The sequence below is a fragment of the Gallinula chloropus genome, assembly GCF_964237585.1.
Source record: "Gallinula chloropus genome assembly, chromosome: 23".
NCBI lineage: Eukaryota > Metazoa > Chordata > Aves > Gruiformes > Rallidae > Gallinula > Gallinula chloropus.
The window spans coordinates 8,252,461-8,392,356 of NC_140108.1; the positions used below are offsets into that span (position 1 = coordinate 8,252,461).

The 139,896-nt window shown below is 51.1% G+C and overlaps 6 protein-coding genes across 9 annotated transcripts in view; 2 read left to right on the forward strand and 4 right to left on the reverse strand.

Moving 5' to 3' along the window:
- The first annotated feature begins 13,171 nt into the window (after positions 1-13,171).
- VWA1 (von Willebrand factor A domain containing 1) lies at positions 13,172-33,586 on the forward strand. 2 transcript variants are annotated; one of them, XM_084274695.1, is made up of 6 exons: positions 13,172-13,349; positions 21,626-22,189; positions 27,575-27,853; positions 29,007-29,279; positions 29,997-30,266; positions 31,301-33,586. In XM_084274695.1, exons 1-6 carry the CDS (start codon positions 13,277-13,279, stop codon positions 31,339-31,341), a joined length of 1,500 nt encoding a protein of 499 aa, XP_084130821.1. In that variant the 5' UTR covers positions 13,172-13,276; the 3' UTR covers positions 31,342-33,586. The 2 variants fall into 2 exon arrangements, with proteins under 2 accessions (XP_084130821.1, XP_084130822.1); XM_084274696.1 differs by having other exon boundaries at positions 31,307-33,586.
- Positions 33,587-35,502: 1,916 nt separating this feature from the next.
- On the forward strand, positions 35,503-60,403 carry ATAD3A (ATPase family AAA domain containing 3A). Of its 2 annotated transcripts, none has more exons than XM_084274656.1 (16): positions 35,503-35,615; positions 36,085-36,161; positions 36,595-36,696; positions 38,013-38,072; positions 38,402-38,471; positions 39,902-40,067; positions 40,775-40,844; positions 44,100-44,255; positions 44,474-44,530; positions 45,498-45,623; positions 46,213-46,337; positions 48,391-48,442; positions 49,022-49,092; positions 51,768-51,935; positions 52,520-52,628; positions 59,988-60,403. In XM_084274656.1, the coding sequence occupies exons 2-16, from the start codon at positions 36,117-36,119 to the stop codon at positions 60,165-60,167; spliced, it is 1,557 nt and encodes a 518-aa protein (XP_084130782.1). In that variant the 5' UTR covers positions 35,503-35,615; positions 36,085-36,116; the 3' UTR covers positions 60,168-60,403. The 2 variants fall into 2 exon arrangements, with proteins under 2 accessions (XP_084130782.1, XP_084130783.1); XM_084274657.1 differs by lacking the exon at positions 59,988-60,403 and adding an exon at positions 55,352-55,473 and having other exon boundaries at positions 35,517-35,615.
- An 11,672-nt stretch (positions 60,404-72,075) lies between these two features.
- On the reverse strand, positions 72,076-83,385 carry TMEM240 (transmembrane protein 240; the record flags this gene model as incomplete). Its single annotated transcript, XM_084274645.1, has 4 exons — positions 72,076-72,224; positions 73,783-73,991; positions 82,962-83,068; positions 83,329-83,385. 4 exons carry the CDS (start codon positions 83,383-83,385, stop codon positions 72,076-72,078), a joined length of 522 nt encoding a protein of 173 aa, XP_084130771.1.
- Positions 83,386-91,637: 8,252 nt separating this feature from the next.
- On the reverse strand, positions 91,638-115,471 carry SSU72 (SSU72 homolog, RNA polymerase II CTD phosphatase). Of its 2 annotated transcripts, none has more exons than XM_084274564.1 (5): positions 115,326-115,471; positions 109,392-109,535; positions 95,403-95,542; positions 93,919-94,037; positions 91,638-92,227 (listed from the first exon to the last, which is right to left on the reverse strand). In XM_084274564.1, the coding sequence occupies exons 1-5, from the start codon at positions 115,403-115,405 to the stop codon at positions 92,126-92,128; spliced, it is 585 nt and encodes a 194-aa protein (XP_084130690.1). In that variant the 5' UTR covers positions 115,406-115,471; the 3' UTR covers positions 91,638-92,125. The 2 variants fall into 2 exon arrangements, with proteins under 2 accessions (XP_084130690.1, XP_084130691.1); XM_084274565.1 differs by having other exon boundaries at positions 91,638-92,221; positions 93,915-94,037.
- A 9,331-nt stretch (positions 115,472-124,802) lies between these two features.
- FNDC10 (fibronectin type III domain containing 10) lies at positions 124,803-125,510 on the reverse strand (the record flags this gene model as incomplete). The annotated part of the gene is made up of 1 exon (XM_084274623.1): positions 124,803-125,510. The coding sequence occupies one exon, from the start codon at positions 125,508-125,510 to the stop codon at positions 124,803-124,805; it is 708 nt and encodes a 235-aa protein (XP_084130749.1).
- Positions 125,511-131,052: 5,542 nt separating this feature from the next.
- The window catches only part of LOC311200302 (uncharacterized protein), a gene marked incomplete at its 5' end in the record, with an annotated part of 29,154 nt that continues 20,310 nt past the window's right edge, over positions 131,053-139,896 (reverse strand). Inside the window, 5 exons of the mRNA XM_084274503.1 lie at positions 131,053-131,574; positions 132,391-132,462; positions 133,550-133,714; positions 134,023-134,090; positions 136,255-136,463. Of these exons, the coding sequence (XP_084130629.1) occupies positions 131,464-131,574; positions 132,391-132,462; positions 133,550-133,714; positions 134,023-134,090; positions 136,255-136,463 (625 nt within the window). The 3' untranslated portion in view covers positions 131,053-131,463. The remainder of the gene's footprint in view (positions 131,575-132,390; positions 132,463-133,549; positions 133,715-134,022; positions 134,091-136,254; positions 136,464-139,896) is intronic.

A 139,896-nucleotide genomic window follows, 5' to 3' on the forward strand; every position in this document is an offset into this window, starting at 1 on the left:
GGGGCAGGGAGGGACAGCTGGAACTGCAGATTTCAGCCAGGGTGTGAATGTCAGTGCGTACAGAGGTGTGGGTCTGTGTTAGTGTGTGTTCAGCTGCTTCTCTGCCTGTTCAGGGCATTCCTAGCGACCTGCTGCCCTTCTGGGTGGGCTCTAGGACCACTCTCCAGGAATTTGCTGCAGCAGCAGATTCCCACATGGCTCACCTGTTAAGAACCCCCACGCTGAACTTCAGTTCCTCTCCAACCTGAGCAGTGCTCCTTATTTTGACTGATTTCCCTTTCCTCCCCTGCTCAGGAACTGAGGAGTGTAGTCACAGATTCAGATGGCAGGATAAATCTGTTCCTTAGAGTTGCTTGATGTGGATCCTTGCCTCTGTAGGCAGAAGAACTTGTGAGGGCAGAGGTGGGGGTCTCAGGTACCTTGTGGAGATGATGGGGTGAAAGGCAAGGTGTGTTTGTTTGGAAAGGCTGAAGGAGTGAGTCAGTGCTCACCCGGGGAGATCCCCAAGGCAAGTGCACTTATTCCAGGGTGGTTTGGGGTGGCTGCCTCACTAATCCAGTGACAAACATCCACAGCTCTTTTCCAGTCCTCCACATCCCAGTTTCAAGGCGGGGGTGTTCTCTGTTTGTGGTGGTGTTATCTGGTTGTGGGGGTGTTATCTGGCTGTGGGGGTGTTACCTGGTTGTGGTGGTGTTATCTGTTTGTTGGGGGTGTTATCTGGTTGTGGGGGTGTTATCTGGTTGTGGGGGTGTTATCTGGCTGTGGGGGTGTTATCTGGTTGTGGGGGTGTTATCTGGCTGCGGGGGTGTTACCTGGTTGCAGAGCTTTGGGCCACTTGCTGTTAAAGTTGGATGTACACAAGATCTAACTATAGATGTAGAGGGTGTGAGTAGGGCTGGATAACCTTACCAGGATGACAAGTTGAACTAGAAAGCCCTGGAACTGTACATAAGTGGTTGGTCTTTCTGACTGGGAGCAGTGGGCTCGGTGAGGCACTCTGCTGTCATGGGCTGCGGTCCCAGTTCTGGCTCTGCCAGCACAAGTCATGTCCAGGTATTTATGTGACGGGTGCTCAAGTGTCTACAAGGTTCCCAGAGCCATAAGAAAACAGGTAAACAATGGCAAATATCCTTTGCAGAGCCCAGGCTGGGTGTGAGAGCCTTTGGTTAAACACTCGCAGAGAGGAGGAGTGTGAGGGCTCTGTTGGTGGGTGTCTGGGAGGGACTCTCCCTTCACACCCCCTGTCTCTTCTTTCTTGGCTGAATAAACAAACTCATTTCTGGAGGGGGAGCCTGTGCCTCCGTGGGAGGGCAGGGAGCACAGAGGGTACTTCTGTCATAATATTGTGTCTTGTCTGTGGGGCAATCTTCCTGCCCGTGTTCTTCGTCACTGGGTCAGGCTTTGCAGCACCCGCCTCCAGAACAAAAGCCTCTTATCCCCAGAAGAGATGGGAATTGTCTTGGCTGCCTGGTGGCCATTGAGTCATCTCTTTCTTTATGGACTAGTGGAATTGCAACTATTTCCCTAGTCTGATGTGGGAGGAGAGCGGCTGGCAGGGCTTCCCATGAGGAAAGGATAGCTGTCAGGAGGAGCATCCACCACCAGAGCCCTCTGCTTCCTCCAGCCTGGTTTCTGCAGTGGGGCTTCTAACCCAGCACCCTGTGTCCCACCTGCCCTCTTGCATCAGGAATTTGCTGCTTACAGTTGATGAGAAGACTTCCCCCCCATCACTTTTAGACTCCAGCCAGTCTGTCTGTCCTGGCTCTGGCCAGGCCAGGGTTAACCTCCCCAAGCAGCCAGCACAGGTGAGCCCAGTCAGCCTGGGCTGTTTTCCACACCCCCTGACACCACTTCCCCATAAAAGCAGCTGGTTGGGGAAGGGGAGGGCTTGTTTGTCTCCAGGACAGGCTGAGTGTGGCTGGGACATCAGGTCAGTGGGTCGTTGCTGTCGGGCAGCCCTCTGTAATCTTGGGGTCAGCCAGGTACTCTGTGTGAGCACTGGGTGTGAGTGTAACTGGCCATTCTTGTTCTATATTCACGGTGATCTTGGGCACTAAACTGTCCTTATCCCAACCCACAGAGCCTCTTGCCTGTTTCTCCTCTGGGAATGAGCAAGTGGCTTTGGGCATTTGGCCTCTAGCCAGGGCCAAACCACCACACTGTCCTACCCTGTCAGATCCCTGCACGGCTCTTTCCAGTAACGAGTTCAAGTTGGGTAACACAGAACTGTAGAATCACAGAATTGTAGGGGTTGGAAGGGGCCTCAGGAGGTCACTGTGAACCACCCCAAAGGTTGGATTATGTTCCCTGCAAGCCACCCGGGTGTTGATGCCATTGGGCTTCTGCCCATGTCAGGCATGCCATGGTGGAGTTGGTCCTCAGGTTTCAGCAGCCAGTTGACCTTCAGCCCCTCTCCAGCCCCTGACACACCCAGCAACCCTCCTCCACGCTCTTATTTTATAAAGTGGCTGACCTCAAGCTGTGCCTGTGATGGCAAGAAGGGACAAGTGAGGTTCTTGGCAGTGTCTGGGTATTGGTTCATGGGGGAGCAGGAAGAGCCGTGCCCAGGGACAGCATGTACTGCCCTGCATGCTTCCCCTCCTAAGCCTGTGAGTGTTGTCTTCTGCTTCAGAGTGGCTTTGGCCTTTTGTGTCAGGAAAAGCCAGGATCCCATATGGAAACACTGAGGGAGGTGGTGACGGGGTAGGGAAAGGTGGGAGCCTGTTGTGTGGTTTCACACTGAACTCTGCGGGTGCCCCGTGCTCGGTGTGGTGCTGGTTGTAGCGTGACAGGAGGTGATGCTTTCCCCAGCACTGGCTGTGTGGGGCAGCGTGCCACCGTCCCATCCTGTCTGTGGGTTGTGTGTCCCAAAGCCAGGATCCACAAGGCATCAGCATCTCTGGGACGTGTGGGGAATGAAGAGTCAGTGTTTGAAGGTGGAACTCAGAGCTGCTGGGGTGCTGTCTGCCGTGGAAAGGGGAGACAGGGTGCGTGTGAACAGTCAGAGCCACGGGCTTTCAGGGCCTGGGGAGAAGGTCCCCAGTGGGACACTAACCAGCGTGGATGGACAAGTTTCTAAGTGTTAGAGGAGGATGGAGTGAGCTCACCAAGGTCAGCTGGGCTGGAAGAGCCCTGCTGGCAGCACAGGGAGTCATTCCCTTTCCTCCCACTCGCTCCCCAGCTGCCTTCAGACAAAAAGCGATTGTTTGTGGTGCTTGAAGCCTTGTTCCTGTGCAGATGTCTTTGCCTTGTTACTGAGAGGCGGTGAGAAGCTTCAGACCAGGAGTGAGCCCTCAGCAAAGCCTAGCTTAGAGGCAGACTAAACGCTGGAAGGAAGGTCAGCTTCTTCCTGGCAGCCTGGACCAGAGGGATGACCTTTGCCATGGGACTCTGGAAATCCCCGTCCCAGACCAGTCCAGTTGAGCCCTTCCTTGTATGGCTGTGTACATTGAGTTCAGCTCTTCCTTGTATGGCTTGTGTGTGGCCATACAAGTGCTGGACCAGTTCCCCCCCAGCACGCTAAGCTTACCCTGAAACTGAGCCTTGCTCATCGCAAAGGCTGCTGGCGTGAGGCAAAAATAAGAAGGTCCCATCAGAGACCTGTGGTGCTGGTGATGGAGAGGCCTTAACTCTCACCAGAGCATCGAGACCAATGGAAAATAATCCTTGTTGTCCTCTGGACTCCAGGCTGGGAGCAGAGCCTGTAGCTTGGCCAGCCCTTGTGCAGCTGCACTCACAGAGGGGCCAGGCAGTCTCTCTTGGTAGGAGCTCACAAGCTGTGTACTGCTTTCCTTTCCTGTTGTGAGTGGGTACAGGTGTGGTGGGTGCTCTGAGGTCCCTTCATCCAAGTCTCTCCCTGTTTCCCCCTACCCACCATGCTACAAACTCAGCAGAGCCTGGCAAGGTTGAGACAAGCCTCTGTAGATAGAGCTCACCTGAAATACAGCCATTTCACTGGTAGGAGCAGACAATAACACCCTGTGCTGCTGCTTGCCCATGTTCTGTACCACGAACGGGGTGCAGGACCAGGGTATGACCTTGTAAGGAGGGGGACTACTGCCCTGAGAGCATCTCCTTGTGCACCCACTGCTGCTGCTGGAGATGGACGGGACGGTGCTGCTGCTCAGAGCCAGGGCAGAGTGAACTCAGACCTTCAGAAAACTCATCCCCGTCTGCCAGGGCCTGCATGGGGCATTAGGCTGTAAAACTGTCTCAGCAATTACTGGTGTGGGTCGAGGAAACTGGGTACAGGAGCAGAAATAAGCAGTGTAGATGACAGCCCAGCCTCCTGGGGGGAGAAGCTGATAACCTGGCTGTCCCTTGACTGGCTCCTCCCTTGGACACCCTGCAGACTGTCCCAGGGCACGAGTCTCCTTTGCATGCTGAGTGCTGTCTTTATGTGTCCTGTTCTCCTCTGTGTGTGTGTGTGTGCCCACAGGCTGCTCCCAGCTCTCTTCTCTCTTGGGCTGACATGTTCAGAGGTTGTAATTACTGGGAGAGGCTGGGAACTTGCTGTTCAGTGGGAAATTGCAGCATGGAGTGTAGCCAGGAGACCCTCAGGAAACCTGGCTCTAAGGAGGTTCTCTGAAAGGTGGCTTTCCCCAGTTGTCTGAACTGGGGGGATCTCTGCTAGACACTGCCAGGTCTGATGCCATGTTCCAAGCAGAGTCTGACCCAGTTAAACTGGTAACAGTCCTGTACACCCAGCCCATTCCATTGCTCACCAAGTCAATTGACAGCCAGTCAGTTCTGCATCCCACATGTCCCACTGGTGAGGATCCTGCTGTGGGTTTGACCGAGGGGCTGCATCACAGCCTGGCTTTGGCTTTAGAGCTGCTTTCATGAGTGTGAAGGGTGCTGGGCTCCCCAGGGGCCACTTACTGTCACATCTGGAATGAAAGGCGCTTCCAGGAAAGCCCTTCAGGGTTTTCCTTCCTGCTGAAGCCAGCTGTGGAGTGCTTGGGAGTGGGGCCAGCAGTGGGACTGATGTCCTTTGCAGAGCAGTGTCCTAGTGAAGCTGTAGCATGGCTGTTGCCCTTCACCCTGCTGTTAAGCTGACATTGCACTTTCCCTGCCAGACTTTGCAGCTCGGGGGAGAGGAGAGTAACCTCTTCCCCAGGAGTCTGCCCCTTTTTGTTTCCAGATGCCCATGTTTCCTCGGGGGTAAGCAGGAGATGCTCCCAGCCGCTGCAGCACTAGCACGCTCGCGTGTCCGAGGGAGTAGCGTGAGCTGCAGGGGTTTGGCAAGGGTATGGGAAACACTGGTCTGGATCAGCCACTCTTCCTGTAAGTCCTCTGGGTGACTGGGCAGCTCTGAAGTTTGTAAAGCAAGTTTTCCAGCCTTTGGAAAGAGATTCTGGCCCTAGGGACCTGCTGGGTCTCTGTTGGGGACGGTCATGAGCCCACCTGGGCTTGAACCCTCACTCCTTTGCTATCCTTGGCACGGTGGAGTCGGTTCTTTCCATCTGGTGTCCACCCACTTCATTACAGCCACACTGTGGTAGCAAAGCCAGTGTTGGGAACACAGCTCTTGCCAAGACTTGAATTCCACAGCCCAATTGTTTTTATGCACCTGTGTCCTCCCCTTGTCCTGATGCTGGGGTTGTGATCACTGCAGACAGTGTGTTTTGGGGGAGTCTGTGGCTTTTGTACACACAGGGATGGCTGAGCCTGTGTGCTCCCTGTATGTTTGGAGGGTTAGTGCTTCTCATCCTGTTCTGGTCCTGGGCTGAACACACAGGGCTGAAGCAGTGAAGCCCAGAGCTCTGTCAGCTCCTCCTTGGTGGGGATGCTGATGCATGTGGACAGCCAGTAGCATCTCTGGCCATGGGGTGGAGGATGAGGATGCCTTGTGACAACCCAGTACTTATTAATTCAGCCTGCTGCACACCAAGACAGGCCTCCACAGTAACTGGGAGAGACAGGCCCAGAGATGTGAGCTATTTCTGACCCACCTGCCAAAAGGAGAAATCTAGGAGCCTCTGACAGAGCCGCTTGCTGTTTCTCCTGTCTTACCTCTTCACTGCTCCAGGTCTCCCTGGCTCTGAGAGGTTATGAAAGGTCAAAGGAACTACAACAATTCCAGGCAGAAGCAAGGGGAGAATGAAATCTCTGAGCTGGAGGTACCCTGCATTCAGGTGGGGAAGCCTGGGCTGCAGCAGACCTGGAGTCAGCCCTGAGTGCTCCAGCTCTGCTCTCCTGGCATCCAGCCCTCCTCACTCCTTCCCCTCTGTATCACGTTGCTCTTTGACCGGCTCCTGGAGCTCAGCAAATGAGCTCATCTGTTCCTACAGACTTAAACCACTTCAGAACCCAGAGGCAAGGTGAAAGCAAGAAGCTGGTTGAACTCTGTGTGGTTTTGTGAGCTTGTAAACAAAACTGTCCCAGCCCTAGTCCAGAAAGTTCAGGAAGTGGGGTGCTGAGGAGCTCTGGCATGGCTGTGTGGGACGTAGTGCTGCTGCAGCCTGAGCTCTGTTTTCCCTAATCACCCCTCTCAGCCCTTCACAAGCTGTATGCTCAGTCAAAGCTGGTTCTATGTCTGGCTCAGCAATAGCAGCACAAAGCCCCAGTGCTGCTGTCGGGGCCTTTACAAGTGTGAAAGAGGCAGCAGCTGCTGTTAGCTCAGGGCCAGTTGTCCTAAAGACAATAGGAGCTTTATATCACTGAACCACTTTCCCTGTATGCCCTGCAGTACAATGGTGTGATCTCTTTGCCCTGATGCATGGATTACATGGGACAACCTCCTCATTTAGGGCACACCTTCTCGGGATCAGGACAATTTTACTCCCTGGTGGTGGGAGCTGGTTTGATATTAGCTCCACAAACTATGCTGGGACAATTCCAATGGGTGATGGAGTTTGCAGAGTAAAACTCTGCATCAGCTCTGAAGCAATGTGGCAACACCAAGAGCTCCCAGCTGAAGCTGGCCCAGTCTCTCACTTCCAGTCCTGCTTTGTTCCCTCTGGTTCTTGCTTGTATCCACTGACTGTGATCAAACAAAAACACTGATAAAGGGGCTGTTGTTGCTCTACATGTTCATGGGTACAATTCACAACAGGTATATTCCTTAACATGCGATGTACCCTGTGATAAAAGCGTGGGGAAGATGGGGAAGGGGGGACTTCTGGGGTTGCAGCACTTCTCTTCCAAGGAACGTTGCTGTGTATAAGCTCTGATTCCCAAGAAGTGGCTAAACATCTGTCTGCTGGTGCAGAGTGGTGAATACATTCCTTTGCTTGTGTATGTGGCTTTGCTTCCCTCCTTGTCCTCTGACTCATGCTTTCTTGCTGCTTGTGGATGCTTTGCTGTTGCCCCTGCTCCTTGCCATGGAACCTGCTTGCAGGAGAGATGCTCTTTTCATCAAGAGGTTCTTCAGCAGCTTCCTCACATGTCCCAGCACCAACAGCCACTACATCATCTCACTGAAAAGGGCCAAAAAGCAGCCCTTTATAAATGGAAACGCTTATCAATGCTCCTCCAGTCCCAAAATGCTGTGGTATGACTCAAACACGTGCCTTCTTGGCCACGCTCTGGTGCTCTTGCTAAATGCCATTGCAAAGAACCAGGGGTTGCTGCGGTCGCCTGGAGTATGTCAGGGCCAAACCACAGATGAAAATGTGCCCAAGGAAAGCAGAAAGGGGCCAGACAAGTGGGGTTCAGTCCCAAGAGATGCCAAGCACACAGCAACCTGGCACTAAAGCTGCAGGGGGGGACACTATTTACCTTGGAATTGTCCCCAGGATCTAACTCTGGCATCCTGCTCTGCAAACTGTTCCTCCCAAAGTAGTTTATCTGATGCCAATTCTCAGGATAAATTGGCAGCAGTGTTAATTACCCTTTCCTTTTGCTCTGATGTTATTTCTCTGCAATAAAACTGCCCACAGATTCAATGTAGGTGGGAACCTCTGTGACACCTTCAGAGCTCACCCAAACACATGTCCACATCTCCTGAGACCTGAGGACCAGTTGTGTGCTGCCTGGGAACCAAAGGGACAGAAGCCTGTGGCATGAGCAGGCAATTGCTTAGAGAACATCCTCCCTCTCTGCACTGGCTGTCTGACCTGCTTGTGTCTACCCAGGGGTTATTTCCATAAATCCCTTCACTTTGAAATAGGCTGCTGCAAATGTATACAAGAGAAAACTAGGATGCTGTGTCCTGGCATGACACCTTGCTGGAGGGGAACCAGCAGGAGCGTAGGCTCTGTCTCTGAAGATGTATTTTCTTACTGCTGGATGTTGGCAGGCTGCTCGTAAGAGGGTCCTGGTAACTCTGCAGCCAGCTCTTCAGTAAGCTTTCCCAGAAAATTGATGCTGCTCTAATTTGGGTGGCTGTATTCTTCCAGAGTAGATCTGTCCTGCAAATCATCTTCATGTATCCGAAGCTTTAGCGTAGTACTGCTGCTGGTGGTTGAAAAGCTGCTGCTGCACTTTGCCCCAAAAATGGCTGTGTCTTCATGCTGGGTGGCTTTTCAGGGTGCTTTGGGATGAAAGAGATCATCTATAAGCTAGACCTTACATCACTGTGGAGTCATTCTTAGTCACTGGACAACTTCTGAGGAAAAAATAAAACTGGTGGATGCAGGGAGTCAACACGTCTATTTTTGTAGCTTGTCTTCCAAGTCAAACAAAAATAAGAGCTGACTTGAGGCTGGAGCCTGCATGACACACTGGTAACTGAGAACTGGCAGCACAGGGCCTGATCTTCCTTGCTGGAAGTCAGAGAGGCATTTCAGGAGTCAGCAGAGTTCCAAGTTCATGCCCTCCAAGCTGTGCAACCTGTAGCTGTTTGGAAGTTAAGTGGGACACAGCAGGGCAGGCAGGTGAGCTGTGCTTGAAGGACAACCCAGAATTCATAGAATATTCAGAGTGACAAGGTTGGAAAAGACCGTTAAGTTCATCGAGTCCAACCGTTCCTGTCCTGTGCTAAACCAGATCCCTGAGCACCTCATCTCCCCTCTGTTAAACACCCCCAGGGATGGTGACTCAGCCCCTCCCTGGGCAGCCTGTGCCACAGTCCCACAACTCTGCCAGGGAAGAACTTTCCCCTCCCCTCTGCTCTGCCCCTGCCCTGGGGCAGCTTGAGCCCATTGCCCCTTGTCCCATCCCCTTTCCCCTGGCTGCAGAGACCATCGTCCACCTCTCTGCACCCTCCTGGCAGGGCAGGGGAGGTGGGGAGAAGGTCTCCCCTCAGCCTCCTCTTCTCCAGGCTGAACACCCCCAGCTCCCTCAGCTGCTCCTCAGAGGATTTGCCCTCCAGCCCCTTCCCCAGCCTGGTTGCCCTTCTCTGGACTCGCTCCAGGACCTCAATGTCCTTCTGATGCTGAGGAGCCCAGAACTGGACCCAGCACTTGAGGTGCAGCCTCTCCACTGCCCAGTCCAGGGGCACAATCCCCTAACCCAGGGTGGGCTGTGGGTTTTCACTGCATCTTCTGTGCCAGAATGGAGCTGGTGTCTCGGCGTGAGCTGGCAGAGGTCTTTGTTGTCCAGCTCAAACCCCTGGCACGGGTGGCCAAGTTTGGTTACTGGCACATTGGGTAACTGCCCGCCTGTGCTGGGCTGCACAAGCAGCTTGGGGGGGGTGTGGGGGGGGTGTCTTTCACCCCCATCCTTCTCCCAGCACCGCAGAGCTGCTCTGCTTCCTGTCCAAATGGGGAATTTCCAAACTGCCATATATAGATAGTCCCTCCAAACAAAAACTTGTATGTTGAGCTGAAAAAAAAAGGGCTGAGTTCCCAAAAGGCTGTTTGTTCCAGCTGCAGTAATTGGTCTCAGAGAGGATGTTGCATCTCTGCAGAAACTGCGCGTTGTTTACATCCCCAGCACGGCACCAAAGCCTTCCACAGAGCCCCCCCCACGCTGTGGGTCTGTGCATGTGACTCAGTCCTTAGGGTATCACAGCCCAAGTACAGTGGATGGGCTGGTGGTGGGTTTCGTGGCTGGGTTCTTTTCACAGTCATTAATTGTTCCTGAGCGGATCTGTGGTAAGTATCTGAAGTGTGGGGTGCAGGGGGAATGGGCAGCCCCTTCTCAGTGTCTGTGGGGACAGGACAAGGGGCGATGGCTGCAAGTTGGAGCACAGGGAGTTCTGCACCAACATGAGGAAGAACTTTTACCCAGTGAGGGTGAGGGAGCCCTGGGACAGGCTGCCCAGGGGGTGTGGAGTCTCCTTCTCTGGAGACATTCTGGACACCGACCTGTGTGCCCTGTCCTAGGGACCCTGCTGTGGCAGGGGGTGGGACCCCATGGGCTCTGGGGGTCCCTTCCAACCCCTGTGATTCTATGATAAAGACAATGGTCACCCTGAGTGAGTTTCAGACTAGTGGATGGCAGGTGGAGAATGTGACCTTAGCAGCGATATGGAGCTCCAGATCTGCAGCCAGATTCTGACCATATTTAAACAGGAGCAAACCTGGAGTGACACGTCTGGCTTCAGAGGGCAGGATGTAACTAGGGAAGGGTCGGCGTGTGCACGCGCCAGTCGTACTGGAAACAGGGTCTGTCAGTTACAGTAAAGTTTAAAAATAAAATGAAATTGTGTAAGATCCAATTATTTTCCAGGCTGTTTTTTCCTGCTTCCATCTATCTCAGCAGGACTCGCAGCGACATAAAGGCTGAAAGCTCTCCAGGTTGCAGGGTGTGAGACTGAATGGCATTTGCAGTGATCAGCTGACAAAAAGAGGAATTATTCCAAGAGGAGCAATGTTTCCATGGACAGACTTCCTTGGGAAGTGAGTAATGGAAGGAAGTCATCTCCACATACCCACCAGCCCTTACAAGGGGCTCTGAACATGCAACTGTGAGCTGTGGGAACCAGCCTCAGAGCGTTTCTGTCCCACTGTCTTTGCAGTCACTTTGACTGGGTCACTGGGCAATAGGGCGGGAGAGGGATGGGATGGGATGGGATGGGATGGGGCAGGAGCAGATGGATGGCCAGGTTAGTTGGTTAGAAGCAGATGGTTTGTAATGGGGCAACACTTGCTTCCTCCATCCTTTCCATGTTCCAGGTCCAGGCACCACCAGTGTGAGAAATGCCAGGTAGAGCCAGCAGAGGACACGGATGTGGCTGAGCAGGTACTTTCCACAGCAGTGGGTTGGGAAACCTTCTGCCATCATGGGCAACTGAACCGAATCTCAGCAATGAGAATCGATCGATTTGTCCAGATTGGTGAATGGCACCTTGGTGCCATTGTCTTTGCTGTGTAGTTTTTCCCTGGAGGCTTGCTTGTCAAACAAGACTATGGACTGACAGCTTCACTGCTGGAGAACCCAGATCTCCTACTGCCTGTGAGGTGTGTGCTGTTGAGTAAGTGCAGCTCTGACGGGCAGCCCCAAACCGCGATGAGCCAGAGGTTTGAGGTCAGCTCTCGATTTCAAGAGGTGATGACTCAGCACCTAATATCCAGACTGATTTCAGTGGGCTGAGGCGTTAAGAAGCCCCACGCTGTGTCAGGGAAACCAACCTGCCACATCCAGTATGTGGTCACAGTTGCTGTTGCACCAGGGTCCAGATGCCGTCTTCGAGGGGCTCAGTGTGAGAACAGGGGAGTCTCGTGCTCTCGAGTACCTGGGGTGAGGCTTATTCCAGCCAGCACGAATCAGTGGGTGAGGCTGGTGCTCATATAGGGTTACGCTACGTGGAATCGGGGTATCGAGGAACCTGATGTCTCAGAGCTCCTTCGTGAGCACAGCTGAGCACCGAGCTGGGAGGACAAGCACAAACAAGTGCCCAGGCTGTTTAAGCAGCTGACTGAACCCACACTTCCCCAGTTGGATGCGATTTCCTGGGGCTGTTCTGACTTTCCATTTGACTGATGAGTTTGGACACAACTTCTTTTCCACCCTGCCCAGCTCCTTGGCTACTCCTTGCTTTTTTTAGAGTTTTCAGGTCAGAGAAAATCAAATTGGAGAAAATACCACCCACCAGCTTCAGAAATCCCTCGGGCTCATTAATGTTCCTTCTTTGCTTCTTTTCAGCCTGTCTGGGTCGTTCCCCACGTGCAGGGAAGTGATAATTGATTGGTCTCCTCAGAACTGGCTGTAACTTTCCAGCTTTTCTCTATTAGTAACCTCTCCATCAGTCCAGAAGCAGCACGTGTTAAAACCTGAAGGGAAATGAGGGAAAGGGACTATTCTCACCTCTACCTGATGAGTAGGAGCCAGAAGCAGGGAGATGGGTCAGAGACACACCCGTGAGAAGGGAAAATAGGCTTGTTCTGTGTTTTATGTGGGCAAATGTCTCTTGTGTGCAGGGCACAGGCTGTGTGCCAGTGGAGGTTGAACCTGGCTTCCTCAGGACATGCTCTCTGCAAACTCTTCAGCCCCTCTGCCCAGTGAGGTCCCTGTCACAGGTTTATCTGCAGGCACGTGTGTCCCCTTGGGCTCAGAAGTCACCACTTGAGATGTGGTTCAGGCCACACTGAGATAACCAGGCTGGTGTGTGCCCCAGAGCACAGCACGTCCTGCACTGCCCTGTGCACGGATGCTCCACAGCCCCACAGGCTCTGCCCTTCCCCACACCTCCTGCACCAGCCCTTCTCTGGGGTAAAGCAGTGGAGGCATCACACCCCTTCCCACCACCCAAATCTGGCTGGGGGCCGAGGGGGGCAGCTGGGGAAGGGACACACGTTGGGTAGCGCTAGGACCTAGGGGAAGGCTCAGCCTTCCTCCTCCCAGAAGATTAGCCAATATTCCCAGGGCAGGGCATGCTCCCCAGCCTTTCTACTTTTTCTTCCCTCTACAAACGTGTTTTTCCTCCTTCTAGTTCATTCCAGAGCAGAGCAGCTTTGGATTTCTTTGAGCTCTTTTATTTTTCTCCCCCCTCTGGTAGTTGGACAACTGCCAGTGTCTTGCAGGGCCAAAGTTTTATCTATAGGGATATATTTTTCAGGCAGCCCAGCTGCACGCAGGCTGCCTGCAATTGAATCCACACTCCTGGGGCAAGTCTAACTCGGGAGAGGAACAGCAGCAGGGGTGCTGTTTGTGCTGTTTGTGCCTCTCCTCCAGCTATTCCTGTCAAGATGGATTTATGACTTTAAAAGGAGGGGGGGTGGGGGTGTGGGAGGAAGGAAAATTGCCTACAGGAGCCAGAGCTTACACCACAGCCCAGCAAAGCACACGTAAAGCAGCAGCCTGATCTCAAGGCATGAGCAGCGTAGAAGTGACGCTCTGGGATCCGGCGGATCCTCGCACGTAATATGACTGATCTCAAGCCTTTCATCTGCCCTCACAGAGCCGAGCTGTTGGATTTAAGGTAGTTTGCCCAGGACCAGACTTTGCTATGTTGGCCAAGGCGGTGCTTTCTCTTGGTCTGTGGCTGCGGTTCGCTGCGGGACAGAGCACACCTGGGAGAGGTGAGTGCCTGGAAAGGGGAGGCTTCCCTGCTGCTTCTCCCCCTTTCTGCCTCCTGCTCCTTAGAGCTTCTCACAAAGCCTCTTCAGAAGAAAAGCTGACCCTTGATTGCTGCTGTAGGTGTGTAGTTACACTTGTGTGTTGCTTTGCTGGCACCAGGACAGAGCAAACAGAAAAAACCTGTTTTAAATTGCTGTATTAGAAAGAAATTTTATACCTTGGTTGCTTCCAGTAGCAGAAAGGAAACTGTTTCAGAAGCTTGAGGAGTTCAGTCTGATCGTACAGGAAAAGCCCTGACTCCTCACTGTTACCTACGTCCTGTGGCACAGCGATTCAGAGGTGGGATCAGTGGTGGGGTTCTGTACCCATTCTTATGTCCTGCTCATCTCTAACTCGATCGTCATATTTGCTCTTTCAGATGCTTTTTCTCTTGGATACCGCTCAGGGAAAATGATTATTGGTCAGTCTCACAGAGCTGACAGCAGGAAAAGGGACATGGAGGAGATAAATGTCTCATTTCTGGTCTCTGCGCTGTAGTGCCGGGCAGAAGGCTCAGTCCCCCTCCCCTCAGTGGTGGTGGCTGAGCTGATGTAGTTACTTTTGCCCTGCCTCGTGTTCAGGAGCAGGAAAAGGTTCAGGTCTCTGACTGCAGGGCTGCTGCTGCCTGCATCTGGTTCTCCCTGCACCTGAGCAATGAAAGGCGGCGGGAAGGAGACGTGAACCGCTTGTCCCTCGGAGCAGGAGATCCTCAGGCTTGGCCAGCAGCTCCGACTGCTGGGGTCTGACTGTGCCTCTGGTATGCAGACAGTGACTAGTGCTCAGGTCCCCTTACAGGGCTCTGGATTCTGTCCCTCTGGCACACAGCGTTTCAGAAATGGTGCTGCTGACGATGCCGTAATCATCCACGGCTCCTGCTGTGGGAGGGTCTGTGGCAGCTCCCAAGATAAAAACAATGCTCAGAGGATGTGGGAAAGCAAACCACAGCTTTCTAGAGGGGCTGTGCCTTGCTCCAGGGGCAAAGGTGTGTGTGCTGTGTTACTGCCATGCTGCCTGTGACCTGCATGCTGGCAAGCACCCATGGAGGAAATGATCCCGCTGGTCGGCAAGCCGCCCGCTCCCCAGCAGCTTTGATGTGGGGCCTCCTGGACTCCTCCCTGGTGCTCCCTAAAGCAACCTTGAGCAAGCAGGCAGCCTGGCAGGGCTCTGGGCACAGCTGGCTGTTGCCTGGAGGTGCTGTGGGGCTGTGCCATCAGCACAGTGAGAGGACCTGCTCAAGAGGTAGGGATGCAGGATCGTAACTGTGTTCCCTCGGGACCTGGCTGGGTGTGCGTGTGGCAGGGAACAAAGTGAGGAAGCTACTGGGTGGCCAGTGGTGCTCCCCATGCTCAGCAGTGGTTTGATTAGGGTTTTCAGGGCAGTGGCTATTGAGTTGGTGCCCTGAGGCAGTAAGTCCAGGCAGAGCATGGCATGGCCAGTTCCTCCATTTCCCTCTCAGGGTCTGGCTTCAGATCTCTGCATCAGTGTGAAGTACAGCCCATGTATTGTTTGGACTTTGATAAAGGAACCTTAGGTTGTCATTACCTGGTTACTCTGGGCTAGCTTCAGCGGAAAACAATGGGGATGTTGCTGTCCCCAGGGTGCAGCAAGGGGGAAGTAAGGATGTGTCCCATCCATAGGCACTTTGCAGAGGGCCCTGCGCTCCCCAATCCCCGAAACACCACTCAGCACTGGGCATAACTCTCTGATTTCAGAACTCCTGAGGCTCTAAGTAAAAGAGCAGAGATAGTGAAGCCCCCAAAAAGGTCTTAAGAGAGGGAACCCAACTTCCTTCCTGCCAGAGGAATTTGTCTGAAGGGCCATTTCTCAACCCACACCCTGCTACCTGTGCCACGGGCGAGCTGGGACCCGCACGGGCAGTTTGTGTTTCAGTCCCACAGGTAGATTTTGCTCGGTGGGGCTCAGCTCCTTAAATAGGCAGGTGATCTCATCTGGCCACATCCCATGGCACAGGGCGCTCTGATGTGGTTTTTAAGTGTGACACACCTCCCACCCAGCTCGGTGGGATACCTTTCTTTCCAGGAGAGGAGGCGCCTTCCTCCTCCTGCCTCTCACTGTGATCCCGAGGGGCCGTGGGGAAGCTCAGGCTGCATTCTTCAGCCTCCAAACCTGGCCCCGCTCACAGCACAACGTATTCCCTTGCAGAGCCAAACAGTGAGAAGGGAAGACAAACATGGGAGTTAAAACAGAGTTAACTCAGGCAGAACAGGATCATTTCTGGCTGTTACATCCTTTATGCTCTACAAGCTCCACGTCCCGTGTACAGCAGGAATGTGCTCGTGTCCCGGCTGAGAGCGCAGGGAGCTCTTGAAGCGGATGTCTCCTGTCAGCATCTCGGGGTGAGATAGGGAAGTCTGACCAGCTGCTTTTCTCCTGGAAAAGCCAAGCAGTTAAATAGCAGCACTGCAACTCCACGGCACCCGTATCCATCCCTTCAAAACACTCCTGTGCATGGCTGAGGTGGCATCACCCGGAGGGTGACCACAGGATGCTGCCCGTGCTCCCTGCTCTTCCCTGGGTGGGAGCTGGGTGTGAGGGCTGCAGAGTTACTCCTGCCTGCTGTTCCCTGGGTGGAAGCTGGGTGTGAGGGCTGCAGAGTTACTCCTGCCTGCTGTTCCCTAGGTGGAAGCAGTGGTGTGAGGGCTGCAGAGTTACTCCTGCCTGCTGTTCCCTAGGTGGGAGCAGTGGTGTGAGGGCTGCAGAGTTACTCCTGCCTGCTGTTCCCTGGGTGGGAGCTGGGTGTGAGGGCTGCAGAGTTACTCCTGCCTGCTGTTCCCTGGGTGGGAGCAGTGGTGTGAGGGCTGCAGAGTTACTCCTGCCTGCTGTTCCCTGGGTGGGAGCTGGGTGTGAGGGCTGCAGAGTTACTCCTGCCTGCTGTTCCCTGGGTGGGAGCAGTGGTGTGAGGGCTGCAGTTACTCCTCCGCTGTCCAGAAGCAAAGGCCTTGTAGTTTGGGAGGCAGGGAGGTGCTGAGGGATGTCCCTTCCCCAAGTCCCACTGAAAGTGAGAAATCTTCCGTTGGCACCTTGCCAAACAGCTGATCATCTTCTGCTGCAAAGCGAAGGAAACGGCCTGAAAGCAGCAGCCGCTTGCGTAACTGGGGATTTCACTGGGAACCAGTCTGCAGGGCCCCACCTCTGGCACGATGGCATGTTTATACTGGATGGAGGACAAAGAACAGGAAGAAGGATGAGGGAACTCAAAGCCTAAACCTGAAGGGAAGGACAGACAGTGTCTAGTCACTTCATGCCAGCCTCTGCTGTAGTGACAGCCTTTCCAGGGATCCTTTCTGATGAAAACAATCTCAATGGGAGGAATTTGCAGGTTGAGTGGGGTGATTTTCCCCCTCCCATTTCCCCCTGCAGTGCTGCATCCAGCCTGGGGGTCCATAGGACAAGAGGGACATGGAGCTGTTGGAGCAGGTCTAGAGGAGGCCATGGAGATGAGCTGAGGGCTGGTGCACTTATCCTATGGAGATGTGCTGGGAGAGCTGGGCTGGCTCAGCCTGGAGAAGAGAAGACTGCTTTTGGAGAGAACTCTGAGCCCCTTCCAGTCCCTCGAGCAGCTCCAGGAGAGCTGGAGAGGAGCTGGTGTAGAGGGCAGGGAGGGCCAGGCCCAGGGGAATGGTCGTCAGCTGCAGGAGGGGGGATGGAGAGGGGCTGGGAGGCAGAAATCCTTCCTGGGGAGGGGGGAGAACCTGGCACAGGGTGCCCAAAGAAACTGAGGCTGCCCCTGGATCCCTGGCAGGGCTCAAGGCTGGGTTGGATGGGGCTTGGGGCACCCTGGGCTGGGGGGTGTCCCTGCCCATGGCAGGGGGTGGCACTAAGGGGATCTGAGGTCCCTTCCCACTCACACCAGTCTGGGGTTTGATGAATTTGCTTCCATCTCATGCAGGGCTGAGTAGAGGTAACTGGGCAGTATTTGCCTGTATGATGGATCATGCTCCACTGACAGACAATCCCTTTAGCTCTGAAATACACACTGCCCACCACATGACTGTTGCTTTTGTTACCTGGTTGTTAACCAGTGCTTATGGGCAGAGCATAGTGGTGCCAAGCTGTAGCAATCCTGCAGCCTCCTAATTAACACAGCTCCTTCCAGCAACGTGTGATGGCTCAGACCAGTGTTTAAAGGATGCTACTGTGTGATGCCCAGGTCTCTTGCCCCCCCAGAGCTGCAGGGTATGGTCAAGAGTGCAGTTTGACAGGGACTTGGCTCTTGACTGTCCTTTTGATATTCTTCTCTCTTGAGCAAGTGCTCCTTGCTGGTTTTCACCCATCCTTTCCCCCATGCAGGTAGTAGTGGGATTTTGCTGGCATCTGCTCCATGGTGGTGTGTACCTAATTCCCTCCACAGAGTGCTAGTGCAGTGGGACCTTGCTTACCACTCATGAGACGACGTCCTTTGGCCATTGATCCCTGCCAGGGATCCCAGGGTCAGAAGCTTTCACAGCTCAAGTGACACTGCTCAAACTGGTGAGGAGCAGAGGGGAGAGAGAGAAACTGTGATTTCCCCCTGAGAGGAGGCAATCATGTTGCTGTAGTTTGCCAGCCAAGTAAGTGGCTTGAACTTCTTCCAGTGGAGGTGAAAGCATGGAGCTGTGACTATGTATTGGACTCTGCATGCAGCCAGAAGCTCTAAACAAAGCCATCATTGCTCTGTCCTGCTGGGATGCTGTCAGGATGTAGGGAGCTCTAGGAACCCGTGTCAGGGACCTGTAGGTCAGAGGTTCAGCTGTACTCTGTGATGTGGTGATGAGATTGCATGTTGCTGTGGCATGCAGGAAAGTGTACAGGGCTTCATGGGCTTTTTATCCTGCTCAACTTTGAATGCCAGATTGCTCTGTGTGTGTGTGTGTGTGTGTGTGTGGATTGCAAGTCCCACTCCAGCTACCTCATAGCTTAGTCACCTCCAAAGGCTCCGACTTGTGCTGTTTTCCCCTCATGGAACTGGTGTCCCTCTGCCCTCTCAGCCAGCCCCAGCCCCAGGAGAGCAGTCCCTGTGCTGCCTTGGTCTGTGTTTCAGTGCCATGACCTGTGGGCAGCACATCTGTGTGCTTACAGAGCACAGTGCAAGCACTCTGCCTCTTCCAGGGCACACCTCTGCAGTGGCCCTGACTCACACATGTCACACCCCTGCCCCTTTCCCCAGCCCAGCAGCCCCTGCCATTCCTGCACACGCAGGGACAGCCACTCCATGGGACTGACCCTCCTCCCCAGGCAGCACCTCGGTAATGCCCAGGGAGGGAGATCAACACCAGGGTAAAACCTGTTCAAATGAAGACTGGGCAAAGAGGACTGAGTGCCAGTGGCTCAAGGCTGGATCACTCCTCTGCCTCTGTTTGCCCCCGTGTTCTACCCCCAGGGACCGTGCTCTTGCTAGTTTGTGATTTCTTTCTGTGCTCAGCTGGTGTGGTTTCGCTGCCAGGACACGTGTGAGACCCCTTGCACCCACTCACAGTTCCCCTGCCCTGGCCCTATCCCTCCTCTTGACTCTTCCATCTGTCTGCCTGACAGACTGTGCCCCGGTGGGGGTTTCACCACCCCCTGCTCAGCTCTGCCAGGCTCTTTGCTGTTTCTGGGCCTGCCTTGACATGGCTTTCTGCGTGGGGAAAACTGTTTGCATGAGCTGTCTCCTTGGAGCAATTCATGTTACAGAAGCCTTTCCATTCAGCTGTCAGCTGCCTTGTGGTTTTGGCTCCCACAGGCGGCTCAAGCACTCGGTCAGTGTGCTGCACTGAGCCCCTCTGCGCTCCAGAGCCCACATTGCTTGGGGACCCCATGCCCCTGCTCCCTTCGCTGATAGGAGACCCCAGATGGGCAGCCAGGAGTCTCTGGTCCAAGGTTTTCCCTCCCTTCTTGCACCTCAGAAGCTGTCAGAAAGCAGGGTGGCAGTTAAACCAGTCCCAAATTCATTGCTGGTACTCCAGCTATTGTAGGTCTCTGAAGCTGTAAGTGGTAGAAGGACAGTCCCTACGTGTTTGTGCTTCCCACACAGCAGTTTAACTGAAACTGCAAGAAAATGGGTCAAAAGGATTAGGGCCCCATACCACACCCTGAGGAGCGTGCTCTTCCTGACTCAGTGTTCTGCACAGACGGGTTGGCACAGTGATTTACTGGGCACCTTGTCCCAGAGCCCCTTTGAGGTCCTCCTAAGACTGTCTGGGAAAGGAGGTCAGTGTGTGTTCAGGAGAGGAAGAAAACATCGAATTAGCCTGGCTTTTAAAAAATGATCTAGGGAGGAGTCCCTCCGTTCCAGGCTCTCCTGCCAACAGTCGTATAACTCGGGAGCTTTCTGCCAGTCTTGTGTGGACTGTAGCCTTTGATCCAAGAGGCAGCCAGTTCGGAGAAACAGCCACCTCTCCTGGGAGAGGGGGGCAGCAGGTTTTCTCATCAAGCCCCTTTATCGTGGCTTGCTTTTCCAAACACAGATCGTTTTGCTCCCAGGCACTGCCATTGTCACAGGATGGGGTAAACCTGGCACTATCTGGGGCCCAAAGGCTGCTCCTGACCTCGGGGGTCCCTCTCCAGCTCAGCAGTTTGTTGCTTTCTCTGGGACTGCCGTGCCTCAGCCCCGAGCGGCAGCTCCGGGTGGCAGAGCTGCTCCCTGGCACAGGCATCACCGACCTGCTGGCTGGGGCTGGTGAGGAATGTTCCCAGCTCCTGGCACAAGTCCACCTCTAGCTTGGAGCTGAAAAACACTGGGGATCAGCCTGGTGTTGTGTAACAAGAGGTGTCAGCACAGGCTGATGTAGCTCAGAGGCGAGAGCGGGATCCAGGACTTGGGGGCTGTGCTTTTGGCTCTGCTCTCCTACCTCTGCCTGAGCTCCTACCTCATTCCATGGCCCTGAACATCCAGTCCAGCTGTAGTGGCTCCGTAACACGTACCTGCAGACTGTCCTGAGGCCGTGTGAGCGTGTGCAGGGCTCGCAGAGCCTGTGTGAGTCTCGTGTGGAAGTGCTCAGCCTGTGCAGGAGCCAGAGCTCCCACTGCTCCTGCAGCCGGGTCCAGGGCATCTCTTCTACCCCGTGTTGGCTCCCTGAGCTGATCCAGCCCCATGTCCTTGTGCAGGACCTAAGGATGAGGTGAGGTTAGCACCCTGGGAAAACACTTCCCTTCTCTGCTGCAATGCCATTTTCTGTTCCCACCTATTACGTGTCTTGGCTGAATTTGGACCAGAGGAATATCAGGCATTCACCCTACCCTCATCCCACGAGGAGCTGTATTTTCCCAGGAGTCAGGCACTAGGCTGAATTCAGGTGTATTTCATCCCAGTTTTCAGTCTTTTGGCATATTTCTTCTCTCCCATCAGTGGCCTTTTCCCTCTGACAGACATGGGGTCTGGTCCAGCCATCCAGGTACCTCCTTGAGCAGTGGGGATCATGTGGGAATGGAAAGGAGGGAACAAAGTATCTATTGTCCTTCCTCACTGTCCTTTTTTTTTAATTATTATTTTTAATCTGTGCAAATGTGTAAAACATCACTTTAAAAGGATTTGGCAACAAAGCCTGGAGAGTGGGGAGCCAGGGAGGGCAGGGGCAGCTCCTCTCCCTGCCCCTGGAGAGCTCTCCATAGCAGCTGGGTGAGATGCGTCTCCAGCCTCCCCTCTGGTGAGGACACGTAAGGGGAGTGAGCTCCCAAAGGCCAAACTTGTCCACAGCCTTGGCCCAAAGGTGTGCAGACTCTTGTCTGTGAGTGTCTGTCTGTCTCAGCCGATGGACAGATGCAGAGTGTGACACTCAGTGGGTGCTGGGATGCTGTGTCATTCACAGCGATGGACCAGGCACACCACCAGTGTGGTGCTGCATCGTGCTTTGTGTGTCTCCTCCTCTCCTGGCCACGGTGAAACCCTGTGGCAGAGGTGGTGTGTTTGAGGTGTGGTGCTGCAAGGGTCCCATCACTGGGCAGATCAGCATGCCACTGCTGTCCTGCAGCTCCAAGAGCCGTTTGCAGCTCCGTTGCAGTGCTCTGGCCTCTCTCCTTACAGTGACCCTCTTGGGCAGGGCCTGGGTCAGGCTGAGCAGCTGTGACACCCCAAAGACACTGGACCCAAGGAAAGCAGTGGCAGTTGTGGTGCTGCTGTCCAGCTGGGTCTCTACCCAGCGAAGTTCTTGCTGAGTTCAGAGGTTTGGCACCAGGTAATCAAGCTCTGATAGCAGATGCCTGTGCAGGGATGGGCTCATACCATCTCACTAACGCAGCTCCCTCTCTCTTCCCCCGCCAGGTCCCCAGCTGCCTATTTCCAATTCAGAGGGGGACATCCTCTTCTTGCTGGACAGCTCTGGCAGCGTCTCCTACTATGAGTTTTCCAAGGTCAAGGAATTCATGTGGGACCTCGTGCACCCTTTCACCTTTGGCCCCAAAGATGTCCAGACCAGCATCATCCACATCAGCACTACACCCACCATGGAGTTCCCCTTTGACCGGTACCTGTCCCGTGAGACCCTGCAGAAAGCCATCCTGGGCACTCAGCAGCTGATGGGCGACACCAACACGGGCAAAGCGCTTTCCTTTGCCAAGGAGAAGTTGTTCAGTGATGAAGCTGGTGCCCGGCCAGATGTGCCCAAGGTACTGGTTTGGGTGACAGATGGTTTCTCCACGGATGACATCTCTGAGCCCATGCAGCTCCTGAAGGACATGGGAGCAACAGTCTTCATCGTCAGCACGGGCCGGGGCAGTTACCTGGAGCTCTCTGCTGCTGCCAGCCAGCCCCCTGAGAAGCACCTGCACTTTGTGGATGTCGATGACCTACCCATCATCACGAAGGAGCTTCGAGATGCTATCCTAGGTACAGCGGGGCTGGGCTGGGCTCGCTGGGGCTTTGTAACAGGGCTGAACGTGAGCTACTGCCTGGCTCTGTGGGGCAGGTAGTGTGAGATCCCCTAAACCCAGTGGTCCTCCTGACCCACAGCTGCTGCCCTTGCAAACTGAGGTGCTTTGTCCACCACGCAGTAGGTCCCAGTTTAAAACTGTCTGGGACCAGTATCTCTGCTCCCCTCAGGAGGCCCCATGACTGACTGGGAGAGGTTCCCTTACACAAGCCTGTTAGTGAGGTGAAGTGGTGTTTGTAGTGAGTTGTTCAGTTGTGAAGGGGGGAAGGAGGCTTGGGCAGCACATGGTCTGGATTACTTGAACCCCACAGGACTCTGAATTGAATCGTGCAGGTCACAGGCATCCCTACAATCAAGTGTGGCATGAAAAAGCTCCCACTCACACAGGTTAATTGGTAACCAAAGGCTTCCCACACAGGCAGTGATTTAGGTATAGGAAGAAGCTGCTGGCTCTGGGGGTGAGGTACCCAAGCCCCTTGAATGTTATTTTCATGTTCAGGATGAGTTTTTCCCTCTGAAATGCTGCCTGACTACGTGCCATCTGATGGAGGTGGAGGACACAAACGTGTTGAGCACACATGGGACGTGTGTGCCTGGGAAGGGTTTGGTCCTGTCAGCTCCTTCAACTCTTGTCTAGGGCAAGATCTGACTTCCTACATACCATCACATGCAGGCACAAACCGAGGCATGTAACTCAGTGCCTACAAGTGGCTGGCAGTCGTTATTCAATTACAAAAAGCAATTAAGGGTGGCGGTTGCTATCAGCGTTGAGACCATAGGAGAGGAATGTTTTTCTTCCATACATCCCCTGTTGTAACGTGTTTTGCATCCACCAGATCTATAGCCAAGCACAGCCCTTGGAAGGAAAGCCCAGCCCTGACTTGTTAGGCTGAACAGCCCAACTGCTGCCGCTCTGCTGCTAGCGCGGCTGCGGCGGCTGCGCAGGGAGCAAGAACAGGCAGCACACTTGGGTTTTCACCAGTCCTGGGGATTTTTTTAAAGCATCCAGGAAAGGAAGGGCCTGAGGAGACCCAAGGCCATTATCTGGGCCAGGAGACAGGCATTTGGAAGCCGAGAGGAGCGTCGCGTGCCGCTCGGCACCGCACAGCCCATGTTCTTCCTGCGGCGCTTGAACATTCGCCCTGATGGTGGGAGCGCCCGTGACTGCAGAGCAGGGGCTGGGCCTCAGCCTCCCAGACGCCTCTGGATTTGTTTGGAAAGCTGAGCGAGTTACTATGACTTTGCAGACTTTCCATTAATTTTCTGGAGGTTCTCTCCCCTTTGGAAATCCTGGTTTAATTCTGTTTGGCTCCTGCTATGGTCAGAGCTGGCTTTGGAGCCTCCAACTAACCCTTTCCACTGAATCCTCTGCATGTAGCGATTTCTTCCTTTTTCCACAGAGACTATGTTCTCCTCCAGCCACCCACCTCCCTCCTGTATAAGGATGGGGCAGTACCAGCAGATCTCCTACTCTACCAGCTGCTACACAGACCCCCAGGTGTTTCATTTCAAGTGGCTCTTTCAGCTTCTAACGCATCCTGATGGTTTGAAATACCATCTCCAAATGAGAGATCACCTGCATATCCTTGCTGCACAGGATTTGTTTTGAAGGCCATAAGATCTGTGAAGGGTAATAAATACTCCTCTGAGCCCCAGCGTGGTATTCTTAGTGCTCACCAGGTCTAACAGTTCCTAGTCTGGGGTTTTCATGGAAGACAAGATTCCCACATGAATCCAAGGGCTGGTGCTTCAAGCAAAATACCATTAATTGGTAACAACACCTGAGTTAGCCTTAATAAAGCCACATATGTCCATTCTTCCCTGCTTGGAGGAGGCAGCCCCCATCACCTCCCTTGCTGCTGCTGGCAGGGACAGGCAGGATCCTTGGCAGGCAGAAAAGAGACCTTTCTAGCTCTGGAATGGCCCAGGCTGGTTTCATTATCACTGCTATCTTACCTCCAGCTCTCACTACTGTTTTTTAAAAAGCCTTTTGCAGGTGCACAAACAAGCTTTGTTACGACGTGCTCACCTCCCTCCACCTCCCAGCAGGGAAAGGGGGGGGTTCATGCCTGCTCCATAGTTACCTGGACATGATGGAGTTACTTTGGTCTCTGGTAGACTGAGAACCCTCCCTGGAAAAGTTCAACCTCTGCCCAGTACCTCACGATACAAAGGCAGACAGACACCTTTGCATGAGGGTTGCACAGATAAGAAATGGGGTTTTTTTGCCTTCAGAAATTTGGTCAGAGAACTGAGCAGACAGATAATATAGCAAACTGTTAGGGCTGAGCCTGGAGTTCACAAGGAGGGGTTTCAGCCCAAGGCAGCAGGACAGCCACTGCTTGGACAGGGAGACAAAGGGAAGGTGCCTCACTGTTCCAAACTGTATTTCTGTCCTGCTACAGGTCTGTTGAGGCCAGGGGATGTGATGTCTCTGCCTCAGTTCCCTTTCTGAAAAGGAATTTCTCTGCTCCTCTGAGTCACAGAACAGGGAAGATGGGCTGCTGCTTAGACCTGGTGAACCTGAAATAGTTTCAGTAAAATTCCTGGAAGGGTGTGGGGACTGTGGATGGATATATATGTTCACTCCCTCCCCTTTTCCTTGGCACATGGTCCTGGCAAAATGAGTCTGCAGAATGCTTTGGGCTGCAGTTCCCATCCAGCCTGGCTATGGCCACAGGCTCCTGCAAACACCTCTGCCCTTCCTAGAGTGAGGGAAAGGGGATGGTAGCTCAGGCTTCTTCCATCACATCTTACATGCCATGTACCCAATACCTGGCATTTGGTGCTCTCCTTCTGGGAAGGGACCTTCAAACATTGTGAAACCAAGGCATTCCTTTGAGATGACATCAGGGTTGTGCTGGCTTCACTCTTCACTCGGGCAGTTCAACTGGCAGCTGCTGACTTCTTCCTTCCTTGGCCCCATCTTCTGCGCCGAGCTGTGCGGGCACTCGCCTGCCCAGCAGTCAGCACATCACACTTCCCAGGTGTGTTCAGGGCAGTGCATTTCTGATCTGAACACGGTCCTGACGGGTTCTGCTGCAGTGAAGGCTCTGAGCACAGAGTCCTCTGGCATCCTTACTTATCACTGAAGGTAAGCAGGAGTGATTTCAGACCTTGAACATCCACCCTGATAATGACAAAGTGTGTTGCCCCCTCCTAGACTCACAACCTCCCTCCATCCTCAGCAAAGCAGGGAAACAGAGCCTCAGAGCAGGAGTGATCTGCCCCAAGTCCTAGCTGAGGGGAACGATGTACCCAGGGCTCAAACAGCTTCTGCTGCTGCTCGACTACGTTTCTGAACCACCTCAGGAGCAGCAGTGTTCCTCCGACCCTGGTCTTACCTCACTGGTGTTCATGGGATGCCAGCAAACCAGTGGCTGTGAAATGGAGTTTGAAGTCATCAGGAGGCAGGAGGCAGAAGGCAAGTGTGTCACAGGCTGTGCCTGGGTGTTGCTAGGAAGGCACTGCCGTGGTTTAACAGGAGATGTTAACATGGTGCTTCCCTCTGGGAACAAGGAGGGGCTGTGATGCTTACAGTGAGCATCTTCTCTGGGCTTTATTGCCTTCATAAGCTCAAGGCAGCTGTAATCTGGCAACAAGGGGCAGAGGGTTTCCGTGCCCTTCCTGCAGCACGTCCCTCAGGTGTGGCACCCTTAATCCACCCGTTTTATTCCCTCTCCCTGGGCCCTGCCTCCAAGCCCTCTTATTTCCATTCCCAGAGCTTTTGGCAGGGATTTTGGCATCAGAACCCTTCCTCTGTTCCCTGTTCCGTTGTGGCTTGGCCACTGGGAGCTGTGGGGCTCACGGAGGGGTGCAGTGCCCCGGGGTGCTGCCTCCCCCCAGCTCCGTGGCTGGGTGGAGCGCTGCTGGCTGGCAGTGCGTGGGGCTGGGAGCGGGCAGGGATGGGGAAGGGGAAGGGAAATGTTCCTGCCTGCCTGGGAGAGCCAGAGGACAGCTCAGAGGAAAAACTGAGGCTGCTGTGTGAGGAGGTTGGCAGGGACTCGGCGCTGCTCAGAGGAGAGGAGCTGGTGTCCCCGTTAGAGGACAGGCCTGAGGGTGCAAGGCTGACCCCGTTCTCTTGCAGGGCTGGGCAGAGCTTTGTGTCTCCCTTTACCCCTGTGTGATGGGCAGCCAGGGAGGGCTCATTACAGTACTCCACGAAGGATGTAAGCTCAAGCTGGAGGACTCTATCCTAAGGCTTCAGGAGTGACCCTGTGCAGAGCAAATGCACTTCTGTCGGGCTCAGGGTGCTTTAAAAGCCCTTTTTAGAAAAAAAAAGGGGGGGAAAGGGGAAAAAAAAAAGAATAAAGCATCTTAATGTCTTTGTATGCCACTTCCCTGGAGCTAGAAACAGTCTTCTGTGTTTCCACTCCTCTGGAAGACCAGAGAATGGTGGAATTCTGCCCAGGATGGGCTCGGGAGACCATGTGTGCTGGGAGGGTCAAGCAGCAGGGGAAGCTGGGGGAGCTGCAGGACAACAGAAGAGGGGGTTGCGCCTGGCACTTGGGGTCCAGATTCAAAGGTAGCAGGAGCCCCGAAGAGAAGCCTCTGTGCAGGGGAGAGAGAGGTGAGGTGGCACAAGAGTGGCTCTGAATGTTGAATGTCACCAAACAATGGGGCTCTGTGAAGCCCTGCAGGGAGTGACTTCAGCTGGGATGAATGCAGCCAGCTCAGCAACTGCTGGACAGTCCCCAGTTGCTGCCCCTTCTTCCTGCCCACGGGGTACAGGGGCAGAGCAGGCAGAAAGCTGGTTTTTCGCATCCTGGGCTGCTTCACATGCAGGGCAATCCCCAGTCGCTCCGTTTCACTAGTAGGTGGTTTCCCCAGGGAGCTCAGGAGGAGCTGACTGCTGGCATTCGGGATCTGGATGCCCAAATCCTGTCTCCAGCCTTGTCACAGGCAGTGCCGATGCCCCTTGCCACGCTGAGTATGTGATAGTGTCCTTCTGAGCATGGGAAGCTGCCTGTTTGGCCAGGCACAGTGATGACCACACATCTGTCAGGCACTAGTGGCTGCCCAGAACTTGCTGGGTTGCTCCAGATTAATTCTGGGTGGCACAGGGCAGGCTTGGGGGGGCAGGGGCACGGCTCCTGCTGTGCCAGGCCTCTCTGCACAGCAGGCTGCTGGCACCGTTTGGCCTTGGCACAGAGGAGGAGACAGAGAGAACGGAGGGGGAAAGCTGGGGCTTGGTAGAGCAGCCTGGAGGCTTGGGGCAGACTGGTTTGAGGCTGGATGTGTGGAGGAGGCAGGGTGACTTCAGCTGCCAGCTGGTGTGACTGGAGGCTGCGTCTCCCAGCCAGGAGGACCTGTGTTTCAGGTGTGCCCTGCTTCTCTTCCAGACGTTATCCAGGCAAATCGGCTCCACGCAGTGGATATCACCTCAAGCAGTTTCCGTCTGATGTGGCCTGAACTCCTCTCCCAAGAAACTGGCTACTACACCATTGAGTATGCCCCAACAGGTTATCCAGCAAGGAAGAGGACAAAGCAAGTGTCTGGGGCTCACACCAGCCTCATCCTGAGCAACCTGGCACCAGAAACGACTTACGAGGTGGCACTCATCCCTGAATCCAACATCCACTACTTCCCTCTCCAGACAACAAGGGTGACTACACTGGCAGGTAAAATACACACAACCATGACCAAGGGGGAGTTCCCATGTATGGGAACTGGGACAGGCTGCCCAGGGGGTGTGGAGTCTCCTCCTCTGGAGAGATTCCAGCCCTGTCTGGACACCGACCTGTGTGCCCTGTCCTAGGGACCCTGCTTGGGCAGGGGGTGGGACCCGGTAGTCTCTGGAGGTCCCTTCCAACCCCTACAGCTCTGTGACTCTGTGAAGCAAGCAGGGCAACCCTTGGGCTGCATCCCACAGCCTCGTGGTCTGGCAGTTGTGATCAGGGCAGAACCTAAAGAGGTGGTGGCTGCTTCATGCTGGCACGTGGCTGGCAGCTCTTAGAGATGTTCTAGACTGCCTGGAACAGGGGATCAGGTCTGATGGTCATAAGATTCCCTCCCAGCATTACAAATCTGTGAGTCTGGAGCAAAGCAGAGCCCACTGGGAGGAGATGACAGGAGCTGCTGAGGTGTAGAGTGGCCGGGGGGTAAAGCACAGGCTGCTGCACGTGCTGCCTCACTGTCCTGGTGCAACAGCCAGGGAGAAGCAGTGCTGCCTTGTGTGGGGTCCTGCTGAAGAGGAACTTTGATTCTTATTGCTTGAGCAGCTGCTATGGGAACAAGGAGATCCCTGTGTCTCCTACCTGAGGCTGCAGGCACAGCTAGGGGACAGTAACACTCTTGGAGCAGGTACGTGCTGCTGCACCGGGCAGGTGTATCAGTGCTGGGGATCCCCTGTGTAAGAGGGGGGCAGAGGGGGGCACTCAGAGCAGAAGCCAGCCCCTCTGTGCAGACAAGTCATTTGGGCCAGAAACATCACTTAGATTTATGCTGGATCACAACATGCAGATAAAGTGGTGCACTGAGACTCAGAGCAGGGGTAGCAGAGTCGAGATGCTCGTGCATCCCGTATCGATTTCCTGCATGCAAGGACAGTTTTGGCTGAGGAGTTTTGCCCACTCCAGGCTGCACAGGTAGAGAAACCGTTTTCTTAGGGCTGAGCTGGGTTGGGCTGACTTGGATGACTCTCAGCATCCACTTGCTGGGTGGGTTTTCTTCTACCCCCAGAAGCCAGATAAGGTGCAGGTCAATTCTGCTCTCTGACAGCATTCTTGTGCCTTTTGTTCCATACCCATTCCCATCTCTTCTCATTGCTTTCAGAGGAAATAACCCCAGCTCAGGTTTTCATCTCAGAGTCTGGGCCACACAGCTTCCATGTGAGCTGGGCTCCTACACTGGACAGTGTGTTGGGCTACCAGATCCTGTACGGACCGCTCCCTGGGAACTCGGTGAAGCTGCTGGAGGTGGATGGCAAGAGTAACAGCACCGTGGTGGAGAATCTGGCACCCAACACCACCTATCTAGTGACAGTGACTGCAACCTACAGATCAGGAAAGGAGAAATCCCTGTCAGCCAAAGCCTGCACTCAGGAAGGTGAGTGAGTGGCACTCTAGGAAACTGAGTGGGCAGGAGGAGTGTCTGCCTGGTTCTTTGCCCAGATCATCTGCCTCTAGCTGAAGGCAGAGAACTCAGCCCAGTTAGGTGCCGGGAGGGAGGAGAGAAGGGGAAAGCTGAAGCTTCTGAGGAGCTGCACAGGACACACCATCAGCAGGTGTATCAGGTGTAGGACTGAAAGCAAATGAGATACACAATGTGAGTGCTGTCACAGGGCATGTGCTGCCAGTCACAGGCAGAATGGGCTTGGAGATCCCTGGATCTCCTTAATGAACAGAGAAAACTGCCTTTACCTCTTATCTCCTCGGTGTCTGTGCTTTGGTGGGATTTAGCATCAGAGGGGTGGAAAAATTAATCTGCAGAAGCTTCTGCTCTGCAGAGGTGCTCTGAAGAGGTATGCTGAGGGAGGCAAAACCCTTGCTCTTCCCAGGAGTGAGGAGCTCAGAGAATGACAGCAGCTGAGGGTGCAGGAGGTGGCCAGCCATGCCTAACAGTGCCAGCAGCATTGTGTGCTGGTACAGGACACTACCCAAGCTGAGCTCCTCCAGTGCAGACACGTAGAGTGATGGGCGACAGAGGAAGACCAGGCTGGCTGGTAACCCCTTCTCAGCAACGCCCTCGGGAGGAGCGAAGAGCCAGGTGGCGAGGGCCACACCGTGCAGATGGCCCGCAGTAACATCACTGTTCTTTCTCCAGAGGGCTCCAAGGTGAGGCACCTTCGCTTTGAGGACATGGGCCCCAACACCCTGAAGGCCTCCTGGGACGCTGCTGATGGCAAAGTCCAAGGCTACAGGGTCAGATGCCGGCGGCAGACCGGACCGACGTCTGTCCTCAGTGTTTCGCCGCAGGTCCACAGCGTGCTCCTCACCCACCTGGCCGCAGGCACCACCAACAAAGTCTGCGTGAAGCCCGTGTACAAGAACCAGCCAGGGAAGGGGCTGTGCCGCATGGTGCGCGTGCAGCCAGGTGAGCTGGGTGCCAGGCAGGATCCCCGGGGCACCTGAGCCGGGGGAAAGTGTCCTGAAGGGCACTGAGGTGCTGGCGGTTCAGCACAGGGGAGCCCTCGTGGCTGGAGTACGCTGTGCTCATCATCAGCGACCTTGTCAGCAGGGCCCCATGACAGCCCCCAGCCCAGAGATGCGCTCTCGCCCCATTTTGAGGTCCAGCACTCCTCCTAGTGGCATGAGGTTCGCAGGCAGGAGAAGTGTCCAGCCGAGACAGTCCTGCGGCTGCTTCGAACTACCAAGGGTGGGAAGGCTGCTGGAAGCTGGCATGGGCGTTGGAAGTGCTGTTTAAAAGGCATCGGAACGCTTGGCTACCCTTCGCTCTTCGACGTGGCAGGGACAAGCTCAGTATTAGACCCAGCTGCGAAGGCACAACAAGTCTGTCCTCCCTTCACTTGGTGTCGTGAAGCACGGAGGGATGTTTAGGCTGGAGCGAAGAGCTGAGGGGGAGCCGCAGCCGCACGGCCTTTGTCCCAGCAACAGGCTGGGGAAGGGGCTGCAGGGCAGATCCTCTGAGGAGCGGCTGAGGGAGCTGGGGGTGTTCAGCCTGGAGAAGAGGAGGCTGAGGGGAGACCTTCTCCCCACCTCCCCTGCCCTGCCAGGAGGGTGCAGAGAGGTGGGTGATGGTCTCTTCAGCCAGGGGACAGGAGATGGGACAAGGGGCAATGGGCTCAAGCTGCCCCAGGGCAGGGTCAGAGCAGATGGGAGGGAAAAGTTCTTCCCTGGCAGAGCTGTGGGGCTGTGGCACAGGCTGCCCAGGGAGGGGCTGAGTCCCCAGCCCTGGGGGTGTTTGACAGAGGGGAGATGAGGTGCTCAGGGAGCTGGGTCAGCACAGGGCAGGAACAGTTGGACTTGATGATCTCAAAGGTCTTTTCCAACCTGGTGATTGTGTGATTCTGTGGTAGGGAGATGACATGGGGATGGGATCTCTGACTCAGAGCAGTTTGGAGAATGCTTGCATGAAGCTGATGGTGTATTTTTGTGTGTTTTTCCCAGCTACAGAGGCCCGAGAATATAAGCAGAGGCAGAGAGCGTGACAGGCCCTGGAGCGAACTGATGCCCCGCAGAGCAAGGAATCTTGCTTGGACAAGAACTTGGACAGAAAGGAGGGGTCTGGAGGAAACCAGACAGCTCATAGATCATCTCCCAGCCTGCGCCGACGTCGGGGTGTCCTGGTTGTCAAGGCTAAAAGCTGTCCTCAGCCAAGTTCTCCTGAAGCTTAAAGGTTTGGCTTGGCTGGAACAACCAACCTGACTAATAGTTCCCAAATCTCTTTATATAAATAGGCCTGGCAAATAACAACCAAAAGGCAAAGTGATGAATCCTCACTGTTGCTTGCTTACTGCCTGTCCTCTATTTATTAAATGTCGACACAGTTTCATTTTGCAGCTTAGGAGCACGTTCAGGGCTCAGCTGTTGACTGCACTGGCCTTTCCACCTGGGCACCTGCAGCCAAATCTGTTCTTGCTGTCACCAGCCACCCAGACTGGCACACTTGGTGAAGAGCAGCTTTCCTCCAGCTCACCCAGTGTGCTCTCCAGGTAGCTCAAATTAGCATCCCAAGGGTATAGCATGGAAGGAAAAAAGCATTAGGGGAACAACGTGCCACAGAAATGCACAGTAGACAGAGGGTCAAAGCCACCAGGATTTCAGAGAAGAGGAAGAAAAGAGCTTGTTAATCCACTTGACCTTTGGCCAGGACACAGAGACACTTTACAGAAGGCATCCTGCCTTTTATGAAGTGCAAGGACAGTTTAGCATTCCCAGGTCATCTCTGGTTTGTCGGGGAACTCTGAGGAAAGAAACAAGAGGCCCATGGCAGGGCTGATGGGCACTGTCAGCGAGCCTGAGGAGAAAAGTTTGCTCACTGTCTGCCTGCTGAATTGATGTGTCTCATCAACACTGTTCTCCCTCTGACACTGGTGTTAAACCCATCTGCTGCAGTGACCTACACATCCCAGGTGGACTTTGAATGGTTCACATCCCCCAAGTCACTTGCCTTGGGATTTGGTGTGAGTCTGAGCGAGCAGGAGACTCAGACTTGGGAATTTCCTTCCCCAGCTGGATACTCTACTCTAGAGCTCTTGGCCGAGCTCACAGAACAGTGGTGAGTCAAGAAAAGCTGGAGAGCAAGAGCATCTCAAGCAGTTCTTTTAGTTTCCTGCTCACATGCACACCTCCAGTCAACGCTGCTGCCCGGGTGAGGAGCCCCGAACCCTGCTCGCAGTCCCCGTCACCAAATGGGACGTGAGTCCTGCTGTCCAAGTAGCTATATGGAGATTAATTAGCCTGTTTTGTGACTAATTATGGACAGTAAGTCTCCAGCCCTATCATTCCAGGCTGTATTGTCTGCACTCTGAGAACACCTAACAGATCTTTAGTGTCTCACCCAGCGCTAAGCTTTGAGCTACACTTAAAAATCAGGTTCTTAGGGCAGAAGAGTGAATCTGGCTTGAATTTGCTGTCACTGAGCTACTTCTTTGAAAGGGAAGCTGAAAAAAATTGACAACACCCAGTGACAAAGCCAGTGGAGCAGCATGATTCTGAAATTCAGGGCATAGGGCTGTAGTGAAATGTGTATCCATCTCCAGTAACAAAACCCAGCATCGGTGGGAACACCTTCTCTCTGTACTGCTTGCTCTGTTTTAAATTCATTGCTTCCTTGTCCTACACGTGGAACTTCCATTTAAAAGTTGTGCTGTGTGTTGGAGAGCCCCTGGGCAGTGTCACACCATCCTGCAAACCCCCCCTTTAGCCCTGCTTATGGGCTTCTCAAAGCAGGTCCTTTCAGAGCTGTGAGGAGCTTTGTCTCTTACCTTCATCTCCTGAGCGCTGAACTCATCCTGCCTGGTTTTATGGAGGGCTGGAGGAGGAAGGGGTAGGAGGGAGGTGAGTCAGTCATTAACTCACTAAGAAGATTTCATCTGATTTGCGTTTTCCTTTGGAATGTTCGTTTGTGACTGATTAATCGTGGTGGATGCTCTGTGCTGAGGGGGAGATAAAGCTGGATGCTCTGTGCTGAGGGGGAGATAAAGCTGGATGCTCTGTGCTGAGGGGGAGATAAAGCTGGATGCTCTGTGCTGAGGGGGGATAAAGCTGGATGCTCTGTGCTGAGGGGGAGATAAAGCCTCTGGAGTCTCTGATGCAATAAGATGTTGCTCGTTAGCGCTGTAGGACAGAAATTAATTTTGCACAACTCCCTGCATAGTTTACTAACCCGTTAAGATGTCACCCCCCCAATTGTAATGCATCCTTTGGAAGATAATTAAATACACAAGAGCTATTAAATGATTCGTTGGTTCTTGATGGCGGTGAGGGCAAAGCTGCTCAGCACAGGTATTGCTCCAGTGGGAGTTATGGGTCGAAACCTGGTATCTGGTGAGTAGGTACTGTGCCGTGACATCATAGTCTGGCTTACATGGAGCTTCACCTGCACCACCCCAAAGAAGAAGCGTCCCAAACAGGTAATAGAGACAAACAGGTCTCAGTAGTGGCTCAGCCTCAGCAGGAATTGTTTTACAAGGAGCCGATGAGCAAACGTCCCTCGAATCCGGGCAGTACCCACGAGCATGAAAGGCCTCGCTGGGACCCGCAAGTTAAACTGAACTGGTTTATTTTACCTCAAGCCTAATGAGCTCTAGGGCTATCGAAGCAGCTCCTGTGCAGGGGTACAGCGGACACGGCACCCACACGCCTACACAGGATGGGAACACGCAGCGGGAGCGCGCAGCGTGGGAGCTGCTCTGTGTGCGTGGGGACTGGGGAGAGCTGCTCTTGCCCATGAGCTGTCCCCAGGGGGGTTGGGGTCCTGGCACCTTCCTGGGCGTGTGGTGCTGGCTGCACTTGGTGTTCGTGTGATCTGCTGAGGGAGTTCCCCCTGAAAGGAGGGTGCCCAGAGCTGGGGGTTAGTCTGTTCGCCCAAGTGACAGGGCGAAATGGCCGCAAACTGCGCCAGGGCAGGGCCGGATCAGACATTAGGCAAAGGCTCTTCAGTGAAGGGGTTACTGGGCACTGGAACAGGCTGCAGAGGGAGGGGGTTGAGTCACTGACCGTGGATGTGTTTAAAAGACGGGTGGATGATGTGCTCAGGAATATGGGTTAGCAGAGGATGGGTATGGCTGGACTCGATGGTCGCAAAGGTCTTTCCTGACCTGGTGATTCTGTGTTTCAGTGTGATGATGGGTCCCTTCAAACTCAGGAGATTCCGTGGTTCCATGATTCCGTGGTTCCATGATTCCATGGCTCCGTGGTTCCATGGTTCCAGGATTCCACGATTCCATGATTCCATGGCTCCGTGGTTCCATGGTTCCATGATTCCATGGTTCCATGGTTCCAGGATTCCACGATTCCATGATTCCATGGTTCTGTGTTTCCATGGTTCCGTGGTTCCATGGTTCCATGATTCCATGATTCCGTGGTTCCGTGGTTGCATGATTCCATGGTTCCAGGATTCCATGGTTCCATGATTCCAAGATTCCATGGTTCCATGATTCCATGGTTCCATGTTTCCATGTTTCCAGGATTCCACGGTTCCATGATTCCATGATCCCGTGGTTCCATGACTCCATGATCCCGTGGCTCTGGGGTTCTGGGGTTCCATGGTTCCATGATCCCATGGCTCCAGGATCCCAGGATTCCAGGATTCCGTGGTTCTGTGACTCCATGACTCCCTGGTTCCATGATTCCGTGATTCCATGGCTCTGTGGTTCCGTGGCTGCCTGTTTCCAGGGTTCCATGACTCCGCGGTTCCAGGAGCGCCCACATTGACTTCCCTCCTCCCAGCTCTCCCTTAGCAACGCCGCCACGCTCCCGTTGCTGGGGCTGCGCGCTTCCGCCCTAGTTTGACCCTCTCGGCTCCCCGTCCCCAGCGCGGCGGTCCCGCCCACTCTCCTCCTCCACAGCCAACCGGACTCCGCTGGCCGGCCGAGCCCGGAGGGCGTTCGGGGGCGTTTCGGGGTGACGTCTCTCGCCGCGGCCGCGCCCGGGCCAATGGGAGGCCGCCCTGCGCAGCCCCCGCGCATGCGCGCCGGGAGCGGCGCGTCCTGCCCGTGCGCGCGTGCTGCCGGCGGCGTCATGTCGTGGCTGTTCGGGCTGAACCGCGGCGCGGCCCCCGCGGGCGGCGGGGACGGGGCGCCGGGCGCGGCCGGTCTCAGCCTCCCGCCGGCACCGGGCGGCGGCGGCGGCGGCGCGGCGGGAGCGGGAGCGGGCGGCGGCGCCGGGGACCGTCAGCCGCCCAAGGACAAATGGAGCAACTTCGACCCCACGGGCCTGGAGCGGGCGGCGCGGGCGGCGCGGGAGCTGGACGCGTCCCGTGCGTGAGGCGCGGCGGGGCTGGCGGGGCTGGGGCTCCTGCGGGAGCTCCGCGCCGGAGCCCGGCGGCCCGCGGCCCCCCAGGGCGGGGCGTTGGCGGCCTCTGGGCGTCTGCTCCGGGGCTCGGGAAGGGAGGGGGCGGCGCTGGGGCACGGCCGGGCTGGGGGCGGCAGGTCAGGGCGTGCGCTGAGAGCTGCCGGCCGCAGGTGGTGGCTCCTGAGCCGTGTCCCTGCCGTCCGTCCCTGGCAGTGCCGGCTGTCGGTCCCTGGCAGTGCCGGCTGTCTGTCCATCTCCGGCAGTGCCGGCTGTCTGTCCCCGGCAGTGCCGGCTGTCTGCCCACCTCTGGCAGGCCCAGCTGCACGTCCCCGGCAGTCCCCGCTAGCTCCGGGTTGACTCGAACAAACCAGAGGGTTTTCTTACTTGGGCAGAGCCCTGTGCTGTTCGTAACTCCTTCCTGCTCTTGGTTTCAGGCCATGCAAAAGATGCCCTTAGCCTTGCCCAGATGCAAGAACAGACCTTGCAGCTGGAGCAGCAAACAAAGCTTAAGGTACGTTGAACAGCCAGCCTGCCCCGGGCAGCTGCCAGGGTTGGGGGTGGGGAGGAGGCTGTTTTCAGAGGGTGCTACGTTTTGCTTGTGGCTCTTCAGCAAATCATAGCTGTCTGCCTTAGAAAAGGTGGAGTGTAAGGGGAGTTGGTCTTTTCTGGGATGTGTTTCATGGCTTTGTTTGTACCTTGTGTGTCCTGAGTGGTTCTGTAAAGCCCAGAACATCACCATTGTTTCCAGGGAATGACAAGGGGGTTCTGCCCTGAGCTGTAACCTGTCATGTTTTCTGACTGTATTTTACCTTCCTCAGCAGTCAGCTCTGCAGGTACCCCCTGGATACAGCTTGGAGTACAGAGGGATTTCTTGGAGCAGTCACTAATGTCTCTGTAGGGTGAGGTGTTGGGCTCATTGGTGATGGCTGCCTGTATCTTAACAGGAATACGAAGCTGCCATAGAACAACTGAAGAACGAGCAGATACGGGTACAGGCGGAAGAGAGGAGAAAAACACTCAGTGAGGAAACAAAACAGCACCAAGCAGTAAGGAAACGAGGGGGAAGCCAAGCGGGGGGAGACCTTGTTTGTGTCCCTTATGGAGAAGGCAACAGTGCATGATGTGCCCCTTTTAAGGGGTGGGGGAAAGGGGGCTGTGGGCAGGGAACGGTGTGAGGCGACACACAGACTGAGCCTGTCTTCTCTGGCTGTACAGTGTTGAGCTTGATCTGTGGTTACACGCAGCTCTGTTGTCTTGGACTTTTGGCACTAAATTCTTGAGCTTCCAAAGGGACTGGTAGTAGCAGTTACTCTTACTGTGTGTTCTTTGAAGTCTTCTTAGAGGACCTTTGTGGGCAGTGCTGTCTGTGTAACAGCTGGTGTCTTTAAAAGAGCAAAGACTGCTGACCTGCCAAGTGTATGTGTTAGCCTGGATGATGAAACATCTCTGACATTGGATGGATTTCAGTCTGAAGCAGCCTGCACCCCTACTTCCTCCAACCTTGGTTGGTCAGACAGGGAAAAAATACCTTAAGAGCAGAAGTGATGCAGGTGTGAGAGCTGCCAGAGCCAGTGTTGGTGCCTTCTGGTGTGTGTCAGTGTGAGCTGCTGAAGCAGCAGTAAAGCTGAAATCAGGGAAGTGTGAGCTGCGTTTTATGCTGATAGCTCACACGTGGTGACTCTTTGCTTTGAGAGCACAGGAAATCAGGGGGTTGGTCAACTCTGACTGTCTTGGGTAGATAGCTAAAGCTGCTTGTTTGGCACGTGTTGCTTTGGATCCCACCAGAGTTTGGACTTTGCACAGGGCGGGCTCAGGAAGCAGGCTTCACAATCACCTGCTCTGTTCCTGAGTTACCTCTGGGACTCTGGTGGCTCACAGGCTGTCAGCTGAAGTCAGAGTGACCTGGATTGTGATCTCCTTCTGAAGCACTGTGCTGTGCAGTCATCAAGGAGATAACTCACAAGCTGTTCTGCTGCCTGTGCGTTCCCTGACAGGCAGCAGTGCCAGTCCTGTTGCTTGCAACCACCACTCTGGGTAATGTCTTCTAGAACATGAAAACCCTGCTTTTCCCAGTAAGACTCTTTTTCTGGGCCAAAGAACACTTGATCTTTATTTTTATATCTGTGATACCTTAAAATGAAGTCAGGCTGTACAGATTTCTCAGCACATGGGAGTTTCTGGTGCTGGCTGAGGATATTTTGTTCCAAACTCTGACCTGTTTGTATTCAAACCCAGAATTATTTTTTGATTTATGTGGTGTGTTTGTGGGGTTTTTTTCCCAAACCTCATCCCCCTCAGGACTAGGTTCTCTCTCTTAAATGTCCAGTCTTTGTATACTGAATATTCCTCTTTGTGTTTCAAGCGTGCCCAGTACCAGGACAAGTTGGCAAGGCAGCGCTACGATGAACAGATGCGGCAGCAGGTATGGTAGCTTCCCTCTCTGACCCAGCTGGGGACTGTGTCGTAGCTTTCTTAGGTCAAAGTGGTGGTCTGGAGCTGTGCCCTGTCCTGCTGGCCAGGGGGCTGACACTTGCTTTCATCTGTATTATGTGCAGGCAAATCAAAGGTGAGGAATTGGGACAAAGCAGCCAGGAGAGTGGGATCAACAGCATGAATCTGGGAGATGTGGAGGGGAAGAATGCACTTCAACCTAAGCACTAGCTTCTTGAAAACATGTGTAGGACTTACAGAAATCCCGACTCAACAGGGTTCTTACAACTTTAATGCATTTTCTGTTGTCTCTGCCTGTAGCAACTCGTTAATGAAGAGAATCTGAGGAAGCAGGAGGAGTCTGTACAGAAGCAGGAAGCCATGAGACGTGGTAAGCCAGGAATTTTTCTTTAGCTAGCAAAAGAGTGGGTGGGCAGATGAGTTCTCTGTGCTGATCTTTGGCTCCTCATCCATATTGGTTGATGCTGCATTAGTGCTCTCTGTTAATGCCATACTGGCAAGTAATGAATGAATCCTACTGGTGCTAAAACTACCAAGTGTTTCCAAGATTAATTGGAGAAGTGGCTGCACTCCTAAACATCTGCCCTGTGGTACTTGGATTTCCCAGGGAACTGTCAGCATCTGATCTAACAGCTGAATTTCTGATTTTACACTGGGACAATCTAAAATAGAGTCAGTTTTGGGGAGGGAAGAGAAACAAAACAGCTCTTGGGAGGAGTGGTTGAATCTGTGTCACTGTGACTCCTTTTGCTGTTTCCTGTGGACAATACAAGCAGAGAGATGATGTTTTGGTTTGAAACTTGCTTTGCTGCTTTTTGTTGTGTGGAATTGGCAGAATCAGTTGAGTTTGTGGAGCTTGAGTGAGTCTGGGCAACCTGTGCATGACAAACAGGGCTGGAGGCTGGCTTGGGCTGCAGAGGCTGGCTGCAATGCTGCCTGCTCCTGGCTGCCATCTAGTGTGCTCTGTGCAGGGATCTTTGCAGGAAGTAGTGTAGCCACTGTGTGATAAAGCTCAGTGGTGAAACCCTGTAGGAGAGGGTGATCTTATTCCTGTAGTATCCACCTACTCAGAGGCACGAAGATACTCATGCCCAAGCAGGCTGTCCAGCACTCTGGTGTCGAGATGGGCATCAGTGACCAGGTAGCTGGGTGGTCCAGTCAGTTCTTGCAGTGACACTGGAGATGAAAGGTGCTGGCTGTGAAGTCCTCATCTCCTGGGTTGCTCGTAGGTTTCTCATTCATTCTCCATTCGCATCAGTCTTGATGTGTCTGTCACAATCCTGTGTGTCTGAAGTAAGCTTCAAAACCCTGTTTGGGACTGTGTTTTACTGGCAACTCAGCTCTGCTTCTCTTCTGTACCAGCAGCGTGTGTCACACTGGGTACTTACTTGTGCAGGGTTGTCCTTCATTGTCTGTAGTGTGCCACCCTTCCCCTCTGAGGTGATGTTGAAGAGCAGTGCCTAGCACTGTGGGGTTTCCTTCCTTTATTGTGTATCTCCTGTCTGACTAAAGTTTGCCCTCATCAGTTTTTCTGGTACTCAACTTCCAGAACTGAGGGGTGATTATTGCCTTGCACTGCGTCATCTGGAGCAGGGCAACCGTTTGGGGTGCAATCCCTCTCTGAGCACAGAGGGGAAACTCCCTGGCTGCTTCTGTAACCCTGTACTCTGGCTGCCTTTGGGGGGAGGCTGTTAGCATCTGGAAGGCAAGATGAACCCATGCATCTCTCTCACCTCTCTGCTACCTGTGATTAAGCCGGGCCAAAAGATTGTCCCCTACTCTTTGTTTTGTTCTTTCAAGCCACTGTGGAGCGAGAGATGGAGCTGAGGCACAAGAACGAGATGCTGCGTGTGGAGGCCGAGGCGCGAGCCCGCGCCAAGGCCGAGCGGGAGAACGCGGACATCATTCGGGAGCAGATCCGCTTGAAGGCGGCCGAGCACCGCCAGACCGTGCTGGAGTCCCTCAAGTACGTGTGAGCCAGGAGGCCATGGGGTTGCCGTGCTGTTTCTGCACAGCCCTGACGTGTAGGACTGTGCTGTGCTCCTCCAAGGGACAGGAGGAGTTCGTGTGTCGGCTCTTCTGCTCGGAACAACAGGAACTGGGCTGACGAGAAACCTCCTCCCCTGGTCTCGCCCCATCGTGATCTGAGCCAATCCAAAGGGACTGGTCACAGATCTGTGAATTTTATATGGTTTCTCTAACAGATTGCTTCAAGCCTTCTTCACTGAGATTGAAATTCAAGGACTCTGAAAGCCCTCAGAGTTCTTTCAGTTTCTGAACAGATGCCCCAGAGGCATCAGGTTGTCTCCAGGGGGGTGGACTGTGAGATTTGTGATTTGGTACAGTCAGGTCCTTTGAGATTTTGAATTTAAAAAGCTTTAGGATTAAATGCCTTTTGTGACAGTTCAGCACCAATAATGTATTAAAGAAATTGATATTATCTTAATGCCAAAAGCTTTCCTGGGTTTAATCCTGGATCAGGTGAAGACATCAGGGGATTGTAAATGTATTTGTCATGTTTGTTCATGTTTTGGTTCCCCAGCAACCCCTCAGTTAGCCTTGGCTGGTTCTGAAGATCATTATATAGCATAAAGTTACCTTGTAACTTGTTTCACTTTAGTCTTTGGAATCCCTTTCTCTTCTCCTGAGTGCCTTGATGTTTGCTTACCACAGGACAGCCGGGATGCTCTTTGGGGAAGGATTCCGTGCCTTCGTAACAGACTGGGATAAAGTTACAGCCACGGTAGGATCGTGACACCTATCAGTACCTTCCAGAAGAATCTGTCTGTGAATGTGTGTTAGCTCCTTGCTCTGATACAGTTACAAACTGTACACCGTGCTGGGAATTGGATGCTTCGATTTTCAGTGCATTATGAAACTTCTAGTGCTGCTGTTACGGGACCTCTGCCAGTGGTGGGCTCTGGGAACAGAGAGCTAGTCCCCATTTTCCCCATCCTCAGTTCTTTTTCTATGTTCACAGTTAACCTGCCAACTAAAATGTCTTTTTAGAATATTAGGGAGTATCTTGGAGATGTGTAACCCTTGCAGTAAAGTTTCTGGCAACACTTCCCCCCTGAAAACAGTAGGAGAGATGCATCACAAAAGTGTAGTTTGTTTAAATTATAATATTAAGATGCATGATTGTAAGATCACAGAGAAATCTTTTGTTGTTCCCCTTTTGCCTGTGCTCTGTTACTGAGCTGCAGCTTCTTCCCACTGAGTTAGCTGCCAAGAACTTGCCTCCTGCTGTCATCGTGGGTAATTAGCACTGTCAGCCCTCTGTGATCAGAGTCTGAGGGTACCAGTTTCTTCTATAAAGGAGCCCTCCTGGTCTCTGGAACTTCAACACCTTGCAGGACAAGGTCTAAACTCACTTTGCTGCTTATCTCTCAGCTTTAAATCTAATTTTGATGTAGCCTTAGAGAGCCCTTGGAGAACTGTTACGTGTGCTAAGTTGATTAAAAGCTGGACCAGCATCTTTTCCCAGGACAAAAGAGCATGGCAGTGGCTTTTTATGGACATAAAGTTGTTTCTCAATGTACTGCCTACACCAAAACATTGCCCTGAAGATGTATTTTTAGCAGCATGGCTTGTTAAAAACAGACATTTTGCTTTGTCAGTCACCACCATCTGCTCCACCCTCTGGTTTTAGCCACACAGGCTGATACAAAAGGCACTTAGCTTGAGTGTGCTGGGGAGAGCAAGAGATGCTTTTAGGGGATCCTTTTGTCATCTGTGGGCTGTACCTGGAATGCCTGCAGTATTCAAGCCTCTTGCAGATTGGTGCTTGGTGCTTTTAGCTGCTTTATTATCTTGACCCAGATACTGGTTGTCTGCATTATGGTCATTTTTGCTCCTGATGAGCTCTTGTCCTGTGAATTTGGGGCATTTAACTTAAAAAAGATCATATATTTTTGGAGATGAGATAACACAGCTGGAACATGTATTTTCTGTTGCTTTGAAAAATGACTGTAAGGTAAGAATTAGCTGGTTATTTTAGGGTTACTCTAAATTGGCCCTGGATTTTCAGCCTGCCCCTTCCTACTGTAAGGGCTGCTCTTCTCCTACCTACATGCAACCCAAAGGTTATGTTTAAAAGTTTTTGGGGGGTGGTGTTGGGTTTTTTTGGTGGAATTAGCTTTGTTTATCACTCAGAGATTCATTCCTTTGTTAAGTATTTCATGTTACACAGCTAAGCACAATAATCAGACTGATTCCTAGAATTAGGTGGTTCTGTGAATGTGAACACTGTTCCTGTTTAGATCCAAAGCTGTCAGTCTGAAGGCTGTAGTTCTCTGTGTATTGTAACACCAACATCAGCAAAGTCCAGAAGTCTGAGATCCTTACCTCTGCCTGGATGGATCTGATATACCAACCTTGCTGAAGCAGATGGTGTAAGAGTGTGTGAGACTGTTTGTCACAGCACCTTGTATTTAGAGGGAGGCTGCCAAAAAGGTGGAGAGTCTTTTGTGATTGAAAACCCCTGTAAACTGACATGAATCAAGTGTGGGGATGGTCTCATCCTTTGCATCTCAGAACTCGTGGTTCTGAGCCATTCATGTTTCCAGCCAAAGCAAAGGTGATGTCCTGCATTTAAGCAGAGAGAAACTGAACAAATGGTGTCTCATGGTTTACTGAACAATGCCATCCTTGTCCTTGAGGCTTTTGACCTCGCTCTGTACTTGCAATAGAAGCCTGCTTGCTTTAAAAGCAGCCACTTGCTCTTTTACCTCTGCCATGAGTTACTGGCATCGAGCTGTAAGCTGAACACAACTGATGAGCTGCTCTCAGAACTGTGTGGAACAGTTGGCCTCTTCCCAAACACCTCTGTTGGAAAGTACCCCCCCTTGTTCCCTTGCAGGTGAATAGGACTTTTGGCAGATCAACTGACTCACTTGCACACGTAGGAGCAGGTGGAACTGGAGGCTGATCTTGTGTGCTTTGTTTTGTGAAACTTTTGCAGAAGTTATGGGTGCTGTCAGTCTGCAGATTAAGGAACCAGTTGTATACATGTAAAGACTTCTGTGAAGTCTTGCCTTCAAATCCTGTCCTGAAATGTTATTCTTGGCAACCTCCTGGAGTGTCTTTGGCATTGTCAGCACAGCTCATCTGTTCTGACTGCTAGCTATGGTGGGAAGAGCTGCCTGTGGGGCTCTTGGTTTCATATCAGCCAGCACAGTGCTGAACCAGGCAGCACCCATAGACCACAGAGGAGTCTGGAGTGTCTCTGCTTAACTGTCAAACTGATGGGAACGTCTTGTGTTCTGCAGTCCCTGAATGGACAGTGTCTAACAAGTGGTGGTAATTCCTGGGGTGTTTTAGCTCTGAAGCTCCACTTGAGGACCTGTTTTGCTGTTGGGTCTGGCATGACTGCTCGTTTTCAGCAGGTGTACCCCAGACAATCTTCCCCTCCTGCCCCATTGTGTACTGCCTTGGTGGCTTTGTCTTGGCACCTTTAGTTCAGCATACACGCTCTTGTGCAGCGAGGAGCAGTCTGGCAGACAGCACCTAGCTGTGGGCTTATTCTTAACCCCCTGCACAGAATACCTGAAAAAGATCCCCAACAAACCATGCCACTTTCCCAGTGCACTTCTGTTGATAATACTGGAAGAAAGCTTCAGTGTTTTGGGAGATCCTGTGCTGTGTGTACTGTGCTTCATAGCAAAGCCTGGTGGTTCTTGTGTTAATGCATACTCTGCTCAGAGAAAGGTCTGAAAAGCCACGTGCATTTTGAGCAGAGAGTGCATGCTTCTGGATACATGACTGACATGCATTCCCTTTGCTTCCTCTGCCTTTCACACTGCAAGAGCCCAGAACAGGCTGTGAATAGAGAGTGTGAGAGCTTGACTGTCTGAACAGGGATAAAGCAGCACCCAAACACAACCCCCCCTTGGTCAGCGTTTGTCCTGAATCTTAATTCCCCACCACAGGGCATGCCACACACAATAGCACTGCTTTGCCAAGTGTTTTTCCTAATCCTCCCCTCTTCCCTTTGCAGGTGGCAGGCTTAACCCTGTTGGCAGTGGGCGTTTACTCTGCCAGGAATGCCACAGCAGTCGCGGGGCGATACGTAGAGGCGCGTTTGGGCAAACCCTCCCTGGTGAGGGAGACCTCTCGCATTACTGTGCTGGAGGCACTGAAGCATCCTCTCAAGGTAAAGTTCAGCTTTGGGTTTGTCTTGCACTCAGACATGAGATGCAAAACTCCTCTTGCAGCTTTTGTGTCTGGCAAGGAGTTCTCTCCATGGGCCTCTGAATAAAGGTACTAGTAAGAGATAGCATAGGTGGGCTGATTTTACAACCTTTGGTCCAGGAGAGTTGTCAGAACTGTGGTTGATTTCTACATCTCAGTGATTGAATTTGTCCTCTCTAGGTTGGTAAGCGTCTTACCAGCAAGGCTCAGGATGCCCTTGAAGGAGTTGTTCTCAGTGTGAGTACTCTGTTTTGCTGTCTTGGTCTGTGAAGGGTGAATTTGGAATCTAAATAAGAACTGTTTCCTTACATGCACTTCAAAAGCTACATTTCCAATAATTCTGGAGTCATAGCACCCTTGGGGCACTGAGACTATAAATAAGCTCCTGTGTGCAGTGTGCCATGCATTAAATACTCTGGTAACCTTTCTTTCTCTGTATAAAGCAGTGGGAAGTCTTAGTTCAGTCCTTGCTCTGCTCCAGTTTTTCTGTAGCCACCATATAAATATATGGAGTTCCTCTTGTCTCATCTGTTAAGGATTTACTTGAACCTAGATCTTTTTGTAGGCCAAAAAGCTGGAGCAGTGTAGATGTTTTCCTACCTTGTGAATGGTTCTTAAGTTCTGTACGTTTGCTTCTGAATTGGATTCCTGGATATTAGGCAAATTTAAGTGCTTCTTGAGGCTGCTGAGAGAAAATACTGCTGCAGAAATAGCTTTCTGCCAGTACCTCTGCACGTGGAGAGGTAAGTGTGAACATGCCATGGTCTAGTGTTGGACCTTGTAGGGCTGGACAGATGGTTGGACTAGATGATCTTGAAGGTCTTTTCCAACTGAAACCATTCTATGATACTTCAATGATTCTGTGACTGTTTATGACTTGATACTGCAGAGAGCTGCTTGTGTGTTGACATATCCCTCCCAGTCCATCCAGTAGGAAGTGGGTGCTTGGGTGTGAGCAGTTACTGCACTGCTTCCCACACAGCTACTGCTTCTTGTAAAAGAATAGTAGGCAAGTGGAGAGAACTTTGAGTAAACCCTGACCATGAAGGGGAATCACCCTGGTCTGAAGTACTAAGCAGCTGAAGTTAGGGCTTAGAAGCTTGAAACTCAGAGTGCTGCCTACTTGCTGGGACTGATCTGTGAAGCTGATAGATACAAGTCCCTTGGTATTTTCTGTTTCTTAAGTTTAACCCTTTTCTTGCAGCCACAGTTAGAAGCACGTGTGAGAGACATTGCCATAGCAACAAGAAATACAAAAAAGAACAAAAGTCTGTACAGGAATATTCTCATGTATGGTCCCCCTGGCACTGGAAAGACACTCTTTGCCAAGGTAAAACTCTGCCAGGGTTCTGACACCCTCTGTCAGGGTCTAAACACCCTCTGTAGTCTAAAGTCTGTTGCTGTAGTATTGCATAAACTTTGTGTTCTTGTGTGTCTGGTGGGGAGGCAGGGAAGGACATCCAGCCTGCTTTGACTCTAAATTAGTGCAGTCACTTGGATTCTAGTGCTGAGCGTAGGCAGAAGAGCCCTTCCATCTGGGAAAGGTTCCTGGTGACTGGGACTTGTGAAATCACAACACCAGCCTGCCATCTCATTCCCACCTCTCTTCATTTTGTGCACTTATCAAAATAGGGTCTTTCCTGCTGTCACTTACTAATCCCAGAGCAGGAAAGAGATAGGTAGGGTTTCATGGGGAGTGTGCTACCAGGATGGATTTTGTGGGCATCTTTCATTCCTGTTCAGATCAGTGCTGAAAGCTGCCCCAGAGTGACTAAAGAAGCATCCTCTCCTCTAAGAGCATACTTAACCCTCTGCAAATCATCATGCTGATAAAACTAAGCTATTTTGACTTCTCACCTTGTCTTCTCTGGACTTGCAAGGGAAGAGAGTGCTGAACTCACTCCTCTGCTTCCTTCCAGAAACTAGCTGTGCACTCGGGCATGGACTATGCCATCATGACGGGTGGCGATGTTGCCCCCATGGGGCGGGAAGGAGTTACTGCCATGCATAAACTCTTCGACTGGGCCAACACCAGCAGGAGAGGGTAAGTGGAGGTTCCTCTGAGTCCTGAATCTGGTTTCCTGCTTAAAGAAACCTGCCACAGTGACGCAGTCCAGACTCCTGATCCCTGTACTTACTGAATGGGTCTTGCACAGGTGAGGAGATGCTGACCAGGCAAACCATCTAAAGTTTTCCTAGAATGGATGATTTCTCCTTAGAAATACTGGAAAGGCTAAAAGCTTTTGCTTTTCTGCTCCCTCAAACCCTTCCCATTTAATGCACATTTTCCAGCTCACTCACAGGTTGACTCTTCACTGATCTCACTGGGCAGGTGGAGAGATACTGCTCCCTTCAAGGCTGGGACACATGCCTTTCAGAGTGATTAGTTTTTTGACAACAGTTAGAGGACTCTACTAGGGTGCAACTAGGAGATTACACACTAAATATTATATTCATTGTTGCAGTCACTCCTATTTTAAACTATGGTACTGTTTGGATCTGGCTTCTAGTTCATTCCTGAGTGTCAAGCAGAAGCAGCATATTAAAGAACTAGAAGAGGCTGAGGGGGCACAGTCTGAAGGCATTGATGTTAGACAGGTGTAAAAGTCACAAACTGCTGTGCTCTTTCAGTCACCTATAAAAGCAAACTGTAATCCTCAGAAAAGCATTCCTGTTGGTGTTACATGGCAGCTCCCTGGGTTTGTATGAGTATGTAGGTAATTTGTTCACACTAGTGTAAATGGATTTTTGCAGTCTAGAGGTGGCTGAGACGTTGCTTGTCCAGCCAGGGTATTAAAATTCAATAGAGGACTTGCAGTAGGTGTCAGTTTGGGGTTTTTGTACTGATTTGATTGCAAGTCTTCTGTAAATGTGGCTAACCAGTGATTTATGTGTTCTCAGATTGCTTTAGATGGACATTATCTTGCAGTGTCTGTTTTAATCCTTGTTGCATTCATCATCTAAATGTTTCTATTTCCCCTTTTAAAAAACCCTCCAACACAAAAACCTGCAGAATAAATGACCAAAGGATTTAAACTCTCTAAGAGGAGCTATAGAGGGAAAAGTATAAGGATTTAAGTGAGCTTTGAGAAGGAAGCTGGAAGGATACTCTGACTGGAGGAAGACTGCTGGGTGTTTCCACTAAAGAATTCCCTTTCACAGTGCTGCCCAGGTCTGAGTTTATTCTTCATCCTGATTAAAACCTTCTGTGCATTTGAGCTTCACACACTTCAGAGAGCCATCTTAAGTCTTGATCCAATCTTACATGTCTCCATACAGATCAAGATTCTGACCTCCAGTAACACTGAAGTATTTAGGCAGATTTTACTCTGGACTTCCAACAACATTAGCTGTTAGCACTGTGTTGCTGGAAACTGTTATGATAGAAGACACTTCTCTGCAGAGACCATAGCTCAGAGTGTTTTCAGAAAAAAAACTGGAGTTGAGTAAAAGATGTTGATAGGCCCTGAAATGCCTTGAAAGAAAGCTGGTTGAGAAGCTGGGCAAGAAGGTAACACAAGCTGTGACAGCTTTATGAGCATCGTGGTTGTGTTATTGATAAACATCTCTGTATGCTTTGTCTCAGGGGAAGAGCTCTCCCCTTGGGTTATAAGTGAATTTATTTTTGTGAATTATTCATTGATGTTAAGTCACTTCTCCACAGGTAGCAAAGCCATTCTGTTCTTGCTAGTGTGGTTTGGAAAGGAAAAACCCTACAAAGTAACAAAGTGCAGGGGAGGCCTCTGGCTTCAGGTTTTCAGAATGCTGCAAGGTTAAAATGGCAGGAAGATGCTGTTGTCCTCAAGATTCTCATGTATCTGCCTTGTACCCTTGTGCACGTTTCTCTACACAGGAGAGATCTGGAGTCAGATTTATGGCCTAAGCTGTCTCCAGCTTTCTTTGCATATACTTGGCCCACCCCAGCAGCGATGGAAGTGCTGCTGGAGCTTACCTTAGAAATGAGTTTGTGTGTGTAGTCCTTTGGGTTTACACCTGCTCACAGTTAGGGGTGCCTGGTAGTGGGACAGGAGAGTCCTTGAGCTGTTTGAGCCTTGCTTACCTGTCTCCTGTTACTGTGTAGTGCTTTCCTTTTACAGCCTCTTGCTCTTCGTGGATGAAGCGGATGCGTTTCTGAGGAAGAGGGCAACAGTGAGTACTTCATTGTCTGTTACCTGTGTGCTGCAGCCAGCCAGCCAGCAGCCACCTTGTTTAACCTGGTTAGCTAGCTTCAACAGGCAGAAGATTAAAGCTGGCAGGTGCCTCACCCCTCACCTGAGTGATGCAGGGACAAGGACTTGGTGTCTTGCAGCAGGATGGAAAGAGCATCTCAAGACTGACTTGAGAACTCCTCCTGCAAACGATGGGTGACAGCATCTTTGTGGAGGGTTTGCAGGTGACTGGGCAATAGGAAAGAAAGAGACAGATTTTGAAAAAGAGAGAAGGTTGTTTACCCTGCAGGGTGTGGGTTTTGTCCCATCAGATACTAATCTTGGGAGGTTTTCCTAACAGAACTGCATTTCAGTATGTTAACGATGCTTTTTAATGTGTAACCTGTTTTCTGGGCATATAAATTGACCCTTTTCCCCAAAGTATTCCAGTGCTTTGGATTCTGCTGTAATGCAAATACTTGACAATGACAGAACTAAATTTGTCACTGATGCTTCTTAAAGCTCTGAGCTGTCTTAGGTCCCCAAGCAGTTGACCTTCCTTTGCATTTCATCTTTGCAGGAGAAAATCAGTGAAGATCTCAGAGCAACTTTAAATGCATTCCTGCACAGAACAGGGCAGCACAGCAACAAGTAAGTGTCCAGTTTCAGCCTTTACAGCAGTTGAAAGTCTGTAAAGGGTCTGTTGTGTGCAAATCATAGCTGGAACTGTCTGGTCTCTGCTACTAAGGACCTGAAAAAAGTCTGCATAGAATATCCCCCTTTGAGTTTATATGCTGAATGTAGCTTGCTCCTCATTTATCTTTCCCTGGGACCTGGAAATTGGAACTCAGAAGGGCTGTACACAGGGCAGAGATCAGTGCTTGTCAAAAGGGGCTGTGTTTGGCTCACCTTAGCAAATGTGCAAAAGGGATCTTGAACTGCCTTTCAGGACAGCACTTCCCCTGCATATGGTATGTTCCCTTTCAGATGTCCTCAACACTGTGTGTGGCTCCCTTCCAGCACTGTAGGGAGATTCTTTCCTGAAACAGGGGGGTGGTATGTGAACATCTTGATTGTCTTAATGAGTACGTTCTCTTTCTTGATCAGTTACTGTTGTTTAAACAGGAACAGTATTTGGCCCATGAGTATCAGTATCACAGATGAGAATGCAGGGCTGATACTGGCTGCATGCTTCATAATCTCTTCAAAAATGCTTTGCCTGCTGCCTGTTTGAGCTGCTGTTCCTCTCTGGTGCTTTGGTGGCCTCTTTCCTTGCTGTGCATGTGTGCAGCAGGAGTGGATTTGAAACTTGGAGGCAGAGGAGTTTAAATCTGACCTCGTTTCTCTTGCACGAGCTGCCTGCTCAGGGTGTGTGTGAGCACCATTGCACAGACAGGAATCCCAGGGCAGTTTCCTTTGTGGCTGCTGATTTGCTGAACACAGATGATGGCAGGGCTGAGCTGCCAGGGGGGTGTGTGTGTGAATGCTCATTGCCAATCCAGTGGTGCTCACTGCGTCACGGTAGCGTCCTGCAGAGCACTGCTGAGTTTAACAAGAGCCATCTCCTGGCTGCCACCGTAGCAAGAGGTGACCTTCCCTCCACTTCTTTCAAATAATCTTTGATTATTTCTTTTCATGTATGTGTAGAAACTTTGCTTGTTAAACTTCACTTCCAAGGTGAAAACTGTTGTTGTTCTGAGCTCCTCAGTGATCTCTAGAAACGTATTTTGCCCTGTACCTGCAAAGATGATAAAGATGTTTAGGTGGAACTGCAGAACTCTTAAGAACAATAGTGAGTATGTTTTAGCTTTAGATAGTTCCCTCTTTGTCCAGGAAATGGCCCTTCTCTGACTTGTAATGACTAATGGCTGTGTATCTAGTGGTTATGGCTGTGACCCGATTTAGAATTGCACTGCAAGGCAGTGGCTGGCAGGGGGTGGTAAGGGGCTGGTTCTTTCCCCTGCTGTTCAGCTGCCTTAGCAGAGCTCTGGGCATGCTTGTGTGGTGATGGTGGTGGGTGCTGTGTCTCCACTCTGAACAGTTCAGCCCTTGTTTTGTCAGATGCTGAATTTAAACCTTAATTTAACCTGTGAGCCATTCCAGGACACTGAACCTGTCCTCATCATTTGTTCACTGCTCTTGGCTTCTACACTGTCCAGTATCCATAGAGGAGAGTTCACCTGAACAAGCCTAATAGTGTGTGCAAATCTAGCTGCTCTGGTGAGACCCTGAGGACTACTGTCACCTCACCAGTGACTTTTCACCAACATACATAAGCATTAAGTGTTGTGAGTTGCTGGGTTAAGCTTCCCAGAGAACTTTGTTCATCTTCTTGCTGATTGTGCCTGCACCTCTTGCTCATTTGTATCGTTTTCACAGCAGAAATGGGCAGGGCCTGGATATGAGGCTGTGTGTCAAGCCTTTATCCAAGCTGTGTTTCTGCAGGGATTTGGGGGAACCCTTGCTGGTAGAAAAGGGACAGTTTCGTGCCTGTGTGGCTCTAAAGTTGGCAAAATTGTCTTCAGAGATGACAGCAAAGAACACAGCCCCCTGTAGACTGGGATTTGAATAGACTGTGAGAGCATGAGTATTCCCAGAGCTGTGGTTAAAGCCCCTTTCAGATTAGAATGCACTGTTGAGCTGGTAACATCAGTTAAAGCAGAATTGGCATGGGGAGGAAGTGTCACTACCAATCAAAAGAAAGGGCTTCTGGCTTCAAAGTGGAGGGGGAGAGTCAAGACCTGGAAGCTGACATACCTGTACCATCCCCTTATTCCCATGGGATGAGTCGCTCGGTGCTCTGCGCCTCTGAGCTGGCTGAGGATCAGTGGTGCTGTTGGCTTGCAGTTTGGCTCCCATTCTTCCCTTCAGAGCAGGACTGAGCCCCCTTGTGATTCTAGGGTGCACTTAGCACCTTGAAGTCAGTTCCCAAACTGGGATTTAAACTGGAGATACCTACTTGCTGGAGAACATCTCTCCATGTTGTGCAGCCTTGTTCAGGGTTTCAGATCTAGAGGTCCCTGGGAGGCTGCACTCCTAAACGTGATGTGCCTAACTTGAGGGAGCTTGTGGGTAAAGTGATGCAGGGACAGACTGGGGAGGGCTGAGCACAGAGTTACATGTATTTCAGTTCTAGATTGCTGAAACTGCAGCTGCCTTTCAGTATGTCCCTTGAGATGCTGTTCCTACGGAATCTTCAGACGTGTCAGATGATGAAACCTCTTTGATATTGGCCCTGGCAGTTCCCCATGTTCAGCCTGGTTCATTGGTTTTTATTTGTATGGAGTTTTCAGTCTTTCCTCTGTTTTTTTTCCATGTACTTCCAGGTTTATGCTTGTTTTAGCAAGCAACCAGCCCGAGCAGTTCGACTGGGCGATCAATGACCGGATAGACGAAATGGTGAACTTCCACCTGCCCCAGCTGGAGGAGCGCGAGCGCCTGGTCAGAATGTACTTTGACAGGCATGTCCTGAAGCCAGCCACAGAGGGCAAGCAGTGAGTGTCCATGCACAGCTCTCCCACCCTGGAGGATTCTCTTCCTTGTATTGTTTTTCTTCATCTCCTTTTCTGTGTGTTCTGTCACACTGTCTATTAAACCACTTTAAACCAGTAGCAGAGATAAGGGTTGGGGAGATCCCTCCTGTTGTGGGATGAGGTGCCATCCTAGGAATTCATGCCGTGGTTTCTTGTGCCCTTAAAATTTAGGAGACCAGGTTCTGCACCAGAGGCAATAATTCAAGTAGGAACGCTGTTGGAACCCCTCATATCCAAGCACTTGTCTTTGATTCAAGAGACAAATCAGACCAAGTGCCTGGTTTCCTTGTGTGCTGTGCAGTCTTGCACTTTGGTATTAATCCAGGTATGCACATTTCTTTGTGCCACAAAATGGGGCTTTCTGGGCCCAGGAGAACAGCTCTTGTACTTAGTCTGGGTCTTTCTACAGATTGATCCGAGCTGGTCTCTGATTTCACTAAGTGTTGCTCTTCACAAAGCCTTCCTGTGACTCCCTCACCCTCCTGTCCTGTCCTGTGACTGACGTGTCCTGACATCTAAACTAACCCTTGGTTTCCTCTCTGCAGACGGTTGAAGCTGGCCCAGTTTGACTATGGGAAGAAGTGCTCAGAGATTGCCAGGCTGACAGAGGGCATGTCTGGCAGAGAGATCTCTCAGCTTGCTGTGGCATGGCAGGTAAGTAGGGCTTTAAGCACCAGGCTTGGTTTGCTTTCCCTTCCTGGAAGGTTTGAGTGTTTGATGGTGGAGTCTCAGATCTTGTCTGGCTTTGGATGTTTCCCTCTGTCCATATGGTAGCACTGGAACACTGCAGGCTCAAGGGTGGGCACAGACTGTCAGCATAATTCCTCATCACATAAATAGGAACAGTTTTTATAACTGTAAGGAAGCAAGTGACATCTGAATGGGTTTGGGAAATCGTGCTGGCCAATACTTGTGTTCCAGCCCAACAAGCCATGGAGAGGAGATGCCTGATGAAGTGATGTGTGGGTATGACAGTGTAGGGACACTGAAACTGGAAAAGGCAGCTGGAAAGACGAGGTACTGCTCCTTGCACAGGGGCGATGGCCTCTTCAGGTACAGAAAGTACTTATCCCTTCTAATCTGTTTAGCTGCAGTAGTCATGAGCTGAGGTCCAAAGCAGCCATTGGAGTGCTCTTAGTCCTTATTTTCCTTTGTATGTTTAACATGCAGCTGGATAATTTTATGATGTGAATTCTGTATCATGGAAGCACACAGCAAAACGTGTGCTGCCACCTGAAAATGTATATAGAGCTTTATTTGGTTTTCATTTCTTTCTGTTCTCTAACTGCCTGAAAACAAACCAGATCACTGTTGTTACCAGCTCAGTCAAGAAGCTTAGTGAGATGCTTGACAAGTATTTGAGGATCAGAGAGAACTAGTGTGTATTGATGGATTTTTAGGTGGGTTGCCATGCTGTCCAATTAGGATTTATTCAAACACTATTCTGGAGAGCTGACAGCTTGAAGGAAAGACCAGAATCTTGGCCCATTCTGCCTTCTGCAGTAGATCGTGTCTTCATTTTTTTCAAGCCCAGCTGTGCTTTTTGTGGGCTTCTGCTTTGAAACAAGGGGTGTTTGTCTTAAACTGAGTGATGGTGATGTGGGAGAGAAAGCAGACCACTAATTGTCATAAAATGTCTCTCTCTTTGATTTAGAAGAGCCCCCCCTTACCTGTGTATGTGACAGGTTTTGCTGCCAGGCATTTCCTGTAATAAGAAGGTGTGATAAATGATTCTCACTTTTCATCAGCTTTGCTTTTTATCACCCCTTATTTCCTAGCATGTTGCTCCCCAGGAATGACCTCAGCTTTTATCATTTATCCTTTAAGTGATCTTGAAGGAAAGGAAAGGTGAAGGTGACTAATTCCTTACTGTGTTGCCCTGATTGCTTCTTAAAATGAACCTCAGAGCAGCAGAACCATTAACAGGGTCCTGTGTAAATCTGCAGCAGGAGGTTATGTTCCCCTCTGCTGCCAGAAAGTAGGCAAAGGCAGAGAGATGCAGAAGAGGGTGGGCACAAAGAGGTGAATTGCTTTGATGTAGAAGCTTCAAGACGCTTCATCTGTGTCAGACTCGAAGTTGGTGGTGTTCTGGAACAGGGATTCATCTCTTGGCCCTTGTTGATCAAGAAAGGGTCAGTGTTAAAATAGCACAGGCTTAGCAGGTGTGTGAAGGCATCCCAGAGAGGTTGGGTTTTGTGCTGAAGGCTCAGGAGCTGCCTGCCAGAGCTGCTGGTGATCCGAAGTGCTGCCTTGGGTTCCTTTTCAGTCCCTGGGTGAAGGAATTTGGAGCTGTAAGTGACTAAAGCTCGTTAAGCCTTTGGTTTTGCCTATGTAAATATTATGGGTATGGCACTTCAGTAGCTGTGGCTAAAAGCCTCTGTAAGCAGGAGTGTTAAGTGCTCTTAACCCACGCTGATCTCCTGAACGGTGTGGGTATTGTGGGGCCTGGGTCAGTGCTAACAGGGAGCTCATTATCAGGGGGCTTTGTAGCTGAGAACAGTGCTGTCTCCTAGCAGGGAAGGGTTATGGCTGTGGTTTGACAGGCAGGTCTGGCAGAGGTAGCCCTGCCTCGTGCCTGCCTTGCTGCCATCCTTTCCACTGTGCTCCATGGCCTGGCTGGCTGTGCCCTGAACTGGGTCAGGGTGCTGATCTGAACTAGAAATAGCTGGGCAGGGCTGGTTAGCTGCATAGCTACACTGCTGCCCTGGCACATCAGGGCTGGGATCAGGTTGGGCAGGGGCTCTGAACCAGCAGAACTGGCTCACAGTGTCTGCCAGGCTTTCCCTGGCTGAGTGCTGCAGCTGTAAGGTGGCTCTGTGCTGCAGACAGGACTGTTTAGCTCTTGAGCTCTTGGCCTGTTAAACTCCTGCGTGACTAACTTCGTGGTTCAAGATGCTGCATGCCAAAGATCACTGATGTGGGCAATAACTTGATGCCAGCAGCACCTCTGAGTTTTGAGAACTGGTACATAGTGCTACACTGATCCCAGACTGGTCTGGGTTGGGAGGGACCCCAAGGATCACAGAACTCCAACCCCCTGCCACAGGCAGGGACACCAACCTCCAGGCCTGGAGCTACACAAGGTTGCTCAGGGCCCCATCCAGGCTGGCCTTGGATGTGGGGAGCTCTAAGGAAGCTGCAGAAGGATTTCAGCACTTAGGGAGCCTCTTCTGTGACTAGTTAAGGTGAATGTCTGGACTTCCCACTCAGCTCCCTGCTTGCAGTTGCTTTCCCCCTCCACCTGAAGCATTATGTCAAGTTAACACAGGCAGGAGGAGTTTCAGATAATGTTCAAGTTGAGAAGATGAAGGGCAGGAAGAGCCAAGAGAAGGGTGGAACAAGGTACCTCTCCTAACAGTTCTGCTTCTTGACCTTAGGGAGCTGGTGAACACCAGATGTTGAGCCCCATGCTCTTTAGAAGCCCTCAAAGGAGACTTGAAACAACTATGGCTTGAGATGTTTAAGCTTCCAGTGCTTTTCTAGATAGGCTCATCACAACAGCTGCTGAAATACAGTGTGCTTGAGGCCTTTGGTTAATAAATAAATAAAATTGACTGTTCTTGGGAAAATTACAGCACAGAGCCTGAGTGAGAGCTGCTGGTTGTGAGTGCTGGGGTACAGACCTGGGTGGGAGCGGTTTTGTTTGCCTTTTGTTTTCAGCTCTTTTGTGTTGTGTCTTTATGTGACTTGGAACTGATCCACATTTCACCTCCAGCTTTGTATACATCTCTTTCTTAATTAGTTTATTCCTCCAGCAGTCATTTGCAGCGTTGCTGTCTGCACCCATTGTACCTCTGCAGACAAGTCTTGGAATAAAACCTCAACCAGTGTCTGGACAGCAAAGATGAATGCCAAGGAAGCAGGATGGCAGGCTTAATCTGTGGTGAAGTGTTACTCTGTCTGTCCTGCTACCTCAGGCTGCCTGAAACCTTGTTGTTTGCAATTCTAGTCCTAACCTCAGTGTGCTGAAACCTAATCACATCACCCACGAAGCACAGGTAGCACAGGGGAGGCAGGGAGGAGTGTGTGTTGCTGCTGTTTGGGTTCCTAGATGTGCAGAAGCCCTGGAGGAAACAGGGAGAATGCACAGGCTTGATGGAGTTGAGATGTTGGGATCCTTATCAGCTCCATTTCACTTGCATGGGGCCATCTCTCATGGCCAGAACTGAACCTGAGGTGGTTTGGGGGAAAGTGAACTTGTGAAGTAGTAGGAGGAGAAGACATGATCGCTGTCAGCTCACAGCACATGGCCCCTCTGCTGCCCCATAGCTGCAGAGTTGTTTCCCATGAAGATGTCTCTTGAGTCCTCTAATACTGCTTTTACCAAGAACATCTCAGTTAAGCTTGAAGCCTGAGCAATAGCTGCAGCTCTCACAGGCTTAATTCCACTGGAGGCTGGGTTGGAAATGGACTGTGTGTCCCTTCCATGAAGTTGGAATTGGCTGTTGCTTCAGTCTGTGTCTGGACTCGATGATCCCTTGAGGTCCCCTCCAGCCCCCACAGTTCTGTGACTGCCCTGAATTCACCAGGAGGGCACAGGGAGTCACCTCCAGCACTGGGACCAATGTGCCTGGCTGGCATGGTGAACAGCCTGCACACTAGAAATCCATTTTAATCTCTCTGCAGAAGACTGAGAATTCCCTTTTGTCCTTGTGCTCTTCCACTCCCCATATTTAATCCTTTACAAATACAGACACATTTACATGTGCAGAAATTCCCTTCAGCTCTGTTTATAGCAAACAATGCAGACCTTCCAGCACCTGCACTTAACCCCACTGATGTGCTTTAGATAAAATGTCATAAACAAGCAACCTTCCACTATTCCAAGCTGTAACCTCTGGTTTTGGCAACACCAAAAGCGTTCCTGGGAGTTTTATGTCTGGGTGTTAATGATAGAGGTGATCTTCCTGCCATTTCCCTGCCTTTTGTGCCACTGACATCAATGCCTTTTTGCTCCCTGAACCTTGTTTATATTTAAAAATTGATAGTAATAATCAAAAATCAGCTGCCTGGTCAGGTTATGGGGAGAATTTAATGTTTCTATAATGGTCTGAGCTGAAGGACGTAAGCAAGCAAGCAGGGAGGGGGGGGATGGTTTGGGGTTGGTTTCTTTCTTGGAGCAGGCTGTTTTCATTAGAGATGTGATTCAAAGGGTACAGATTTGTCTGCCCAGGCTAAAATAAACCATGGCTCTTGGCTGAAGTGAAAGATTAGGTCATCCAGGCTGGGACTGGTCATCTGGGCTCCATTCCTCTGCTTCACCCCCCAGGTACTTTGTTTTTCCAGGTAATTTCATGGCTGGATTTGAGTTTATCAAACAGGAATAGTTGTGATGGAGAAAATGGGTTAAAAATCTGTCCAGGCAGAAGGCAGAGGTATGAATATAAATGAAGCACAGTGCCATTTGTGTGTGTGTGTGTGCAAGCTACTCCCAGAAGGGACAGCTGCTTCTCCCATTTGCTTTCTTGACAGCCAGGGCCTGAGGCTTTCTATAAATAGAAAGTCATTGAGAAAATCAACAGAGCATGAACTGCACAGCTTCCCAGGAGTTTCCACAGCTGAATGTATGGGCTGTGCAGCGGTGGGGAGGAGGGGAGGCAGGGAAGGCATCGTCTCTCTGCTGTGGAGGAATATAACCTGCATCCCAGGAAAGCGCTGACTCCCGTTCGAAGCCACTGAATGCTCCTGGCTGTGGAGCTGTTGCTGCCTCCTTTTAGGTTCAAGTGCCCAGTTGTGGCCTGGAAAATAAAATGAAAGAATAGAAAATGATAAAAAGATAAAAGAATGGAAAATAATAAAGATGAAATAATAGAAAAGTATAAAAAAATAGAATGATAAAAAATAATATAAAGTAAAATGGTGGGGTGGTTGTGGGGATGAGTCAGAGGAGGCTTCAGCTGGGCAGAGCCTTCCCACCCTGCTCCTCTTCAGCAGTGAGAGCAGGCAGGTTGTGTTGTGATGGGTTAGGAGTCCTTGGGGCAGCAGCCAGGCTGGGGAACACGGTGCTGGGCTGGGTGGAGGTGGGGAGTGGCTGCCTGGTGTGCAGGATGCCTCCTGCTCTGCACACAGGACAGCTGCCTTGGCACGTGTGCCTTCTCTGTTTGCAGGCCTGTTTCTCTGTGCCCCTTGCCTGTGGCCAGTGTGTACTCCTAACTTCAGGTGTTACCATTAGCCTGACTCCTGGCTCCTGCCTTAAGGAAGGATTATGGGGAAGGTTTGTGCTGGGCAGATGTTTTGCTGCTGCTTCTGGTACAAACCAGCACCTGCCAGCTCTGTGGCTACACAAGTGGCTTGTGGAGTGAGTCCCTTGTGATCTAAGCAGCTCCCCACAAAGGGCTGTGCAGAAGGAGCTGGGGAGAGACTGGAGGAGGCTGAAAACCAGCTTGGATAACCTTGTGCTCATTTCTTGAAGTAACAGTTCTCCTCAGTGAGGTGGCAGTGATGTGATAGGTGTCACCTGCTGTCCTGGGCTAGACAGTGCTGTGACAGTACTGACCAGTGAGTGGCTTCCCTGGGCTCTGTCTTCTGTCCCCATCATTGGATGGTGGCTCCAGAGAATAGTGAAACTGTCATTTCTTTGTGGTGCATTTGCAGTAGGTGTTGTTGCTGGTCTAATTGTTTTGCACCATTAATGACTGATGGAGGCTGTGCCTAACACCTTCACAGCGAGCTTCAGCCTGTCGTGAAAGCCACAGCTGGCATTCCTACCAGGGATCTCAGGGAATGCTCTGGAGGCAGAAGGGTTGGTGGGTGACAGCCCACAGTGTGACAGCTCTGTGGAAGGAGAGAGATGTGGCCAAAGTTTGGGGTGATTTGGGACAGGCAGCACGGATGTGAGAAGCTGGAGAGGGTCCCACCCTGATGAGTGACTGAGTCCTGCCCTGATGTTCCTCCCTGGTGTCCTTCAAGCTCCCTGGCTCCCATAGCTGTTAAGGCACCACAGCACTGAGGATGTACTGCATAGAGAGGAACCAGAATTAGAAATCTGTAGCTTGGAGTTGCTTTGTTACCTTGGAGATGGGTACAGCTACCAGCGTAAGCATCCTTCCCTTCCTCGGAGGCTCTGGCTGCTTGTGTTGTCACTGCAGGGTCCAGCAGTGGAGTCCCAGCTGTCCCATGCCTCTGGACAAAACTGACAGTCCTTTTGGGACTGTCAATGGGGTGCAGTCCTGTCTCCCTGAAGCCACCACTGGAAATACTGTGGGCTGTTCAGCAAGGATGGCAGTAAGTTGTGAACCTTCCTGCAAGGTCATCAGACTCACACTGCCTGTTGAGGTAGCAACAGGACCAAGTGTTAATTTACCAGACAGAATTGGAGAGGTGGGAGCTGGGGTATGAGGGGAGGGAGATGAGGGCAGGTCCTACAGGCTGATGAGCGGGGGTGGGAGCTGACACAGCCCCCAGGTGATGCAGGGGAGATTCCCAGCTGAAAGCAACATCAGTGCACACCAGACCTCGTTTGAGAGGTGCCCATGCTCACCCTAGCACTGATGTTAGCTCCCCTGTGAGTTTAAAATGCTTTGTGTTGTCTTGGATGGAGTGATTCACCATATGCACCCATTACTCTGTACCTTACTGGCTTCTTACCTGCAGCACTTTTAAAGCAGGAGAGGAAGTTTGAGCAAGCCAAGCGTGCCTGCAGCCTGACCACGCTGGCACTGCAGCATCCTGAGCCAGGGGCCTTGTCTCTGCCCAGTGCAAAGAGCCTGCCTCCCAGGAAATCCAGGGGCAGGTAGGCCAAGGTGCTTGTCAGTAGCTCAGAGGCAGAGGTGCCAGTGTAGCTGTGAATGTTCCTCTGTGCTCGGGCAGTTGATGCAGCTGCACCGAGGAAGAGCCTTCTGATGGCAATACACCAGCTTGCTGTGACACAGAACCAGGTGGGATGTTGTGCTGGGTAGTGTGGGGACAAACCTGCTTGGAGAAGGAAACAGGAGAGAGGGACCAGTCTCAGATCTCCTCTGTCCCTAGGAATGGCATCACTAACTCCTGCTGCTTCTGCCTTTGCCTCTCCAGGCTGCAGCTTACGCCTCAGAGGACGGTGTTCTCACAGAGGCCATGATCGACGCCCGGGTGGCTGATGCTGTGCAGCAGCACAAGCAGAAGATGGAGTGGCTGAAGACAGAGGGTGCAGAAGCAAGCAGAGGGGCTGACAGAAACCCGCTCCTGCCTTTCCCCAAAGGAACACCGGTGTGAGAAGGCTGCAGGCATCAGAGCAGCATGTGGAGGGGGTGGGCATGGCCCCACGCTGGGAGGGTCTGTGGGCAGATGTGTGGCGGAGTCATGTGCTGAGAATAACGTGTCCGTTGGTGCAGGGGAGAGGTACTGCCTCACCCTGCCCTTGATTTCATGTTTTTAGAGTGCACCAGAAACAAGATGGTTTAAATAAGGCAGAAGCAAGCGTATTAAAGGATGCCCTTGCTGGAACACCACTGGCAGTGTTAGTCTGTGTGGCCTGTCCTGCTAGAGATGCCCCAACTCCAGATCCTGCTCAGGTATTTGATGCTGTTCTGGGGTGGGATCCCCAGGCCTGTGCAAGCTGGCTGCTCCCACATGTTTCAGCTGGCAGGGCTGAAGCTCCAGCAGAGTGATTTCTCCTCTCTTTCCCCAGAGCCTGCCCATGCCATACCTCCTCACGTCCCTGCGTGGCATCACTCCTTGCTCTCTCCTCACCACCCTTTCACAGCCTCTCTGCTCAGGGGGGTGTTTGCTGTGGTTCACAGCTGCACCTGCTGAAATTGGGGCCCATGCTGGGTAGGAGTTAGGGCTGTGGGGTGGGTTGGCTGATAAGCCCTGGCCTTTCTTTGTGATGTGGCTACACCTGCTGGTGTCCCGCTGCTGACTTGTCTTCTCTGTGAGTCTCCTGGAGTTTGGCTGTAGATCCAGGCTGCAGGATGCACTGCAAGGGACTAAGACCTCTGGAGCATGACTCCTTGCATGCCTGGGAGCTTTCATTCCCCTCCAGTGTAGCAGTGTAAAATAGCTGGATGTGCTTCCTGGATCACAAGCAGGTTGTGTGAATTGCAGTGGAGTCTCAAACACTGCTCAGGGTCCTAGGTGGCCCTGCAGATGCTGCTGAGGAAACTGCTGCTTCCTGGGGTCTGATCTAGTGATACAGCTCACACTGCTTTGCTTTCTGCAGCCAGGGACTTGCTGCTGCAGCTACTCTGACAGCAGCCATAGGGTTTTGTTTTCCCTCACAGTACCTCAGCTGCCCTTTTAAGGAGGTGAGCAGGCCAGGCTCAGGCAGTCTGTCTGGGGTATTGCTGTCCAGCAAGGGCTGGAGAGATGTGAGTGGGGCTTGTTGGCTGCTGTTGTCAAGCTGCTCTTACTACATGAGTCTCCTGCTGCATCTGCGGAGCGATTGAGACGTGTGCTGCTGCCAAGCCACGAGCACCAGCCTGTCTCAGTCAGGTGATGTTGGGGCTGTGCGTGTGTGTGTAAGAGACAGGTCAGAAAATTGGGTTGTGGGGTTTTTGTTGTGGTTTTTCTCTGAGTTTGAACTGGGTTTGAACTCTCTGCTCTGCTCCAAGTCCCGTTCTGCAACTACACTATGCAAGCACATTTGTCTGACCTAAATCTGTGTCCTTGAGTACCTTGCTGAGATGTTCTCCTCCAACAGGAACTGACAGGAGTCTCTGCTTTGTCCATTTGGCTGTTGTTGTTACTGAGCTTTGGGAGATGTGCTCTGGTGAGAGCCTGTGAGCATAGCAGGGCTGGTCACCAGGGTCCTTGGAGCAGGCAGCTTTGTGGGACACTGGGAAAGAAAGGGTTCTGTAGTTGTCCTTTTAGCTCACTAGTTTGCTAGAGGATTAGCTCTTCCAGGCTTTCCCCTTTCTGAGACTTCACTACAGTTACCTGTTAAGCACCATGAGGTGGGAGCTCTGCTGCCACCCCCTTGCTAACGAGTTTTGGGAGGGAGCAGCCTGACAGCATGTGATTAAAATCTCTTACTGTGACCTTCAGTGCTTCTCCTCTCTTCCACCATCATCCCTGGGAAGCACAGAAGGAGCTGAAGGGAGGAGAAAGGTTCCCAGTCTTGTCCTGCTGTCTGGCTGTGCTTCTGCAGGTGCCAGGAGCAGGGCAGAGTCCTGCCCAGCACTCGCTGACTCAGCTGCTTCCTGCTGCTCCCCCAGAGAGCATCGGGCCCTGCCAGGAGGTGGAGGGAGCACAGTGCTGGTGCTGCAGCTGCCATGCCCTGGGCAGCAGGGATTAATTGTGGGTGTGCCCCTTCACTCCCCCTTGTCAGAAAGCCACAGACCCCATGAGGTCTCCCCTCAGCCTCCTCTTCCCAGGCTGAACAACCCCAAGGACTTCAGCCTCTCCTCATAACCCTTCCCCTCCAGACCCTTCCTGATGCTCTGTGCCTCCTCTGGACACTCTCCAATAGTTTTGTGTCCCTCCTGTCCTGTGGCACCCAAACCTGCACCCAGTGCTCGAGGTGCAACCAGTCTTTGGCTGGTCCAGGGAAGCCAGCAGGAGCCATGGGCTGATGGGTCCCAGGGGTCTCAGGATCTCCTGGGTGCAGAGTCCTTCTCAGTGGGGTTTTAAGAGCTTTTAATGGCCACTCATAAGGATGGAAGCCACTGGTCCTCACCTGAGCTTTGCTACCTGGGCTTTGTATGGGGGGAAAGGACTGTGTCTGAGGCATGCAGGGGGTGGTGGAGATCACGGGGGTGCCTTGGTGCTCCCTCCACAGAGCAAGATGTTCACTGACCTGACTCACTGCCTGGTGTGCTTGTATCCCAAATGCCCTCAGGCAGCCTGGGAGATGATGTGCTCTCAGCTAGGCAGAGTCTCTTTTCTTCAGTTTATTTCTGTTTAAAAGGGGGGCAGGGTAAGCAGAGTCTGTACCTGACACCAGGAAGAGGGCTCTTCAACAGCCAGAGCTTGTCCTGTGTGTCTCCCCCTCCCTCTGCTCCGCAGTCTCCTCCAGCGATCAGCTGGTCAGAGCTTTGCACATCTGTGCTCTTCATGCTCTGGTGACAATGTGTTGCAGGCTCTTGTGAAGCCCTGGTGCTGGCTGAAGTCCCGGGAGTGGAGGCTTCAGGGCTCCCTTGTTTACTCTATTCACCACCTCCCTCACACTCCTACCCCGCAGGCTGTGACAGCATCTCTGTGTCTGACACTCACAGTGAGTTGTGTCTCCTGTCCAGAGAAGCCCGTGGCTCTGTGCAGAGCAGGAGCTGGCACGTCCCCCAACACCCCAAAATCCACAGTCCCTCTCAATGCCCTTGTGTTCTGGTTAGTGGTGTGGGGAGTGCTGGGAACCTGGGCAGCTGATGCTCCCTGCAGATCAGCACCTGGTCTGGATCTGGATCAACCAGAGCCCCCAGGCCTGGAAGCTCTGCTTTTCTCAGTGCTGACACTCCAGTTTGTATTTCCATGAGGAATAAAGTTCTCCATCCACTCCTCACGCTTGCACCCTGCCCTTCTTTCCTTCACATCCTGTGAAGGGGATGCTCTGGCTGCATCCCAGCAGCTATTCCTACCAGCACTCCAAATCCTGCCTTTGCAAAGACACTCCTGGTCCCTCTGGCTGAGCACGTCCCTCCCAGCTGCCAGCTCGGTGATTTCATGCCCTGCTGCCCAGGGAATAGCTGTGCCAGTCGCTGTCGCCGCTGCTGCTCCTGAGCGATGCAACAGGAAAGGAGGGGGGATAAAAAGCCACCTGTCATTGTCCAACTCCTGCCTCATCAGAGATTTAAATGCTGGGCCTCTGTCGCCTCACCAGCCTCATCAGTAAGTGTGGCCTGCTGTCAGCTCACGGGGTGAATGATGTCCCTGCGGAGGTGGCACCCAGCTAGCGATTTGTGCAGGGATCTGGGATGGCAACCCCAGGCTGAGGTTCTCTCCTCTCCCTGACACCGAGTGAGTTATGAGCTAATAGTGCTTTATTAAAATAGTGGTTTGTGTTGGAGAGCAAATGTGAGAGCAGATGGATTGGCGAGCGATCCATCACCCCCCACCCTGGCCACTGCCAGCGGAAAGGCCGTGGCCGTGCCTCAGCGGGGCGGCCGGCAGGCAGGTTTACACCGCGGTCATCTGTCCTCAGGTGCCAGGCACTGACTTCTAACCTTGGGAATGTGATGCACGGGGAGGAACGTCCCGTGGTGCGAGGGTGCAGGTGCTGCCTGTCTCCTCCCCAGGGCTGTAGGGCTCAGGAGCCTCCTGGGAAGCGTCTCTGCTTTGAATGGAGGAGAAACCCTCAGGACCTTGTCTTACCCCATCAGCTGTGGTTGTGGCCGATTCCTTGCAGTGGGTTTATACTCCCTGCGTGTTGGTTTCTTAAGACGTGGTAATTTGTCCAGCCAGGCCTGTCTCCCTGAGCTGAGCTGCTCCTGGAGGCTCTTTGCCCATGGAAGGCTGCCCATCCCCTGCCGCTGCGCACCGAGTGTCGTTGGCAGGTAGGTGGGAGCAGGAGGGCTCTGTCGGAGGCGTCCTGACGTAAACACTCCAGCCTTGGCCACTTCCCGTGGGCAGCTTGTGTCTCTGCTCACCTGCTGCTCCACCTGCCAGGTCTGCGCTGCCCAGGGCGGGGGTTTCTCCTCCCTTGGGCCTGCAAAGCCACGTGCAGCCCTGGAACCTGGGCCTACGCCCACCCAAGCACCACGCAAGGAGCCACCGCACCCCGAGACTGCACAGAGCGAACCCACGAGCAGCAGAAGAGCTGGGAGGCCGGGTGCCCATGACCAGAGGGAGGATGACAACACAAGCAGAGGGGGTTGTAGCAGGGAAGGGAGGGGTGTGGGCAGTCAGCTGCTGTGTTGGCTTCCGGCAGATGGTGCAGGTGTGGTCCTGGGATGTTTTGGGAGGCAGCTTTTTTTTTGGTCTGCCTCCCTCTCCTGCTGCTGTGGGGTTTGTTCTTGTTGTGGAGGTTCCTTTCCTTGGGTGTTGGGGCTTTTTTATTGCTGCTCTGCTTTCCAGTAGCATCTCTGCCAAGGCTTAGCATGACATGCCCAGCTTCACGTGGGCTTGTAGAGCAGCTCGTGCATCGGCATCTTTGCACACAGGGACTGTCGGTGTCAGCTGGGGTCTGTTTGTGTGTGTGCTGCCCTGTTCTGGGGGTGAAAAGAGCAGGCTGAAGAGTTTAAAGCACTGCTCTGTGGTGGCAGAGGTCAGTACTGCTGGGGGTGGGGGGGGGATGAGCACACCCCTCCATGTAAAGCCCTGGGTTTCATGTACCCTGCTTTTCACACGTGCTCTTGCAGGCGGTGGGTGAGAGAGGGTCCCCACTCCTCTCTGGAGGCAGCTTGCACCCAGAATTGAGTTGATTTTTTAACAGTAAAATATTTATCTTCTTTTTAAATCAGTTTTGAACCTTAGAGCTTCCCTCTGTTCCCAGCAAGTGGGAGAGAAGCGGGCTGGAATCTGGGACAGAGTCCCGTGATGTCACATAACCTGGGGGAAAGCACAGCCCTTCTTCAGCCAGCCAGGCTGGGCACGGCTCTTCCCCTGCTCTGCACCCCTTCCTTGCTTCATCCCCTGCCCTGAGGCTGGTGCCCAGTGTGCAGGGCTGTTGGGCTCCAGCCTCCACCCCTGGGAACACCCCTCAATTCAAAGAGTTGAAGAAACACTCAGATGCAAAACATGCAAAAAACTATTTTACTGACAAACAGCAGAGGAGGGGCTGAGCTTCAGGAGCCGGGAGGTGAGCCGCTGCGCCAACGGATGCTCGGGGGGGGGAATGGCTGAAATACACTCACTGACCCAAAGAAAATCACAGTGTGCTTTTTCTAGTGCCTCCCCCACCCCTCCCCAAGCTCTCTGTGGCCTTCAGCTGCTCCTCTCAGCTCCAGCCCAGCGTCCTCACCACTGCCAGCGCGGCCGCTGGAGCAGGTGACCTGTGGGTGACATTTGCCTGTGCAAGTGTATTTAATAAATCAAAAGAAAAAGAAAGGAATTGGCCATTATTGCTTTTCAACCAGAGTAGAGACGATGCTGCGCTCACGGCCAGAGCAGCGTATAATCCCCCTCTCTGTGCTGTACCTCTCCCTGTCCCATGCATGCAAAACTGGTTGGAGTGCAGGAAAAGTAACCAAAAGAAGGATTAACAATCAAGGGAAAAGCCCCCCCCCCCCCCCCCCCCGAGGTTTGTTCTTCTGTTATCCCTGCAGAGCGCGACTGGAAAACAAAAAAGCTTCCTAAACGTGTCTGCTCTGTCCTGCAAGGGTCCCCCCGCCTTGGTGAGCTGAGGGTGCTGAGTGCCTGACAGGATGGGGCCAGCCTCATGTCACCCCTCCAGGGAAATCCCCCGGGATCAGCTTGGAGAGGGGACCAAAGCTAGCAACCCCGTTGGAAAAGGAAGGAGTGCCGATGGGATGTGTGCTGAGGAGGCTCCGTGCAGGGGGACGTGGTGGCACACGCAGGGGACCCACACAGACCCGCTCTGACACACCCCCAGCACTGGGAGGGTATCCTGGTGCAGCAACCCACTGGCTCCTCCCCATGCCTGACCACACTGTCCCACACGCCTGTGTCCTCCCCTTGCACCCCCCCCAGGCCACACGCCCAGAGGCTGAGGGCCTGGAGGTCCATTTATGTATTTGTTTAATTTTTCTCTTCTGTGAGCTCACTTGTCACCCTGCCCTGGCCACCACAGAGAGCTGGGCTGGTCTAAGAGGATGCCTGATCTTCACTCCATCCCTGGGTAGAACCAGCGCCCTGTGTCCCCAGCAGCCACTGCCCCGACTGTCCCCGTCCTGCACCCCGCTGCAGCGTATCCAGACCCGGTTCTGGTCAGCCCCTGTGCTCTCACACTAGAGGTGCTTCTGTCCTTTCACAGCCAGAGGTTCTCCAGGAGCTTCGCTTGGCTGTTTCTCCCCTCAAAGCCCCCAAATGCAGAAGAGACCTTCATCACCCCCATGCTCAGCCCCTCTCTCTGTCAAAGCCACGCTGGATGTTAAACTGCTGCTGTGACCCTGTCTCAACATGCAAACGGGACTGAGCCCACGGCTCCCCGTGACAGGTACCACCAGCAAGCCTCTAGCCTCCACACAAGGGAAGGTGAAGGGTGAACACTGCCCATCCCCACCCCGTTGCCTCTGGCCCTGTCATGGGCACCACTGAAAAGAGCCTGGCTCCATCTTCTTCACACCCTCCCTTCAGGTATCTCCCTGAGCTCTCTTCTCCAGGGTAAGTGGTCCCAGCTCGCTCAGCTGTTCCTCACAGAAGGGATGCTCCAGTCCCTAAATCATCTCAGTGGCTTGTTGTAGCATCCCTTTTTACCAGGGATTCTCTTCTCCCAGCTGAGTGGCACTGGGAAATGAGGTAGAGAGTAGCAGAGAGAATAACTAACCCCACCCCACCATGCTGGGAGTGCCTGGGACGTGCTTCCCGGGCTCTCAGCTGGCCTTTTACTGATGGGTGCTGCCAGATGCTCCAGCCAGTTATGTGTCCTGGGCTGGCCCAAGGGCTAGCTGAGCAGTCAGAGGGCATGGTGGGTGGGTGGATGGATGGATGGAGTCACAGGAGACGGATGGATGGATGGATGGATGGATGGATGGATGGATGGATGGATGGATGGAGTCACAGGAGATGGATGGATGGATGGAGTCACAGGAGACACTTTCCCAAACCATTCCTCAAAGAGAAAGGGTCCTTTTCCTCATGTCAGAGCAGAAGGCATGCGTAGTATCTGAGTCTACCCTGGGCTACCGCTGAAATCCCACATGTAGTGGCTCTGGGCTCTTTCCTCTCACTCCCAACACAATGTGCAGCTCAGCCCCCTCCCTGGCACAGCACTTCTTACACCTATAGCAAACTTGGCCTCCTGCCACTTCACCCACCCCACCCCCACCCCCTGTGAGCCACTGAATGTGGTGGACTGATGAATGCCAGACAGGATGTGAAGCAGAGGAGACCAAGAGCGACAGGCCAGCTCCTCAATGTGTGGCTCTCCTGAGAAGAAAGAAGGTGGGAAGAATGGAAAGAAGGTCGGCAGAGAATGGGCTCCACTTTGTGCTACCTGGTGGGATGTCACTGGTGGGTGAGGGGTTTGTCCAGCGGTGCTGGCAATGGCAGCTGGTTGGTACAATAGGATTCACAAGCCTCTGCTTTCCCCTGAACATCTTGCCACGTCTCCCCTTTGCCACAGAGCCCAACCTGGGCTCCTCACGCCAGAACTGTGGGAGAACTGTTCCCAGTGCCAATCCCAGCGCTGGAGAACTGGCACATCGAGTTTGCAGCTCCGTCTCTGCTCTAAAAATAGCCTCTCCTGAGGCGGCACAAAATCCCCCCCACTATCTAACGCTGCAGAAGCCTCCCTCAAAGCATCTGGCGGATGAGTGCTAAGACATGGTGCTCACTTCCCACTCCTTTGTCCCTACAGCACTGCTGCTACAGACACAGCTGTCAGCCCCCTAAGCTTTGCAACTCCAGGTTTCCTCTTCCGTGGAGCCTGACCAGCATCTTGCCTGGCCCTGACCTCCTTGTGTCAACTCCCTGATGCCAAAGTCCCTTTCTCCCAGCTGAACCCTTTTTCGTTTGGGGTTTTTGGTGGTCTGACCTGTGGGTGGGTGGGTTGGTTGGGGTTCTTTTTTTGTGTGTGTTAAGACTGGATCAGAGGCAAGAGAACAACAGACGAGTCAACACTAGTACATCTCAGACATTAAACAAGGAGAAGACACCCCCAGCGACCAGACAAAGCAAAACGAACACATGCACAGGAGAAGACGACAGCACAAAGGCAGACTGCACGGAGAGCTGAGCTGGGAGCAACAGCAGCACCTCACTGGGACAGAGGAACAAGAGAGCACAAAGTCAGACGTTGCTGGTATGGCTCACACCTCAAGCACGGCCAGCTGAGGGCACAGGGTAGGGATGGGAGTGCTCCTTGGGCAATGTGGTGCTGGGGTTCTGTGATACTCGAATGCAGCTGCCTCTTTCACCTCCTGCTTCTCCAGGGGCTCAGGGGCTTGTTCCCCAAAGAGGACCTGTGGCAGGCACGTGGCTGTTGGGGACAAGGGTCGTGGCTTGCACACTGCTGTGGGTTAAGCAGCACGAGGGCCCTGGGCAGCCCCTGTGCATGGGTTCTCACCGGGGCAGCCCCACTCGGCGTGTGGGGTTACCCAGCCCTAAAACAGGCACAGCCTGCTCTGCCTTCCAAAGGGCCCAATCTACAGCAGCTTCCGAGATGTGGAGGAAAAAAGGCCCCTCACACCAGGAATCTGCCCCCGTGTCTCTCTCAAGCCGGAGTCTCCACGCACAGGAGACGCCAGAGCCCGCGGGTCGGCCCAGGACCAGGACTCCCTGCTGGGGGGGAGGAGCTGTGCGCCCTCTTCACCACGGATGAGGATCAAAGGTCTGGTCACATCCCCAGGGTTAGTACCCTTCAGCACGAGCTGGGCCAAACCTGCTGCTGTGGGGTACTTCTGGTGGCCTTGGGTTTAAGGTGGGTGAATTTAATTGTGGTGAGAATAGTTTACTGACTAATTGTGCACAAGAGAGAGGATCACCATAGCTGTGGACACACCAGATCAGAAAAAGGCCTGTTCTTGAACAACAGGAATATGGCCCATGTTAGACCCCCACTCCCCTTCCAGAGCCTCAGATTGCTCTGAAGTTCTGGCGTGGGTCAGATTCATCAGCGTGAGCCATCACTTGGCTCTTTCCAGTTTGAAGCTTCATATTAACGACCTCCCAACCAAGCTGAGCTGCTAGAGCAGAGCAGAACCCGCTGTCCAATGCAGTCAGAGTCTGGGTCGCTGCCTGACATCCCATATGAGCGGCTCCAAGGTTATTTAAAGTGCTTTTCCCCCCACAACTACTGCCAGAGACTTGGGGTTTGTCTTTATCACGATGGACTTTCCCCCCTGCCAGCTGCCCTCCTGCCTGAAGACGTGCCCAAGACGAGAACCTGTTTGATGATCCCAGACCCATTCTCCACTGGTGCCATGGCACCAGGACAAACACTGTCTGTCTGTCCGTCTCTCACCTGCCGCTGTGGGAGTAACACTCCAGCAAAGGGAGCATCTTGTGCCACCTGAGGATGAGCCCATATGGTCACAGCTCAAACAGTGAGGGGAGTGGCAGAGCCGTGTGTCTGGGGAAGGAGCTGCTTATGGAAAGGTGGCTCTTTAGGTACGAACAGGTGGCTGTGGACCTTGTGGCCATAGGAAGTCCTGAATGACAGACACTCAAGCAGACAGACGTAGGTATAGACCAGACAAATATTTAGGCTCAGAGTGAAACCAGGGCTCCAAGACAAGAGGCACAAAGGACCAGTGAAAGTGGGACCAGCAGGGCCATGGGTATGTTTGGCTCCTGGCCAGCTCCAGGGCTTGGGAATAACTGAACTGATCCCGGGGGCAGGAAACAATGAGAAAATAAACCAAACCCAAAGCAAGAGACAGCTGAAGCAGGAGGGAAGGAGCAGGGAGTCACGGTGTCCTTTCCCTTCACAGGCACTGCAAACCAAACTACAGGGCGACAGAGTCAAGGGATCCACAGAAGGAAACAGCAATTTCTGGCAATGTTCATCATCCTTTTGTTCTAGATGTTCTCCCCAGTTAAGCACAAGCCCACTCGATACAAAATGATGAATGAAGGAGAGATGGTTGGGGCTCAGGGCTACCCCTTGGAATTCTTGGGGCCAGCGTGTCCCTTCCTTCTTCCTCTCAACCCTCTCCCCCACTGCAGACAGTGGGGCTACTGCTGACTGCCACCCCACAGCTGTGAAAGGGATGTGGTCTGGACGTGCGGCTGCTCTGCCCCAGCAGAACAAGACTGCTACAGGAATCGGGTACCACTGCGCTGCCCAGGTGCACACGGGCTCTACCACCTCCCTCAGGACACCCTGGAAGCGAGGGGGGTCTCTGGGTGTGGAGGTTGGCTTCAGACACTGGATAGATACCTTGAAACCCACAGCTAAGCTGTAACCAGGGGAAGCAAAGGCAAAACCGTGCTAGAGCATCCTCGTACCTTGATTCAAGCCATTACTGGGACTCTGGACTCCAGGTGGGGTTGGCTTCAGGCCCACACCTCTCCGTGTGCCTCAAGCCAAGCCCAGCCGGCTGCTGAAGCGCTGTTTCAGCTCAGAGCAGGAACACAATGAGATGGGTGGCTCTTCATGTGCAGGAGGAGCTGGGCTGTTCGGGTCCTGCTCACTGTGCTGCCAGCGGTCCCAGGGTGGCACCCAGCAGCGCCGCTGACACCCCCTAAAAAGAGGGCGGGAGCAGCTCCCTTCCTCCCAGGCAAGGGGTGTTTATGCAGCAGAGGGGGGATGACCAGGCTGCAAGTCAGACCTGTTGCTATTTGACTCCATACACGTCTCCCTGTGCCCCAGGAGCAGCTCCTCTCTCTAGCATTAGCAAAGAGCAACAGCGCTGACATCAGCACGGTGCCACCAAACAGGAGAGGTGTAAACCAGGCAGCACCAGCCCCTGGAGCCAGACTGACACCTTACAGCACTGCTCCCCTGGTACCAAGATTCCTTGGGTTGCTTAAGGCAGGTTTCAGTGTACAGTAACACAAAGAACACATCAGTTACGTACTCCCAGCACCTCCTTCCCCCACAGCAGCTCCCAACACCACGAACCAAAGCAAAAGGGACACGGTGCCTTCACAACCAGCTGGCAGCAGTCCCCATCCAAACCTGTGACCAGCCAAGCCATTCTAGCAACGGAAAGGACAGAGCAGAGCAAAACCAAGCCAAAGGACCAGAGAAACGGGGGGCTCGAGCTCTCAGATGAGAAACTGCATCTTCTTCATGTTGTCCCACCTCCATCCCCTTGGCCAACATCTCCCGTGGGGCAGCTCGATGTGCAGGACAGCCGTGAATGCCAGGAAAAGGGGGGGGGTTGAAAGTATAATGCAAACCTCTCTTCTCTTTTTTTTCTTTTTTCCTTTTTGTTTGTCTGCTTTTTACATATATACACGAGTCTGACAATAAAACGTGGAACACAGTGCAATGTCTTGGCTGCGTAGCATCCAGGACTGGCTTAGTTGTGCATTGTGGTGTGCCACAGGGGCGCACGGGAGGGAGAAGTAAAACTGTCTCCTCGGCTGGCTTCCACAGAGGAGGAAACTAGTACCTGTTCCCCTGGAAGAAGAGCAAAGTCCTTCTTTAAAAGCTCGCTGCAGTCTCTGAGGGGAGGGCCGCTCCTCAGAGGTGCCGTGGGCTGGGGTGCCCGTTATGGTACAGCTTCTGTTTGATGTGCACCATGTTCCCAGTCGCCTCCTCGTACTGCCTGTGGTGACGTTTTCTGAACTCCTTTAAGTTACAAAACTTTGGAATCCAAGACCAGGAATTGTCTGCAAGACAGAAAGGAGAAGGAAGGTGAGATCCTGCAGGAATCCCATGCACTCCTGGCACACCTTGGCCACCCTCGAAGGGTCCCTCCAGCCCACACTTCTTCCCAGACGACTTCACCTGCACCAGGCTGTGCCCTGCAGACACCCAAGGGCACATCCACCCCCCGGGCAAGCCCCAAGCAGCAGCACACACCCCGTGGCCCCTGCTGTAGGGCCAGCTTGTTTCACAAGGGGCACGGATGGGTGACTGGGAGTTACAAGAGCCCAACTCCAGCTTTCTACTCGCAGTAGTAAACAAGGTCCTAGTGACAAGCCCTATCCTCCAGCCCTCTCTGCACCTTACTCACGCTCTGGGTGTCAGACTGTCATTACAGCAGGGTCACTGAAGGCAGCACCCTCATCCCAACCCTGCTCAGCTCTGCAGCTAGCAGGCAACCGCGCTGGGGGACAAGCTACTGGGCAAAGAGCAGTGCTGCTGCTGCCTACACACTGTCCCTGGTCAACTCCTCCACCTTCTGACACACAGGCCAGTTCCACTCACCACTGGCACAAGCCCTTTTCTGCCCCACGGCCGGTGCAGGCTGGACAGAGTCATTATTTATGCAGCGTTTCAGCTCTCAGCCCCTGAACCTGTCCCTGCAGCAGCGGTTCAGCTGCTGTTCAGCATCTCGAGAGCGCTGGGACACACCACCAGGAGACACATGCAGCCCGAGCCTGCCAAGGAGACCGCGAAGGCCCCAGAGAGCGATGGGTGGCACGAAGCTGAGGGTGGCCCATGGTAGCTCTGACCAGCGCTGCAGCTGCCGTGAGCTGCAACCTGGTGTCTGGGTGTCTACAGAACATCTGCTTTAAGAAATCTCTTCCACCAGGAAGCAGCTGTGGGTTACTCTCATCGGCCAGAAAAGCTGGTCAGGCCACAGTGTGACACTGAGTCACTGCTGAGCAGCACTCCTGTTTGCAGAGGGCTCTACCCTGTCCCTGCCCCTGCCTCTTGTAGCCACAGCCACCACCGACACCTTCAGCTATCGCTCCTCCCTGCTGATGTCACTGCTGGGGGAACAGAGAATTGGTGCATCTGGAACAGTGAAGAAGATGGGGAACCTCAGCCCATACGTGCCTGACACAAGACAGAAACGCCTGTCCCCTTCATCACGGTGTCACAAACAATGAGGGGCTGGAACTACAGCCACAGGAAAAATCCAGATTTCAGGGAAAGTCTTGTCTGGCCTGAAAATATTCTGCCCACACGTGCAGCTGTACCACCACCATCTGCCAGCCTGCCCACAGGCAAACACACTGCTTGGCATCTCACACCCCTGGCTGCCACCGCACACGCTGCAGCTTCCGAAGTGCAGCCCTCCGGGCAGGATGCTCAGCTGCCCCTTCCCACACTGACAGTCCCACCCACAGGAAGAGGGCTGGGATCTCACTGGTCAGGTCTATGCCAAAACCATGGGGGACAAAGGCTGCCACACCGTTGAGCTCCTCCCTCTCCACCAGCCACAGAGGATGGGGAAGGGATGAGGAACGAGAAGGGAGCCCACGAGGCTGCACTTACCATACCGTCGGCTAGTTCTCCAGGCTCGCACTGCATAGTGGAGAACCCCATCCATCCACACCAGAAACCAGCTTATACAAAAGCCCAGCAAAAGTCCCAGCATCAGATCAATCTCTTGCTTGGTTACATTGTCAGTCACAAAGTAATTCTCCGAGGAGTCCACCACTGACTGATCCCCGTCATATGGAATAACATAATGGACATGATGCCTGTTGCAGGGAACAGAAACAGGGAAAAGCATCAGTGGAGAAGAGCAGAGAAGGTTTTTTTCACTCAGTGCCCACTCTTGTGGAGGGGGGCTGGGTTAACACCTTTCCTTCCAGTTGCTATCAATATCCCTGGGAGCAGAAGTGGCTTTTTGTGCTTATGTCAGCAGAGGAATCAGAATCCCAGCCTGGTCTGTGTTGGGAGGGATCCCAAGGGTCACAGAGTTCCAACCCTCTGCCACAGGCAGGGACACCAACCTCCAGGCCTGGAGCTACACAAGGTTGCCCAGGGCCCCATCCAACCTGGCCTTGAACACCCCCAGGGATGGGACACCCACCCCCTCTCTGGGCAGCCCCTTCCAGCCCCTCACCCCTCTCTCTGCAAAGAACTTACCTCTAATATCTCATCTCACCCTCCCCTCCTCCAGCTTCACTCCATCTCCCTTGTGCTGCCAGTCTCTGCCCTTTAACAAGCTGATTCCCCTCCTGTTCCTCTGCTCCCTTCAGGGACTGGAAGGCTGCAATGAGGTCCCCCCACAGCCTTCTCTTCTCCAGGCTGACCCAGCCCAGCTCCCTCAGCCTCTCTCCATAGGGGAGCTGCTCCAGCCCTCTGAGCATCCCCGGGGCTCCTCTGACCCCTCTCCAACAGTTCTACATCTTGTATTGTGGCCCCAGCTCTGGACACAGGACTCCAGCTGGGGCCTCACAAGGACAGAGCAGAGAGGGACAGTCCCCTCCCTGTCCCTGCTGCCACCCCTCTTCTTCTGATGTGCCACCGCTCTTCTAATGGAAAAGGGATGGGCAGAAAAGCACGGACACCCAGCCCCATGTCTGAGACAGGCACTCGGTGCCCAAGAAGTTCAGCGTCTGTGGAAGAGAAGATAATACAGAGGACAGCACGAGTGTGGAGCAGTCACCCCATGAGATGTTAAGGGCACCACTGCGCTCATGTTCACGGGCAGAGGTCAGTGGCACTTTGCTCCTGCAAGCACACCCTGTCTGAGAGGGCAGCCCTGGGAGGGCTGCGGCAGCTCTCTGCCTCGCAGGACGAGACAAGCCCTCTGCTGCTCCACGGCACTGCTCCGGAGCTGTGCGGTCCTGCTCAGGACACGGGCTGTGCCAGGGGCTGCCGGAGTCCCTAGAGGGACAGGTCGGGCTCCAGGGCTTTCAGACGTCACACGGCGCGGGGCTCGGGAGAGGCCCCGTGCCTGAAGTCTGGGCTCACCTGGCAGTGAGATGGGTGAGACAGAGTTTGGGATGATGCTGAACCGCTTGAGAGAGCCTGGTCCCTTGAGAAAGGGCAGGGATGGAGGGATGGAGTCGTGAAGAAAAGTAAGTGGGGCAGAGGAGGGTCCCAGATGACAGGGGATGCAGGATCCAAAGCAAAACTGGACGCAAGCTCCTCCAGGCCCCTGCACATCTGCTTCCTGTGGCTGTTAACCCTTGCTGAGCACAGCCAGGAGGCTGCCTGAGCTGGGTGCTTGGCCACTCCACCTCCTCCCACTGCCTGGCTGAGAGGCAGGCACGCAGCACGCCCTGTGCCCACCAGCCCCACTGAGCTTGCAGCCACCAGCCCCCCCCCAACTGTCCTGGGGCTGCAGCACAGATGCATCTCCAGTGTTCCGAGCTCAAGGCCAGGGCAGAGTCCTGGGGGCTGTCCCCAGCACCGCCCAGTGCCACCCCACTGGTGTCACCTGCACTCACATCCCTACCACGTCCAGGGACCCAGCCTTGCTCCCACATGCAGGAGAGGAGGCGAGCACTGGAGGCCTCTGAATATGCATGAGGTGCAGGTTGCTCAATAATCACACCGGAGAAACGTCCAAATATTTACACAAACAAACCTCCACTCAAAGGAACCTACTGAAAACAGCCCTAATCTCGGCAACGACTTAATGGGGCCACCTGCACCACAGGCACCAGCCTCTGGCACACCGAGGCACAGGGCTGGTGTATAACCTGCTGCCATGGTTCTGGGGGAGAAGGTGGTGTGGATGGAAGCCCACCTAGCCACGCTCCTGCCCTCCGGCCCTGCGTTCAGAAAGGCCCCAGCACAAGGGACCAGACTGGGACAGGCACAGACAGGAGATGCATCCAGGCCAGCTCTGACAGCCACTCAAAGTGACCCCAGAGGTAAGGGCAGGTCCTGCCTCCTTCTGCTCTTTGGAGAATGTTTTTCCCCTCAGGAAAACTCTAAGGAGCAGAGGGTGTGTGAGGGGGGGCTCCCAAAAAGGGAGCTCTTCTTCACAACCACCCATTAAGTTCACGAGCATGGCCAAGCAGCACTGCAGAGGGGAGAAGGCAAGGCTCACACTTACCACCCATGTGCTGGGCCTCCCAGTCCCTGCCAGCGATGCCAGCAGGTCCTTAACTCGCTGCCGTTGGCTCCCAGTGGGACAGGAGCAGCCAAAACAAAGGGGAGCAGACCCCACAAGTCTTCTGTTGCAGCTCAAGTCCTTGTGACACTGGCACACAAGCAAGGCCCATTATTAATAGTGCACAGAGGTCCAGGGTCCCCACTGCGTATCAGGGGAACTGGAAACTGGAGCGTGGCCTGGACGGCTCTGGGGGCTGGATCCAGTGGGGAAATGAAGCACCTCTAAGCCGAGCACAACGTGGGTGTAGCCACCCACCACCAGCTCCCCACCAGTGCTCCCAGCCAGGAGCTGAGCGGCAGGGCAGCTCCTCAGAGCTCATGCTCTTGGCCAAACGTTGTGGTCAGGAGCGCGGGGGTGCAGGGGCTGACGTGATCCTCCACAGCCAGCGCCCGTTTCACTCACCCAAGACCTCTGCGGAGAGACAAAAGTCTCCTGGTGCCACCTTAGCCAGCAGCCAGACGACTGACACCGGGCACGTGGTCCTCAGAAGGGGAAACCTGTGTCCTGGCCATGCTTCTGTACCAGATAACCTGGGAGCCAATTCCCGGGCAGGCCGAGCTGGGATCAGCTGTTGTAACAGCTCCGGGCCAAGCTCTCCCTGCTGGGTCACTCGTGCGCCGCCTCCCTTCGCGTGCCGGGCGCGGCAGAGCCGTGCCCACCCTTGACGCGCTGCAGCATCCCCAGGAAGCAGATTAATTGTGGGACAAGAAGTGTAACCGCGGGTCTGGCGGCTGCCAGCAGCTCCGAGGCGAGGGGGAGCTGTGCTGAGGGCGTCCCCAGCCAGCCAGCGCCTGGCTCGGCTGCCAGACTGGAGCTGCTGGACAAGGGCAGCCCCGCGTTTGGGTCTGAGCGCGTGTGCTTGAGCTGCAGCATCCCCGTGCCCCCGCCCAGCCCTTGTGACTGGGGGGCGAGAGCTCCTCTCCTCCCTCCCAGGGCCAGCGGCGCGGCGGCTGCAGCCGAAGCCCGGGCGGCGCGGCTGGAGCTTCGGCACCGCGCTGCCCAAAGCGCTATTGTCCCTTCCCTGACCTTGCGCGTGTGCCGGCTGCTGCAGCCCAGCCACAGCGCGGGAGCCTCGCAGGGCCGCGGGGCTGCGGGTTCGAGGGCAGCGCCCGCCGCCGCCTCCCCGCTCCCCGTGCGGCGCGCTGGCGGCTCGGCTCGGCTCGGCTCGGCTCACCCCGGGCAGGCGCCGGCTCCGCCGGTAGCAGACATGTCCCACCGCCCCGGCTCAGGCTGCGGAAGGCACAACCGGGATGCGCTGCCCCGGCCCCCACCTCCGGCTGCAGCGGGATTTGGGGGGGGACAGCGCTTATCCCGCCTCGCTGGCCGGCCCCCGCCACAGCCACCGAGCAGAGGTAGAGGGAAGCAAAGAGCCTCCCCGGTGCGCAGCCCGGCCTGACCTTGCAGCCTCTCAGAAACACGGCGAGCAGCCCAGCGCCTCTCCCAGCCGCTGCTCGCAAAGCCAGCGGGAAGGATGGATGGATGGATGGATGGATGGATGGATGGATGGATGGATGGATGGATGGATGGATGGATGGAGCCACTGCTGAGCTGAAGGCATCTCCCTGGGAGCCTTGGCACCACAGCAGCTACCTGGGAAAGGCCTGGTGGTCTGCAGCACGTGGCACCGAGCACTCCCAGCACAGCCACAGGGGCTTTTCCAGAGAAGCAGACAGAGCCCAGCACTATTCAACCCATGCTGCCACCAGATGACACTGCCCTGGCACCACCAGCCATCCCGACCACCCCAACACCAGCGCAGACCCCCAGGCAGCAGCCACCTCCCGTGTCTCCGCGCTGTGACCAGCCCATTGCATTGCTCCATACACACCAGTTGCTCGGGAGAGCTCCAGCATGGCCTTGCACGGGGACTTTCCCTCCTAGATGAGAGCCTACTGAGAGCAGGGCTGAAGTGCCCTGGAGCAGGAAGAGCTGACTACAGGGCTGGCAGCCCCCAGCTCTGCTGCAGGGTATGGGCATTGAGGTCCGGCTGATGCTCCTCTCAGCCCTTTCTAATCCTCAATCACAGGGAGAGACTCTGCCTGGGAGGGAAAGTCTCCCCCTCCAAGGTCACTGAGAAGGTCAGTGGCAAGGAGAAGGCATGCCAGGGCTCCTGAAGTCCTGTCCTTTCCCAGTCAGGGAACTTCCAGCCCCCCCTCCCCGCCTCAGCTGTTTTGACGGGTCCTTGCTCCATGCAGGTGTCATCTGTTCTCTCCAACTCACCCTGCCTCCACGGACGGACGCCCTTTGGTGTTTTTCCTTTGCATGACATCACCCAGCTCCTGATCTGCTGCCAGCTCTCTGCTTCCAGAGAGGACCCTTTGCTGGCTGGGACGGAGGTGTTTGGACTGGGGCAGCGCTGCGCGTCTGCAGCACTCCATAGCCCTGCCTGCTCCTTCCTGGGAACAGGCACATCCCGAGGAGGTAGGACTGGAGGGGACAGGCTGCCTGTGAGCCAAGCAGGCCCCAACACGGTGACTTGGGCAGCCTGAAAATCCCCAGGTGCTGAGGACAGAGTGGCAAAGTGCCCCAGGGATCTGCTCCTGCAGATCAACAGGAGCCCGTAGGAGTGTAAGCGTGGCTGTCACCCCTTCTTCCTCTAGCAAGGTGGTGGATGTTAGGACAGGAACAGTCCCCAGCACACCAGGCATCTCTCTGCAGGCTCAGTATCAGCACCCAATGCCAGCACCAGCCCAGGGTGTCTGCTGACGTTCTCTACATCACTACACCAGCTCCCTCCCCAAGGAACATGCAGGAGCATCATCCCACCGAACCTGTAGATGCACTTTGGCCCCAGGGGTTCTGGAGCTCCAGTGCTGGGAAAGCACTGGCCAAGCCTAACCACAACACCCCCCACGGAGGAGGCCGTCTGGTCCCGCTCACAGCCCCCAGGCCCTGGGCAGCCCCCGCTCGCAGAGCCAGGGGGCTCCTGGGGCAAAGGCACTGCCCAGGCCTGGCTGGGTGGATGGTGCCACTTAAGAGACACGTGTCAGCCTGGATGTCACATGTCTTTGCACGGGGTGGGAGACAGGAGCAGCTCACACATGCCCTGGACAGCGTGACCCGGTCCCTGCAGCCACCCTCAGTCCCTGCAACCCGCCCCGCGCAGCCTTCGCACCCACCCTCACTCTGCAGCGCCTGTGCGTGGGGCTGGTTTGCTTCCCCAGATGTCTTGACCCCAGTGACCCTCCACAGCCTTTCCACCCCACCGAGTGCTTCGGAACAAGCAAAGCCTGGTCCCAGGCACGGGAAATGCAGCCCCCCCGAGCGGCAAGGGGGGCAGAGAGCATTCCAGGAAGGAGTGGGCAGGGGGCCACGAGCCAGAACTTACTTTCACTTGTCCTGGGACCTTCTTGTGAGGTCCAGTCCCCCATGGAGAGGGGAACAGGCAGAGTCCAGGCAAGACACGCTGCTGCCCATGAGGACAGACCCCAGCCACAGGCTCCGTGAGACCTGAAGAGCTCTTAGAGCAGCCAGCCAGCACAGCCTGGCCCACCAGCCATGCCCTGACAAGCCATGAGCCACCCGGGTGTGGGCAGAGCCTGGGGCACCCCTGGGCACCAACATGGTGCCCCGGCCACCCCTGCCCAGGGAGCAGAAAGCGCAAACAGAAATGAGTGAGGAGAGGGGGCTGGAAACTCACCCAGGCCCCCATCCCACTGCGCAGGGAGCAGAGCTCCGGGATGTGGGTGCACCTGCCCAAGGGCCCCCGGCCCGCTGCCTTCCCGGGGCTGCCTGCGGTCACCCTGTGCCTGCTGCCTGGGAAGGGCACTACAGCACAGGGACAGCCAAGGGCTGAAGTCTGGGCTTTCTTCCCAGAGCCTTGCAGGGATGAGGCGGGACGTAGGGGCCTGGAAGGGGCAGAGCACGGAGCCCCAAATCCCCATGTGCACCTGGCTTCAGCCGGCACGAGACACAGAGTCAGCCATCACCACCCATAACCACCAGCAGCAAGGTGGTGGCTCCCAGCCCCTCACATGGGTGCAGGCTTGGTGCAGATTCCCATCCCGTCAGGCAGCACATCCCAAGCACACTGGATGCCCAAGGCCTGGTACTCACAGCCCAGCCCGGACTGCTTAGACACACCAGGATGTTCCTGGGGAAGGGGTGTGCCCTGGTCCCCCACCTGGGGAAGGGCACGGCCAGGACAGGAGAGCAGGAGGAGAACATTTCTGAATGACTTACACGCGACCAACACGACAGCCTGGGCAGTGCAGGGGGGGGGGAATGGTCATGGCAGCAGCCCAGCCTATTGCACATCAATCTGACTCGAATTCCCCCTTCCCTTCCATTTCTGCAACATATACTCATTTTCCCCCATCCCTCCCTGCAACACCCTGACCTGCAGCCAGTTCCCTCCTCCAAGAACTCCCTTGGGCTATCAGCAAATGAAAGAGTCTGTTATCAGTCCCTGGTCCCCCTGCTCACACCACGCTCCAGGATGCATCCTCGCCTGGGCACAAGGCAGAGCTGCTTACAGCTCGCGCTGGCTGCGCTACAGGCCTGAGCTTGGACAGCTGACAGAAAGGACACATTCAGCATCATGTGCCTCTCAAAGCAGAGGGCTGGAAACACTGGCGCTCGGGCAGCAGGGCAGAGCTCGCAGAGAGCAGGTGAGCAGCACAGACCCAGCGCGAGGCCGAGCCCAGAGTACAGGGATGCTTTGTGCCAGTGTCTCCAGCATCACAGCCCAAACAACAGCCGTGCCCAGCAGTGCAGACCGGAATGCCAAGTCCATTGGGAAGAGCCATTGCTCCTACGTACCTGAGGCAAGTGGTAAACTTCCCCTTTCTGCCTCCTCCCAGATCCGTGCTTGACACCCTGGAAGCTGGTTTGTGGACTTTCTAAGAAATGACCTGACTGTGTCTGGGGAGAGTGCCATGGCTAATTTATCTGCCTCAGCAGCACCTCTGCAGCCACACGGCTAGAGGAGAGGGAGCACCCTGGCCACCTTCTCAGGCTTGGGCAGGAGGGACACCCTGCCAACACCACCAGTGAGACCTGCAGCTTCTCAGTCACTTCAGATGCGCTGGAGTCTGTTACCAACAGTCGATTTTCACCACCACTGAACGCAGCTGTGACAAGCGAACGGGAAAACTGGTTGAGGCGGCAGAGGACTACTCAAACTAGTGAGAAACATCAAGAAGACCATAAAATTACCTAAGAAAAAGCCAATTCCTGAAGAAAAAAAGTGAAAGACATTGTGGACATTTCTTCCCCACAGTCTTCCCAACTGCCCTTAACACAGAGGGACCAGGCTTTTGGTGTCTGTGTCCTCCATCACTCAGGGCCTTGCTGCGTTTGGCCCCAGAGGTGCTGCCTGTACCTCCTCTGCCCTTCTCCCATGGGCATCTGAGGAGGAACCATGGTGGCCAGGAAGGTAACGCTCACCTTCATTCTGTGACTGAAGCAGAGTGGAAGGGCAAAGCAGTTTCCCTTCCTTAAGCTGTGCACATCCCAGTTTCAGCTCAGCTTCCACACTGGGGACACCAGAGGGATGTGATGCCTGGGAGACAGGATGCAGCTGGTTCCAGAGGCAGCTCAAAGAGGAGTAAAAGCTCAATCTAAATGTTGGATGTGGCAGGGGAGGGCTCCCTCAGCATGTCCTTTAGCTGGCACAGCCTCACGCTGCTTCACTCCCCCACAGACAAGAAACTCTCCAGCAGGCAGTGAGTAACCAGGCGCAGGAGGGGATGCAGGGTGAGGATCGCTGACAACGGTCCCATGGAGGAGAGAGCCTGAGGAGGTGGATTCCTCCAACAGCAGCCAGAGCCCAGCTACACACCGAGCACCTCAGCGATTACACACAACACCACAAGTGCCACGCTGCTCAGGAGAATCAAGCACCACGTAACTGGAGGCAGGTAGGTATCTGTCCAGTCATCAACTCGAGCGCAGCAAAGGCATCGCTCCCGCTGTGGAATCCACCCCGACGCTCTCAGCTTACCAAATGCTCCACAAAAGCCCAGGCCAGCTCCTCAGCGCGCCCTGTCCAGCATCATTACAACTCTCAGGGGAAAAGCCACAGAGAATTACGAACGGATCCAAGTCAGGAAGCCTCAGAGTGACGCTGTCCTAGACAGCAGCACTGCTTCCTGGCCACAGGCCCTCAGAGTTCTCCAAATCCTGTCCTGTGTAAGCCACACAGCCACCAACTGCAACACCCAGACCACAAACACACCGAGAAACGACACAGCCTGGTGACAGCAAAAGCAGAATGACAAGGGTTGAAAGGAAAGTTACTCACTTTCCAGGGCTCACAGATGCCTAGACACACGCGTGCACACACAGGAAAATGGACTTCCAGGTCCACAGAAAACTCCTCTTCCGGAAACCACAACAACAACAAAACCCACCCCTCACCCCAACCCAACAATCCAGCCGGCCCTGTGTTCATGCAGGAGCTGCTGAGGAAGGTGAGACACAGCCAGAATGCAAACATGGTAGTCCAGCCAGCAGACACCCTGCTGCTGGCCAGCACCTCGGTGTGCCTTCCCAGAGAGACGAGGTGGGAAGGGGCTAAGGAGGGAGGAGGGGGCTGGGGGGGGGGACGACAGACACACACACAGGTGAGAGAGACCTTATGCAGGTAACTTACCTGCCACAGTTGCAGTGACAAACTCGGTCTTCCCCTCTCAGATGCGGCAAGATGTAATTGTGAAATCTGTCCAACAACGCATTCATGTCCATCAAGCAAGCTATTGCCTGTAAGAGCCCATAACCAAGGCATCTGGTCAACTCTGGATGATGGAATAAAACATTGACTCTAGTTTGATTGCCAAAGACTGAAGCAGTCATCAAGAAAACAATCTCTGGTGGTTGAATGGGGCACACGCACATGCACACGCACACACACACACACGGGGGGGGGCACAGGCCAGGGGACAGTGCGGGGGGGGGGGGGGCGAGGAGGAGGAGGGGGAGGGGGGGGGATGGAGGGGAGGGAGATAAGCGAAATCTCTTACCATAACGATAGAGGCGCCCAGGATCATGAAAATCATGGTGTTTGCATTCATGGACATCAAGAGGGAATTGCCAGCGGTCGGGTCCGTCCGCCCCCAGCCCGCGGAAAGCGAGCGGCGGCCGCGCTATTCCGCAGAGCTCAGCCCGGGGCGCATCGCGCTCGCTGCCCGCAGGCTGCGGTGCGGCGGGGGGCGCGGGGCGGCGGGGCGCCCCCCGCACACACGCGCGCGCGCTCCCTCCCCCGGCCGGGGACGCCTCGGGCTCCCTCGCCCCGGCCCGTTTTATTTTTTTATTTTTCTAGGACAAATGTGACAGGTGAAAATAAAAATAAAATAACGCAAAAAAAAATTAAAATTAAAAAAAAAAAAAAAACCCAAAAAAATTCTGCCCCCGGCCCCGGCCCCGGCCCCGGGCTCAGCCGCGGGGGGTGCGCCACGGCCCCGGCAGCGGGCACACACCGCCACAAGCACAGCCCGTCATGCAGCAACTGGAAAGCGAGCCAGCCGAAACCGGGGAGGGGGGGTTGGGGGGGGTGAGGGGGTGCGGAGGGGGAAGGGGGGGCTGGGGGGGGGGGGGGAGGAGGCAGGCTGCAAAAAAATAATAAAAATAAAAATCACCCAGTCCGGGGGAGCCTCATCGCATCCTCCTCCCTGACCCCCCCGAAATATCACCCCCCCTGCCCGATCCGTGCGAAAAAAATAGAATAATTCTGTTAAAAAAATAGCCCGAACCTCGAATCGCCACCCCCACCCCCTCCCCCCAGAGACCCACAAACCCTCCCGGCTCGGGGCTGCGTGTCCCCGCTGCTCGGCTCCGTGCTGGAAGCCCCCCGGCCCAGCCCCTCCCGGGCCCGGGTGGCTCCGCGCCGGCGGCTCTGCACGGGGGAGGGATGCGGGATGCAGCGGGGAGATGCGCCCAGGCAGAGCCGGCCGCCCCCTCCCCACCCCGGGCATTTACCTACGTGGGGAGGCGCTGCTCCGAGAGCGGCTCATCGCGAGCGACAGCAGCCGCGGCGGCGGCTCTGCGGACCTGCCCTTGCGGGGCTTCCCCCCGCCTCGCTTCCCCCGAGCGAAGCCCCGGCAGCGGCGCTTGGCCGCATTCGGAGTCCCGCACGCCATCCTCACCCCGCCCTTCCTCCCGCCCGGGGTCTGCCCCGTCCTCCTCGCCGCCCGGAGGGGCCGCGGGCCCGGCCCCGTCCCGCGTATCGCCCCCCACCCCCCAACACACACCCCCCCTCCCCGGTCCGGGAGGTGCGAAAGCCCCGGGGAGGGACGGAGGAGAGCGGGGGGACCAGGGGAAGGGGATCCGCGGGCTCGGCCGGAGCGCGGGGGGCCGGGGGCGCGGGCAGAGCCCGCGGCGGGGTGGGACCGGAGCCCCGAACTCCGCCGCGCCCCCCACGCTTCCCACGGCGCCTCCCCCCGCCGGCGGCTTCCCGGCCGGACGGCGCCGGCCCTGCCCTCGGGGGGCTCCGGGCCCTGCCCTCGGGGGGTCCCGGCCCTCCTGCGCCGGCCTCGGAGCCCGCTGGCGACAGAGCCGAGAGCAATTCCCACCTCTGCAAGTATCTCCCCTTGACTTGCTCCCCCTCTCCCCCCCCTTGAGAAAAGCCAGGGTGGTGCGTATGCAGGAGACCCCCCACCCCACTTAGGTGACCGGTATAAACCGACCCCGTCCAACTTCGTCCCACCAGCCAAACCTGAGGGCTAAGGTCCGAGCAGAAGGTGATGCTCCAGGTCCTCCCACGGCTGCACTTCACGCTGCCGCTTGGTCAGTCCCGCTCCAGCCATGGTTAGGAGCCTCTGTAGGAGCTTCTGGGGAAAATAAAGGAAAATAAGCAACCAGAGAATAATTTTTTCCCCTTCCTTGCTTGTTCGTGGATCCCTTTAATGGAAACGGGATGAAGAGAGGAGATCACAGCCACCACGTGGGAAATGCATGGCAGCACATCGCCTGGTGGCTGCTGCGTCGTGCCGCGCGGTGCTCTCGCCTCCAGCTCCTCGGCCTTCCTTCAGGATAGCTTCACCTTGCCAGAACCCACCCATCATTTGTTTCTGAGTCTTCTCAGGGCCATCAAAACAGAGTTTGCTTGCTCTGGGTTTTGCATTCTTGTGTATTTGTTTTCCTTCTGTTCCTCAGGCCACCATCAGCCTCCTTATGTAATGACTCGTGTTATATAAACTCCATTCTTCAAGGAACAGTCATTAACCTACTACTGGGTATTGAAAATACCAAAATACTGCCACACAATTAAAATCACTAAATGGTGTCCTCAAATTAGAGCACAGATTGCATTGCAGAGGGGTGTGGTTTTTTTTTAATTAAACCCCACCCATTAAAGATTTGACAAGCCAGGCACCTCGCACCGAGGAGCAGCTCGGCCCAGAAGGTGCCTCTCTGCATCCTGCCAACACATCGGGGTTCCCTCCTCAACAGCTCTCAGCCCCGAGCTGCTTCCACTTCCTACGGTGCCAGAGGTGGTTTCTACCAGCCATCTGAGCCCTTGGGAATGACATCACAGGGATAACACTGCTGCTTGTTGTTTTATAGGCTGCCCAGGGGGTGTGGAGTCTCCTTCCCTGGAGATATTCCAGCCCTGTCTGGACACCGACCTGTGTGCCCTGTCCCAGGGACCCTGCTTGGGCAGGGGGTGGGACCCGATGAGCTCTGGAGCTCCCTTCCCACCCCTACAATTCTCTGATTCTGTGAAAACAGAGTAACATCCAAATAAAATGGCAGGAGAGACCTTGAAGGGAAGTCTCTGGGAACTTTGTGTGCCTGAAGTTTTGCCTGGCCCTCAGCCGATGTCCCTGAGCTCTCCACATCCCCTCCAACCAGGCTGGGTCAGCTCTCCACGGGGCTTGGGGCACTGAGGAAAGATTTTGTCACTGGCTCAGATCTAAGCCGGGTTTCTCTGGGCAGCTGTGGAGGAGCTGCCTTCCCTCCTTGTCTATGGGGCATCTGAACATCACTGTTGTGATCCTTTTGTCCTTTTGGTTGTACCCAGCGCCCTCTACCTCCCCCCGAGAGTCAACAAGCTTCATCCCAGCCCTAGGCAAAATGGTGCTAAGCCACCACTTAGCACCAAGAATCCTTCCTTGCACCCACGGATTCTGCCTGGAGCACGGGGCTCAGTAAACCAGACAGGCTCACAGTCATCAAAGCATCCCAGCCTTTTCCTAAGCCAGTCTCCACACAGAAAGCTGGAGTCCATGATCCTCTGCAGCGCTGAATTATATCAGAAATTCCGTCTCCTCTCTCCATCTCCTCCTCCTCCGGTTGGCAGGAGCACCAAGCGACATCTGCCACTGTCACGTTTGCTTTACTGCAGCATCTCAGGCAAACAGGGTTCCTCGTTTTTAACATGTCCAGACTTGGCTGGACCCTGTAAAGCTCACCTCATCCCAGCCTCCTGACCCCCCCACACCCAGGATCGCTCCCTCACCTTGGCACAGTCCTGCTGAGTCTTTCAAGCAGCAGCTCAACCCACGGTGGAAACGGTGAGTTCTGTACAGCCACGATCAGACAGGAGACAAACCTGAGCCGGACAACAGGCTGCCTGTTGGGTTCCGAACGTGTCGGTCCCGCAGAGTCAACGCTTAAAGATGAGGCCAGAGGCTGGAGTCGACATGGCTAAAGGTATTTTCAAGGCAGTATTTCTGTAATGCTGTGAAACAAACCAACCCCAACGTGTCCCATTCGGCACAGGCTGAACTCTGGGCTGCGCACAGCTGGATTAGCTGGAGACCCAAACACAGCCTGAGGCCCTGCGTGGAGTTGAGCCAGCCTGGCCTTTCATCTGCCTTTCCAGGGGAAATAAGAAAGGTTTCTCTGGCAACTTCCATCTCATGAGAAGAGGCAGCGGGGACCGACTGCGACTGAGCAGAGCGACATTATACTTGCATGAGTGAAGACTGCCTTTCTCATGTGGGTGCTAAAGATGCGGAGACAGTTTCGGGTTGGCGCTGCAATAGTTTACAGAGGTTTCATTAAACCCCTTCCTAATTATCTTAATATTACTAGCAGCAAGCTGCTCCTTCTTAAAAACAGGCATCACCTACGGGTCCTGCTCAGCCTCCCGCTGTACCATCACCGTAGCCTACATTACAGCGTCTCAGCAGCATCTAGGCAATCCCCAACCAAGTGCCCACTGCCTCTTCCTTTGTTTTAACCCAGCCCGGCAGCACCACCTCACACCACATCCAGCTTAGCCCAGTTCTCAGCACTCGAGGGCACTGATCAAGTGTATCCTGTCCTTATTTAATGCTTTTAACCCCAGCAATACTGGCTAAGAGGACAAAAAAGACCAGAGACATCCATACAAGAGCTACCTTGGGGTTTTCTTGCCCTGCCCTGGGTAGGAATATTCGCAGGAGCTGACCTCCTCTCCTTCCCTCTTGAAGGGAGCACAGAGCTCAGCTCGAGTCTGGCAGTGCTCACACAAGTCAGAGTTTATAGAAGACTAACAACTGGGGCTGGTGATTCTCTCACTTTCCCTTTCTGATTTCCTCTCTTGCACAAGAAGCCACTCCGATGCCCTACACCCTCCCATCACTCCCCTGACCCTTTTCGTTATTCCCCTGTTCTTTTCCCAGTTCCTGTGCTGGCACAGGCACTTGCATTTGCCTCTATCGATACCTTCTCCTTCGCTCCTGCATGCACGAGAAACAAGCTGAAGCTGGGTAATCTGCCTAGCAACAAATTCATTAGGCTGCTGCATCGGGAAATCTAGCTGGGATCATCGATCTCTGCACAGTCAGACCCAGCAATATTGAAAACTGGGGAAGAATGCTCTTTTCCACCACGTTTGCAGTCCGATTGCATTACCCGCATTACTTCACGCGCTGAGCTCTACAGGCACGCAGGGAGCCAGCAAGTGGAGAACTTGGGGATAAGGCACCAGCCGTGTGGAGGGAGGAAAAGACATTGCTCGTTAATTGCCAGCTTTGATTTACACAGACTGATTCAAAAGACATGCTGAGGGGAGACCTCATTGCTCCCTACAGCTACCTGCAAGGCGGCTGCAGAGATGTCGGGGTCTGTCTCCTCTCGGGTGACAAGAGACAGGATGAAAGGGAATGGCTTGAGAAGGCACCAGGGGAGATTTAGGTTGGGTATCAGGAAGGATTTCTGTACCAAAAGGGCTGCCAGGCATTGGCACAGGCTGCCCAGGGAGGTGGGGGGGTCCCCATCCCTGGAGGGGTTTAAAAGGCCTGTGGATGGAGTCCTTAAGGACAGGATCTAGAGGTGGGCTGGGCAGGGTTAGGCTGGGGTTGGACTGATGATCTGAAGGGTCCCTTCCAACCCAGGGGATTCTGTGTCTCTGATGGAAGGAAGAACTTTATGAAGGTCTCAAGCAAGAAACACAGAGAACACATGATCAGAAGTGGCTGGTGTGGAAGAAAACCAGACTGCAAACTAGAAGTGAACAAGGCTCTGCAGCTCTGTGCCTGAGGGACAGGCTCTGCAGAGGGCTGGGATGCGATGGATGGATGGGAACCTCGGGAAGTTCTTGGCAAAGATCTGCCCACAACAGGAGGTAGCACCAACTTCATGGCTGCAAGGGAGCAAAATCTTAGCAACTTCAACAGATACTACTCTGCAATCAGTGTGGCCCTTTCATCCTCAAAACAGTGAGAAGAATGCCCACAAAACTTAACCACTGCCTTTCCAAAGAGGGGGGAACCCATGGGAGGGATCTGGACTTCAAAGCCACCTCTGCTGGGAGAACCTTTCATAGGTGGCAGAGATCTCCCACCACAGCCAGATTCTGAATACTCACCATGTTACCTCACAAGGCGTTACCCCTTCATCACTTTTCTTCATTATACAGGAAGATCAGCTCCAGGATTTAAAAAGAATCAGACTGTCTTTCAGGACTGACACTCAACCACCAATGTACCCCCGAGGCAGGGAGGAGCACGGATCACCACATAAATGCTACCTCACTTCAGGAAAAATTACATAATTCCTCTCATTTCCTTTAAATCAGTTTCTCTTGAAATGTCTTTTTGACACACAAAATAACTTTGCCCTTGTGTTTAGCCAGAGTTTATTTTATACCTACAGGTATCTGTGTGTATATAAATACATGTATCTCCCAAACAAGCCCCGTAAAGCTCCTGTGTAAACTGAGCTTTGTGGTGGATTTCAGTACAAACGAAGCACATGGAGACAATGCAATGTGTAAACCATGTGGTTTTTCACTAACCTGTTAAATGAGAAGTACTGCACTGCAGGAAGAACAGCTTTAGCTGAAAAAACAAGTTTTGCTCCCAGAAATTTGACTACTTTGAACCGGACAGCGGGTCACTTAGAATGCTTCCCTGTCTATCCAGTCATCATCCATCCATCCAAGGGTCACACGTTGGTAGATAACCAAAAGACAAATGCCCAGTTCCCAGTGCTGCTTTTGCTTAAGAACAGAATGTTTAGGATGGAAAGCATGATTCTCTAACTCCTGTACCATGGGTTTAGGCCAAGGGGCTTCTCTGCTCAGTTGAGGAGATGCAGTGAACTGCAATTCAGCTAATGCATCCACGCTCAGCACTACAGCACCAGAGTTCTCTGCCAGTTCTGCACATGACAAGTGCATCCAATGAAAAGGAGCCCTCTGTACATCTCCACACATGCACAAAACACAGGTTAAAAAAAATCCTGTTTGGGTTTTTACTGCCTTCCTGTAAAGTAATGAAGAGATCTGCTGAGGATGGAAGTAGAAAATGTTTTCAAACACTCTGAGTTTCACCTTGGTAGAGCAGACAAGGAAGGAAAACTCCGCTCAAGACACTCAGTACCGTGCTTGCTTGAAATGCCTTTTTAAAGAGATCAACTAAAGCAGCACAGTCCTTACAGAATCATCTTCCTTTGGCTGTAAATATCCCCATGGTAACGAGCGATGGTATCAGACAAATGAGCAGAAGCAGAGGAGGCTGAATGAAATCCTTCAAACACAGAGTCTCCAGAAACAAAATGGGACAGGACAAGCCCATGAGAAAGCCTGTGCCCTGTGAACCTTATCACAGCTGCTGCCTGAATTCCCCATCCCCAAATTCTGATCTAGTCCTTCCTCCTCCAGGAGGTTTTTGCTTTGTGCCTTTTCAGCAGACATACAGCACAGGTAATTCAGGGACATTAAATGTCCCTGGGACCCGAGCACGATGCAGTGACCCATTTGGACACCATCCAGGACACAGATTGAGCTGGCAGAGGTCTAAAACTTCCCGCAAGGCAGCTGAAACCACCACCAGCCCCCAGGTATCAGGAGCACAGAGGGGCCTGACTCAACAGACTTCAAAAATTCCCAACTGCAAAGAGGAATTTCCAGCTGCAGACTTGCAGTGCTGAGGCGTGGAGCAGACGCCTTTTAATGGGTGTGTGTTCACTGGACGAGGTGAAGTAGCACCTGCATGTGACTCTGCACACACACAGCACTGCCTCCAGCTGAGGGAAGGTACTGCACAAACTTCCTGCAAGTCAAAACCATTGAAATCAAGGAAAATTGGGTGCATCATGGCAGCTGCCAGAGGTCAGTGACTGAGAGAGAGAGAGAGGTCAGGAGCTCAAACCCCATTTCGTGCTACTTCCCTTTCAGTGTTGTTTAAAAAGCTGCCCTCGTGAAGCCAAGAACTGATGAGCACACAGCCCTGTCAGCTCCTAATTGTTCACGGGTTCCTTTACAGAACAGCTTTTAAGATCTTACCTGCAAGCAGCAGCACTTCACCATTCCTGTTTGGAATGCCTGACAATTTGGTTTGCTTCCACTTTTGTCACTTTGAACAAAGAGAAGTCTGAGCTTGTGCTCTGCTTCTATATGCTGAGTACTCTGTTGCCAGGTTTAGAGCTGTGATAAGCATGTTTCTGTTGCTGTATCTTCCAATTCAAAGGTATTTCAGTTAAAAATCCCTTCAAACTCTTTCCACTGACAGCAGAGTTTGCTGTTGCTCCCCATCCACGTACCACTGGCTGTGCCTGCTACAGTTACAGCCTTGGTCTTACTTACCTTACACAGGATCATTTCAAAAAGCATCTGAGAGCCCAGAAGGCTTCCTGGGAGTGAATTCCTAATTCATGTGGAGAAAGCAGATCACGTTAGCTCAACACAGGACCAAAAACTCCTTAGGAGCTGCCCAAACACACAGCTGTCCCCTGAACACAGCTCAAGTCTTCTGATGCCTATCAAGGTCTTCTCACCATCACTACCCTCTCCAACAGAGACACTGTGGAAGATTCCTGGGCTACTTCAGCCCCTTTCTGCTTTACCTCTCCGAGCACAGCCATGCTTAGCTTCTATTCTGAACACAGACAAACTTACAGGTTTTTCATTTTTATTGGATGCTTCCAACTTTATATCTAATAATATACAGATACTCGTTTCCCATCATTCCACTCACATCCTCACGTAGCTCAGCCATTCTGTCACATTAAAATTTAAAAAAAAAGCACAACTGAAATAAAATAAATTTGTAAGCTGGAAAAATACATTATAAACTTATATTCAAGAAACATTTTCTTTATAATTAAAAACCTACTTGTAATAATTAAAGTAGGTTTTAAAGGAAATGTTGATTTTAATTTTTAAATAGGTGGCCTTTGTGTATACTTTTTAATCGTCTCATATGTACAAGTCCAACCAGTATCTCTGCCTACCTGTGACAGAATACCCAAAACAAAACAAAAAGACACTGAAAAGGAGTTTTTAAACAAAAGATCAATACTCATTTTCCAGGAAAATACAGTATAATCAGAACTTTAACCACATGCTTCCCTCATCTGTATTAAGGCCTAAGAGACAGACGACGTGCTTTAATAAAAGCAGACAGTATGAAGAAAAGTCCTTCCACTTTTCTCTTCGAATTCCTGTAACAGCTCATCTATTTCATTTTCCATGTCTTCTGTGTGCTGTATCTAGAAGAGAAAACAATACTAAGCAACCGGACTCCAAGGACATGATGTAGTTCAGAAAACTGTAAGAATTCAATGCTTTTGGCTTACTGAGATCTCAGCCAGCATGCTGTACTGAGCAGCACAGCACTGGCTGCTTCACTGAGACTCCCAGCATTCCCAGTACGTTCTCTGCATCATGTTTATCTGAACACCCTTCCTTCCCCAACCTGCTGAACCGCCACTTAACTAGTACTCTGTTGAGCAGGCAACATCCATCCTCACTAGGTAGCAAGTGGAAGCTTCAGAATAGTTACAAGCACCCTGCACAGATGGCTGAAATTTCAAGTGCTTGAACCCTTTTAGACTTTTTGGATCTGGAAAGAACTGAAGACCAGAATAGATCGCACAGGCTGGGGTGAAAAAAAGCCTGTTGCCACGCTGGACTAGGTGAACTCAGCAACTCACACACTGTATAATCACAGAACCACAGGGCTGGAAAAGACCTTTAGTATCATCAAGTCCAACTGTTCCCGTCCTGTGCTAAACCAGATCCCTGAGCACCTCATCTACCCTTTCTTTAAACACACCCATGGGTGGGGACTCAGCCCCTCCCTGGGCAGCCTGTGCCACAGCCCCACAACTCTGCCAGGGAAGAACTTTTCCCTCCCAGCTGAGCTGACCCTGCCCTGGGGCAGCTTGAGCCCATTGCCCCTTGTCCTATCCCCTTTCCCCTGGCTGGAGAGACCATCACCCACCTCTCTGCACCTTCCTGGCAGGGCAGGGGAGGTGGGGAGAAGGTCTCCCCTCAGCCTCCTCTTCTCCAGGCTGAGCACCCTCAGCTCCCTCAGCTGCTCCTCAGAGGATTTGCCCTCCAGCCCCTTCCCCAGCCTGGTTGCACTTCTCTGGACTCTCTCCAGGACCTCAATGTCCTTCTGATGCTGAGGAGCCCAGAACTGGACCCAGCACTTGAGGTGCAGCCTCACCAGTGCCCAGTCCAGGGGCACAATTACTTCCCTAGACCTACTGGCCACACTATTTCTGATACAAGCCAGGGTGCCATTGGCCTTCCTGGGCACACTGCTGGCTCATATTCACAAGGACACAGCTCCTTTCTCTGTTCTCTCAACAGTTACATAGACTGTGTTTATGCAGCTTATTTTTGTCTCACTCCAAGGGCCCCTGTGCATCAAAGGCATGTGGGGGTTGGACCCAATGACCTCTTGAGGTCCCTTCCAACCCCTACGATTCTGTGATTCCTGTGATCAGTTTTTCTCCCACATCATGCACACGACAGGGTGGAGCTCTGACACACACCCAAAGAGGATGTTTTTCAGGTGTATGATGATCCCAAATGCAAGGCTGGTGTTTAAACCCCACGTGTTGCTGTTTGCAGAGGATGCCTTTGCCATAAGCAGCGCCCTGAGCACAGGCTGCACACGTGCAGTGGTCACGCTGGGCGCTCGGCCATGCCGCTCTGCACCTGGACAATCCCACCCATCCCGGGTGCTCACGTGGAGTTCACATCAGAAACCATGAACTGTTACAATTCCTCTGTTTGCACAACTGCTCCAGAAATGACCCCAAGCATTTGGAAGCTCACACATCTCTGGACACAGATTTTACTAACTTTTGCAACATGTGTAAAGAGTAATCCCCAGCCCCCTGGAGTGGCCCAGCCCAAGCTGCCCACAGGCAATGAGGCCTCTACTTACACACTGGCAGAGCTCACAGATAAGGAAAGCCCCCAGGGTTGCCTCCTCATGGTTATCCTGAATGTCCACATTGATCACGTGCACCGGCTGACACGTCTCCTGCTCTCTGGAATTCAAATCTAGTCGAAAATAAAACACACATAACAGCAAAACCTTGGGTGGGACGGCATCATGTTTTACAGAGTATCAGTAGGTGTTTTAAAATACACAGTCATTGTCCACCTCTGCCTTTCCCAAGCTTGTTTTCAGAAAATTGTTTGTTCAGTGTTATGTTCAACAATAGGCCCTCTTATTTAAAAGGTGAGAGATGGATTCTGGAGATTCAAGAATTCAGTTTTGTGTAAGGGTCATGACAGTTTATATGCCCTGGTCCAGAAAAGTTACTCAAGCCTCCTTCTTTTCACCAGCCAATTATGAAGTGCATCTCTCTTCACGGCAATGCCCAACTGGAAAATGAGCAAGTGGCTGCTCTTCACCTCCCTCCCTTTAGGTGAGTATCCTCACCTGAAACATCACCGTGAAAGCCGCTCTCTTTGCAAGACATGCTGAAGTCACTGAAGATCCAGTCAAGTACTGGGGCAGCTGCTCTCAGAACTCACCAATACATTTCAAACAATTACAGATTTGGAACACTAATTGCTCAGCCTGCTTTGCATTGCTTGTGACACGAGCACTGAGGGCTGAAAAGGCAGGCAGCAGCCTTTCACAACGGTACGATACTAATTCAGTAGGCTTGTCTTCCAAGTAAAGGAAGCACCTGAAACCTCATGTGTGTGTGAATCCAGCATGTCAGGAGAGAGGCAGGATTCTCAGCCCAGCAGCTAACTGAGCCATTGCTGAAAACTCAGGACTCCCTATGAGTTCATGTCAAGCTTGCTGCACTGTGTTCTTGCAGAACCCAATCCCCAACAGACATTCATCTGGCATCTCCCACTGACTCATTAAGGACAAAGCCAAGCATACTTCCAGAGCGATAACCACGCTCAAGGAACAGCTTCCCCACCTGTAGTGGAGGTATTTACTGTGGATAAGCCACGTGGTACATCTCAGGTAGTCTTCTGCAGAGAGGGGAAGGGAGGTTGCATAAGGAAGACAGCTCAGATTTTGTTTCTCCATCAACTCAGTGTGCAAAAATGCTCATCACATATGACTTGCTAGTTTGCTAGATCCACAAGCATTTTCAAATCAAGCATGTACTTGAGTTTCTCCAAACACTTGCTGCTTCCTTACGTCAGCCCTACACATACATATTCTGTGTAGCTGCCAACACCACCATCTTTGAGAAATAAGCATTCAGCCATCACTTCTCTGGTACACAGAGTCTACGTCAATGGACTGTGAGCTCTCGTCTCTGCTGGAGTTCCAGCAGCAGCAGGCAGAGGAGACAGAGGTGTTTCCAGATTTGTGAAGGACTTCAGGGGGGAAAGGGAAAAAAAAATAAGCAAGCTCAAAGTTAACTTGGCTTATCAGTTCAAGGTCCTTACCTTCTACTACTTGATCATAGACTCTTTCTTCACACGTTAGGATCAAATCAAAAACATCTTTGCAGTTCTGGAATCTTTCTGGTCGTGGCTTGATTCTCTTATTTCTGTCCAACATGTGTAAAATCCCATTCTGTGTGTATCTGAAGTCGCTTGAGTTAAGTACCTTCACTTTAGGAAAAGTCATGGCTTTGAGCAAACAACTGGCACAAGTTAAATTATTACTCTATCTTCAAAATAAGGTTCTGTTTGCAAATATAAAGATCAATAACCACTAAATAGACACCTAAGTGGGCAGCATGGCTCCTGATCAGGACAATCCACAGAGTTTCTGGTTTTCAGAGGCCTGTCACTGTCATTAGCACAATGGCAGAGACAGCTTTAAAAGGACCTCGGAAGAGCTGAGTTACTCAGGACAGCTTTTCTTGGGCAACTATTTTTATATCCACAATGCTTAGAACACACAGGCTGCGCTGCTTGAGCAGAGTGTCCTACATTCACTTAAGTCACTGCCCCTCACTCCAGTGGCCTCTATCTTCAAAGTCAATTACACGGTGTCTCCGGCATCACCCACACCTCTGCACGAAGCCCTGCTCAGGCCTCAGGTTTGCACAACTGAACGTCCAAAGAAAGTGAAATCAATCACAGAAGCCTCACCCTGTAAAAATAGCCAAGCTATATAAACGGGAATGAAGAACAACACCGACTTTATGCCTGTCAGAACTTCAGTCACTGTGTGAAAGGAATCTGTTATGCTGCTCGGGAGCTATATTTATGCTGGTACTGTAACCTTGAGGCTCAGATTTACATCCTGTATCCCTCTTTCAGACAGGATTCACTCATCCCTCTGTCTTCTCAGCCTTCTGGGACACGTGTGTTCCTTAGGAGCACACCAAGGTTGACTGCCACATAAATCCCTGCACTTGCCTGAAACCAAACCCGCTCCAAAGGTGAAGTTTTTACAGGTAGGTCAGGAATACCAGGAAAGGTTTGAGTTAAGGAAGGCTTGAAAACTGAGGCATCTCCTCCTTGCTTTGAAGCAGCAGTATTTTTAGCCATCCAAGCACATATTCTCAAATGAAAATTGCAGTAAGGATAACTGTCTATAATTTCTTGAAATAAGAAAGATTCTGAGAACAAAAAAAATTCCATCATTAGCAGAGAGTGTGTAAGAGGTCACCTTGGCTTGTTTCCTTGTTGAAATCATCACATACATACCTAGCAGGTATCTCAGTTCTTCTCAGAAAAGAGTCCCAGGCTTTGGTACCAGAGGGCCAGCAGCTCTGCCTGCCTTCTGGCAGCTGCCCACTGGTATATGAAGTTTTACTGCCCTACACAGCCAGCCCTACAGCTCCTGATCTATACACCCTGAAGCACTGCTTGGGAAGTTTTCAAGTGAATGGCCTCCAAAGCTCTTCAGTCTTTCAAGTGTTTAAACTGTATTAATAATTAAAGTCATCTTTCTACCTGTAAGAGTCTACTGCATACAGAAAATAGAGTCAGCTCTCCTACGTGCCTGCATCACCTCACTTTAACTACCTGGGCAATTTCCTAGTTTTGAATCACAAACTGAATGATACTTTATCATGTTGTCAATCCCCTCCCAGCCAACTGATCACCACCACGTTTTTTTCTTCAGGTCATCCCCAGGCCTTTTACCATTTTTCTTTCCAAAAGACTTATTCCTATGTAAGAATTGTCCTTTAGACCCCAAAACTCTCCCACAAGCAGTGCTCGTACACCAGCAACCACTGCTTCCCCACAGCACCCCTGTAAACTCTCCTCGGGTTTGTCACACTTGAAAAAAATCCACTTCAGCGTAGCCATTTCAGACCTCAGGTTATTTGCAAAGCATGAAAATAACTGCAACAGCCATTTTCCAAATGCTTGCAAACATCTGGCTGTGTTCCTTCTTCAGTTTGAAGAGAAAGCCCTTTCTGGGCTCTGTAGTCCTCAGTTCTACATCACGCAGTTCAAGGGGAATAAAAATCCACAACATCCCACACACTTTTTTGGGTTTTTTTTTTCCCCTTTCTAGGATAAAATGTTGCTGGCATCTGTCCCCTAGCTCTCCTGACTGAGCTTGGAGACAGAATTACGCATATTCAAAAAACCCACACAGTCAAGCTTTCTGCTTCGCACAGCCCAGCTTCCTGCTGCCAACTTACAGCTATTTTTTTTCCAAGGGTCCATCTGCCCATAAAAGGAGATTGAAATAAGCAGTTAAGATTCATGGCACTCTCAGATTGGGTTGTCTGAAATCTTTTTCACCTGGGAAGAAGCAGCAAGAAGGGAGCTGAGATGTGCATGATTGCTTTCAATGCATAACCATAACCCAGCTTCTTTCCCTTCGTGAACTCAGGCAAACACAAAGGTAACTTACTAGTGGCTATTAAGTTATTAATGGTTTCCACTGTGCTGCCAGGTGTTGGATCATTTAAGTCAGACTCTGCTTTCCTTCCAACAGATTCCAATCCCATGCTCCCTATCCGATACACCTGTGTTCTCTCTTCTTAGCAGTCACTAAATTTTCACCTGGCTTTCAGGGTCATTGCCTGGCTGTAACAGCCTTGACACTACCACGCTCAGAAACCCAACAAACCACACACACATTTCTCTAAAAGGCCTTCACCTGATGCAAGCCACTAGTGTAGGAAATCCATTGCATTTTTACCCTGAGTCCAATCCAGAAAGGGTTTTTCTGGAATAGCTATGCTAAACAGATCTACAGTATAATGAAATTCTGCACCGCAACCCAGTGATGGGAAGACTTGATATGGGAAGGAGATGTTGCAATACAAGATGAGTTTTCCAACAGACACAGTATTGTTTGTTTTTATGGAGATAGCTATCCCTGGTGTTGCTGACTCTGCATTCTCTCCATTTACAGATACCCCAGACTATATATAAACATATACACACACTATTTTTTTAAGAGTTATGTGTTCATATGAAACCTGTAAAGCTTTATAGCTTCTGCTACCCAACCTAAATTCCTCCCACAGGCACTAGAAATGCTTTTAGTATCAGCTTGACCTCTGCCCACCACACATGGCTAACCACCCTCTGCCCCTCTAATCAGCTCGTCAGCAGCTCATTCACCAACAGGACCCAGAGAAGACCTCTTACCTATGAGCACTACCTGAAAGATCTATACAGCCATGACAGCACAGCCTGTCCCCCTCTTCTTCAGCACAGCTGCCTTTCCCCCACTCCCAGGCAGTTTAAAAGTTCTAAAATACCAAAACGTTTCCAAGTCCTCTCCATAAGTCTCTACTGAGAGCAATTTCAATTAAAGACACTGTACAAAGCATCCTCCCCAAACACTAATCCTAATCAGAAGTTTTATGGAACTGGAAGCCTGTTTGTTGGTTTTTACCCATCTTCTACCTCTGCCCTGTTCAATAGGTTCACTTCACAAGACAGGACTAAGCCTGGTTAGAACCTGAACGGGAGCCTTTCTGAAGTGAAGCTGGTGTAGGGGAGAATGTCTAGAGGACAATACAATCAATCCTGAGAAGCAGAAGTGCTTTCTTGCTCAACATATTCCCATAGTTATCTTCACACATTATGATTCGACTAATTACTTGCTCCACCTCCCCAAACCTGCCCCATACGTCATAAAACCTACAATCAGACTGAAATTTTTACACATTGAAACCAACTCCCTCAATGCACCCACATTAAAGTGGACTGCCAGCACCTGAAAGAGGACTAAATCTGCATTACACTAACAGCCAAACGCATCCGACTGGACTCTGCACCAAGAAGAATTCTTCCCCCCTCCCATCCCACATGTGTCACACCTAATCCAGCCTCAGATCTTCTGCCCTGTCCAGGCATCAAGGGTTTATAGTGAATTCGCTTCTCAAGTAGAAGCGTTAAGAGGACAGCAAGGAGAAAGCAAACTCAGAAACAGGTACAAGAGGGACTGGCTGCAACTGCAGCATTTTTGTCACCAAGCAAGCTAGTAGAAATATATGCAAGAAAACCAAGTTTTATTTGCATTGAATAAAAACAGGTACTCTTGTTAGGGCACAAAACATATAGGAAGATACAGGGTACAGAAAGCAACTAGTCTGCACAGAAATTCTCGTGGATTATGTTTAGAGAACCTGTACTTGGGGTTGACAAAGACCAACAGATTAGCAAAGAAAAAAGCAAGTGGCTTTTTCTTGGAATTTGATAAATTCCAAGATCAGACAGTTAAAGGTTGAAAGAGGTATGCTTACAACAGCAGGCACATTCAAACCTGCCAGGGTACAAGATTACTGCTTCCTTTCCCAGAGCAGTAGGAATCAAAAATAGCTATTAATGTAATTGGGAATAGATCTAGTTAATCCTGAGGCTTCTTCCCCAGTAACTCTGATAGCAGATAGGCCTCCACCTACCATCTCAGGTTTGAGATACAAGACTGCAATTCTGAATGAGAAACTCAAGAAAATGGGATGGAGAAGAACTGGCCATGGATGTAGCCAGTTCTGTCCCCACTACATCACTGCTTTGCAGAGCTCAGTGTCCAACCACTCAGCAGGGGCACTTCTACAGTAGCTCAGCATCAGGCTTGATGCTCAGGGGTGGGTAGAGAGGAACAGCCATCGCCTATGGCCATCCAAGCCGCACACTTATAAAGGACTGGGTATTTCAGAACTTGTACACCACCACCTGGGTACCAAGCACCATATCAAAAATGCAAACCAACCTGTATTTTATGCCTTCTCCTTCGGACTGACACGCTTCAGCACGTGACGCTGCATTTTAAGACAAGGCTTCTTTCCCCCCTCCCCTGCCGTTTCACTTTTGTTTACAGAGCTCTGTTTCAGTGGTGGACAATTTACTTCCAGAAGTATTTTTTCATACTTTAAAAAGAAATCTAGATTCATCCAACCATGCAGGTTTAGAAGGCTGTATGAAAACATCCACATTTAAGGCCATGAAGGCAGAAAGTGTTCCTTGATAGCTGGTGAAAAAGAATCTGCTGGTTCTGTAGCCTATTTTTCCACCCTTCATGAAAAGAGCTAATTTAAAATATCCCTTTCTCTTCTCTTGGCATAAGGGCATCTAACCTGGTCCCAGCAAGATGATTAGTCAGCAGATTACTAAACTTAGATAAAAGACGTCTTATATAATTTATATACTAATATATCGACCTATTTAAGTTTAAATCCTGTATGATGAAAAAAATGACTGCTTACTGATCTAATTATTCAGTAAGTTTCATTTTAACTCTCAGGTGGAACTGAAAACCTACAAGTGATTTGAGCTGAAATGTTTTGGGGTATATAAATTAATTACAGAGTTATCTAAAATGTACTGGAGTCCAGTTTATTAAACATAATTGGGTAAACTACTTTGCTAAAACGTATACACACTTTTTGGGGAAAAAAAATCCCATCTTTTAAGTAATGCCTGGCACCCGAAGCTTCTGCATCTTCAAACAAATCTGACATGCTGATTATTCTTGTCGGTGCAGCTGTCATCATACTCAAATACTGCAATTCTTCTTTGTGAATAAACAGCAGCAGAGCAGAATACTTCTCACGCTAGTATGAGTGTCATTTGCAGGTCTCTCTTCCACAGCATCTTAATTTATTTATTAGTATCTGTATTATAAACACAAGATACGTTGTGTTGAACCCTGCCAGGCAAAACGCCTAGGAACTCGGCATTTCAAAGGAAACTGTGTGAGTGTGGGGGGGGGTGAGACTGCCCAACCTTCCTCCACCTTCAGAACAGCCTCCTTTTACATGAGAAAAGGCTGAAAAGGGACACCAGCACTACACATTCTACTCCTCAAGCATCTGTGATTAGGACTGCGAGAGCTGCCTACATTCCACATCCAGGGTGCAAACGGCTTTCATTTGTAATTGAAATTGTGTGGTTTTAAGTACAAACCAGCCCTTGTTCACCAGTCTTCTGTGCAACTTACAGTCTGAACACTGAGAATATGACATCCCAAAATACCACAAAAATACTAATTTGTGTTAAATAACATTTCTGGTAACATTTGTGCCTGCATTAACAACTTGCAAGAGCCGAAATGTCACTTGTTTTTCATTGCTAAGGACAACTACATAGCATTTCTAAGCTACATGCTGCACAGACAGAATCCAACCGAGCACGGCTGCAGCAGCTGGTCCAAATCCAACAGCGCACTAGCCACATTCATTTCTCCAGCCTGACCCTAAAGCCGAGGGCTACATCCCTACACCTCACTGCAAGAAGCCTAGAGCTCAAGTACCAGATCACAACCTGGCTGTGCTGAAGCTACATTCAAGGATGAAACTGGGCAGATAAAGTTGTGAAAGGGGCAAAGAAAGGGAGCAATGGTAAAGTCCACTGCCAAGAAGTGGGAGACCTATGACAGATACACCAGAGACACATGGGTACCTGAGACACAACACAAGACGACTTCCAAGATGGTATTTTTGACTATGCCATTGAACAAGTTGACTACACACCTCACCCAAGGGTGTACTTCAAGAGGAGTCTGATTTCGATTGCTGGAATCCAGTGTCACCCAGCAGGATAGCTCAAACTACTGGTAAGGCCAGTATGTGGCAAGGACACATAACAAAGGAACACAGAAATCATTAGCAGGACCAGTAGGGAGTAAGAGGGAACAGCGAGAGGAATTTCAGGTGTGTCACATACTTCTGGATGCTCTTCTCAGGTTTAGAAACAAGCACCAGATTTCAGATGAACAGCAAATGGGCAGGAGGGGAGTACTTTGATGTAACTGGGAAGCAAGAAGCCTGTCCATTTAATGTCTCAAAGACACAGGGTTTGCAACAGCTATTTTCAAGTTGGTTTCTGCTGTTGTCACTGCTTTGTAGTGTAGAAATCAAGAGTCATTTGCAACTACATTAACAGAGGTATAGGTGGATTTGGCAGCTCAGATAAAACAAAACAAGTATTACAAAACTTAAATCAATTAAGCCGTTTCATGTAACGCACTTGGGGAACCTGAGAACACATTCATAAGGACAGCGGGACCACTTTTAATCAGCAGCATGCAGAGCAAGAAGAATGCCAGATGAAGTCTGCAGCAAACATTCCTAGCACAGGACTACAAACAGGATACTGAAGATCAGAGGAATGTGGTTAATCCAGAGTCTCACTAATTTTGCAAAGCTTACACAGACACAGCTCTCGTGCCTTGGGTGAACACTTCTCACAGTAAGCCCTCTGACACCTGCCATTAGTATGTCTGGATTCCCCTTTAATGAAGGCTTTCAAGTCTGCCACTTGGCAGCAGCAAAGCTAGAACCCCTTCTCTCCCTCACTCAATTTACTGTCTCCTGAGAATACTGTACTTCAACCACTTTGGGCGTTTCTCCTGAAATGATTTCTATGCTATGCCAATTAGAGGGACTCTAAACAAAGGAAGTCTGTGCTAAGAAGTCAGCTGTGCAAAGAGCAAGCAACATGAATTTCTCACTGAATTTACTGCTAACACTATTTAAGAAAGCTTCCTGTTCTGCATCTCCTGCAACAGAGCCAATGCATATTGGCTGCTTATGCAGCAAAGGCACTGAAGCAACCTGAACTGCACGTGGTGCATTCCGGAGGCCAGCAGATGGCAAGGATGCATTTTGGCTAGACAGGCAAGTGGCTGTGTTTTTAACATCCAGATATGTGAAGTCTCAGATCTAAGTGTCACCTTTGCTGCCCAGAATGCTCTTTTAAAGACACTTCAAGATTTACACGTATGTGCTCATTCACACAGTTGGTATGACTAAAACAGTGACACAGCTCAAATTCTAAGAGGATTTTTCCACTAGTTATGAGCCTCAAACAGGATCCTTTAGTCAGAATTCTTTGGAGGACTCACCTTGGTTAAGGAAATAAACCTGCCAAAGACTACCCAGAAGACAGACAGGATGACAGAGGTTGGTTTATGTACTGAAAACCACTTGATATTAGGCTGGGGTCTGCAGTTTCTTCCATGTTTAAATAGTATGTATTTCTACATTATAAATAGTTTTAAACAATTTTCAGTATTTCCTTTTTGTTATGAAGGAAACAGCTATTAATGGCAGTCTGATCAGAAGCAAAACTAAAAGGTACTGAGAACTGCTGCCTCTGAAAGGCCTAAGATGCTGTGAAGTGTTTTGGTCTTACAATCCTTCATGGAGAAAAAGGGATTGGAATTCAGCTTATGGCCAGAAGCGTACACATTCATGGAAATCTCTCTTATAAGATTGTCAAATCCAGTTTAAACACTGCTTTCCATTCTTATCCCTTCCATCAGTTTCTAGGAGTAATAAAGTACTGTGAAAGACATGTTAAGAAAGGAAAAAAATACTTTTACTGCACTGCATTTGAGTTTTGGTACTGACATGCAGCAGGCCATGATCTCAAACATTTTTAGCTTTTGTAAGGTGTTTAAAAAGCCCAACAAAAAAAAATCCAAACCTCCAACACATCTGAAGTAAAACTTTCCCACGTAGTTTAGAGATACAGAAACTATCCCACTGAGCTGTCGTTCCAGTGGTCAGAACAGAAGCTGACAACTGTTTATCTGTTCAAGAGCCATGAAGAAAACCCAATGAAAATGTAATATAAATACATGCACAAAGAGCTTACCTGAAGTGGAATTTAAGTTACTCCTCAAGACTGAGCTATATGGCCTCAATAAGCAAGGTGCAGATGCTCTGCAGATCTCACTAGTCCTCCTGCACACCCACGCAGCAGTAACTCTCCCTGTTAAGCAACTCAAGGTGTAAAGTGCTCGGATACAAACGCTCCATGTACTATGGCAGCTCAGTGATCCAGAAAGGTGAGGAATTACTACTCAATTAGCATGGATCCTAGAACTTTGTTACAGGTGACAAAAGTTTCTACAGCAAACAAACAGTACTCAAAATAAACTGGGGAAGGGGTTTAGAGCCAGATAGTCCTGTCACTGCCAACTTCCTGTTTCTTCCAACAGCTTTTCCCTATCAATGCCTGCATGGTCATCAGCTCAGGCCATGAATCTGGGTACCAGCATCACAAGCCACCTTCTTTGAAAGTGGTAAAACAATTAAGCAGCAAGATCCAATACACTACTTGCCTACTATTGCAAGTAGTATCACTACTTGATACTATTCCCCTCTCAAGGAAATGGAAGCCCAATGGAAGGAAGGTCTTACATAACCAAAGAGTTTAAGAGATTGAGGATGGGGGGGTTGGAACTAAAAGTCTGGTTTATGTTTCAGATTAATTGTATCAGAAACTGAAATCTTTACATCTGTTCTATGTAAGATATGGTCAAGCAAACTTAGCAGCTCAATAGCAAGAATTCTTAAGAACCTGACGACATGAACCCAGGCATTCTAACCAACCAACCCAAGGCTGTGACAGACAGAAAGCCCTATCTCACGTTACACCTAACTGGGAAAAGGTGGCAGATGTAGTCCTGGACTAGCTGTATACTCACAGAATTTTAGTTTACTGGGAGGTGCATTGCGAAAATTCCCTTTCAGTTTTAGACCTCAATTTAAAAATGACTGATCCCTTACCGATTCCACCCTTCAGACTGAATAGGGAATGTCAGATAGTCTGCCACTGATCTGACAAGCAATTCTATTTCTTGCCTCAAACAGAATCCAGCTACACACATTACAACGGATACGAAGCATTCCAGTTGTCAACTTAACAGTCCTGTGGCTGGTGCAAAGTAACTTCCTACTGCAGCTGAGACACACTGCACAAGAAAACGGAAACAGAGGAAACCTTCTGGAAGAGATGACTAATAATATTCAAACTGTACTGTCCCACGAAGCTATGCATGACTCCAAGACAGGGAATGCAGTTTTTCCTGGAAGAAAAGCCTAACTGCAGTGATGCTTGACTAAGGCTTCAGCACTAAAGGATCCTCCTTCTTCATTACCTACAAAGACAGAAGAACTAATCCTCAATAGAGCTGTACTGCTTCTGGATGTCCCTACTTCAGCTAATCCCAAACCTCTTTGTCTTTATTCTTCTTCATGGGCACAGGAGGCTGTCTGTCAAGTGAGACTGAAAAGATTTGGGAAAGGCAGAAGACTCCCCTACACAGTGAAGCAAATTAGTTCAACAACATACTTTTGTTGTACTTCCTCAGGTTTTGTAGGGAAACAGATTTCAGCTTTGTTCATCTAGATTCTGTGAAGACCTTATGCATGCCAGAACCTGCTTCGGATTCCAATCCCCCCCTTCAATTCTAGAACTGCTATAGTCCCTCAAGCCTACACTTGCTCCAAAGCCATCACTTTTTCCTCTACTTATGTTCTATCACAATGCATCTTAGTAGTTAACAGAGCACATCTTCTTAGGCAGATGGAAGACTGGGGGATAAATTAGGGTAAGCTTTAGCTATGAATAATGCTACAAGTATATACTGGCAAAGAGCTCTGTTTCTAGCAGAAGAAACTGTTTCCACTTGTTCTGAAGGTGAAGAGTACCATTACCTGTTCTGCCTGCTCTTCCCTCCCCCAACTTGGCATCATCATGTAACTATGGAGCTAAAGCTGGCATCTTACCTACAGTTAAGAGAGTATGTCAAATTAAAGGTAAGGGAGAAGTATGAAACAGAGTAGGCCAGGCTTGTGGAGTAGAGGTAGAATGCCCAGACCTAGTTTAAAAAAAACCAACATCCTTAGGAATGTGAGGGTCACAGATGCAGCAATTAATCATGGAGCTATCAAATACTGATAAGAGAAGCCAGGAGCTATTCCTGCAGAGTTTGGTCAAATTTCCAGGTGAACAGTTCCTATCCCTGGGCAATTGCTGCTGCAGATTTAAATTGGCATTTAGGAAGTTTCATCCATGATTGCCTTTGGGTTCACTTGAAGGCAAGGATCACTAATTTTCTTCATTTTCATTTCAAGTCACCATCATATAATTAGAACTAAGTGCTTAGACCCCTCCACATGCTAAAAGATGTAATCATAGTGACCTGTCTTTGAGAGGTCTGGTTACACATGCAAATACAAAGTAGTGTATCTATACTACACACCTATAGCCCAACATCTATCCTGTCTCCTACAGGGTACAAGGACCCTCTACTGCTCTCCTATCATAATTACTTTAGAAAGCAACCAAAAGCCATATTCAGAACAGCCTTAAATGGTTTTGTTGCAGCCCTCTATTGGGACTCAGGGAATTTAAATGCAATATTCTAAAAAAGCAGTACATGTGGATACCTATTTTACCTGTAAGGTTTATCTACCACATCTTAACACACTTAGAAGTACTTCCACTTTAGCTATACTGTAACCACCTACTCAACTGAATCTGTATGCCTGGCTCTATTAATCCCTTATCCCTGTGCTTCTGAAATTCAACATATGCCTTCAAGGCATGATGAGCCTGCGCTCTGCATTTCACTAATTAACTGCCATGAAGGCACTTTTCGTCTCGGCAGAGCAGATTTTTGACATTTCTCCCTCCTTTCCACAAGTAAATCAGAGAGTTTTAACGGATCATTTCACTCACACATTTTTAACCTTGCTCTGACTGATGCCCAGCACTGCAGAAACATTTCTGATTGAGACTACTGCTTTCTGAAACGGGCCATTTACTTGGCTGCCCTACAGAACGCTTCAAGTTTTCATCATTTCACTGGCTATGTAGTGTCTGTAAGGCTCTGGACCCCCGCTGGCCTACAGAACTGGAAGGACATCACTCCCAAGGCAACACTGAGCACTTAAACTTCCTGTGCCCCATCACTGGAATATGGGAAAAGCAGACAGTTGTCACTTAAGATACATTATTTCAAATCACACGGAAAGGCTTCGGGTGACAGTCATCTCCACTTAGCTGATAAAAGCAAGGCTGGGAAACAACAACCAGTTAAATCACATGAAGAAGCACACCTCTTCTCATTTTCCTGTACCAATTATGGTCAAAGCCCATCAGAAGAACAAGCCCTCCTGCTCTTTAGCAGGTAATGTTTGCACACCCACTAACTCTATGAAGTAACACTAGCCCAAGACAACTGAGAGCCCACATGACCCTGGTTCACAAAATACCTACTCTGCAGCTCTGACAAGAGTACATCTGGTTTTGGGTTTTGAGGGCAAAAACTGCCACAGCAAGCATTTCTGAAAACAGAACTGCTTTCTGCACTGTCCTTACTCTGAAAGCCCTAACTTCTAATATCTGAGAGTCAAAAAGGCAAAGATATAGTGGCAATTGTTCTTTCCCTGTTTCCCTTGCAATGGCTATTGTTTAAACTGGCATTTCTTTATCTTGAGAAAAGGGTTTGCCATAACACTGCAAATACTTTTGAGCAGCACAGGAACCACCTCCAGCATGGAGCAGAATCAAAATGACAACTCCAAAGTATGCTGAACAGGGGAGACTGGGCAGGTTTTCTTCTGGTTTTCTCTTAGAGCTGTGCCATATTCAGTATAGCAGCAGCAATGCAGAATGCAACAAGGAAAACAAGTTGTTCAGAAGTTATTTCTCAATGCAGGTGATTTTCCTTAGAAGCAGTATTATTAATCTAGATACGGCATACCTCATTATGTTGGGGTTGTGAGAATTTTCTGTTGGTAGAGGGATACAAAAAGGCCCCCAAGCAAACCACACACGTGATTAAGACTCTACCCTACATCATTTTTATTGTTGAAAAAAAAAAAAAAAAAAAAAAAAGGGACCTCTGACTAGGTATTAGGAAACCAAAACCCCCAGCAAGGGATACCACTCGTGTGGAACACCGTGCAGAAAGGTATTCCAGTGTTTAAACTGCTCTCGTTGTGCTGTATAGCTTTAATCAAACAGCCCAGCCCTTCTTAACATAAGCCTTTCAATCCCCAATGCAAAAGAAGCCATCACTCTTGGGGTCTCAGGGAGCTCACATTTTTTATTTCTGGTCAGCAAATACAACAAAGAATTTGCTGAGTAGCAGTAACTCATAGTGTAAACTGTGCAACTCTAGAGCTATCTTTCAAAAGTTACCCAGTCAGTCAGCAAACTCCGTAACAGCTTAAACTAGTTCCTACCACATTCAAAGTTCTCTAGTACCTGACAATGTGTTTAACCTTACTCTATTTTTTTCTCCAAAATATGCAAAACTGGGCTGTTTGGGTACAATTAGGACATTTAAACCTCAGTAACATTCCTGTTATATCTTCAGGTGGCCATGCTCAAGATTTTAGACAAAAAACCCCTTATACCACTGAAAAATGCAAGGAGTACTCTAATTACAGAGAGTCATTTTTGGGATACTCCACTCTAAAGGATCCTCTATCTTACCCTTTTCTAGAATGAGTGCCTGATTTTGTAGGTTTGTGGGTGGTCTTAAAAACAAATGAAAAGTCAACTTTAAATATAATGTCCTAAAATCACGGAGTTTTGACATTACTCATGGTTTTAAGCAGTATGTGTAACCCTGACCAACTCTGCTCTCCAGGATTAAATATATTATTGGGCTCTCTTATGTCCATTCTTTTACAGTTGGACTCTATGTAGTCTTAAAGGTCTTTTCCAACCTAAAGGATTCTATGACTCATAATATGCTACAGGAGTGAAGGGCTTTTTTGGTACAAATCATGTATCAAGAAATTCTCAGTGAGAAGGGTGAACTCTTTAATGAAAGGTATCCTCTCTCCCAGAGAAAGTATACTGTAAACCTTACCTGTTAAGTTTGTCTGAGCTAAATACAACATTAATGTCGAGGTGGTGGCTCTTCGCATATCCGTTTACCAGGACGGTCTTTGCACTGAGAACACATGATCCACAGTGCACTGGAGGTAATGGACAATCTGTGACAGCACTGACGTGCTTTCAATCAAGAGCTAAACATGTTAACATACTACAACAGCATTCTGAATGCGTGCATCGTAACTCAGTAGCCATTTACAAGGGAGCTTTAGAGGCCCATTGTTAAAAAACCTCCTATAAACCTAAAACATCTTAAGATTGCCAGTGAAGCAACTAATGCATCATGTCAAATAACAAATTAACACCTTTGATGAACCATAATGGATTTTTTTTAAAAAGGCCATGCCACAGGGATACAGTTCTTTGTCTTTCCTAAGCAGATCATTGTACATCTGATCATATGTGGTTTTGAAATCATAAACATTCGGCTTGTCCGGTGCTGGTCCAGGCAGTTTCACATGAGTCCCTGTTCCAAAGGATCGGACACTGAATCCTCGTTTGCTGAAAGACAGAACAGAAAAGGGTGGGGGGGAGAAGGCAATTAGATTGGAAGGACTGTAAAGTGCTGAAGAACACAAATCAAATCTTAAACACCTCTGAGCCATCATCCAAATCACACACAGTTGGACGACACGTACCAAGTAAATTGCCAAGCCTACACAATGTGCACAGCTCCTCACAGTTACATAAACTCACACACCATTTCTGAAGGAGCCTTTACATTCTCTAAGAACATTTCTTAGAATTATGGTAGGTAACATTTGGCATATTTCTTTCAGTAAAATTAAGAAACATTACAACACATTTGTTGAGTAACAGGACTGGAAAGAGGTTGCTTCCTGGTAGTGTAATGGACAAAGGTAAAACTCTGTTGCTATATAGACCAGAATGCCAAAACATTTGGCTTTATGACAACAATGTAACTTCTGAAACAGGTCAAGACCACTTTTTTTAACCCACACTTTCAACTTCAATGATTTGTCAGAGATGGAACAGAGAACAGTTAACAAAAAGCAAGCAAGCAGTTTTCCTCTCCCCCCAAAACACGAGTGTTGTAGAGCCTTCTTCTGACAAGAGCAAACAGGAGAGTGGGAACCACTGCGGGAGTCCCAATTATGCCTTCTGAGCAAGACAAGTCACATCTTGACTCCTTCATCTTCACATACAAGATAGTGAGGGAATTCAGGGGAAGACACACCAATTCAAATTGCATGTTTGCCTTCAAATGGTGTCTTCAAAGCAATCCAAAAGGTTTTAGGCAGAGACTGTGATCAAGCTTTGCCCCAAGCTCAAGCACTGCTCTGCAAGTATCAGCAGTGTTACTTCCTTTAGTTCCTCTATTCTTGCTTCACTACACTTTTTTTTGAGGAACTATTTATAGGTTCCTATTCCTGTAAACGGACAGGATACATGATGATTTTTCCTTCTTTCTGTAGGACTAATGACTGAAAATGGATACAAGTGGGAAAAAGGGCAATTCCTTCCCTCTCCCAGCCCTCCACCACATTAACAGTGACTCATAACTGTACCAGTTGTATTTCATTTAATTTCTCTGCAATACTCCCAGTCTTGAAGTCTTTATTCTTCTGCTTCTATTGGACATGAAGAGCTGTAACACATGCAGAAGAAACTGTAGTGCTAAAACATTAATGTTTTAACTACTGCAAAGCAGCAATGCCATGGTGGAAAAAGTATTTTCTTCTTTCCTCCTAACTTTTTCCTCTATTCTTTGAAATATACCTGCTTGGGTCACACACATTAAGAAGCCCATCTTCAACTGTCAGAAATGTCCCTGAAGTTTTCATGATCTCATAACACAAAACAGAAATCTTGATTTGAACTTCCATGAATCAAAAATCTGTGTCTTAAAGTACATGATCCTTTGAAAATTAGTTCCTTGAATAGCCAGATTACGCATTTCTCTGTGGAACTTCATGCTTTGACACTAGGAGTTGCCAGGGTACAGCTTTTGCACTGTTTATGCACTACTGTGAAGTGTTCTGAAAATGTTTCAATATACTTCTCGCAAAAATTGGTAGACAGGAAAGAATGCCTGTACTCAACCATAATAAAAGCAGGCTCTGGCGAATAAAGCAGCTGGACAGATCGAGTTTAGTGAGTCATCAAGTATGTGCTGTAGTGTGGCACAGTCTGTTAACAGGAAACATTTTGTACAAGACCATGTATTTGCTCTCAGCCTAGTAAAACTACCCAGAATATGAAAAAAAAAAGCTTTGACTATCATAAACAGTTATGGGTAAAATATACTACTACCCTATCCTAGCACTGGTTTCTGAAAGCGTGAAGCATAACCATTAACAGGCCTGTAAGCACTGTGAAATTTCAGGAATCTCTTTCTATTAATAATATTAAGACTAATATATTTAAACTATCAATATACTAGTACAGATATAAGCCAGTGTATAGATCTCATTTTCAGCAAGAATGCTCACCTCAGTTTAGGTCCAAAGCTCATTACAGTGAGATCACATGGCCTAACCATGTGCCCATGAGTTAACAGACTTAACTGCAGAAACCTGAAAACAGTCACTGCACTTCCCTCCAAAGCATCTCACAGCTCACTGCAAATACCACTTCTGGTGTGGGAGGGAACTGCTGCTGAAAGCAGAGATCAACAGGGCCCTACAGTAAGAAAGCACTCACACCTGACAGCTGCTACTGCTCAGTTTCAGGCACTGAGAGAAGTAACACTGATCCATGCATCTAAGACATGAACTTCTATCCACACCTTTATTTCACTGTTATTCTGGGAACTCACACAGGCTTATTACAATAATGTATTTTTCAGCTTACTAGTATTACTAAATATTAAAGCAAATGCAATAAGTTCTGCAGGAACACTGCAGCTGGTAGTGGTGAGGATTTTTCAAAGACAAACCACTAATTTTAATACATCCACAACACATGGCAGGAAATGCCCTCAACGATATCCTCCTTGTAGACCTTGAAAGTATCTTACACCATTCTATCAATACTGAAAAAAAACCCAAACCCAACCCACCACTGTTAAACAGCAGGAACACAAGCACTGTTCACTAATTTTGACTCCAAAATCTTTAAAAAAATTATCTTGTTTTAATTTGCATTAGCACTGAAACTGTGCAAATGAAAGTGCTTTGGTATAAAAGTGTTTAAACATTTCCTTCTTCTTGAAGGTTTATTAATATTTCTTAAATTAAGAACTACAAATTTCAGTACCTCCCTGCATTTAGTGGCTGACAGATGATGTCAGTAGAGAAGTCAAGTCTAGTGACTTTTCTAAGTGTAAGGGTGCAACCTAGGGTCTCTTACATGGTCACTGTTGAACTACAAATCATTACATCTATATGAAATTTAAGTGTCAGATACTAGCTTCAATAGTTAAATGTTTACTGCCACTAATATACCCCACATCTCTGCTAATCTCTTAACCCATTTAGCCTCCTAAACCAAAGGAACATACATGTACATAGCTTAGGCACATATTATCATCCAAGTTTTCATTATCAGTAGTAACAGACTCCCTGAACTCAGGAAATTGAAAATACAAAATTACCAGTCTAGTGTCTCCTTGACAGTGGGAGAGTTTGAAAGAGAACTTCCTTTCAAAGGCCATCAGCATACTACCAAATAAACAACACTGTCAAGAGTTGCTGTATCATTAAGCTTAGTAAGAGGAGAAATATTACCCTTCCACCTTCCTCTTCTATGTTGGAAGGAGAACTATTCCCTAAGTCTGCATACTCTATGGCAAAAAAAATAAAGCCTATACCCAAATATCTGTAAAAGCAAGAAATGCAGGATGAGTAAGATCTGACTGAGGAACTGGTTACAGATGGGCATCCAGTTTGGCAGCCTTGGAAGGATCATGTATTTCCACATAGTCCTTGCTGCTGTTCTTTCTTCCCCTACAATGTCCCACCACACCCTTACAGGGATGGTACCTATGCTATTAAACTTTTAAGATACCTACAGTCTGACTTCTGTTGGGAGATTAGAACAAAGCGCTTTAATCCCACCAGTTAGAAAACATGCAGGCACACTACAAAGCAGTGGAAACTCTACTGAACAAAGATAGAAGATCTACTGCATAATTTGTTTTCCAGATGCCCAAGTGGCAGCACAGGGCTATCAAGTACAGTAAGGCTGAATGAGAAATTCAGATTGGCAAGTGAGACTCATTGCAAAACCCTTTTGGAATCAACCAGTGCAATTTAAAAGGGCCTCTTATTATCTGGTATGTTAAGCTTAAAGAAGGAAGAGCAAACCCAAACACCACCCCTCCCAAACTGAAGTGTGAGAAGAAAGCACATACTACACTTTTGCTTCTCTAAGACTAAAATAGAGAACACCAGCATGTTACAAATTGTAACAAATTCAGGCTTTTCTACAAGATCATTTTTGCTTTAAAAGGGAGCAGCACACAACTAAACTGAAGTTTTAGTAGGTAGGCCTAACATTTGGGAGGTAAGATAAGCTTGCCTTGCTAGTATTTTTCCTCTATAAACTGAAGAAGGGAATAAGCAAAGTCATTGAAGAAAATTCTACAAGAAAAATCTGGCTTAACTAAAATCTGCCATTCATTAGAACACTAAATAGACTGGGGAAGTTAACCCTGAGCCCTGACTTGCAGCACTACAAAAATCTAAGACTTGTGAAATGCAAGACAAATACTTAAACAAAAGGTTTAAAAACATTTCCTAGCAATTTTTTTAAAGCCTATCTAAAATATGTATGCAAGGTCTTATGCTACACATTACAAAGGACAGTTCATGGATGTTCAAACTGAAGGTTTGATTGTTTTCAGTCACCTGCAGTGCTGTAGAATCTGCATCTTTTAGTCTCAGAATCCTTTAACAAATACCATAGTTTCATAATGCCTTAATTTCTTCCTAACTCTCCTTCCTCTTTTAATCACGTGTTCTTTTCAAACTGCAATGCAACATATAGCAAGACCTTACCCTGAATGTGCAAAGCAGATTGGCTTTGAGCCAATGCAAATATTTTCCTGAAGCTTACTGCCAGATGACCACCTTGACTGCAGTTTCTTTAGAACAGCATCAGCATGTCATCTCTCTTTTGCCATTTATGCTATTCTTGGTATCACTACCTGAATGCTGCTGAAAAGAAACGTTTCCAAGTACATATCGTTAATCTTTAATTAAACTCTTAAGGGTGGAGAGAGACTTCAGAAAACGTTTCCCTGCTACGTCTGCCAGAAGGACATCGTCACGCAGGAAGTGGTTTCAGAAGAAACAAGCTAGACATGAAAAGTCAGTTTACTTCTGTCCTTCGTGCTCAGGTTTCAACTAAAACTCAGTTCCAACATTATGAGGAAAAAAACAAACCTAAGAATGGCATCCTTCCCCCCAAGCAGCTATTGGTACATCTAATGACAACTCTAAGCATTAAAGGCATGACACGCTGCTCACAGTAAGATGGCTGCCAGACCAGATGCTTCTACTATTTACTCCTTTCGAAGCTGTTGTTTTTATTTAAACGTAGCTCACAATTTACACATAATTGGTTGACTTACTGTGCTAGCAGTATGTGCCTTTTAACGTGAGTGTTACTTTGCATAAAAACACATAGAAGCGTAAAGAAGACTCAAGAACATGATTTGAGGCAGATCAGGTCTCTCCTGGCCATCTCCCCTTGTGAATTCAGCCAAACTGTAAATACTTGCAGATAAATAAACCCTCATAACCTCAAAGACATTTAATATTCTGAACCGAGCGCTTCATCCAGTTTTCCTGGCACAGGAAACGGTTCCTTTTCATTACACTGAACAGTTCCAGCCTGCAAGATGCGTTAAAGTTAAAAAAAAGAGAAAGAAAATGAAGAGCAGCTTTCAAGTGTGCAGATGCCAGGGCACTGGAGCTGTTCCGCGCCCGTCGAATCCGCCAGCTCCTCTTTTGCAGCACCGGATCCGGAGGCCCGCCAGCGACGGGGGAGCTGACCCCACCGCACCGCAGCGAGTCCGCAGGCGACGGGATGAAGTCCCCGAGCCCAGGGGCGCGGCGGGGTGAGGCGCAGGCCCCGAGCGCGGCCTCGGCCCGCCGCTGCCCTGACAACCCGCTCGAGTCCAGCCCCAGGGCAGGCAAGGCAGCCGGTGTTCGCGCTACGGCGGCCAAGGCGGGGCCCCTCATGCGGCCCGGAGCGGCCCGCCACGGAAGGCGGCCGCCTCGGCCTAGGACGCACTCGAGGGGCCCGACGGCGGCGGGCCGGGCCGGGCCGGGCCACGCCGCCCCCGGCCGGAGGAAGGAAGGGGAGCGGGCAGGCCTCGGTTACCTGAGGATGTTGTGCGCCTCCATGCTGCGGTTCTGGTTGCTGGAGCACACCACAGCAACGCGGAGCGGCGAGGAAGGCATGGCGGCGCAGGGAAGAGCCCAGCTCCCTCCCCGCGGCTCCGACACCGTCTCAGCCCCGGCCGCGGATCGCACAAAATGGCGGCGGGAGCCCGGCGGCGGGCGGTGCCGGGACGTGTCACCAGAGCCGCGCCGCCCCGCCGCGGCCAACCGCGCAGCGGGCGTCAGGGGGCGGAGGCCACCGCCTACCATCGAGAGGGAGGCGGGGCGGTGGCGACGGAGGCAGCGCGCCGCCAGCCCTGGAGCCGGGGCGGGGGGCGCTGAGGGGCCGGGGCCGCAGTTCCCCCGCAGAGAGGCCGGTCCCCGGCACGGGGGCTCTGCGGGCCTGCGCCGCCGGGTCCCGGACCGTCCCGCTGCGTCACGGGCCTGACACGCAGCCGGGCAGCGATCGGCAGGCCCCGGGTTGTTCTCCGGAGCGCCGCTTCCTCCGCAGCTCGGGGCTTCCCGAGCGCAACCCGCAGGGGCTGAAGTGTTCCCAGCAGGAACAGGCCGCAGCGTGGCACCGTGAGCCGCGGGCTGTTCACCTGAAACTACCGCCCGGCAGCTGCTCTTCGGGAAGGAAAAGCCTCCGCCAGTGCCATGGATGTTACCCTGGCGACGCGGCCCCAGGCGCAGCACAGTTTATTTCCTCCCATCCAACTGCTTTTCCCGGTTTTCCAGGTGGAGCAAGTGGTTGGAAACAGCCCTGCGCAGGCGGGTTGTCCCTGACCTCTCAGCCCCTGCGAGCACACAGCCCCTTGTTCCTGAATGACGCAGCTTGTCCTGTCAGCTGCGACACTGCCCACCGCTGCAGCTCCCACGCGAGGGACAGCACGTGCGTAGGGTTCATCTCATGTGCCGAACAGGGAGACAGAAAAGTAATGATTTACTGTGACCGCACGAGGTGATACCCTCCAACCAACCCTAGCCCCAGGCCCCCTAACTCAGCAGATAGACAGCCCCCTTGCATTCAGCGTACAGGCAATTTTCCAACATCCACAAAGAAATTAGTCCAAATTTAGTGTATGGTCTTAGGTTCTCCCTTCTTCCTCAGAGTTGTAGAGAGTAATAAGGTTTCCCTTGAGCTTTCTCTTCAGACTGAACAGTCCCAGCTCCTCCAGCTGCTCCTCACCAGCTTTGTTGTCCTTCTCTGGACACACTCCAGGCCCTTGGTGTCTCTCTTGCAGTGAGGGGCCCAAGACTGGACACAGTCTTTGAGATGCAGCCTCACCAGAGCGGAGTACGGGGCCGATCACCTCCCTGGTCCGGCTGGCTTCCCTGGCACCAGCCAGGATGCCGTTGGCCCTCACACCCATGGCACTGCCACTTGCCTGGCAATGGCAGCAACTTACTCCCGTAGCTTGTTTTCGTAAGATGGGGGGTCAAGTCATCCCTTCTTCCCCGAGAAGCATCTTCTGGGAGGTTCTGTCTCTCAGCATTAGGTGGCAGCCAAGTGTCGGCCGGCGCGCTGGCCGCGGGTCCCGGGAGGCCGCTGCAGGGCTCAGTCATCCCCCGAACTGGGTCTGGCGCTCGGGATCGATCCCGGCTCCACGTCCCTGCCCAGAACACTCTGCCGAGGACTCGGTAGCGGAGATGAGGCAGACACATGCCTGCTGTTCCGCTTAAACATGGAATTCTGCATTTTAGGAGTGCTTTTGCCGAAAACTGTTCAAATAAGAATGGCCAACACAAGGAGCCAGTGATGTACCCGCTGACTGGTGAAGTGCACTGACTCACAACTGTATTACAATGGCACTCCTTGCTCAGCCCAGACCAAACCCATGCTCTCCTGACGCTTTCATGTTGCCTTTTCCCTATCACTGTGCTTTTCCACCCCAGTTTACTTGCAGTCCTTCAGCCAAGCCCAGTACTGTTCAGTGCCTGAGAAATGAGACAGGAAACCAAGGCTTCAGCAGGACACAGAGATGTCCTCCTTCATTCTAGAAAAGGCTGTTCAGAGAGGACATTGGCAGGTGGGTGAGGTGGAAGCTTTTCTCCCCGAGCATACAATGGCAGTTTTGCTGTCAGTGCAGAATACAAAGGGAACCAATTCGAGTTTGAATGTGCATAAACTCCAAGTACAAAAGTTGTCTGTGTTAAAATTTGCTTCCATGACAATGGCCACGTGCTCTAAGCACCAGCCTGGTCCAGCTCATCACAGATCCCATCCTAGCAGTTCCAGGGCTGAGAGCGCAGCTGAGAAGCTGTTTGGTGCCTCTATGATTAACACAATTGGAGGGCAGTGAATAGTGGTAACAAGAGAGATTGTGTTAAGAGGACACCTGCTCCCCGGCTCCTGTCAACTCTGCAATGTTGAAAGAATGCTCATTACTAAAATTGATGCTGCTCTGTGACGGATTTAGTTGCATAGGCCCTGAGCTACATCACAGCCAGGATAAATGCTTCCTCATAGCTCTATCTGGAGTCAGACAGAATGCATTTCTTATAAACTGCCTACTATGAACTGTGATCTGAGACCACCCTGTGACAAAATCAATTTGATATTAAAATGTGTGCAAGTTAAGTGGGTCCATCAAGATGCTAAGTGCTTCCTGCCAAGGGAACAGGCATCTTACATTGTTGCTGAATTCGATATCACCATTGGACAATGAGCATTTTACAGGATGGGGTCTTAAAAAGTGCTTAGGAAATTTGGAACTGTATTAAAACGGCAACTGGAGCCTCCTCTTCTTTCTACCTTGCACTGAATACAAGATGAAATGACTAGTGGTATAATTAAAAACTTTTTGATTATCATGTGAGAACTGCTGTCTAAATCCCCAGTATGTTCTTAAGATAGTTGCTTATGTCATCATTACACACAGACCTCAGAAACCCCAAGAGCTCCAGCCATGCAATTGGATCAGTTCCCTCTAGTGCCCAGATGATTCATACCAGCAGAGCTCAGTTCAGAGGGTGGGGAAGGCACTACAGATGTAGATTTTTCAGTATCAGGTTGCAGCTGGTGTGTGGACTCTGGGGTCACCTGTTCTGTGGCACTGCACAATTATCAGGAAGGGAGAGTTTCTGTTATTCTCCAAGTTTCACATTTAGGAGGATTTACACGCTCGTTTTAAGTGTGTAACTTCAGTGTTCTGAATTCTCCCCTCGCAGATTCTCCCCTCTCCCCCCAAAAAAATCCGTTAACCACCATTTCATATGAAAACTTTGTATCTCACTAACTGCAGTCTTCTGAATCATCACCCAAATTAGATTCCAAAGGCGGCCTCAGACAGATGGTGTGTCTACTACTATGGCTGCCTATGGGCAGAGCACCATATGCACGAGCCCTCTCCTTCCACTCCCGTGTCAGCCATACCCTCTGAGTTTAAAAGTCCATCTCAGCCCTGTTTGGAGCAATTACTATGAAGCAGATGACAAGCAAAACAAATTCAGTTACACCATACTAAATTAGTGTCACCATCCTATCAGGCCAAACAAATTGCCGTCAAGGCTGCACACAGCAGGTCAAGCCATTTGCCATGTGCCCCTGTGACAGGGAATTTGTAACATACCGACAGCATTGTATACAAGGAGAGCTGAAGAAACTAGGTAGGACCCCGAGAGAGAAAGACAGTAAGGAATTTTTATGACATGGAGAGGATTGTAGAGATCAATATTGCCTGCAAATAAAAACAATACTACTGAAGTGACTAAGATTAGAGAGCAAAAATTAAATGGGAGGAAAAATCCCTGCTTTTTCTACAAAAAATGAAAAATCTTTATAAGAAAAGAATTTTTGAAAGGGCATTTCAAATGAGCTTTTCTTTAAGATGCCCACAATTGTTTTGTAAAAACGTTTCCAGAAACTTTGATCTAAAGACAAAAGCTCCAGATATACCTCTAATAGTATTGTATGCTGGAAGCAGCAGTTCAAAATACAAAGCTTGCACATGTGAGATTACCAAGGGCAGAAGAATTTAGGACACATATATATATATATATTGCAAAAGTAAGAACCAAAATACCCACCTTCTGCTGTATTCATACCAGGAAATTTTTTATTGCACTAGAGCAGAAATCTGGGACACAAGGGCCCAAGATAATTACAGACTGGTCCTGGTACTCACACGCTTTTGCTTGCTCTTAAAAAGTACCCCTAGAGAAACAAGGTCCAGCTGAGGATATGTGAGCAAAGAACCTCCACACTGATGTGGGGAAATGAAAAACGACAAAGTACATAACCTGAAAATTCAGAGACAGCAGGAATATGGTGATTACAGGAAGGAGAACGTAACAGTCCGTAAGACAAAATAACAGGCTGAACAAGCATTTTTCTAATACATAAGAAGAGCTACAAAAGATGGGCCATCTAAAGCTATGTTTTCACACAGATCTTGCAGCTGCATTATAGAATAAAAGGAAATATGGAAAATAAGACACACACTGATGACAGATAAAATCACACCAAAAATGGAACAAGAAGCAGAAAAAGAGAGTATCATTAAAAAAACCCCAACCAACCCACAACTGGTGCAGAGGCCTGGAAACTACATTTAGTATTGCTAATAAAGTCTTCCACAGTTTTTGATGTCTGCAAGGCATGCATAAAAATCTATAGGTGTCAGAAAATAAAAACACAAAAAGAGATATTAAACACAACAACAAAACTCCAATTGTCTTCCCAGAAGAGAAAAAAACACCTCATTACAGCAGCAACTCCAGTGTGTCACGAACAATAATGCCTCCCACTGTCCATGAAAAAGAAATCCATAAAAAAACTACATCCAACTTACTACCCTACTACTCCTGCCAGTATAAGGGCTCAGGAGCACCAGGAATTTGGAGCTGCATCCCAGGCCCTACCTTCAGAGACATGACACTGTCCAGGGTCTTTCTCCTCCATCTTCTGGGACTTGCATCATTGGCCCCATCAACAGCCTGCAGATTCTTCTCACCCATTGCTTCCTCTGGAAGAGTCTTCCACCAAGGTCACTTTTGGAGGGGTTTTGTTGGCACACTGCATAAAGACTGCACTGCACTGGGCTATAATTTACATCTCAGCAGAGTGGGCTGAAAATACTGCCAGTGAATTTGAAATGACCAGCAAAACATGTGATACGAAGTTTCTGCATCAAAAAACATTCTTCCAGGTGAAAAAAACCCCAAGGGTCTTGGGCATTTTTATTGCCTCGGACCAGATCACACAATGCATAAAAACAAGAGATATAATGACCAGATCTATGATGAAGCAATACCAGTCAGGATGTTATTTGCTCAGCGTAAATCTTCGGAAGACCCCGTCCAAGCATCACTCCCATAATTCCTAAGCCTTTAACAGGAATGTGACACAGTTATTTGCCCCTTTTTCTCCTTTCAGCCCACTTTTCTTTTGGAACATACTGGCAAAACAGAGCAGCAGTTTGCAGTCTTATAAGACTACAACTCCAGGTCTCCATGGAAGCAAAATACCAGCTTTCACTTGCACCTCCAAATAAAGCCCAGCAGCCTTTCCTTTTATGTACCACAAAAAAATATCATAATGGAATTAAGAGAGATCCTTTGCTGGAGGCACAGACTGTTTCCTCCAGAAGATTCAAAGTTCAGCTTTGAGCTGCTCAGATTTAACAGTTGTTTTCCTCACATTTAGCACAGGGCAAGGGAAAAGAAGCTTGTTAATGAGCATATCGATCTCCATTTTAACTCCTGTGGAAATGGATATGGCTCAGTACTGGAAATTACCGGATAAACACAGGACTATATACTACATAAGAGAGTACCATATGGATTTTTCAGACCTAGGTACTTGTATGTTAATATGGAGAACACGTAGTTGCCTTAGAAGCTATTTCCACTTTTCCCCAAAGCATTAGGTGCATAGCAGCCAGCTTCTTGGCAGTTATAAATCAGGATACTGCTACATTATTGCTGCCTGGACAGGTCAGCATTGATTGGAACTTTACCAGGCACTCTGCATATTTTGGGAATTGCTGTTGATAGTCCATAAAGCTGTAACTGTGGAGTCTCACAAAGGTTTCAGGGAGTCAAATTATTATCAAGTCTACCTACGTGCAATTTTCCCCATTACTGCCAGAAAGGAGTATCTATACTCCTGACGAAGGAATACAACCACAGTTATAAATGGGTCAGCAGATGTTTTGCTTAATGTCACATAAAGTAGGGAATACAATGATTTTCTTTTCCCGACATCAAGATGCATCCAGTAAGAACTTAATCCACTGAAAATGAATGGGAAACTCTAAGATACTGTTTCTCACATCCCATTTATAATACATGGAAAGGAAAAACCTGATAAAAATAATCCCTTAGAGAATTACAGCATTTCCTCCATTGGGATTTACATTCCTGTTCTACGTATTTCGCTGTTGCTTGTCTCTCCTCTGCTCAGCATGCTGTTGCAATGCCATCCAGAGAGACAGATGCATGAAGATGTGAGATGACTACAAATAGCCTCTCTATAGTATCTGCGAGGTGGTTTGGGCAGGTAACTGTATCATATCAATACCTGCAGAGGTGTCTTATCAAAAACAATATTTTACTGCCATTTACAAAACTAAATTAGATTTGGTGCTCAGTTTTCTCAGACTTCTATCAGTGTCCCCACAATGAACACAACTGGCTTGATGAAGCAGCTTGAATTGGTAAACAAAGGTGGATTTTGGAACTAAGGGCAGCTCACTCAAGGTCAAATAAGGATCCTTTACATTCAAAACCAAAGACACCTGGCTTCTGTAATTAATAGTGGTGGCTCAGTGAGTTTTCATACAAAATTTCACATCTGGCTTCCTGTCTTTGAAAGCTTGAAGCGATCAGCTCAAGCATTGCGACTGTTTCCCCCTGCTCTTGGGCATGCAGATCACGAGCTCCTTGTACCAGGTGCTGTGACTTCCTGCTTTATGTTTTAGGTTGGACCAGATGATCTCTCTAGCCCAACCTTTGTGGGGTTTTTTCACTAGTGTGGACAGTACCATCAAGTTCAGGCAGCAGCAGGATTGCCCAGAGAGGTTGTGCAGTCTCCATGCCCAGAGGTTTTCAAGGCAACAGTGGATACAGTCCTGAGTAACCAATGTGATCTCACAGCTGACCCAGCTTTGAACAGGAAGCTGAACTTGATGTCCTCCAAAGGTCGTTCCAACCTGAATTACCCTGTGCTCCCTTAGTCTAAGCCTCTAGTAAACAAAAATCAAGTATTCAGACAACAAATCTCTTTTAATTTTCCTATTAACGTTGTCATGATTTTACAGTAGGCAATAGAATATTATAATGATCAGTCTTTGGGCAGAGTTGATAACTTTGAGTCAAACAAGATCTTGAACCATTAAATATTTGTGATGTTTTAATTTCTTTTCATTATTCTTTTCATTTATTAAGATTGATGCCAAGGTGGTACAAGGCTCATTATTTATACAATTGCTTTTCACATCTGGCAATTCATGACATGAAGAACAAAACTGTAACACTGGTTGACAGAAGCTGACAGAGATACACAAAATCAGTGCCACTCTAATAGTCCTGTGCAGAACTGGCTACAAGAAAGACTGACTTGAAACCTTTAAAAGACTTTTAACCCAAATTACTCTGTTTAAAACCACTAAACTAAACCACTAGGTACGATTTGTCTTAATGTCCTTAAAAACAGGCTGCCTTTTCTTTGAGCAGTCAATCTTCTTAGGGATAAAACCAGAACAATTATGACATCGTCCTCCAACATCAACAAGTGACACCATCTTTCTGCTGCTGTCAGGCTGCTTAAATCAAGCGCATTGGCAAGTTAACAGAGAACACTTCAGAGTCAGGAATAACAAGAAATAAAAGGTATTTCTGCCTGCTGATACATAGACTCGTCAGTTTCTCAGCCACTCTCAAATCATTTAAAGGATTATGATTAGCACAAATACTACAGTTTAATTAAGGATTCCATACACTTTCTATATTTACCCTCTACTAGCAAGTTGATACTTCACAAACTACTTTCACAAAGAAAAGTGTATGGGTTCATCCACCAGTGGTAAATGTTTACACCAAACAGATCACACATGAAACAGATGTGTTTTAACAGCAATGCCCCTTTGCAGAACAAGCTGTCCCCCTACTTTTGCTTTAGGTGCTCAGTTTAAAGTGATTAAAAGTCGGGTTTTGTTACACCAGCAGTCACCTACATACAAACAACATGAAATAAAACCCAGCTCACTAAATTAATACCTATTGGATGGTAACAGACTCTTATTTGTGTACGCATTAAAGTTCAAGTAATGATCAGCCTAAGTTTGTTTCAAAAAAACCCCAAACAACCCAACAAACAACCCAACAGTCACTAGTTTCAGAGACAAAAACACTAGGGGAGATGCAGCTGTCTATGAAGACTACAAGAACAGATATACCAATAGAAGTGGGACGAGTTCTCAGCACTAAGGCACAATAGAAGTAATACTAGAGTATGGCTAAAACCTTACTTACTACAGCATTGAGTGAGCAGTTAAACAGGGAGTGTTCTACGCTCAAAACACCCGGCTACAACATTAGTGAGTTCTGTGTCTAAGAGGCTTTTACCTTCGTGTAGCTGCTCCTAAGAGGTGGGATTGCAGAGGGCAGTGAAGGTGCCGTTCTACATCGCACTGAGTTTAGAATTACGGGTTGGCTCCTACTAGCACAACAACATGGAACTTTCATACCGAGCTCGGCCCTTTAGCATCGCTCCTCGTAGAAACTACCCTTACGACAGATACAAAGGGAGAAAAGCTGCTCAGACAGCGTAAGATCTTGATGCGTCGCCCCAGCCAAACAAAACCCCCCATTGTTTTCCAACAGCATCCAGTCTGGGTCCCAGACTTGTCAACCAGCCCAAGGCGCGATACAAACCACTTAAGTAGCGAGATTTAGGTGGGCTTTGGATGGGGTTTGTGGCTCCACCGGTCTGTTCTCCCACAGAACAACTTCCCCCCTTCAGGAAAACACCAAGCAGGCATCTAAGAGCAGGGAACTTGGGCATGGGCTTAAAACGGGGAGTCTCCTCAAACGGGCCCTCTGTCAGAGCTGCCGCTGGCTCTTCCACCGGGCATTCTGCTGGCACCCGTCCTGTTATTCCCTGTACTCCGCTGGGGTCCCACGAGCTCGGCACCCACCCGGCAGGAAGAACAGCTCCACGTCCTGAGCGAAACCCGATGGAGGCTTGGGACAAGCAAACCCAAGACACTCAACGTTCCAAACGAGACCCGGGGTGACACCGCTGTGAGAACAGTTTGGAAAACCCCTCCTCCTCCTCCTCCTCCTCCTCCCCTGAGAGAGCCAGAAACACGGCGTCGGGCGCTGCCAGCAGCGGTCTGGCGAAGGAACCGGCGGCAACCGCGACAGCGCGGGACGGGCGCCGGAGCGTCCTCCCCGCCCGGGGCGGGGCCCCGCGCAGCGCAGCCCGGCGCCAGCCCCGCTCCGCGCCCGCGGCACTCCCGGGCCCCGCCGAAGCCTACGCGCGGCGCGGGGCGGCGGCGCCCGGGGCCCCGGCGAGGGCCGGGCTCATGAGGTTCTCGGTGATGTAGGCCACCAGGAGGCAGATGAAGACGAGCATGACGCAGATGGAGCCCCCCACGGCCGTCATGGCGACGACGATGTCCCGCATGGCGGCCGGCTCCACGCGGAACTCCACGCACTGGGCGGGCGGCGCGGGGCGCGACGGCGCGTAGCGCGGCTGCAGGCAGAGGCGGTAGCGCACGCTGCCGTGCGCCTCGGGCAGCAGGTAGTCGCGGCAGGCGGCGCCCAGCTCCACGCTGTCGCAGGGGAAGCGCGTGTAGGTGCCGTCCCAGGAGCAGTTGAGCGCGAAGCCGCGGAGGCCGGCGGCGGGGCGCGGCGGCCCCCACTGCAGCAGCACGCTGCCGTTGCGCAGCACGTTGGCTACCAGGGCGCCGCCCGGCGACCGGTGGGCGCGGCAGGCCCGCGCCGCGCACTGGAAGCCGCGGGCCGGCGTGCGGAAGCAGAGCCGCCCGCCCGCCGCGCCCTCGGCCCCCACCTTGTAGGGACACCACGGCTCGTCCACCGCCTCGGCCCCGGCCCCGGCCCCGGCCCGCCGCGGCGAGCCGGGCGGCGCTGGCCCCTCGGCGGCGGGCGGCGCCCTCAGGGCGGGCGCCGGCGCCCCGAAGCAGAGCAGGGCGAGGAAGGGCGGCAGCAGGCTGGGCATGCCGGCCGCCGCGGCATGGAGCCGAGCCGCGGTGCCGGCGGAGGGCTGCGGCGCCCCGTGCGCCGGTTATAAACGCGGGCTCCGCAGCCGCTCCGCCGGCCGCCAATGGAGAGGCGGCTCCGCCGTTAACTCTCGCTGGGCTGCGGAGCACCCGCCGCGCTGGGCAGCGCCCGCTCCGGACCGGCGGCGGGCGGCCCGGGCCCCGCCCGAGGGGGATCCGCAGCCCCCGACGGCCGGTCCGCGGGTGCCCCGACCGCCGCGCCCCCCCGGTCAGGGCCGGCACGGGGCTGGCTCGGTCCCCTCCCCACCGCCGCGGGCATTGCGTGGCCGTCCGGCCTGGTTCTGCGCGGCTCTGGCCGCCGCTGCTCCGCGCAGGCTCCCCGGGGACCCGCATCCCCGAAGGGGGAGGGGAGCGCGGTCCGGCCGGGAGGGCGCCTCTGCCCCGGGGGTCGCGGAGACTTGGGGCAGGGCAGCGCGACGGGGCTCCCCTGCGGGTGAAACAGCCCCTTCAGGCTACGGCATCTTTTCTAAATGGCAGCGTCTGCAGCCCTGGGCTGATTTAACCCCTTAGACTGGAAACTCTGAGAAACTTGGCAAGGATGCAGTGCGGGGAGAAAGACACGAGCCGCCCAGGTGAGCTGAGAGCCACGAAGCTGTGGGTCCTCACTGCGCAGTAGTGTGAGTCCAAAGGACAAAGCTGCGCCCCTTGGACGGTGCTGTAACAAAAGCCGTTTTCCCCTCCCCAGCAGGACCAGCCCCCAGCTGCTTCTTTCACAGCCCAGAAGAGGGCTGAGGGAGACAGAGCCCCTGCTCTCTGCTGACATTGCACCATCACACCTTCTGAAGGACCTTGAGACATTTACAGACTTGTGTAAACGTACAAACCGTCTAATGAAGTGAGCTAAGCACCCACTGGAGATTCTTTGAACGGTTAAACTGGGAAAAGCTATCCTGGGTCCTGCTGGGACCAAGGTGCAGGTTTCATTCCACACGAAAAGTGGGGGTGAGGGTTTTATTTGTGTGTGATCAGGATTTACATAGTGTCCTATTCTGGTTCTTACATACATGTTCTGCTATAACTTGTGAAGCAGGACAGCTACCACGGCACCTGGTTAAAAACCCCAGAGATGTGCCTAAACACAACAGGGAGCTTTTCTTCACTGTGGTACCTGTTTGGAAATACAAGATGTAAGCTTTCTTGTAAAGGGTTTATTGTCTTATAGCAGTTTAAATGCAACAAAAATAAAATTCTGAAGCCTATTTTTTATTTCATAACCTAAACAAAAAACAACCTCAAATCATACACCTCGGTGTTTGCTGCGAATTACACTTTGTATATATTCAAGTGATGGGGAAATTGTTCAAATACTTTTGTTTTCTAGATGCATTGAACATCAAAACGACCAAATGGTCTCAGACCCCTTTACCTGCATGAAAGACTTGCTTTTTTTGCAGTATATTGTTTATTATTAAATCATGCTTAAAGGTTTCCTTAGTTAGATGTTATTCCCACATTTAGTTTTTAACCCAAATTTAATGGGTTATCTGCTAGGAGGGTATCTGCTAGCAAGTTGCTGTAAGTATCTTTTGACACCAAGAGGTATCAATAGAAATCCATGAAAAAAAAATAGGATCAGCACAGAAAAGAATGCTAAAGGTGTAGTAACAGCTGCTGACCTTGGAAAACATTATTGCAGAGTAGGAGGTGCTGTGCTGCTGAAGGCACTTCTTGGTGGCTGAGGCAAACTTACCTGTAGAAGTTCCAGTTAGGATGCAGAACTGAAGCTCCATCAGCCCTTCCTGAGAAACATGAGGGTGTTGAGGAGACACTTGGGGTCAAACCAAGCAAGTTTTGGCTCCTCAAACTTCATGCAGCTCTCCTTACTACTGTTAGGAGCTGACATTGCTTCAGCAATGAGGGAGGGGATGTGGCACCAGCCTCTGATGTTACTTTTGATTTGCAACACACTGAGTTCCTCTGGTGAGGGATCCAGCAAAAGGGCCTGGCATTTGGTACAGGAAGAGAAGAGGGTTGGCAGAGCTGCAGAGGCACCTGGCTGCATGTGCCACACCACTTGGCTCTGGACTTAGTTCCATACTTGCATTTGAAGTTGGAAAGAAGGGAAAGAGAAGGTAACCAGAGAGAGCTCATTTCATGGAAAGCTGTGGAAGCCTCTTCAAACGTCTCCCTGAAAAGCTGCCAAAGTTACCAGGAATAGGAATGGATAACCATGTTCTTCCCTTTGGGTTTGAGTTCTGAACTGCTGGCTCATGCAGGGCAGCGTATAATTGCCCACTGACGCCCATGTAGCCGTTGACGTTCTGTGATCAGACAATGGGGTCTGAGCTTACGGGCTGGAACTGGTTTTTTTGCTGAACTGAACTGACCCAGGTGCTCATGGAGTACATCCTCGTGCCCTCACTGCCGTCCTCACGCCTTCTGGTGTGCTGGTGCTGGAGACCCACGGTCTCCTTTGTAACAAGACATCCAGATAAACACTTCTTTGCTTTCTAAAGACAGCAAGTGGGTATATCCTTTCCATATGCACTGATACTCTAACACTAAAGCAGCACAGAGCTGGCAAGACGGGCAGGCTTCACTCCAAAGGCATAAAATGGCACAGAGAGATGCAGGGCGAAGGGAAGAGCCATGCATTATTGCATGGTGCACACTGAAGGATGATCATTCCCTGGCACACCTATGCTCAACCAGTCTAAGTGAAATTAATATTTAACCCTTAAAGTTTTAAAACAGTCCCAAACTATACAGAACGTGAACAATAGTCATCCTTAGAAGCATAGTCATACGGATAATTAGAAACATCCTTGGTTTGGGGATACACAGGCACTTTGGACCTCCAGCACGCAAGGGCTCAGGGCATTTTTGCCAACTATTTCAGATGTCTTATGGAAAACATCTCATTAAACTCCTATTAGATTGTCACATTTTAACCCCTGAAAGATGCCACGTAAATAAAGAGCCTAATAAATAGGTTTCCAAGAAGTGGATTACAGAGAAGTAGGCTTCATTAAGCAGAGATTTCATTTAACTAATTGATAGGCATATGTTTTCCTCATCTCTGCCTTTATTTGTAAGGGCACAGAACGTACTAGTAGTTCTCCTAATCTGGCTAAAGACATGGCCAAACCACTTAATACTTTGACATCATGTGAATCCTGGAATTATACTTGTTTACAGAAACCTGATCTATGCCATTGTGATGGAGTCCAAAGGAAAACTAAGAGCAGCCCATCAAAAAAATTTGTGACAAGGTCACAGGTTAACCACACCTTACCCCCCACAGCATCCCACAGCCGTGCGCTCTGTCTCTAAGCAAAAGGCAATTATTTAGGCAAGAGAAAAGCAAAACCACGTGCTTTGGCTTGGTCAGTCTGCCAGCCCTGGCTCCCTGTGAACACTTTGTCTCATTGTTTGCTCTCTTAGTAATCCAGCTGCTGCCTAAGACCTTCTTCTGTGCCCAAATCTGCAACAGAACTCAGCCCAGCCTTCCCGCATCCTGCTCCAGCAGTTCCCTACTCTGGCAAAACACCGTTACTGGCTTTAATGAGTGAACCCCTGGCAGCGTATCAACATCAGTAACATCCCCTATTGCTTTATGGGCCTTCAGACAGACCCAGCGCCACAGGTTTGGTGCTTTCTGAGTTTCTCCTCCACTGGGTTTGCCTCCTGTTTCGTCTCCTGTTAGAGGAACAGTGAACTAGTATTAAAATGGGGGCAGGTTGCTGTAGGCCAGATGAGGAGCACTCACCACCCACAGCTAGCAATTTATGCAACACTGCTAATTTTAGTCTTGGGTACAGCCAGGGCAGACAATCCCTAAAGCAGGGATGCTTAGTTCCCAGCTCAGGGCAGCATGCGACATATGGTTGCTAAAGCATCCTCCTAGCAGGGAGCTTCACATTCAGGGCTGAGTTGCTGCAGTTCCCTCCAAGTCATAACTTTGAGGATTACTCATCCTAGACATGCAAAAGCAGAGAATTTGCCTCTTAATTTAGATAGCTCCTGCAGCCTCTCTGAATCAGCATGCAGTCTCACCCACACTGGGGTTCTGTTCCCAGCGCTTGGTTCACTCTCAGTCAGGTCTGAGCCTACACGCTCCGACAGTCACAGGCTGAGGAAGCGCGGAAGGGGAGTGAATGACACTCAGCAGTGACTGTACTACATATCTCACTGGGGCAGCTTAGGCCTGCTGGCATGGTGCTCACACCACAGACCGTGCTGGTCATTGATCCTGCTGTGGAACAGCAGCATCGTACCAGCCCAGCTGAGAACTGGAGACATTTTTGATCAGGACACATCTGAACCGGTAACTGCAACTCCAGTTAATCTATTCTGACTGTGCTATCTATAGCAGACATGGGATGCTGAGAAGTGTTGCATCACACAGCATGGTGGGTAACATGAAGCACCAACACAGCATTAAGCATTTTGAGTCATTCTGGGTATCTTACAGCCCATTATAGCTTTATGGTGATCTCCTCAGCAGGCTACGTGAGCAGCTGTGGCTCTTGGCTCACAGACCTTTTTCTAGACCCCCTGCAACAGCCTCTGGCACCTTTGCTTACTCTGCCCACAGAGACACCAAGCACTACAATGAGCACAGAGCCCCCAGAACAGCATCTGCCTTCCCTGGATCATGGTGCACACACTGAGGCCTGGGTACCTCTACACTTAAAGCAGGGAGCGACACAAACAGGGAAAGGTCAGGAAAGTAATTATAAATTGGAGGTTTGTCGAAGGTCTCCAGTGAAATAGTTTAAATAGTAGCTGGGCCGCTCCTGGATTTCTGATCTGGGAGAAAAAGCAGTACACAGGGGAAGCTCTGCAGACTGAACACTCCTTTCCAGGCCTGAGAAACACTGAACTAAAGCAAACAGGGAGCCAAGATCTCTGATCTTTTATCAGGTTATGACATTCAACCACAAGCAGCATTTGATGAGTGAGGGCCCCAAGTCCAGGACTGCTGACAGTGATGAGGAAGCAGCTCTGATGAGGTGTCTCATGCAAGGTAGGAGATTTGACAGCACTGCCCTGTTCATATGACTAAGCCAGATCCCAGGCTTTGAGATATCATGAGGAAGCCCATTCTCCTTTCATCTGCCTCCACTTGAAATTCCAAGAACTCCAGATGACTCATCCCTCCCTTCTATCTGAGGTCAGGCAAGATGTGTTTTGGAGACTAAGTAAAGCACCACAGATTTCAATTTACGGAATCAACAGAACACAAGAAATACCCAACTTGCTGATGAAAACCTTGACCTATTGGGGAGGAGAAAAGTTTATCTTAGCTCCCTATCAATCGGTGGGAGACTAGGAGGGAAGGGACTCTGCACTGGAAAGGATTGGGTCATTCATACACCCCCCCCACACACACTGGCTGGCACACGGTCATTTCTGTTGGTGCTCATGGTTAGCTGTCCCCCCACATTAGTACAAACAGGATGACTTCCTCCCTGCCTTGCCCTGCTGGGAGCACAGGGTGTTTTAAAGAACCACTACTGAGCAAAGCATTGTATGAAGACAGATTCCTTTGTATTAGCAATCAGTCGAGAAAGTCCAGGGACCGGTTCAGGTGCCCCTCTGCTGCCCAAGGTGTTAAAAAAAGGGAAAGACTCTCCAGCTGGGGAGGGGATAGGGAGAACAAGAGGGGGGAAGAACACCAAAAAAACCCCAAAATCAAACAGTGCTTCTGAGAGAAGCAGCAAGACAAAGTCATTCCTACAGTCTGAGAGCACTTCCATGCTCTGGAGAGGCAGCGATAGCCCCACACACGTGGCTGTAATGCACATCTGCAAGCACCCTGCTCAGTGCCTGCAAGCACGCTTCTCTCCTCCTGCCTCTGTCCCGGGCAGTGTTTAATACAGGAGCCAGGTCCCAGGAGGAGGTACCGTCCCCTCGTTCCCAGCGCATCGCGTTTCCCTTCGGCACCTTTCAGTAGTAGTCATCCTTCTTGCCATCAGCTCCCTGTATGCCTGCGTGGTTCTTCTGGTCTTGGACAAGTTCCAGGTCATCATTGTCATCCATCTCACCTCCATGATCCTCCTGGGTGCAGAGGGAACAGCCAGGAAGGAAAAGTCAGCAAGGCCTGGAAAAGGAGACCCTAACCAGCAGTGTACCACGCTGCCTTGGGCAGAGCTGCAGGACCATACCAGCCCAGCTTGGGAAACTCAGGAAATCAGGGGATCCATTGGCACTTCTAGGTCCAACGATTCAAGGTACTACAGTAGCCCTGGGCTATGAGACACAGCAATAAATTCCCATTTTCAGCCAAAACCAGGACCAGCTGCTTCCTGGCAACTGTGGCCCAACCGATGCACCACCCTCCCCACTTGCCTCAAGAGAGGGACATCACATCCTTCTGCCACCCATGCTTTTGTTCAACTCCCTGACTGTAATCCAATGACCCTTCTCAGAGCACCGGTCTGCCCAGCTCTTCCACAGACACAGGCTAGACCCAGCAGGACCCGTGCAGCTACAGGGCTTGTAGTGAATTTCTCACCCCAGGAATAAGCCCAGGGTGATGCCTGGAGAAACACATACTGATTTTGCCTGGGTGCACTGGCCCAGCTTGTAATTCACCCCAGCTGCATCTCAAGGAAAGCATCTCAGGACTCAACTGCATCAGATTTATGAAGACAGAAATGAGATGGGAAACCAGAGCATAAAGGGGAACTCTGAACACCTGATAAAGAAGGGGGAGCAGAGGAGACCCACCTCAGTGAGCAGGCTGAGACAAACCTGAGGGCAGTCCTCACACCTGGTTTCCCAAAAGCCAAGTCATACTTGGCTCTCATCTACCAACATACCCAGGTAACAACCACACCAGAGAGGGAAAGAGGAAGAACCTTGGTGTCGTACAATTTCTTGCTCCTGATCTTCTTGATAGTCATCCATTGGGTCTTCCCTGGGCTTGGCAGGTCTGCCAGCATCCTGAAAAAAATACAAGGAAGTCAGACACTGTTGACATCACCCCAATGTACTTCCACTGCCTGCCAGGGACACAGCTGTCCTGCATTACAGCCCCAGGTCTGGCAGCCTGGACTACAGCGATGAATCACGGGCAGCAAAGAAACAACAAGGTGACCCAAACTCCATTTGTACTGGCTCCACCCTGTCTCTCTTCCCACCTCCTAGCAGCAACTCCCTAGCTCCTTCTGTTGTGGGCTGTCCTGCAGCAGGAGGGTCCCAGGGCTGGGCCCCTCGCACATGCTGCTGCTGGACCGAGTCACAGGACTGTGGGGTGCCAGCAAGTTATTTTGGGTTGAGCTTTAGGGAGCCCAGCACAGCCCTAACTGAAGGTCAGGGATTTACATCACTATTCCCCCCCCACCCATTTTCACTAACCTTCAGGTGGTGTTACTCAGTTGATGCAAACATCTCTCTTGTTTGATGTCATTGGCCTGGATTTCTTTTTTCTTTTTTAAACCCCACCTAATCTGGATTTTAGAGCCCGACAGGTAACACCCCCTGTGTAACACAGGGGCCACTCACTGCTTGTCGAACCAAGCTAGCGACTCCCTGAGCACAGCCTGGCTTCAGGCAGCAAGCAGCACTTTGCAGAACAAATGGATTCCATCTGCAAGCAGGCAGACAAGGAGGCAGAGCTCTCACGTGTTGTCACTGCTGCCAAGAGCCTGCTGCGTGCCCGCCCCAGGAACGGCAACGGCCGCACCGACCAGGTGCCGAGCACAGGCCATGGCACTGCCTCTGGTTTTGGGGACTCAAGAGCTTAAAAAGGTACAGCAATAGCTGTGGAATGAGCCATCTCCTATCCAATGTCCCTCCAGGGGCTGCAGATGCTAGGGGTGACCTCAAACAGAACAAGTTCTGGTCCTGACCAACCCACTGGTTCTCAGAAAGAGGTTTCTCCGGCCTGCCACGTCCCTCAGTGGGGTTATGGATCCATCCAGGAATGTGATGTTTTCCTTTCAGTCCTTAAGCTTTCTGCCTCCCCCGAGCCCCATCCATAGCTGGGGACCTCTCCCTGGCTCCTGCTGGTTGCCCTGATGCCAGTCACCTTCAGCGGCTTCTCCTTAGGCTCTTCTTTCATGCTGGGCTCCTTGAACTTCTCCGAACCTCCCACCTTCTCTTCAAAGTCAGGTCTCTCCAGCTCAGCTTCTTCAAACTCATCTTCACCTTGGTTGTTGGGATCCTGGGCAGGATCTGCAGCATCATCTGGCATCTGGACAAGAATAGTCTCTTGTGAATAACAGACAGGCTATTCCCTTGGGAGACAGAGGCCAAAGTGAGCCTGCCTTCACCAGCAAGCAAGAAGTGCTGGCTTGTACCACTTCAGTCACACCTCTTCAAGCACATCAGCAGGCTGAAAACAAGTCCCCCCATCTTCACCATCTGAACCCCTCCAGGACCAAGGTGTTTGGAGTTGCACATTATAGAAACTTCTGTGAAAGCATCGACTTAAGCAGGACAGCTGGACTCTCATTTAGAGCTAGGGATGCACCCAGGAGATGGCACGACAGCAGCACTTACCATCGGTTCCTGGACAACAGCCTCCTTTTCAGAACGCACGTTCTCCTCTCTGTCAATCACTCCTGCATCTGCCAGAAAGAGGGACAGTTATCAGCACCTTCTCTCAGAAGTCAGTGTCACCAGGAAAGCTGGGAAGCAGCTGTGGGGACTCTGTGCCGAGTGGACTTTGTGATTCGTCTTGACCTGCCCCTGCCCGCAGGTGGAGACAGACGGTGCCTGTGTGTGTTTTCAGAGGAACCTTCCTCAAGAGTGAAGGACAATGGACTGCTAAATGCTCCTGCTACAGCTGCTTCCTTGTCCCCAGGGCTGGGCTGTGAGGATGTGCATGGCAGAGGGATCTTGATGCGCTGGAAAGCTGGGCCCTAATGAGGTTTAACACTGCAAAGCGTAGGGTCTCACGCTTGGGCTGGAGGAATCCCAGACATAGATACAGACTGGGAGAAGGGCTCCTGGAGAGCAGCCCTGTGAGAAGGGCCTGGGGGTTCTGGTGGGGGAGACACTTCCCATGAGCCAGCAGTGGCTCTCACAGCTCAGAAGGGTGATGGGATCCTGGGCTCCATCGGAAGAGGGGTGGCAGCAGGGACAGGGAGGGGATTGTCTGCTCTGCCCTTGTGAGGCTCCAGCTGGAGTCCTGTGTCCAGAGCTGGGGCCCAGTACAAGAAGGATGTGGGACTATTGCAGAGGGTTCAGAAGAGCCACAAAGGTGATCAGAGGGCTGGAGCAGAGAGCGGCTGAGGGAGCTGTCCCCTCACTTACTGACTGGCACGTATAGTACAGACAAAAACCAGCTCTGAAGTCAGCCCTTCACCTCTATTTTCTCCTATCTTCTCTCATGCCATGTCAATGCCTGCACAAGTATCTAGAGTAGCAGCAGTCCAGCCATGCAGCCAGCGAGCCCCTTGCTGGCAGCTGAACTAGACCACAGCAGGTCAGTGTGTCAGTGCTGCCTTCCCCTCCATCGGCACCCAGCTGCTGACAAGGTGACATCGGAACCAAAGGCAGGCTTCTGTGTCCTGTATGGGGACGTTCAGGGCAGCAGGACAGTGCTGGTGAGAGGAAGATACAGCCTTTGCTTTCAATTAAGTGAAGGCCTAATCCTCACCCTGAATTGGATGTGGCTCTGACATGCCCCTGCTCTGGCACTCACCCCTCTGTCATCACACGGGCTGAACGCTTCTCCCAGAGCGTTAGAGCAGCCCGTGAGACAGCAGTGCTCCCAACGGGACAGCAGCACGGCCGCTGCAGTCAAGTCATTACTGTGCCTGTTCATGCCAATTAGGACACAGAGGTCAAAGGTTACCAGTCCTCATGCTCCCCTCTACCTGCCATTCGGCCTGCTCAGTGCGGAATTCACTTTGATGCAAAGCAATTAGTTCAGCTCTTCTAAGGGGACTTGCTGAAAATGGGTCAGTGAAACATGAAACAGCAGTTAAACATGGCTCTGGGGAGTAGAGGAACACCAACCCCCCCTCTGAACAGGCATCCACGTGCACATCAGCTGTTACTGAACTGTTGCCATGCTGAAGGGAGAACTTCACCTGCACAGAGCAAACCACCGATAACCTGGCAGGAAAACACCCACCTGGGGTGGTTTCAGCCTCTTCATCTGAGATTCAGCTAGAACCCCTGGCCTTCATCTCCGCCCCATGACATCCCTCCTCTGTTCCAAATCCAGAGCCAGAATCCACTGTCAAGAATCCAGGCTGCGATTATCTCCACACTGTTTAATAGGATGCAGGTCAGCATTGCAAATGAGATCATCCCAAGGATCTCAGCTCCCAGCTTTCCTGCCTCACTGTGTTCACAACTGCAGCAAAACCCAGTGAGCCACGTGCAGAGGGACCGAGTCAGTGGCTCGCCTGGTAGGGAACGAGCCTTCATCACCGCTGTGTTTCAGTGCCTCGTTATGACAGCGCTAATGAGCTGACATCCAGATCTTACAGGTTATTTCCGCACACACAAGAGAAACTGTTCCCCCAGCAATGAAAGGAAAATTGACTTAACTCACACAGATTTTCATCCCACTGCCTTGGGAACGCGTGAGGACACGGGACAATGGGGAACAGAAACAGAAAGGTGCCCAGGCTTTTCCTTTGGCCGAGGACAGTAACAGCACCACGAGTTTTCAACATTCACAAGGTTTTCCTTTAACACAAGCAGAGAGCCTTTCCTGCTCTCCCCTCTGACTGGCAATACATTAGTGCTGTGCATCAAAGGATTAGGGAGCCATACCCATTTCGAGTTCCTCATCATCCGTCCTTTCCTTCTCGCCTTCCTCCTCAGCTACTCGATGCTCTTCCCCTCTGTTCGGGCTGGGTGGCTGTAGGCTGCCTTTCTGCACCTCTTGCCCAGGTTTGGGGTCAAAATGAAGGCTCTTTGGGTAGCTGGGCACTTGTTCTTCATCCACCTGGGCATTCACTTTGTTAACTATGTCCTTCCAGCTGCAACAAGGGGACAACACAACACAAGAGCTCTTTTGTAACAGCCAGCAGAGAGACCCCCTCCAACACAGGCAGAAGTTTGTCCTGATTTAACTTTATGGCAAAACCAGCAGCTCACATGAGTTACTGTGCTATTTGCTTGAGACAGAACATTTACTATGCCACGTTAGTACAACATAAGTTATGCTTTAAAACCACAATTCACTGTAGAACCACTTTAACATTATTTATACAACATGTCCACCGAGCAATAAACTCCAGTTCTAAATAGATACTGGCTGACGTCTCCTACACACACAGATAAACCAAGCTAAGGTTTTGCTTGGGCTTTTTTAAATCAAAATCCTAAGTCCTCTTAATTTTTACCACCTTAAATTCAAATGAAGATGCCACTAAAGTAAAACTGTAGAGTTTTTCTATAAGGAGAAAAAAAGCCCCTTTCAAAATAAACAGGAAAGCTGCAATGCAAAATGGACAATTTCCATTGTCTGATGATTTTTGCAAAGCTACAAGCTACTTACAGAGCTTTGCAGCTGGGGCGAATGCTTCACCCAGCATCCATTCCTAAACCCCTTCCCCAGAGTCTGCTTGTCCCCTGTACAGACCCCAACCACAAACACAGAGCCAGCTGAACGTGACCGGTCATATATTGTTTTGGGGTTGGTTGTTTTAGTTGAACGTGGGTAAAGCATTTCATTTCTTTACTCAGTGAGGAAAACTATGTTCTGATATGATTTACTACTTCTCCTACCACCTCCCCAGTGCTTTAATTCATCTGCTGACCTGCAAAACCAATTCTTCACACAGAGCTTGTCCTGAGAGGTCAGGCAGCCGTGAGCAGGCATTCCCTCCTCTGATGGTTCCACCTCAAAACACACTTGTGGTGCCTACATCCACATCTGCTTCCTTCTTAACCTCAGAGGGACAATGACTTGATACCAAGGAACACCCCAAGTGCAGCGTGTCTTTCCCTAACGTTCCCTGCCTGCAGCTGCACAGCTCCGTGGATGCCTGGCCAGAGGCTGGGCACCCGAGTACACCATAGTGTAACACCCTCCTGCTGCGTGGAAAGGAACCAGAGGCCAGACAAGCAGCAGAGTATCTTTGGATTAATTGCAATGAAGCCCTGAAAAGCCCAGAAGGAAGGGCTGCTCATAAGAAATGCGTTCTTCCCAGCTATCCTCACTCAGGGAAACCTTCAGAAACAGAGAAGAGGAAAAGAAGGGGAGAAATCCCAGGAAAAGGGACTTGCAAAAGTGACTGAAACCCAACATTTTAACCTAAGTTATCACCAGTGCCAAGCAGGGTCGCTGCTTGGTCCAGCCTGTCCTGCTCCATCAGCCAGCTGAGATTTAAATCTACTTAGAACATTTCCATCTTTACCTGCTGAGGAAGGACAAGTGGCTTTAAGCTTTAGCAGCTTTTTTAAGCCAGCATACTACCACCACACCAAACTTCTAGTAAGAAAAAAAGGTAACACAGGCTTCAACTCAGGTTTCTCCCACTATAAAACCATCAAAATGCAAATTGGCCATCAAGAGCTCATCTGGAACCTGCTGCCCTCAGCCACCCAATGCAGCAGCTCTTGGCATGGGATGAACGGCCTCTTCTGTGAGTACACTGCAGTTTGATATTGTTCTTGGCACCGACACCTTCCGGAGAAGGTAGCTCCCAAACCAAAGGAGCCTGAAACCTCCCCAGGCAGCCCACAAGCAGCCCCGGGCATCTGGGGTCTGAGGGCTTTTGTTTGCCAGGAACAGGCGACACTCCACCCAGCACCCTCGGGGCTTCTCCCGGCCGCAGCAGCAGAACATGCTGGACGTCCAGCAATAGCTCCCAAACCAAAGGAGCCAGGACTGACAGACATACCTGGCCTGAAACCTGCCCTCACCACAAATCTCACGCAGTGCAAACAGCCTCCAGCTGCTCGGTAATTTCTTGCCGACAGCTCCAGGAAAAGCAAAGCTCACCAAACATACCTCATCTCTGCCCTTGAAGAAAGTATTTACCAAACAAACCCAGGATTTGCATTTTCCGATTCAGAGCACTGCCTGTTTTCCTTCCCAAGCTCTACCCAGTTGAGGAAAGGACATTCTGCCATCACCACAACTTCAACTCACCTGCAGTTACACCCACATGAGTCCTCCCTGTAAAAAGGCAGAACATCCTCTGTGCTGCTGCCCTCTGTGTGCAGGCAGATGGTACCTATCAAAGCAGTATGGGGAGCTGAAAGACATCCCTGCCTGAAACCTCCCCTTATCGCCCTTCAAAAACCAGTTCCTGACCTGGGAATATTATGGTCTAAGCAAACAACCGAGAAAGGCAGAGAACAGCAAGGAGGGTCTGGCTGATAATTTAGAATTAAATTCAGAAGTCTCCTCTACAGATAAAAACCAAGTTAAATCTTGTTTGCTCCAGCAAACTGAGCAGATATGACCCGGACACACACAGGGGATAAATAAGTTTAATAAGGAAGCACTATTTTCAGAGCTGGTGTTTGGATCACAGCCAGGCTTTGATGAACTGCAGCCTCAAAGACATTTTCTTCCTTCTGCAAAGCAGACAGGATCTGAGTGCTGCGAGACAGTGAACAGCTTCTCCTGTGCCTGCACAGCATCCAGGACAACGGGGTCCTGGTCCCTAACTGGACTCCTGGGTACTACAGCAAAACAAGTAACATACTACAGGAATTACCCATATGAGCAACAGTCCCAAGCTGCAGAGAATTTAATACCAAGACTTCAGCTAAGCTTGGGAGATTGCACAGGTTCCAAGGCTCTTGTACAACCCCTGACCCTGGTATTGATATGGTTGAACTGGTTTGGCTTCTCCAAGTGAAGCTGAAGTTGATATAAACAACATCCCAAGTGCAGGTATGCAGAAATACAAACAGGAGGGAAGCCTGGGCTGTCTGATGGATTCCTGGCTGTGGCCCCATTTCTGGCACAGGTTATTGCTATAAACTGCTTTACTCCACCCATCAGTTGGGGAGCACAGGGCTCTGAAGGACAATCCCTAGCATACCTCAGAACTGCCCTGGCACCAGGATCCCAAGCTCCACTCCCTGGGAGGAAAAACAAACACAGAAGAGAGAATAGAGTTTGGGAATTTGTCTTTGCCCTAGAAGCAAACCCAGAAAAAAAACCCTAGTACCTAAACAGGGCTGGTTGCCCACTGCTTCTAGATTGCTGCATAACCCTGGAGATGAGGAGCTATCAGATCTTCAAGGTCTGGGTATTCCTGCAGAGCTTGGCAGATTAACGATTAATTAGCAGGGAAAAAAATGAGCAAGTTGCTGTTCTGATATACAACTTACTGCTTTTTATGGAAACAGAAGGAATGTCTAACCACCCTTGCTGCTGCAGATAGGTCTCTTCCAGCATGCAGGAGTTCTTCAGTTTAAGCAAAACACGTATTTAAGCCACTATCACTG

Coding starts and splice junctions, on each gene's coding strand:
- SSU72 (XM_084274564.1), bottom strand. CDS start 115,405: ATGCCTTCCTCGCCGCTCCGCGTTGCTGTGGTGTGCTCCAGCAACCAG. Junction 95,543..109,391: donor CTTAGGAAAGACAAAGAACT/GTATCCCTGTGG, acceptor AAGCGACTTCAG/ATACACACAGAATGGGATTT. Junction 94,038..95,402: donor CTATGATCAAGTAGTAGAAG/GTAAGGACCTTG, acceptor ATTTTCGACTAG/ATTTGAATTCCAGAGAGCAG.
- ATAD3A (XM_084274656.1), top strand. CDS start 36,117: ATGCAAGAACAGACCTTGCAGCTGGAGCAGCAAACAAAGCTTAAG. Junction 38,472..39,901: donor GCAGGAAGCCATGAGACGTG/GTAAGCCAGGAA, acceptor TGTTCTTTCAAG/CCACTGTGGAGCGAGAGATG. Junction 40,845..44,099: donor GGGATAAAGTTACAGCCACG/GTAGGATCGTGA, acceptor TTCCCTTTGCAG/GTGGCAGGCTTAACCCTGTT.
- VWA1 (XM_084274695.1), top strand. CDS start 13,277: ATGTTGGCCAAGGCGGTGCTTTCTCTTGGTCTGTGGCTGCGGTTCGCT. Junction 22,190..27,574: donor GCTTCGAGATGCTATCCTAG/GTACAGCGGGGC, acceptor CTTCTCTTCCAG/ACGTTATCCAGGCAAATCGG. Junction 29,280..29,996: donor CAAAGCCTGCACTCAGGAAG/GTGAGTGAGTGG, acceptor TTCTTTCTCCAG/AGGGCTCCAAGGTGAGGCAC.